Here is a 141,216-nt window from a genome sequence, read left to right as displayed (position 1 = left end):
ATTTCCAGTAGTGGGTTGTGGTCATCGTCACGGTGGCAGCGTCGTAGTGTCGTGGTAAGGAGCAGGGCACGTAACTGAGAGTTGCTGGTTTAATTCCACGCTGGGGCACTGCTGCTGTAGGCTTGGGCAAGGCACTTAACTTAAAAATTATAACCAATTTAAGTCACTCTGGAAAAGGGGTCTGCTAAGTGACAGTAATGTCAACGTAACGTTTGTTGATTTTGCTTTTTTGTGTCTGCATGTACAGAGAGAGGAGGCTCCCAAAAGGACGACCGGTGGCTCATCCGACAACACGAACTGTTCCCAGCCTCCAAACGGCCCCGCGACAGCACCCAACAAAAAGGTGAGCGTCTCAGCAGGTGTTCTCCCGAAACAGCCAGGCGGTTGTGTAGCACAGTGGTAAGGACCAGGGCTTGCAACCCTGCTGGGGCACTGCTTCTCTGCCCCTGGGCAAGGTACTGAACCCACACTCACCGCAGTAAATATCAAGCTGTATAAATGGATAATGTACAGATTTTAAGTTTCCGTGGATATGACCGTCTGCTAAATGTCAGTAATGTAATGTGTAACTGCCATGCTGAATGTAACGTCGCTTGTGTTTCTCTGCTGTAAAGGACATCACAGTGGAGGAGAGGAAGAGGCTGCAGAAGAGGAAACATCTGGCTGAAAAGCTGAAAGAAGAGGTCATCAAAAAGTAACGCCCACAAAACGCCAACAAAAAAGAGAGCGATCATTTTAACCAAGATGGACTCGAATTTCACCTCCAGATGTGTGTGGACAGATGTTAAACTGCTTTGGTGCCAGTGGAAAGGTGTGTTTTAATGAAAGAATGCAGTATTGAAACCTCTTCTTTCTGAACACTTGCGCAAGGAAATAACGTACCGGATCTATATTATGACTTGTATACTGTTTAGCAAACACAACTATATACTCATTTTTCACTAGAGATCTCATAGTCTAAACCACTGTTGCCTATGAAAATGGAAGTACAGTAGCAAACTACTCGCTTACATTTGTATTAATTCTAGAATATTCCTTCTCTGTTCCCTCATGAAACACAGTGGCAGCACAAAAGCTAAAATTAGTCAAAATGTTTGCTCAACTGCCATTTCAGAAAAAAACTGTTGTAATTCACCTATCAGGGCCTACATTACAATCTTATAGTTTCACGTTTGAAGGAATATTTCAGCGAAGGATCACATCGATAGCCTGCTTTGAATTTGCACCAAATCCACTCAAGTGTTGGAGTGCTGCAATACAAGGGACATATTGTACCTGATCAAGTTCTTTCACTGACCCCAGCGTGTGGGGAGGTGAGCTTCATTAGAGTAACGATTCAGATGTAGGAACTGCCGATGGGTATCTGTTTGTTGTGCAAAGCCAATCTGTTCACTGGTTAAAGAAGGGTTGCGGTACAAACACTGAGGAGCCACTAGTAAGTGGAAAACCCCTCGCTTGCCATCGCATGTACGGCAGGTGCAGTATGTGTCACATGACTGAGGTCATGAGGTCATTCCCATGGATTATGTTCGCAGCTTCAGGCGAGTGTGTGCAAGTCTACGCAGGGTGTGCGGGCCATCAAGCTCGTCTGAGGAAAGGGACTGTGGAGGTGTGATTAAGGAAGGCAACCTCACATAACAGTCATTCAGAAATACCAGGTAACTGATGCCAGTTTGATTCAGAGGATATTGACAAACTGAAATTCAGATTCACTAGCGTCGTCATTCTTTTCCATGACAAGTACGGTAATCAATATCAGAACTCTGCTGACTTGCTGAATCCACAAATATATGCAAAATTATGGCTATGAAAGCAGTCAAAATGGCAGATGTTTAATACAGCACTAGATTAGCATTACAATTAAACTTACCAAGTATTTCTGTCATGTGAAGCCCAGCACTGTCGTTTGAGATCAGGCCTCTCCTGAATTAACAGAAGTTTACATACTGTCACAAGACCATCCATAACACTAGCTGCATAGTTGAATTTTTACTTCAGTATCATAGATAACTCAGTCACCGATGGGATATCCCATGACTTTTGTTTTTGGTCAGAGAAATGATTTCCTGAAATTATCGCGTTTCTGCAGTTGAGAGGTACCCTGCAGTGCTTTGCATGGGTGCAAACTCAGACTCATCAAATGAACAGGTTGGCTTTTCACAGCACAGATACCCACTACCAACCTCTGAATCCAGGCGTAAATATTGTGTTTAATGTGTGGAAAACGTGCTGCTTTAAAGGTGGGGGGTTGAAGGCAAGAAGTGTAACTGCTGAATTGCTTGTGTAAGGAAACACACTGCCAATGCAATACAATGACTTTGTTGGTGAGCTTCCATTAAATGAAATGTACAAGGTCATTGGACAAGGTCATTTTACTTTTTAATATTTTTAGTGCTAAAGGGAAATTGTTTGGATTTGACTGATCTAATGAGCATAGATTTCATACAAAACTAGACTTTGCATTTAATCCCTATTGCTTGGATACTTTACAAACATATACAGTGTTGATAGCATTCACCTTATTTACTGCATCTCAAATTGAAGTTGACATGGCAACAGTACACACCCCAGAATATGTTCTTTTAAAAAGAAATCATTAAAATAAGACTAGGTTAACGTTTTTTTAATGCCAGGGTCACATTTAATCTGAAATCTTTTCAAATATCAAATGTATACAAATGGTGTAGAATGGAAATAGTGGTAGTAAACGCACTTGTACAAAATTCTATGGCCAAAAAAAATAAAACTATTTTCTCTAGACATCCTTCTCTTTTTGAAATGTTGACGTTTCAGCCTCCCGCAGTCAGTATGCGTGTTCAGAACGAAATGCTCACTCCTCTTCTCCCGATGGTTAAACCCTAAAAAACGGAGTGAACCGGAATGTGTGCTGACTGGCATCAGCTGGTTTGACCGATGACGCTTGAACGGTCGTCTCTCAGACTGACGTACGAGCACCACAGACCCCCACAGCCTGCATCCCCCGCTAAGGGGAACGGCCAGTCACATTTTGGTTAACGGAACTAACTGCAGGTGCCAAACACCACCGTAGCACTGAGGAACAGGCCTTTCGGAAAGCTGTTCGTCTTGAGGTGCCCATGTTGAACCCTTACTTGTATAATTAAACGGTAATTCCCTGAACAAATATACACCTCTTTTGTGACTTTAAAACTGGAGCAAAGAGTCAAGTAAGAGTGAAACTACCGACATCCTCCAACAGGGGGCAGCAACGTGTCAACTTTACTGCAGTTTAATACACGTTATTAAAACCAGCATAGCAACTCCGCTTACAATTCGTCAAATGTTTCAATTAAAAGGGTAAACAGTGGTCCCACCTTCTGTGTTAAAAATCACACTGGCAGGTCTAGATCTCCCCTTTTAAAATATTCAAAAAGGGGGCAAATGATTAAAAAAAGGAAAAAAAAAAAACAGGCTGTACAGTACTTTTAATAAAATTATGAATACAGGGTTCCTGGCTGACATAGTTCCAACTTGGGCCTCTCAGCTAAAGAGTCCCAGTTTCAAAGTTTGAGTCCTGCTCCTTGGAACTAAGACCTTTTAGTTTGATTTTGCGTGGTGTTTTTGTTGCCTGTTCCCCCCCTCCCCCTCCCCTCCCCAGAGTGTTAGGATCCGCAGCTGAAGGCCAGCCAGTCCAGCTCCCATGCCTAGGCCGCTAGTCCTGCTAGCCTCACTCCCTCCCCTAGTCCCGCCCCCCGGGGTTGAAGTGCATCCCTGCCTGTGGCGCCGTGGTGCACGGGGGCAGGGGGTGTTGGCATGGGGGGGCCGCGACCCCTCTGGTCCTCCTCCATCCAGGGTGGGCGTGTTGGGAGTGGGGCAGTGGTGTGGTGGTGGTGGTGGGCGGGGTGGGGCGGGGGGAGTGGTCTGTGGGTCAGTGGCGCCTTCGGGACTCAGACCAGATGGGACTGCTTTCAGATCTTTTAAGATCCCAGGCGGGGCCGTTTCCGTGGCGACTCTTCCTCCTCCTCCTCTTCCTCGTCTTCGTCGTCTGGATAGTCCACGAGGCCGACCAACCCTGTCTGTACATCATCCAAGAGAAATGATGTCATTACACACACCTAAACAGCTGAAACCCAATTTCAGAAGCTATGCATCTGAACATTTGGTAGAGGACTATGGAGCCCAAATCACATTACATTACTGTCATTTAGCAGATGCTCTTATCCAGAGTGACTTACATAGGTTACAATTTTATCCATTTATACAGCTGGGTATTCACTGAGTCAAGTGTGAGTTAAGTTGCTTGCCTAAGGGTACAAGAGCACTTGTGTTCTACTGTGCTGGAAGTTGCTCTGGATAAGGGCACCCGCTAAATGCACGCAATGTAACGTAAAGAGCAGTGCCACAGCAGGGATTTGAACCAGCAACCTTTTGGTTACAAGCCCTGCTCTTTACCACTGCACCACACTGCTTCCCAGTTTGCAGTGTCAAGTGTGTGCGTGTGCATGGCACGACTGCGATGTTCGCTCTGATCGGACAACCTCAGTCAGAGAGGGACGTTCTATCACACGGGAATCAAGTGGTTCTGATCCAGCTCGTATGGCTCTGCAACAAAGCTCTCATGAGCACAGCAACTCACCTTGGTCACAGGGGCGGCTGTCTTGGGGGAGGCGCTGTTTGGGCCGGCGGAGGGCGTGGCAGCAGGAACAGGCTTCCCGTTGGTTCCGTTAGCTGCTCCTGTGCAACCAGAGAATGTAAACCTAAAGCTGAAGGTCTTCTTCACTCTCAAAGAGGAGAGGACAGGCATGCAATATTCACAGAGCTTACAGAAACGCAACAGCATGTATACAAACTGCAGGCAACTTATGTTTGTAAAACTGTATAATTGATTCCTGCCAATATATTTGTTCTTTTCATAAAACATTTCTAATTGGTGGCTGAGAGGTGTTGTGGGAGGGGCAGGTAGACAACTGTGGTACTAGGAGTGGTTCAAAAACAATTCTGGTATATCCACAAGCAGTGATACTAAAATACATTTGGACATGATTGACATGTAATGTTAGGACTTGCAGGTTCTTATTGCCTCAAACAAAACAAAGCCATCTAACTGGCTGGGCTACACAGCCCTTTAAGTTTTACTCAGATTTAATATCCTTGGTTACATACCCCTAAAACTGCTATCTAGATTAAATATCCTGGCACACCGCCCTGACAGTGGTAAGCCACAGTGCTGCTGTCCTGATAATGACATGGCAGCTTGCTGGTTCATTCAGACCCAAATAACACTGACAGCAGAAACGGAGCAGACAGAAGGAACAGCCCAGCTACAGAGGGAGCAGACGTTATCCCGAAGTACCTTTTTTTGCTTCCATGTACTTCCCATAGCTCTCGGGGAAGTCTTCCTCAGACTTGCTCTTCTCCATCACCGGATCTCCTTCATCGTCGTCTTCATCTTCATTAAACCACATTTCTTCATCGTCCTCCAGAGACCGGGCGTCTCGGCGGTATCTGCAATCATGCAGTGTACATAGTGCGCTCAGTTAGGAGCCAACAGCACTGCCCTACACCACACAGTAATCAGATGCTCAGGTAAGACACCAACACTGTGCCAATCATGCACACAATGAGACAGCACATCCCCAAATCCTCTCCTTATTTGATCTAGAGGCCTAAGTTGCCCATATACAACCATGAAACACTTACATTTACTGCCATAACTAAAGTATCCACTGAAAGGTTGTGCTCTCTCTCTCTCACACACTTGTGTGTACACACACACACACACACACACACACACACACACAGAGCATAATTTTCAGATGCTTTATATAGTTTTGTGAAGTGTCACTTATTTGTTAGTGGGTGTTAATTATTCACAATTTGTCAAATCACAAACGACTGTTATATAATTGTGTCTAATGGTATTTCCCCACATTTCTCTGCTGTATAGCCCTTGCTGTGCATGCAGTCTGCTGGGAGGAGCTGAAATCACTCACCTGCTGAGTTTCTGACTCTGCCTGTCCTTCTCCTGTTCATACCGGGTCTTCAGACCTTTGAAAGTCTGGACGTATTCGATCGATTCAAGTGCTTTATAGAAGTTGTCCACTATGTGTGCTATGAGGGATTTAATATCCTCCTAGGAAGGGAAAAGAGACGCTCATTAACACCGTCGCGTACGCAAAAAGCCAGCACGTGAAGCGGCAATGTCACGCGTCTCCACACTCACCACTTTGATGAACTCGAAGAGCTCGATGATGGCGGAGTTCAGCAGGTTGTATCTGGTGCCGTTGTCCAGGAGGGCGTTGATGACCGGCTCAAACAGGTTCCCTTTGATGATGTAGCGGTTGTAGAACTCGTCCTTCAGCCCGATGATCCTCCTCATGAAGCGCAGGGCACCTGTGTGGGGTAGAGAGCTCCGTCACACCCAGCAGCTGCAGCAGCAGCCTCCATAGGCCCTCACACTGCAGCCAGCAGCATGGCTGTACATGTCCGTTACACGGCTACATAATTAGGACAAATAAGGCCAAACAACAGGCTTAAGGGTGCAACATTGGTGTTCTAAAGCAAACCTCCGACTGCAAGCACAGATAAATACTGCCATTCTAACTACGCCATGCAGGATCTCATTACCACCAGACAGGCACCATCTTGAGTGGTTTTGCCCAGGGGCACACTTATTTTTTCCAGTCAACTTTCCAGTCACTTATTCTGATCCATTAGGTGGTAGAGTGCAATTCATTCTATCTGTACACCTTTACAACGAGAGGCACTTCATTCTGAGATATAGTGTAAAACTCAAAGCGGTACACCAAAAAAAAGGTCACTATCCAGTACCATTTGAATAAGAGTTATTTGCTAAAATGTGTATGCAGATTGTCCATAAAAAAAAAATTCAAATCACTTCTGTTACTTAACCAGCTGATTAACCAAGGCAAAGGAATGGGTTCCAGCAGCCTGGGGACTACCATAAGTGCATATCCATAGTAAGCGGAAGCTGTGATTCTGTGGTGACCGGGGCACTCACACAGCGCCAGGAAGGTGTGTTTGGAGTTCATGAGCACCAGGACACGGCGCAGCAGGTCCTTGGTCATGATGTAGTTCTTTATGTGGTAGGTGTGATGCTCCACGCAGAATGTCAGCAGCTCCAGAATCAACGCCAGCAGCTGGGCTGTCTGGAAGTTATCTGAAAGGATCCATCATCCACAGCACACATAACTTACAGAGAATCCATCATCCACAGCACACACAACTTACAGAGAATCCATCATCCACAGCGCACACAACTTACAGAGAATCCATCATCCACAGCGCACACAACTTACAGAGAATCCATCATCCACAGCACACACAACTTACAGAGAATCCATCATCCACAGCGCACACAACTTACAGAGAATCCATCATCCACAGCGCACACAACTTACAGAGAATCCATCATCCACAGCGCACACAACTTACAGAGAATCCATCATCCACAGCGCACACAACTTACAGAGAATCCATCATCCACAGCACACACAACTTACAGAGAATCCATCATCCACAGCGCACACAACTTAGAGAATCCATCATCCACAGCACACACAACTTACAGAGAATCCATCATCCACAGCACACACAACTTACAGAGAATCCATCATCCACAGCACACACAACTTACAGAGAATCCATCATCCACAGCACACACAACTTACAGAGAATCCATCATCCACAGCACACACAACTTAGAGAATTCACGATCCACAGCACACACAACTTAACAGAGAATTCACGATCCACAGCACACACAGCTTAAGAGAATTCACGATCCACACTGTACTCAGTTTACAAAGAATCCATGATCCATACTACACACTATTTACAGACAATCCATGATCCACAAAGCACACTATTTAGAGAGAATCCATGATCCATTCTGCATTCAGTTTACAAAGAATCCATGATCCACAACACACACTATTTAGAGTATCTATTATCCATAGTGCACAGGATTTACAGAGAATCCAGTATGCACAATGCACACCATTTACAGAAAATCTATTATTCATGCTGCACATTTGTTTACAAAGCATTCATTATCAACACCACAACTTTTTTTCAGAAAATCCATTATCCACACAAACTATTTACAGGGAAAAAACATCCCTCAAAAATGGGGATAATGCCATGGATGGACACATGCTGGTCTTACCAGGACAAACTGGATTGATCTTGGTAGATCCCTCTAGTGAATCTGTGAATCAGATTTAGAAAACTGCATTAGTTACATAATTCTGTCACATTAGAGATGGTACGTCCTGAACTCTGTGCTGGGCTGTTCCAGTCTACAAGGCTGATGAAATTCGAGACATGTACACACTTTCAGCAAGACCTACACACCAACGTACATCGAAAACGAGATCCATGCAGAGACACACGAGTCCCTAACCCAGACAGGAGGAGCAGAGCCTACCTTTATTAGCCCTGTCTTCAGCTGTGTTGGCCAGGAGAGGCGCTGTGAGCACGTGCATGCAGTACTTGTAGAAGAAACTGAGGAACTCCGTCTTCTCCGTTTTCTGAGGGGGGATTAGACAACGCTCGTCAGCAGAAGACACACATGCCAAAAGCCATACGCTTCTGTGGCAAGAGCATGCTCAGCAGTGGGCGGCCATTTCTGTTAAGCCCGGGCTGTGTTCTGTGGAGGCGGTACCGGAGCGGTGTGCTCTTTAGGGAACAGCAGGGGGCAGTCTTACGTTGGTGGGGGCCAGCATGTTCTCCGGGTCTATGAGGGTCCGAAGCAGGCCCATCAGCTGCACCGCTCCACCCAGCTCAGGGTCTGTGTCGCAGATCATCTGCTTAATGACCACGTTGATCAGCAGGACGTCCTGAAAGAGACACGCAAAGCATTCAGACTCTCGGGAGGCCTTTACCCTGCCCAACAGCCCACGCACTGGTGCCACAGTTTACATACACCAATATCTCATTCACAGAATTTTTTCATGGTTCACCAGGCCCCTTTCAACAAGGTTTTACACAAAAACCAACATACTGATACACACGCACGACTTGATCCATTATAGATCGTTTATATAGGTTTTATATGACGGCTCCCCTGTTCCATGTGGACAAGGCATCTCACTGCTTTTATACACTCTGTGGGCAATTCCTTTATTTCTTAACAGATCACACCTGCCCTTTCCCATAACCACCAGAGGGAGCAATTTACCTTCTCAACAGCTGAAATCATTCCGTTCCATGAATTCCCTTAGAAAGACCCACAGCACTCAGAATGTAGTGACGGTCAGAGACTTACGTCGTCGGTCTGCTGAGGCTCCTGCATGACAAACTCCCGCACCATGGAGGGACTGAACTCCACCAGGTAGGAGAAGATATCGGTGGCTGCAGCCCTGACCTGCAGGTCATCCATACCCTGCAAGACCACACCCACAGTGAGACCACCATGTACCGAGGCCACGAAAAACAAGCAACCTTTGCATCTACCCCCTGGGAGCAAAAGCAACGGCTGCATTTTCACAAAGCAGTACAGGAGCAGCTCAATGCCACTTTAACAGGCTGCGGTGGTGTAACAGGCGCAGTCAGAGGCCGAGGCACAGCAAGCGGGAGCAGAGACTCACCATCACTATTTCCAGAGCAGGCAGAATACCTAGGTTTGCCAGAGTCTTGAAAAACGCGTCCCTGTTTTGTGGCTGCAACGTTTGTGAAAAGGCGCAAAACTCCTTGAAAAAGTTTACCTGCGGAGAAGGAAAACCCCAGATTGAGATCTTAAACTCAGGTGTTTCACAGGAGAAAGGATTAACGGTCCGGACTGGTTCCCTGCAGCTCCCGTTTTCTGCACTACCGCGCCCCCGCCCACTTTAATGCTCACCAGCTCTCTCCTCTTCCCATCCTCTGTGGCCTCATCTGTTAACTGTGCAAAAACTTCTGTCAGGAACTTCTCGTCTTCCTGTCGTTTAGGGGGAAAAAAAACACATTAGAGTGAGTTTAATTTAACCAGTTCCGTCCATCACCAGAAAGTCCAGGTGTGGCAGTGCAGGCTACACTTCACGGCAGACAGCAGATAGATTCCCATCAATGCTCTTCCACAAGGACCAAGAAGCACTGCGTTATGCTAATGTGATTTCACTTACGCATCAACAAACATGTCAGCATCTCTCCAGATTCGTCAGACATACAATCCCACTCAGACTAACAGACTGGAGGACAGTAAGAGAATCAAAATTTTAAAAACAAGATGCTTTATGCATGGCTTTCAACAGAGAAGACAGGACCAGGGAGCAGATCATTCATTATATTAGGCAAGATGAATGCATTTAACTGAATAAAAAAAATTGTCAAGTGAAAACAAAATGATATCTAGTCATAAGTGTTAACCAGCAATTTATGTAACCTGCTAAAACATTAACCAATATTTTTTATTTCCAACTATCCCAATAATTTCCACACAGTGTGTGGGGGGTGGAACCTACTTTTATTATTCCAACTGAGATGGAACTACAGGCTTTTTCTGCACCATCAAATGCATGCATTAAACCACCTCAACGCAGCACTGAGTTCTGGCCCTGCCTGCAGCAGAGATTGACTTACTGGTGTAAAAGGAATTATTCATATCCCAGGGATAGTGAAACCGCTCTGGTGTGTGTGTGTGTGTAAGCTTGAGTTACTACGTTTTGGCCAGGCTCCAACATAATGGAATTTTCAAGCAGGTGAAGGTCCAGAATAGAGACGCTGAGAGAGCTATGCAATGTGTTACAACACGCTTACGTGCAGACACAAGGGTCACTGGACACTCATCTCAGAGTTATGAGAGGTGTGGAGGCCTAGAACCCCCTGCAGAACTCACTCATTTTCAAATGTAAAAAACAATAGTCTTGGCTTAGCGGAGCGAAATCTTCTTACCAGGTGAGCTTGGCTAGCGGTTAGTGATTATTAAAACGGGAAGGAAACAGGAGAGTGTAGCCGGGCTCTGTGCCTGTGAGCCTGCCGGTCCTGCTGTAGGATGTAGTGGGCTGGGCCCAGTACTTTGGCAGCCCAGACAATGTCTATGCTAATACATACAGAAAGTCCTTACTGCAAACCTTTCAGATGTCAGAGTATTTCTTTAAATAAGGCGCCGGTCCTTATATAAACATAAAGTCCCTTTAAGTGAATCACAGGCTGGAACATATTGTTTGTGGCAAAACAACTGTGGGGGTGCTAGCTAATTTTCATGCAAGCAGCACTGCTTGGCTTTGTACCTCTTAAGGGCTGGGAAGTGGAAAGGAACACTTCGAGCCGAGTTCCTGTTGCCACCTCCAATGCAGTGCAAAGTCAATGTAAACCAGAACACATGTACACCTGTATTTTTGCTGTGAAAAACTGGGCACACTTGAGGCCACAGTTCTCTGCCAACATGGGGTTTCACCATTGATGCAATCAGCTCTTTAAAGCGTACAGGTAAGAGCCTTGTGTGGCTGATAATGCCCGTTCACCGTTTCTTTCAACTACCTGCAATACAAGCTTCCTGTATTACAAGTGTGAGTTTGGCCACATAACATATAGTCACAGACTGCAAGTGTTCTTCATAGAGGCCAGATCAGCAGGCACTATGATCATTCTGTCAGGCATCGTTAGTTAATTTTACTAGAAGTACTCCTGCTGTCTGCAGCTTCGATTCAAAAACAACTTTTGACCCACTTCTGTGGGTCCTCGGTTAACATGCTTCCAGTAATTCTATGCATCTTGTTTACATTCAAAACTTCACATTTTCCACTGGTGAGTTTCATGCAGCGGTGCAGTGAAGGCGTGTGAAACTCCTTTGGGTTTTGTGTATGATTTCTGCGTGTTGTGTGGTCAGAAACCTGCTCCACCGTTTCCTCTCCATCTTTCTGCTACCAGCTCTGCTGGCTTCCTGTCTACTAAAAATGAAACGCACTTAAAATATCCAACGGAGCGTGCAGCACAAACAAAGTGATGTAAATCACTTACTGGTTCGTTATTCATAAAACTTCTCATACGTTTTTTTTTCTGATGGGTCCTTGCAATCTCAAAGGATACTGTTCTTTTAACTAAGTGTTGACTAATTAAGTGAATTAAAACAGGATACTTGTTGCTGATTGCCTTTGTCTCACAAAAAAGTAAATAAAAGTTTTTAAAAATCCAACAAAATCTACTGGTCAGGATCAAGTACCTTACTTTACTTTTTGTATTCATGTTCTGCATTTCTCATTTGAGCAGTTGGTGATTTACTGAAGCAATCCAGGTGAAGTGTCCTACTCAAGGGTAGTGTCCCCCTGGGAACCAAACCTGTAGTTACTGGATCACAGGTTCTGCTTCAGGCCCACTAACCACACTGCCAACCCACCCTGACCAAGACTCAGTTTAGGAAGAGGGTGTAGCACCACCACATAACTGCAATGCTGGAGAAGCAGCCAGCCACAGAGAACCTGGCCTCTGCCCCAGCGCCAACTCACAACACAAAACAGGCCATGCCCACAGAAGGGACCCTGTTACCGTGCACACCGATCGGTCCATGCTAGGACAGAGAAAAGGCCGCCGTGTTTACAGTAAGAGAGGCCTGCGTAATTCACATCTGTCTTGGGGAAAGACGTCACCAGCTATGAATAAAGCCCCTGTAACAATAGCTCATTTAAAGGTCCTGCCGCTGCGGTTTTGGGGCGTGATGCATAATCCACATCCTGCCTTTTATCGCCGCTCTCATGCGCGGCACAAACAGGCGGGCATCGGAGGGGGCACCGGCCACACTTCAGCCTGCTCCGGAGCTGTGGAGACAGGTCTGCAAGGTAAGCAGCCAGGCGGGGCTTTCAGGCTGCTGGCTCTCAGAACACTACGTTCTCTACCTTAAAGACCGCCTGCACGGTAAGGGCTTCCTCTGAAGACACGAGAAGTTCAGAAGAGGTGACAGAGGGCTACAATGCGCAAACATAGAGTGATGTTTCTTGGGTTAAAATGCATGGAGAAATTCTGGGCTTGGACAGGAAACCAAAATGAACCTTTCCTGCAAATCTCAAGATGCACTCAATCTAACAGCATGCAAAGACGAGATTGATGAACTACCCCTATGGGACAAGATCATTCAGCTGGTATTAACTGAATTAAATAACCAGTGATTAAAAACTTTTAAATTAAACTGAGGTAAGGCTCTCAGACACACACACACACGTGCGCACACACACACAAGCACACAGATTGAATAAGCATGAGAGAAACCACATCAAACTAACAGGAAATCAGAGTTTTGTTCTGGTACTCAAACCAGAATTACAAACCAGAACACTACCACTACTGCTAACAACAAACAACATGAGTTAATAAGTTTTCAATTTAATTTTTTAAATATAATTATTTTGTCATTTTCCTTCAGGAACATCAACAGAAAATTCACAAGCACTTCACTGTCAAGCTAGCAATGTGTCACAATTGCCCTCTAATAACTGTCCCTCAAATATCTGAAACAATGAATGATACAGTTTGTATTTTGAATTAAGCCGTCATGCAACCTAACCAGCTGAATAACCGCTGTATCTCTCACTCCTGCCCTGCACACCTGTTTATGGCCTGCTGGCAACAGGGACACAAGCTTCCTCCTTTCCTAAAAACACCACGTTCCAGTGCAACGTGTTTCCACGCTTGTCTGTACTTCATGAAGGCGTCATTTACACTTCCCACAACCTGATTCATTTCAGCTCAGATTTCACAAGAGCGCAACACAACGTGCTTTTGAAAAGGGTTTTGAAATTACTGTCCATGACTTCCCTACTTATGGCTGTAATCATTACTAAAGTCTGGACTACGGTAATATTACTATTACATAAATATCTGCAAAAGACATCACCTTGAAATTGGGTTTCACCGGATTTGTTTTTGCAGAGCTTTACTTGGCTAGATAACCTAGTTACAGTGGGTTATTTTTACAGCAAGAATTAGCTAAACCAGTATTTAGCAAATGTTATGCAAAAACACTAGCTTTGTATTTGCACGTTACACAGCTTTACCAAAGGACTTCTGAGCAACACTCTAGACACATGTCACATTAATGCCTTTGTATGTTCAGGAAAGAGTTGTTGCTAAAAATTAAATTCAACATACTGCAGGTCCTGAGTACCCAGTACTGATCACCACGAGCAGAAACGATTTCTAGAATAATGGAAATGGCTGGCACAGAGAGGCTTGCTGCACGCTAACCCCAGCGGTGTAGAGGGACTCACTCACCTGCAGCATGCTGACGATCTCCACCTTGTTGAAGAAGATGAAGGAGGTGAGGGTGGACAGGAAGTTCTCCTCGAACACGGAGGGGGTGGGCAGGATGATGTCCTGGATGTACTGCACGCGGTAGGTCTGGTGGATCTTCTGCCGCAGCTCCGAGTCCGTGATGGGGATCACCTCCTTGAACTTGGCCGTCTTGGTGAGGAACTCGCGGTGCCGCTTGGGCTGCACCAGGGCAGGGTCGTACTCCAGGCAGCCCACCACGTCCATGATGCAGTCGTCCGAGAACATGACCTCGAAGAGCGCGGCCTTGTTGAGGAAGAGCACGCCGCGCACGATCTCGTACAGGTGGTGCAGGCCCTCGCGGTTGTCCAGGTCCTCGCAGGCCTGGAAGAGCTGCAGCAGCTTCCGGATGTAGCCCTCGCTCATGAGCGCCAACGCCAGCTTCTCACGCCGGATCGGGGACGACAGCACCGAGGTCACCAGGTTGGCGATCTCCCCCAGTTTGTCCAACTCACAGGGCGGCAGGTCCACCAGGTGGCTTGTCTCGGGCAGCTCCTCGAAGCGCTCTTCCTCTGACTCATCTATGGGGTCCTGCGTGATCTCCACAGCCGGGTCCTTCCCCTGCACCTGGAAGCACACACAAACACATTCACACACATACACACAAGTACATTCACACACAAAAACGCACACACACACACACAGAGACACACACACAGACGCATATGCACAGACATGCAGAAACGCAGACAGACACGCACACACAGACACATAAACACATGCACACGCAGACACATTCACACACATACACACAAGTACATTCACACACAAAAACGCACACACACACAGACACACACACACAGTTGCACAGGCACGCAGACACAGAGACACAGAGACACACACATACACACACAAACACAGATGCACACACATGCAGAAACGCAGACAGAGACACGCACACGCAGACACATTCACACACACACAGAGACACAGACATACCCTTAGATGTCTCTGACCATGTTTACATACAATTTTCCAGTAAAGCGTTGTGTAATTTTAACTCGAAACTCCTCACTAACACGTGTACACACCACAGTTGAACCGTGGCGTTTCTGTGAATCATTCATGCTTGCAAGGAAGAAAACTCCCAGCCACCATAGCCACAGAATCAGGGGTCAGAGGTCAGGGATCACAAAGCTACCGCTCTATTGGCTGGCTTCTGTGAGAGAGCAGCTCTGTGCAGGGCGACTGTACAGGGAACCTCAGCTTCAGACGAATGGGAGTCTCTACACTAGCCATGTGTTTTATGAATGGGGGGACACGCGACCTCAATGCCACACTCACTTGCATGCACATCACACCATGCATAATTCGCCAAAAGTTTCGAAGCTGATACCCAACACTGAATTCATACACAAACTAAGACTGACATTCTTATATTATAAATTTCTCCCTTGTAAATATTTATCACACAATAATTATTTAACTGCTTAACACTTTAAACAACATATGTCCGTATCAAAGTGAAAACACTGTCTGGAACAATACAATATATAATATAAAGAATGACCTTAATGACCTATTTCAAATTGTAATTTGGTTCTAAACTGAACACAGAACACTTCGTTAGTCTTGCATTCCAGAATTAGAGATTTCTATCATCTTTTATAGTACTATACCATATTGAGAGTAGGTCTTAAAATTGGCTATAGGGCAAGGTACTGCCCAAAGAAAAGGACGACACTTAGGTTTGATTCACAATAATAAACCAAAAATACAAAAAAAAAAAAAACTATCAGAATGAAGCCATTGCTGTATTAGAAAGAGAGAACAGATTAATTAGGTAAATAATGCTGCTCAGCTGCTCAGGACTACTATGTTAGGACAACTTAAGTAAAACTGATGGGTCGGAAAGAACTGCCTCTTAAGAACTGCAGAGAAGCAGCACATGGACTGAAACTAGACTGAAGATCTGAGTTTGTTACCTTCTCAATAGCTGTATTTTCCCCAAATAACTTTACCTGCAATCAATTAATTACACAAATTACTACAGTGGTAAACATGAGGAAAAGGATAATTCAGCTTTCAATTTGTAACAGACCATTACGTACAACAACACTGCTCAAGTCCACGTGGCCCTCCTTATCAAACACAAACATCATTCATGTCAACAGACACCTGACGTCAAGCCAAATACCGAGCATTTGTCCGAAACAAATATAGATTATTTGCCAATAGTACCAAATACTCCGTCACACTCTCCAAATGGACAAAGTGTAATTCGGATTCCAAAGGTGAACACATACACAGTCCACATGGCAGACCTCAGGCGCTGTAGATGGGGGGGAAAAAAATGACGTAACATTCTGGCACGGGGAGTAGTTTCAAATCAGCTATCAATACCAGACTGCGTCCAACACCACTCCTTCCAGCATCCATCATACTCACTCATACCCAGTCATTCCATCCCTATCAGATTCACTGCACACTCTCACCCTCCCCCCTCCACATGGGCAGCCACTAGACCGTACTCCTTTACTACATTATCACACCAGTCATAAATTTACGGATGCTCATTTTCTCAGGTCTACAGTCTAACTGAAGCGGGTCTGCTGATCCACACTGTCCCGTCTTTGCAGGCAATGGGAAGTGGACGTGGGACCAACGAGAGTAAAGGGCTGAGCAAGGAGCTGAGCGTCTTGAATGAATGTGTGTGTGTTGTTCACTGAAGAATGCTGACAGAAGAGCCCTTGAGCTGTAAAATGAGTGAATATGGAAGCTGTTTACAGTTCCATAACAAACAGCTGTAATCCAAGTCTCCTACATTGCATTCCCCAGAATGCAACTGCCATACATCTCTTCGGACTGAGCAAAAATGATGTACATGACAGGCTCTGGAAGCAGAGAGCAGCAATGCTGAGACGACCATCGTCCATTTCACCTGAATATTTTCCACTGTAAATATATCAATTAGGTTCATGGGTGTTCAACAGCCACCTAAACAGTATCGGGGCTAGCCCCCATCCCTCCTGTGTCAGCACAGAGATTGCCACAGTGAGACGAGCCTAGCGTGGAACTGGCAAACCCAAAAAACGGGGTGAAAACCCACGAAGAGAGTTAATAGATTTCAGACTCCCAGTAATAGTTAAGTTCTCATTCAGTGGAAAGTGGACACACCACGTTTGAGAAGCATGGTGGAAAAAAAAACAGAAGCGAAAGGGTTCTCTGCCAGGAGTCATTCAGGTGCAGACTGTTTGGATCACTGCTAAATTGTATAATAAGGAACAGCTAACTTAAAAATACACTGGTTTTCAGTTTAGTATCACTTTAAGACACCCATATGGTGTGAGTGATCTGCAGCTGCTCACCGTGAGAAAAAAGACTGGGGAATAAAGACCAGGTTCAAAGCCAGGGTGACACTTCTGCCACATATGAATCACCGGTTTAGGTTATGGTACACAGTCTAACAGTAGAAACGCACTGGTATATTTATTGGTGTATTACGCCATTAATCATGACTTGTATTTTAGCAAATTAAAGGTTTCCCTTCACCTCCCAGTCACGACAATAACCCATTTATGACGTCTGCAAAGTACCACAGCATGAGTTTCAATGAACATTTAGAGCTGTTCTTTTGGGTTTCTCTTCTAGACCCCAATGACTTCAAAGGTCAACCAAAAGACACTGTGGTCTGGAACAGTTTGTTGTGGCACGTTATCTTTACTACACCTTCGCTCAATACCCATACTGGCCAGCAAGATGGAATACCTTTAAAAAAAAAAAAAGCCCTGATCAAAAGATTTATGTACATACTATAAAACAATGAAATGCGCTGTGTAACCAGCTACACCTAAATCTACAGCTGAGGAACTGCAAACGAGGATATCACTGACATCCCATTTAAGCGCTGATCATTTCAGCTTCTGTGTATGAAAGCACTCTGCACTCTTCCAATTAGCCAAGTTTGTTGCGTGAAAAATGTTCCTTCTGGAGTATCTTCACACTGCATGCATTTTACCTGGCAGATCTTCTCCCAGATTTCATCGCAGCCAGCCTTCTCCTGGAAACTCAGAGCCAGGTCATAATTCTCCGCTTCAGACCAAACAATCAGCGTGTCCTAATGAGAGGCAAAAGAATCAAACGCAAACTGAAACACCATTCTCTGTATTAAAAAAAGGGGGTCAGAGTCAATAAACGTATTGTGCTTTTTGTTTGGTGCTTCCATGACAACAGAACTGTTTCCCTGTAACATCTACCCTTTCTTTGAGGATTATCATATCCAGTGGTAAAGTCTAATGGCTTTCCACACACATATCCTAAAGCTACACTTTTTCAGTTAGAGAATTACACCTTTGGCAATCAAAAAAAGTCATACTAAGAAAAAAGTAGTCATAAACTCTATAATTTCTATTATATGTATGCGTAACTGTAGCTTAATAATCACATAGTATATTTACAAGTGGTTGTGTAACCTGAATTTCCCAATTGCCTTATTATTTATAAGCTTCAACGACTAAAGAGTTTACAAGCAGTTAGGCACATGTAACACTGAATCTGATCGGTTTCATCTGACCACAGAAAAGTTAATGCTTCACAAAAGTATAAAAAAAAGTTTTGGGGATGAGAGAACAGACAAAACAGTTTTGCTCAACATGCTGTAATGTTACTTACTGTGAATTTTATCTGAATTTAATACTCACTTGCTGTTTCTGATATGCTGTGTTGGGACTGATTCTGGATTCTAACAGAACTGAACCTGGAATACAAGACAAGAAAATAACGTTCACAAATAAATTACTCCCAAAGTCAACATTTAGCTAGCCCATAACTAAAAAAAATCCAACCTTTGCCATCTCTCTTTTGATCTATTACAAACGTAACTAGTGAGGAGCCTACCTTAATAGTTAGCTAGTTATATAAGGACGTTTTTATCCTCACAATCTTCATTCTATATCAAAACATAAATGGCTTCGTGCGGTTTGCGACCGTCACATGGTTTGTTAGCGAATTAATGGTACATTTGTTTGCCAAATTTCTTAGTCTAATTAGCTACACAATTGGCAATGTACAAGATGGATGGCCACTGCCGTTCACTACTTTCTAGTTTCGACCAGTTTGAAGAACACAGTGTCTCAGCTAGCAAGGTTAAGTTACCGTTTTGGATTAACTAATGCTATGTTAACTAGCACCTAGCTCGCTCGAAATTACCTATAATAACTCAAAAATGAAATGAGAACAATGGGTTTGACAGCGTTTACTCAACTCTGGAGCTAAGGGATGTTTAAGCTTCGTGTACTTTACACATTCAAAAGTTACGACTATAAACGATGCTTAGATGATTAGCTACCTGTTAATATCTAGCTGGATAACTTGTGAGACTAGCTGGCTAACATTACCTGAGCACTAGTGCTTAGCGTGCTAACTGCACTTCAAAGTAATTTAGACAGTTGTAACCAACAATGACTAACTGGCTAGCAGGTTTTCTTGTTTTTTTAGCCTTTGTTCATTAGCTAGATAGCCACTAACTGTTAGAATTAAGTTAGCTAAACTAGCTGGCAAGCAAAGCCATTGACAGGACCTGAAAACACTACTGGCGGGGTAACAAAATCAACGATCGTGGGCTGCAATCTAGTTAACTTATAGTAGTTAACTAGAAACTGGATTTGCGGCCTATTACCCGAGCTAGCTCGCAAACTACTTCAAACTGGACGAGCTTATGACAAGTGTTGCTAACTAGCTAGCTAGTTACGAACACGACAAAATCAATGGACAGAGCCAAATAAGATTTCCTCACCGTCCGATTCCGCCCGGACCAACAAAGATATCCCCTTCTGCCGCTCGACAAAGGTGGAAGAGACGTGCCCGGTGCCTCTGTCGTCCCACTGTCGGTCTTCATTCAGCGTGTACACCTTCACACGCCGCCGAGTGTCCGACATGGTTTCCCCCGCTTCTTCAGCCCCTATCTTTCTATAAATTTCTATTTCTTAACCCCGAGATTTAAACTTTGTTTCTACCCGCATGTTCCAAACACCCTATTTTGAGTCTGTAGAGCAAAATTGTGCCGTGTAACTCAGGGCAGACTTTCCAGCATACTACAGTAGGATTTCTGGTTACAGACGGTTGAGGAAACGAACTGAAAATTCACCGTTACAGACACAAAAACAATGTGTACTTCGACCGCTTCTCTCTACAGTCCACTTTCCGCCATCTTGTAATCCGATCTTGTGTCTTTTTCTTTCCCCTACGTCAATCAAACCGGCGGCCGCCGCGGGGTTTCCTTTAAGGGGCTACGGAAGCCGGCATGTAAACACGCGCTGTTGTGCCCTACGACACAATAGGGACAAACAGAAACATTCCGATTCTAATTGTCTAGGGGCCTGGCAGTAACGGAATAACATGTATTCACATTTCGTTCAAATAATGAAATATGTTTTTTCCTCCATATATGCTTATAATATAGTGTGTTAAATGATAAGAATTGAGATACATTTATATAACGGAAATGCTCCAGTATTAAGGTAAGCTTATACTGTTTCAAGTAATCAGCACGTTATGTAAATTTTTCATATTTGATTGGTAAGTGTAGTTGTACGGTCGTTCATACTGCATACAAAAGATATATTCCTCTACAAATGTGCACATGGATACAAAAATGACCCAATTTAAGCAGATTTTTTCAGATTTATTTCACATTATTATATAAAACATCTACATACATACCAGGAGTTGAGTTGATAAAAAATATCAAAGGTCGCACTTTATAATACAGAGGCAATTTAAAATATTTGCCAAATGCTTTTTTTCCATTCCATCTGACAAACTGTCACATCTGCTCAGTTTTTGTTAAGAATGGCTTAACTGATAGTTAACTGCACAAACATTAGCAAAGTTGCTAATTATGCGTCAGCAGCTTCCTGCTGGCTTTAACGCAGACACAGGTACACAGGAATTATGAGCGTGGGGGGGCAGGAGAGTAGTGTGAAATCCACGGACACACCACTCAGACCGAACAAGTCGAGTGTCAGGAAGAGTCTGCAACATTTGAATTGCCCGTTCCCATGGAGATGCTGTGCCTCTCGCTCAAGGTCTTCACCGTGGTGGCTGCGGGAGACTGGAGCACTTTCCGCGAGAGCCTCATCCTTCCATCAGTTGGGTCCCTTCCAAAATATTTAACCTGTTGGCAAAATTCCCCCAGTTAGGCAGCGCTGTCTACCAATTGTAGTAACATATAATATTGGCCAATATAAATTATCAATAAACCTGATATTAGTAGGAAAAAATAAATACTTGAAAACTTTTAAATAAAATAAACTCAAATAATATGGCAAAAGTGAAAAAAACTACTGCAATATGTCAATACTGTTAAGATATAATTCAGTAACAGCAACATTGTGAAGCCTCAGCTAAAATGCCAGTTTCTGATGACAGGTCAGAGGTCAGCTCCTCTAGGTCTCTGCTTCTACACAGTGGGTGCCACGGCAACACACACCTGAATCTGCTGTCCGACTTCAAGTGCAAGTGCACTAGGATGTTTTATCTGAAAAAGAGACAAGACCATGTTATAACAGTGAGAAAACAGCCTCGAGACAGAAGATCGCAATAACCACGATGGGTTCATTTAATGAATGAAATTAATCCCTCTTATGAAGTCATTAGTTTAGTTGCATAGCAACCATTTCTTAACAGACAGCTTGTCATCATGTGACAGCCCTAGTTCCCTCTATCTGCGCATGGCCGTTGTCTTCCGCGGCACGGGAGACACAACCGGACGGGTGCTTACCCGTTTGTGGTCCAGCTGGGAGTTGTGGAGTAGCACGGCGGTCATGTTGGGGTACAGCTTGACCATGACCCCAATGTCCCTGCAGAATGAGACAGAGGGTGGAGTCATTTAAAGTTCCTGCACTGTCCTCCACACTCTCATCACCTACACATACCTCACACCTGACAAACCTGTCAGAATGATCATCTTCCTCACTGCCCAGTCTACCTGCAATGCATTTATTTTTAATTTGACCACATATTAAGTTTACAGCAGCCAGTGACGTGCCCCAAAAGGACAGAGACCTTTTCATTGAGGTCTCAGGGTGAAACAGGCCAAGAACTTCTGGCCTGACAAGCATTGTGCAAGGGCTTCTTCCATCTTTAAACTGAGTGAGGCATTTTTGCATGTATATGAGACTTGTGTGCTGTCAGCTGATGAATTACAGTATGAATCTTCTAAGCACAAATCCTACGTTACATTATAGCATTGCCACACACTCAGCATATAACATGGGCATACCTTATTTCCGTGATGGTTGCCGTGTAGACCGCACCAAACTCTAGCTGGTGTTCTTGCTGTAAGCGACGACAGATATTATTATTACACACCTACAGTAGGTCACGGCAGTTTCACTATCAGCAATATTTAGCTGTGCGGTGGCCAGGTCACAGGCATAAATACACAGGTGGTGAAAATCATTTTCCATCTGAAGGCAGGCACCCAGAATAAAAATATCCTGAGCGTATGGAGCACAGACAGGAAAGATGACTCAACCTTAGAGCTTGTTTATGTTTTTTCACCACAGTACTTAAATGGGAGATTTCACATTGACTCTACAGGTATATGGAGGACTCTGCATCTGTCCGTCAACAAATTATCATTAAAACTCAGACCGATGTGGGCACCGCGTAACACCTCTGCTCCACCAGGTAGCAGAGGACGACTAGACTCACGTCATCTTTGCAGATTTCTGTGATGAACTCCTGGGCTTCACTCATGGCAGTAGGAGTCGGTGCAAACACAGAGAAAGTCTCTTCATCCACCTGGCTTATAGTCACACCTGTCCCAAAGAAAGTCACATGGGCCACAGGTGAGCATACTGGGGCGCGATCGCTGACAGCCCTAATAATGAAGCTGGCACACTCAGTATGAATTGTGGGAAGGAACAGCACACTAAAGCATGCTACATTTAACAAGCAGACACTCAAAAACTATAACACCCCAGCTTATATCATGGCAAAATATCACAGTGACTAGCAAACTGCACAATAAGCATAATGTGTGCTTGATATGTTCATACATCATTTTTTCCAAATATTGAAATCCCTGGGGACATTCCACTGATTATAAGTTACTATGGATACAGGCATCTATTTAAAGCTACGAAAATAATGAAAGTCATAATAATGTAGCTAGTAATCAGGGCACATGCATTAATCCTAATGGGAAATGAGTCACACACTAGCTGTGTGCACTGAGGTGTGAGACACAGTATGTATCTTTGGCATCTCTGGAGTTATCATTTCAGGCAGGGAGGGGTAAGATTTTACATGAATGATATCAGGCTGTGGGTTTACTTCAAGCAGACATGAGTTATGAGGACCTGCTTGTGGTGAAAGGGCTAATGCACTCTGAACCCCACCTGTCTGGGCTTGTAGCTTGCGGAGGTTGTAGCCCCCTGGGCCAACAAACCGAGCTCTCCTGGAGATGGGCACCCGGACGGTCTCTAAAGCAGAGGGAGAGAGTGAGAACCACACAGCTATGTGTCACAGCGACAGCTACATGTCAGGGGCTACACAGAAAAAATGACACGGTGAGAACTGCACAGTAAAAATAACACAGTAAGACTAACACAGTCCAACGACACAGTAAAGATTCACACAGCAAGCAGACACAGTAAGAAGCATACAGTGACATGCCACAGTAAAGATCACACATCAAAACTGCACAGTAAGACTAACACAGCCTCATGACACAGTAAGAACCACACAATATGCAGTCTTGTCTCCAATGACATGGAGTAAACAACACACAGCAACGTGACAGAGACTAATTCCTTGGAGCCATTCGGGTCTTACCAACAACTGGCCCGTTCTCCTTTCTCTTGTCCCTCGGTTTGGTGATGGTTTTGTTCATGATGCCCAGTATCTCCTTCTTAGCCACTGAAAGAAAACCCACAGGAGCGCGTGACACAGAGCCGAGCTCCTGCATCCCATCAGGGTCCGTGAGAGGACTGAAAGCACTTCTCACCTGTTGCCTGCTGAATTGCTTCCATCACAATCCTCAGAGGCAGCCCAGGAATCTTTATGTCGGCCTGAAGGAAGTACAGAGAGGTGAAATGAGACTAAATGAGTCTGTTAGGCAGGACAGGCTGAGGATGGAGAGGAGAGCCACTACCACACCTGCAGGGCGGTGATGCCCTTTAGAGTGCCCGCCATTTTGAAATCCATGTCTCCGTTGTAATCTTCTATTCCCTGTCACGATAGGGCAGAATTTAGGATGGTCACGAGAAAACAAAACAACCACAATATTTGTCATTGCGTTTACCGTGAGAGCTACCGCATGCTTTTCCAAGGGAAATTTCATTCATTGACTAGTAAAACCTATCACAGTGTAATTTAGGAATTCGGATCAGCTGTCTGTACCAGGATGTCTGTCAGGAGCCGGTAGTCCAGGATTTCTGACGGTTTCTCAGGATTGGGCTTGGATATGAGACCAATAGCAACACCAGCCACCGCCGACGAAATTGGTACACCTGCAACCAGCAAAGCACTTACTTATTATCCACAGAATAAAACCTGATTACCAGTGTAATATCTGGCTTTAAATGAGAGTGCCGGCATGTATTCGCAGCACAGTTCTCCACACTACATTTGAGCATGATACGCCGCGCTGCCGGGACACAGACTGAGCCGGGCCTGGCTGTACCTGCATCCATTAGGGCCAGACTTCCGCCACACGCTGACGCCATGGACGATGATCCTGAGGAAGAGAGCGAGAACGAGCAGTCAGACTAATCACACACAGTCCTCCTTTAGTATCCTTCATTAGGGAAATTTCCCCAGCCTTTTCCGCAAACAAAATAAAACATGTGACTTTATGAAAACAAATAAATGCAATAAAATGGCAATCCTTTAATGTACATGCAGTATTTTAAAAATCCTTAAAAGGCTTTTTCAGTTGAACAAAATGCCTAACGTTATCATTTGTGATGAAACAACAGATTCCTCCAGGTGACTCACCATTAGACTCCAGCACTTCTGACGTGACTCTTATAGTGAAGGGGAAGTCCGCGGGAATGACTGGTTTCAAAGCCTTTTCCGCCAAGGCCCCTGTGGTTATAAAAGCAGTTACAGTGTGCCACAGTATGAGATAGTAAAGTGGATAGAGGCTTTTTCCCATAATCCCCTGTTCTTCAGGCAGGCACTCACCATGACCCAGCTCTCTCCTGTTCATCCCGCCCATCTTCCCAGTCTCATTGGTGGCATAGGGAGGGAACTGAAATAGAGGCAATTAAGCCAGTTCACTCAGCATGAAATCAGGTGTTGAGCTACATCACTACATGAGAGTGAGTGAACCAATCAACAACTTTGATCAGGATTCTAATGCGTTTTAAGGGTTTTCTTCCTGTTCAATAAAAATGCATGCAGTACAGCACAAAGACCGCACATTGCATAACCTGAGGGAAAGGTGAGAGCCGTTCTAATATTATTTTCCCCCACCTGATTGAGTGAGTTGGTTTAGATCTATGCAGGGGGTCACCATTCACATCAAAAGAACTCATATTTCAAACATAATATACTTAAATGAAGCAGGAGAATAATAATGTTCTTATATAAATGCAGGAGTGTAGAACATTCATATGAGTGGCACACATCACTCCTATTGTTCTTACTCCAGTACCCAATTTACAATTTTTCTCTGACTGTTGCAGTGTTACTAAAATAGGCAAATGCATTAGCATGGACATTCCAGCTGTGTAATCTTCCATACCAGAGCAAAATCATTCTAAATAAATCGTCAGGAGCTTTTTCCCCATCACCCTTACCTCATAGTGCAGCATGAAATTCTTATCTTTCACTCCACTGTTCAAAAGAAAGAATCACAACAATGTGTGGTTATTCAATTACGCTTGAGTTAAAATAAACAAAAAGTCATTTTAACTACAGCATCCATCCCTAAGTAAAGCAAAACCTCAACATATTTCGTGAATGCAAAATAGATCATACATTTATAATTACATAAACAATCACTAATTTCAATGTTCTTAAGCCTTTTTGACACATCATGTTTTGAATATAATAGGTTTTCGTAATGTTAACTTAGGAAATAAATCATGTGAATGTAACACAATCCAATTGTGGAAACCTCATTCACACATACTAACAGTCAAAATAGTATAACTTGGGAACAGTTAACTTTGGCTTAATGGATGATTCCATTCATATTAATAATCACCATTTTTGTCTAATCTGTACTTTGTAGATTAACATATTGTTTAACGAGGAGGGAAGGTGTTGCTTTACCTTAAAGCTGTAGTGATAAGGTCAGCTTTGATGCTTGACTCTATGGAGTCAAACGTTACAGTACAAAGCACCTACAAGAAAAGCACAATAGGAGGGAAAGAAAACGATTAAACAACACTCTTGTGACATTCCTACAATGCTGTATTAAACACCTACAGTCCCATCACCATAGCCACTGCCAGACCCGCCCAGCAACCAGGTGTGAACCTACCTGCGTCTGACCCCTCTGGAACAGGGCTGACCCGTGGAGGGGTTTGAAGATGTCCACATCACAGGAGATGTCCCTCAGAGACGTCAGGTCTCTGCCGTCACACCTGCTCTTACAAGACGGCGTGACATGACACAAGTGCTATCAGATGAGCTACACCACAGATCCACCAGGCACAACCCCTCCCCCACAGGGCTGCAGGTGGAAGATTTCACTAATTCCTTAGCCTTAACTATCCATCTTCTAACTCCACTGAATACCTACAGCACCCTAACCTGCCACATGAGTCTGTGATGGATGAGGGCGATGCAGAAATATCAAACATACTCAATCGTGCATGTTCAGGACCAGTCAAAAGTTTGGACACACCTGATTACAATAATGGGAAACACGCATTCAAAGACATTTTGATCTTTGATCATTTTGAATTTCAAAGACTCAAATACTCAAATGCATGAAATGTGTTTCTTAGGCAAATATAAATAGTGAAGTTGACTACATATGAATTTCTTTCTTAAAAAAAAAAAAAGTAAAATATTTTTTGGCTACTTTAAAGAATCTAAAATGTAAGACAGTTTTGGTTTGTTTTTTGTTCACTGCATAATTCTATAATTCTATTTGTGTCATTTCATAGTTTTGAAGTCTTTGCTGTTATTCTAAATGTGGAAAATAGTAAAAATAAACAAAAACCTTCTATGAGTAGGCGTGTCCAAACTTTTGACTGGTACCGTTTTTTACTAAGGCATCACTGTTTGCGACACGAGAGGGACCTACCTTCTGTACTCACTGAGCACCAAATTGCGGAAGACCTCCCTGGAAACAGTGTTGAAGGCTTCAATCACCTCATAGGGCTCCGCTTGAGGGTATTTTTCTGGAAAGAACAGAAAAGATCACTTATTCACTAGTGTGACAAAGCATTTTCAGGGGCAGTCAAAAATGAATGTGGTTTATTCAGGAGGCATCCACTGAATCCACCTGAATATCTACTGTGTACTTGCATAACACATCTAATCCACTGAGTAAGTGTGTATCACACCCTCTCCACTGAATATGACAGTAACGCACCTCCTCCACTGCAAATGTGAGTGACGCACAGACGCACTCTACCTTTTATCTGCTCCTCTGTATCCAGGCGGATTTTGTTGATGGCCTCATCTCTGGAAATCTGGGGGAACAGGATGTCACCCAGGGGTTACCGTGCAGCAGGAGAGATGGCAAAGCATCATACAGGAACAGGATAAAACACACTTACTTTGTCATGGGAAAAATCTGTGAAAACAGCGTAGACCTTTTCTGATGCCAGCCTGAAAGCAAGACAGAGAGGCAACAGTTTAGCTTAGACAAGTTCAGCCAATACAGAGTCTGTACAACTATTGTGTTTGTACAACTATTCAAACATGGACACAAGCAGTCTAGTCTATAGTCTACCTTCAAATTGTATTTAACAATGAACAATAAGGCTTCCTTATAACTCCCATTCCTCCTGCCACCTGTCACAACTCAGAAAGTATACAGTTTGTTCTCCATACAGAACATTATCAAAGGACCACTAAAGAAGGACCGCTTCAAATTTTATCCTGACCATAACATCCGTTCCGGGGGCGGACTTACTGCCGCGCGAGCTCCACCATCTCGGGGGCGGCAGTGAAGAGTTTGGGTGGGGTGCGCTTGGTCACGCCCTGCGCCCTGGCCAGCTGCTGGAGTGTCAGGATGATCTGCTGCGTGTGCTTCAGCCCGAGCTTCACAGCGCGGCAGAAGTCCTGCTGAAGCACGTTCTCCGCCGCCGCCTCCAGCATCACTGGGGCACAGAGACACAGCGTCGTATGAGCGCACGCAATCTTACCGGACACACACGCCGTCATAATACCACGGTGAGAAACACACACGCGCATCATTACAGGATCACAGCAAGACACACACACACACACACACACACACATCATACAACTGAGCATATGCCCTAATCACATCACAGCTAGACACAGACTTCTTATCATAAGCATGTATGCACACCAATCACAGACAGACACTCACAGAGTATCACAGACTACACTAAATCCTAAAAGGAGATTTTTAGCACCGACACAGAAGCACGATCAGTGCTGCACGTGCTAGCATTATTGCTGTTGCTGTTGTTGTTGTTGAGTAATTCAGAATGACTTTCAGAGCACAGCACACGTACACAGGGATAAAAATCCAGATGGATGAGGACAGCGCAGGCCATGTAGAGACTCGCTGACAAAAAATACAGATAAATGAGGACAGGTCACGCAGAGACTCACCCACTTGGCTGTGAGGAGCTCCAGCCACCACCAGGTTCAGTGTGCTGGAGGCCATCTCCTTTCGGGTTGGGTTCACCAGGAACTGCCCGTCCACCAGGCCCATGCGCACTGCGCCTGAATGTCAAACGGTGCTCAGTTCAAGTGATCATTCTTAGCAGCATTTAGTTTAAGAAATCATTATCAGCAGATTGCAGCATAACTGATCATTATCATTACTTCACACAGATCCAATCTCTTAGCGTGAGGGAACTGCTCTCTCTTTTAGAAATAAGCTCTGTCTTTCAGCAAGTCATCCCCCAGTGAAAGGATCTGTGAATAGCACCTCTGCTTTTGTTTGAGTTTTGCACATTGAAATCATTACCATCTACAAACCACACACTGGCAGATTCACACGGGGTTTTCCAGTGTAGTTATTCCATTTTCTATATTGTCAGAAAGGCCTCTGTAGGTAAAGCAGCATTTTGACAGGGCTTTCTATTCCTCTGTTCACTTCAACAAACAGCTCTGGCAGTCATGTTCAGGCTGGCTTGCTGACTGCAGTTTTTGTCTAGCAGAACTAGCGATACCAACCCATCCTGCAACCTCCGAAAGGGACTAAGTGTCTGCAGTGTAACTCAGCCTCTGGTGTCTGCACGCCGGAGTTCCAGCTCAGCAAGGAACACCCTGACGGAAACATCAGCCCCCCATCTGCAGTTCTGAGTGCTGTGGTCCTGCTGGACTACTGTATTTCCTTGCATGATCAAACCTGATTGGACCAGAGTTGAAACACAGCTGACTCACCGATAGGCCCGTTCCATGGGATGTCGGAGAGGGTTAGAGCAGCAGAGGCTGTGTGATCACACAAAAGATAACTGTTTTAACAGATGAGTGTTTTAACACAACATATGACAAACCCTCCTCTAGCCCCCATTTTCAAACACTTTGTTGGTTTTCTTACCTCCATTAATGGCAAGTATATCTGGGTTATTCACTCCATCCACAGCTAACAGGTTACACACAACCTTGTGTAATAAGGCACAAAGGAAACAGTTACTTCTTTGAATTAAAACCATCCACAGTATACAGCATATTCTGTGTCCTGCAGAATCAAATGAAAAAGTTGAGCACACACCTAAAAGAAGGCACTATAAAACACAAGATGTCATTTTTATATACACTTTCAGCCCTTAGGGTGCCTTCATATGCATGGACAGTCTAAATGTCTCGACTTACACCATATGACAGAATCACTATACTGACTGACGAAAGGTGCTATGCATGTAACCTCACCTGAGTGTCATAAAAATAACCAGCAGGGAAGAGTGGCCTGATAGAGCGATCTGAAAGACAGAAGGGAAAGAGGGCTCTGGGTAACGGCACAAAAACGTCCAGCAAAACAGTCACTGTAGCATCTGCCAGTCACATGTTACATATGCAGTTCAGAGGACGATAGCGCTGACAGTCACATGTTACATATGCAGTTCAGAGGACGATAGCGCTGACAGTCACATGTTACATATGCAGTTCAGAGGACGATAGCGCTGACAGTCACATGTTACATATGCAGTTCAGAGGACGATAACACTGACAGTCACATGTTCGAGTTGTACATACGGTTTGGAGGATGACACAGTGCAGAGAGGAAGACAGCAATCCTAGTGCCTAGAGCTTTGAGCCATTCCGCATTTTACTACAGGCAGATCAACGCACTGACACACAGTCCCGCTTGTAGTAAGAGGCGGAACATCTGAAATTGCTGCACATTAGGAATGCTGTTATCATCCCTGCACTGTGCCTGCCAGGCCGGCTTCAGTTCTACAGTCAGCCTCGTCACCGCACTCCACTTAACGTGAGGCTCTACAGTAGACTCTAGTAAAGCGGTGCGTTTATTTGAAAAGCGAATGTCGAACGCTCCATCTATTTCAAAGATCAGGTAGGACTGGACCACGGAGGCATTGCCCCATTCCTTGAGAAGGGAGATCCTAAAACAAATTTGTCAACTAGGCCAACGTGCTATGCATGGAGAGAATTTAAAAGGCCAAAGTGACATGTCCAGGCCTGCTGGGATCTCCACCCTCACCGATCAGTCTGCTGGTCAGAATCTCCGTGTCGGTCGTGCCCAGCTCCCTCCGCAGGTAGTTGGTGGGTATTCTCCCAGCAGCTGCAGCTTTCTGCCTGTAGTCCACCTGTAAAACAGTGACACAGAGGAGGGTCAAGAGAGGCACTCCTATTGGCTGAAAACCCCAAACGTCTATCAAGTGCATGAGCAAGGCTGTCCCTGACAACCTGTGTCTCTATACACTACGGACTGAGGCACAGTCAGCCTCTGTTCTCTTTGCCCAGCTGATGGGACAACAGCACTCAAGATACGGCTGCATTGCTTACCACGAGTGGCATAAACTGAGAGGAGGTGGGCTTCGTTTTGCTCACAGCCGTTACCATCACAGAGGTTTCCCCGAGCTGAAACGAGAGTAGCCGAGTTAGCGCGCCTTAGCTCGCTCTTCTTGAAAGCAGACAATACAGGTCTATTTTCTCTCGCAAAAAAAAAAAAAAAAAAAAATACTATCCACTTCGTTTTCTTCTTTTACGTCAGTTCATATATTTTAAATGATGTCACTGGCTATATATTTCTATATTTCAATAGCTGTCGTTCCAGAGAACATCTTTACAATCAATGAAAACCTCAACGCCATTACTATACCTGTGCGACGGCACACCCATCTGCAAATCTGGCAAGTTTTCCTGTTGAGATCTCAAGTTTTCTTTAAAAAAGGAAGAAATGTGAAAGGCGGTTTGACTCGAATAAAGAGACAAGGTGCGTGAGAAAAGCAGAGATTTTGATTTCACATGCCAATTGGGGCTTTCATACTTCAAGTTCACGTGAAACTATCTAAATTATTTCTTGGCTAAGGGTCATTATTTACAGTCAGCCAACGATATCCCATCCCATTTTGGGAGGCAAAATCAGCTATCCTGACATTAAGACGTCTGATACCACTGACAGACAAACCTAGGGAACTTTACGTTACGTTTTTCTCGGTTAGCAAATTCGAGCTTTTGACCCTCGATGTTAGCACGTTAGCTCGTAGATATGGATCTGTCACCTCACCTTTCCCCCAGGTCCACCCCAACTTTACTGACTGTCCCATGCTTACTCCAAGCACTCTGATGACAATGACGTAAATTTAACCGGGCCACAGTGTACCCGAGGACGAGAAAGTGTTTCATATTCTGGTTAACATTTGGCAGTTTTTCCACATGAAATTCGGCTTGAAGACCAGCACTCCAGTCGAGTCCGGCTCCTGTGCGCACATGTGCGGAAGTACGTAACACCAGAGTTTTCAGTGATTGGATATTCGCTGTGCATCTCTTAACAGGTATGTTAAATCACTGACGCGCTTATGTTTAGTTCCTTTTTGTGTAAAACTTCAGCCGCTCGGTTTTTGTACTTTTCGCATTGTTCAGTATTTTGAAATTATCATATCTTGACTTGTCATGGCAATCATATTACCTTCATAATCCAATGGATAAGGATAATGTTTTGGAAAGTGCTTTTTCGTTATTGCAGGGTGGCTACCCTGTTACAATAACGTAAGATTACTCTGAGTCTGAGGCATGACCGAAGAAAAATCTTCTTTTACTACCCATCTACTAATCTGTTGTCTCTTTCTTCATGCGCACCTTTCGCTTTCTTGTACGTAGCATTTATACTATCTACAATGCACAATCATATAACGTAAATATTGATTTCACGTGTGAATCAACTTGTATTTTACAATGTACCGATTCAACTCTGTATGCGTGTAGGTTTATACAAAATTAAATAACAAAGGGACGCAAAGGCTCTGCATTTAATGCACCATAAACTACTAAATGGAATGCCTGCGTTTTGTGCGTTTTCACACATTGATGTGCAGGTCCTTACGTTTTAAACTTATGCTTATGCTTGGTGCTCATGCAAGGGTACAATGTCGACACAAGAGGTCGCCATAACCCTTAACATCACCACAGATATCAAGAAAGAATTGCCGGCAGTGGTCGTTATAAAACAGTAATTATAAGATGAAAGTATGTATGTGGAGCCCAAGCTTAAAATTGTGTACTGGACAGGATGAGTTTATGTTTAATCCATTTCCAAAATGTTTTAATCCATTTTATATAATTCACGAATCCAAGACATGCATAATATTGAAGCATTCATATATTTGCAATTTAAATCATTCTGTATATAACATCCAATAACACTGTGACTGCATACATACGGAAAAAAATATTTATTTACTTATGTGGAAAAGAATGTTTTCCATTTATCCAGCTTGCACCACTGTTAACATGTTTTGGTTCGCTGGAATGTACACCATAGTTTATTCTTCTGTTTGATATAACTATTTCTATCTCTGCCAGACAGTGCTGTCTTTTCGGTATTCCCTCTGTTGCAGGTGCACCGGCAATTGAGGAGTGAGTTGAAATGAACCGTTCACGGCACAGAGCCGAGGACGTGCATATTACGGAGAGATAAGGAGTGTCTGGCTTCTCCTCTGGCAGATCGCTGCATTATTGATGCAGTTTTTTTTCCCCTCACTGTCAGCTCCTGCTGTCTGCCCACAGCCAGGGTCTCCTCAGCCACGCAGCGCCACAGCCCCGCTCCCTATTCCTTTCCTCAAACACGGATGCGGCTCGGAGACGCCCGGCAGCATCAAATGCAGGGAGGGGCGAACCGCATGAAAGCCCGGCAGCACGAGGAAGGTGTTTTTGTTTTCTTCTGCGACGGTTCAGCACACAAAAGGGACGTGTACCTTTATTGTCGTGAATGAAGAGGCACTTGTCACGGGGAAATGTTTCAGAAGTCCTGGAGGGACAGGATTTGTAAAGCAGTGGAAAATTCCGCGTTGTCAATCCCCGGACAAATGGAGCAATGCGACAGTAACAGCACATCTCCCCCCAGCTCTCTAATGAAGCACACACAGTGTGGTCCATTTAGGGAATGGCATTCACGTTTCCTGCTGCTAATAGCAGCCTACTCAACTGGGGGGCCTATAATACTCCTACGTGTCTCTTAACAAGGTTGCCTCAGTAATGCTAATGCTATACACCTTGTGAAATGAAAGCGTGAATAATTACCCAGTGCCAAACACAGCACTGTGTGTATGTGTGTGTTTTTTTTTCAAGGACACTACACGTCCTTTTGTCTCCCCCCTCGGCCCATAGACATGCATCTTTGGAAAACACACCTGGTAGAACAGCGGTCTGTCCTTGCTCTTTATACATGGCCAAATATCTGAACATGTGGAATTACAGTAAGTAAGAACGGTTGTGGCTGGATGCAGACAAACCAGTCCAGCAGACTGTTTACACACTGTCCATGTAATTGAGATTTGCTTTTCAGCACAGGAGACTCTAAGGAGCTTGTGTCAAAACGAGCTACCATGCCTCTTGCGTTAATATCAGAGCTGCTATGGGAATAGTGGCTAAATGCTGCTAAATTTTAGAGGTGCTGTTTCAGTGATGGGGTGGTGCATGATTTTTTTTTTTTTTTTTTGAGAGGGGGGAGGCAGTTGTTATGGCAACAGATTAAGGTCAGCAGTTTTCTTCTCTGCAGTTGCCATGGATTTGCACAGAGGTCTGAATCGTTTATTTAACAAGGATTTTAGAATTTTTGTGCAGCATCAGTAAACTGTTGCACCGGCAGAAAGATGCACGCTTGGGTGTAATTATCTTTGTGCGTCACTGCAATTGTGTGGGTGGGAGTGTTTCTCCGCCGCACAAAATTGCTCTCGCAAAGTACTTGCATTGACGCAAGTGCGAATGCAGTTCATCTCTTTCTGCAGGACCTATTAGCACTTAACAATATCATAAATGATGAGAGAGGGAGCCTTATTGTTATCGCTTATTGTTTCACGAACTTGATCATCATCTTGATAATGCTGATGTCTTAGTGCACGCTCTGCACATATGTGCTCTATATGTGTATGTTATATGTTGCAGATGCTTCCTCAGCACAATCTTAATGATTCTGCAAGTGATGTTTTCATTTCAGCCTGTGTATTACATGGTGTAGTAAAGCATTGTGAGCCAATTAGGATTTCATCCTTCTTGGCCATTCATTTTTAGGGCAGAAATATTTTTAGAACGATCTTTGCCTGATAACACAAAATGAAGCCAGTGAAGGGGGGCACATTAAGATTCATTTCTTAATGGTTATTGAAATAGATATGGATGAAACATATTTGTGTGTGTGTGTGTGTGTCTGTCTGTCTGCATGTGTATACAGTTTTTCAGTTCTGGCTCATTCATTATGTTTTCTATCTTGGATCTATGAAAAGCTAAAAAAAAGTGTTTCATAAAGTCCATCTGACATGACTTCACAATGTTTTAGGGCTCCTGAGGTCTGTGCAATCCACATGATCACCTAGGGTGACAGCAGCTGTAGTTTCCGTGTCATTTGATATAATGTCCATCCTCTCCTAACCGAGTACTGCCAAATAACTGAAAAATGTATTCCAGGGCTGAAGCTGGTCTGTGACATCTTTTTTGATTTAGTCCTGCTGTTCAGACTGAATTCCTATTAGTAATAACCCGTTACTGCATTAGAGGTTACCCACAATGCATTAACGAACCTTCATTGTATAGCCACTCAGTCCTCTCTGCCCCAAATGCATTACAAATTTCCTACAAGGCAAACCTGTGAATTACCCACAATGCCCACCTGGCTAACTCTCGCTTCCTCAGCTGCATTACAGATTAACCACAATGCCCAGAAGTATCACTGATCACCTATAATTTCCAGTTGCGTTAGCTAACCCTCACTGCCATAACAGCATTACTAATTAATCTCTTTCCCCAGCTGCATTACCGATTGTCCACGATGCCCAGCGGCATTACAGATTACCCACAATGCCCAGCGGCATTACTGGTTACCCACAATAAAAAATTGCATTACTTTACCTTCATTACCCAACTATATCAGTATGTTATGCGGCCTCAACAGCAAGCACTGTTGGTCTCACAATGAATATTGGTCTTGCCATTAATATTTACGCTGATAACGTCTGTTCCACTGTACACACTCTTGTCGGTTTCACAGATAGGCAGCTGGATGACAGAGACTTTTTAGAGATGGGGAAAGATTAAATTCTCCTGGCTCTCCAGTATCACAGTGCTTACTGTACACGGCTTACTGTACAAAGGATTACAGGTAATGGATGAGCTCTGCTGAGTGTTTCAGTGGGTGGGATTTCAGTTGCAACATACCATGATTGTCTAAAGGGCTGCTTCTGTAAGACCTGTAAGTCCAGGTGCTTTGGTTCTCCCACATCCCCAGGGATACAAATATGATAATAATCCTCACCAAAGCCCCCCTCCTACTCACCTGTATCACCTCACCTGAGGCCTCTGGCTTTCCCAAGCACCCCCCCCCCCCCAATTGGAGGGGTAAGGTGGGCGGTCAACCCCTCCTTTGAGAGGATTGAAAGCATTTAAATTTTCCTCCTATAGCCAAGCGACCTGGTGTGGACTAGACTGTCAGGTGAGGGAGGGAGACAGCCTGTCATCTCAGCATGTTTTAGAGCACACAAGCCTAATTGGCCGATCACCGGATGACACAAAGGGAGGACTGAGCAGACGTATTGACTTTTGTCTTTTGCACCGCAATCAGGCTGCTCATAGCAGAGGGGCTTTCACCCCCTGGGGCTGGAGCGGGCTTTGATCATTCATGTTTGATTTCCCGTATAAGCTCTGTGGGGCGCAGAGAGGAGATGGAGACATTTGCTCTGTATGTAGGTCAGGTCGTTTCCACATGGCGGTGGGGGTGGAAGAGAGGGCAACCCCACAGCTACAAACCGCCTGTGTTTCCCTGTTGCGGCATCTCATTAAATCTGGCCAGAGATAAGTAAACAAACATGTTGAAAACGAACAGCGAAAGCAATAATATCATGAGGGGCCTGAGGTTTGTGTTATATCAGAAGCAGCCAGCACAATCTCTGCAGCCGGATGCTAAGAGTTTATCAGTTTTACATGAGGAAAGGGCCGAACGTGTTTCTACTCCTTGTTCAGGAGCAAGACATAAATTCAAGCAGAGACGTTAAAAGCAGTTCCGTGCTCTGGAGGGAATAGCCACCCCCCAGCCTCTGAATGAGACACAGAGTCAGAGCATTCAGAGCAAAACTGTTTTCAGATGTTAGAGCCCAAGCACATTGTGCTGTCATCAATGAACCTAACCAGGCCCTCAGGAGTTTGGCTGAAACTTGCACGCGTAAACAACAGCGCTGATTTGAAAGAAAACAGTCCTGGAGGTTTAGACTCTGTGCAGCCAATAGCTGTCCTCTGCAGTGTCCACTCTCAACCAGGCTTTAGGAATTTGACTGGAACACTTGGACTGTGGCAATGTTCTGGCAGGACGAGGTGGGAATGCTGCCACAGCTAAATCACTATATGTATGATAAATGCTGTTGTAAAATGCGAGACCACAAACACATCATGAATAATGAAATTGTCCGGGCAAGCAGAGGCTGTTGTAAATGAATCTACCACCACTGCTGTACAATGAATCCCACATTCTGTGACAAGAATCCCTCCATAGAGTAACAGTGGGTACTCAATTCAGAATGCTCACAATAATCAATTGTACAGCAAATATAATTTTCACCTGGTTGGAAATGATGTGCACAGACATGTTTTATGATAAGTCCTCTGATTATCTTCTCTGGTCCAGATCAGTTTTTTTTTTCATTATTGTTTCCTAATGAAGCCCAGACTACATGGCAGCCCAAACAACTTGCATCGTTGGCTGTTCTGGCGTGTCCTACAAATTTGGACTCGGATGCCCCTTCTCACAGAAAAGGGGTGACAACCCCCCCTTGGCCAAAGGCCCACCTGATCTTTAAAACACATGGAGCGTTTAACGTTCACTTTTCAAATGAAAACACAGCTTACCTTGAATGTTAAATAAGTGCCTTTGCAGTACAGTCCTGGTTATAGTGCTGCCAGCACTCAGCTGACTGCAGAACTCAACAGGCCGGCAGCTTTCACTGTTTTAACAGACATCCAATTTTCCACAGTGCTAATGCTTTCAGAAGACAAAGTGGTGTGCCTCAGCAGATGGAGCTGCGCCCCGAACATAACCGTGTTTTTATTAAATCCCAACAAAGCAATGAATCAGACTTTCAGAAACAAATTATTTTGATCTCTGTTGGAAAAATACTGCCATAAAAATTTAATGGATTTTAATCAAAACTTCAACACAATCCCCCCTTTTGCTATGAAATCTGCCCTTCGTAGTCCGCAGTTCATCATCAGTGCAATTTCATTCCAGGACTCAATTTTCTGCTCAGTGGGTAATTATTGTTATAAAGCGCTGATGAGGTGAGACAGAGGCCGTTACTCAGGTATAGATATCTCTGCCTGGTGAGTGTGGGTTGAGTGGAAGTGGCTGTCTCTGGAGCTTGCTGTCTAGGGTGCAACACAAGAGAAGAATAGGCCTCACCATCAGATAAGTGGAGACCCACCAGTCTGAGGACTTTGATGTCATATCTAGTGTTTTATCTATACCTATGTCCACATTGAGGTAAGGTGCAGACATATTTGTTTTTAAACTGTACAGCAGTACAGCAATACGGTACATATGTCCTTTCTGCTATCATTTCTTTCCTGTTGCTTACATTTCATATGTGCTGTCATCTTGCCTTTGTTTCAAAAGCCAGGTAATGAGAGAGAAAATGCAGATCTCTGCACATAACAGTGACTGTGCAAAAAGTAGGCAGGAGGATTGATAACTGGTTATCAGCACATTTTCCATGTTCCATATGTATATAGTTATTTATTTTCACATGGTGTCAAAAACAACCAACATTTTGGTACTACACTTTAAGTGTGTCAGTATGCAATATACACACTGAGTACCAATAATTTGCTTCTGTCATGACTGAATAAATAAAAATACATTTAGAGCACACAGGGTATGTGTTTATTATTCGTCATTAATATTTTACCTTGCAGATAATGTCTGATATCATTTTGGATTTATCTCATGCACTGTAAAATGTGCCCTGCTCATGCTGAAGGAACGACAAGAACAGCGATAATGATAATAACAATAATAATAATAAGAAGAAGAATTAGAAGAAGAAGAAGAAGAAGAAGAAGAAATCATTTCTATACTGAGATTTTGACCTTAAACTTGTGTCTGAAATAATGATTTTCTCAACCAATCAGTGGTCAGGCCTTGCACAGTAGCACAGCCTGGTCCCATGGGTATTGTTCCACGGCTAGGAAAGCAGGCATGGCTGTCTGCTGGAAAGGACTGAGAGAGACATTTTCATATATATATTCATGCCCTGCAAGCTTCAGTATGTCTATATCTATATCCTCTGCAGTATGAAAATATGTTGGATATCATTAAGTATGATACTTACTGCATATAAAAAGTAGGCTATGTTCATTCAGGTAAGGATTCCAGATCTGGAAAACAAGTGCGGAATGTATGTACAAACTATATACAAATAAATAGGAAACAATCAGAGAAAAAAAAACACTTCCCAAGAGGTGCTTTGTGGTGTAAATAAGAGCTAATCCTACAAAGTGGATGTATGAATGTAAGTGTGTACTTACGCAGATGGTTCGGTTCAGTACTCCAGTGGAAATGTCCATCTGCTACAGTTTATTGATCCTGTTGTTCAAGCAGCAGCCGAGCGTGAAGACCCTCTCAGACCGCATCATGCCGACCGGTTACAGAGCCTCCGAGCCAAACGCTGAGGCCGCACGCAGCGCAGTGTTCAAGCACCCAGCGTACACGCTCATGTTCAGCGCAAAATCAAATAATCAAAACTATCAGTAGTTACGCATGAGATACTAAGATATTTAAAAGTTGTTCTAACGTTATTATTAGTAGTAGCAGTGGCAGTATACTGACTTCAGTGTTTCTTGTCATTTACGGACAGGAAGCGCGTCAGAAATAGAACGCAAGTAAAGGAAATTGGAGTTAACTTAGAAAATTAAACAACACAAGTGTTGGTATTATTAAGTGTTTTCCTTAACTGAGGATGAATTGAATTCAGAATCAAAACACCAGGAAGCTATGCAGTCTTTCTTATATACTGCACAAATCAGTGGACAAATGAATCGGTACGTAATCGCTTTTTCTAATGTTTAAGTCCCACGACTGAAAGTATGAATTTGAAATGAAACTCTTAACATTTTAAAAGAAGCTTTCAGGGACCTTCAAGAACACGTTGAGATCCTTGGCGTGCGTTAAAGACAAAACAGTCGTCTCCAAATAAACAGATCTAAAATTTTAGGTCTCTGATATCTTTGTCCTAAAACTGCCCTAAACCAACAACAAAAAAATTATGTATGATTCACACTGTTATTTGCAGGTCGTTGTTGATTTAGTATTTCGATGTTTACCGTTTTCTCAGGTGACTTCAGACAGCTCAGCTACTGCAGTGGTAAAAGTAAACAGCAGGTGGCACTGTTGTGCCTCACGCCAAATACCATCAAATGCCGGTCACATCCAAGTAGAGTAACAAAAGCTGCCCGAAATGTAGTTCGGTAATTACGGAGGGAGGGTTAATACTTTCATTACATAAAACGAAATCACACAGTATAGAGGTGCCATCATTTGTACAGTTTAATATCCATTCAGAAAGGAAAAAAAGATAGATTGTTAGCAAGCAGCAGCTTGCTGTTCATACATTTTAGACGGCGGTAATGGAGTGAGTGAATCACGTTGTCATGCACCAAATAAACTGAGAGATTCGGGGTGGAAGTAACAGGGGTAAAAATGCACTATTTTCTCGCTATAAGCTGAAAAGCAAGCCGTCTACGCTTTGGCGGAGGCAGACAAGCCCTGTATGGGTAAATCAGTGCCCCGAAGGGTTGAGGCAGTGCGGGGCGGAGAGGAAGGCGGCGCTTCGGCTTCGCACAGCTTCTCAGTCGGCTCGCAGCCGTTAGTTACTTGGCAGCCGGAGAGGGGAGCTGAGGATGCGGGCATTCCTTAGGAATCGTTAGCTATAGTGGTTAACGTTTGATAGTCCAAGCAATCGGTTAACCAGGTAGCCAGTCACATTGAATTACACGCACATTTTTTGTAAATTAAAAATTATCTACTGAACATATTTGAGATAGTTTGCCGGCCGGCTGAATATTTTGGACATTTTTAATGAATTTAAAGAATTTTCTGGCAGTCTGTTTGGTCTTTTTTAAATGAAAAGGATTCCTCGATTTTAAAAATCGATATCTTGATCCGGTCTTTGTATTTTCTACACAGTAAGTGATCGCGCACAGGGAAGACATTCCTCCGGCTCTGGCTGAATTTACGCTATTTGTCTGCGTTCAGACGGGAGCGAACCGAGTTCGCTTTAGCTAGCGTGTAGATAAAGAGAAATAGGGGATTTTTGAACAATGCAAACGCCTGCGACTGCATTCCTTTTTCATGTCAAGAAATGTCGCTGCCTTGTTGGCTAGCTAGTTGGTTAGTCTAGCTAGCTACCACCCTTTATGCAGTGCTGTCTTTCTAATATTGGGTTTTTAAGAAATGCTTGGATTTTTTTCTCCTCGGAAATGAGGGTCTTTTGCTGGCTATAATGCGGTCTACCACATGAGCAGCTACAGTAAGGTCGTCATCATTACTGGTATCGAGGAGAAAGAGGAGCCTTCAAAAATCCGTGGAAATACAGTAATCTGACATTTTCTAGGGATATCACCTCTGGCTACCTGGCCAGCGAACTGCCCAGAAATGGAATGCGAAGTATTCACGCCCTTGCTGGAGCAATTCTTGGCCACACCGTTGGTCACTTGGGTAAGAAAAAAAGTAACTAAATTTAAGCATTTTAGTGAAACTGATATCTGCACGCCCAAAGGTAACGCTCGTCATGAACTGTTGCTATTAACGATATTTTCCCTCATTTAGGTGAAGACATTCGGACAGTTGGGTGGAAAGGATGTGAACAAACTTTCGGAATACATCGATTTAGTGGACGGCATCTATTTAAACGAGATCATGCTACAGATGTAAGTAATTAGCTAGCTGTTGTTTAGTCGTTGTTTTAATGAGTGACACCAGCGTTTTTGGTTTATCATGCTACCAAGCTGCTTAGGCAGACGGGGTAAAAAGCTAACTGCATGCACTGTGATGTGCCGCATGAATGCTTTATGTAGTTGGCCATCAAGTGATCGTATTCACAAGGCAGATGCAGATATGCATTGCCATACTTTGTACTGGCTACCCAGCAATGCTGTTAATATAGCTGACTTTTAACCGTTTGTCGATTACCTTAACACTTAGTAAATTACTTTGTGGCGCATAAGTGACCCTGTTTTCCGAACCGCGGAGTGAGCCGGCTAAAAAAAACCCGCTAAACTGGCTAGCTTGTCAGCTTTGCCATCAGTGGCACTTAGCTCCCAAGCTAACCAGTAAATCAACAGTATCTGATCTGACACTCAGAGCCGTCAGTCACGTCTTAATGCTTGAATGCGAAGTGTCGTCCGAAGCCTGGCATACGCCCGGACGTGCTCTCCTGGTGTGGCTTTGCATACGCCGTGCAGAATGGGCTGTTTCTGATTCCGCTGTTATCCAGAACTCACATCACATTATCCAGAGCGATTTACGTATGTTATAATTTTTTACATGTTATACATTTATACAGCTGGATATTAACTGTGGCAATTGTGGGTTAAGTACCTTGCCCACGGGTACAGCAGAAATACCCCAGTAAGGAATTGAACCAGCAACCTTCGGGTACGACCCCTCCTCCTTACCACTATGATACACCGCTATACCCCAAATTACCAGAGTTTTCATTTCGCTCAGTCTTGTCAATGTTTACCGTTGTTTAGCTAATCAGCTAAACGGGCCAGTGTTTTCAGCGGCGTTGCTGAGGGCAATTTTCTAGCGAACGTTGGATAATCCGGTTTAATTCATTTCGGATTGTCCAAGTCGGTTTTAAGCGCAGAAAAGAGCTTTATGAGCATTTATTGGTTTTTAATTAGTCTGGATGTAACTTAATGTTGCCGCGCCGAATTGTCGCATGGACTTTAAGTAAAGCAAACAAAAGATTCCTTAGAAAAGTAAAGCGGAACAAATCCGTTTAGGGACGGAGTACGTTGCCAAGGCCGATGGACTTAACGCTAACTAGCTAAATAATGAGTTGACTGTTGTCGTTGCGAGTTGGATTGCAGCACAGGTTGTAGTTTTGTTTCTTGGCGCCAAGATGTATATGTGAATGCCGAGAGGCTTCAGTCAGGGTCTTGGCTGACGGTTGTGTCTGTTGACTACAAGTCATACCGTGAGTTCTTCAGGTATATAAAGTTAGTAGCTATCTATAGCATGACCGGGGTCTAAATTCCGTTGACAAAAAGCACAATCACCTCACAATCTCTTGGTGCGTGGGAATGTCTTTACTGGGTAGCATTATAATGCAATTTCAGTGGTATTAAGTGTTTACCTGTACTAACCTCACAAGCACATACCCGATTTTTCAATTCAGATATTTCTTTCAATTATATTTTCCCTGTTGTTGTTTTCAAAAAAGAATAATTTAGACTGACATTGGTGATGAATCGCTTGCTTCGTTCACTATATGCCTGTCTTATTACTCAGCTGAATCAACACCATTTGATATAAATGCATGACTTTGTTAAACACTGGCAGGTGTGTTGAAAAACTTATTCCAGGTGGGCTTTAGCCATATGGCTTATTTTAAAGACTCAGTAAACAGTCATTAGCTTGTGAAGCTGCCAGAGATTTTCGGGATCATTTAGATGAGCACCTTCGCGCTGACTGGGTGGAATTGCATATGGCCTGGCTGTACAGTGGTAAGACTGTGCCCATCACTAGAATGGTACATTATTTAATGTGGAGTACCAGTGGGGGCAGCAGTGTGGTGTAGCGGTAGGAGCAGGGCTTGTAACTGAAAGGTTGCTGGTTCAATTCCCCGCTGGGGCACTGCTCCTGTACCGTTGGGCAAGGTACTTAACCCACAACTGCCTCAGTGAATATCCAGCTGTATAAATGGATGAAATTGTGACCTGCGTTTATCACTCTGGATAAAAGTGTTTGCTAAATGACATTAGTGCAATGTGGTGTTATTTATCAATAAGGATGTTTCTGTGCTTCCTGGAGGGTGCAGGGGAAGGGAGATCTTTGTCCCCAGCATGGAGTTCACTTCCTCTGCAACGGCGATGCACAATTCCTTTATATACCCCTGCTAACAGGCCCAGCACGCTCATGCCGATTATAAGAGAGATGTATTCCATGTTCCCATGGTGATGAATGAACAACTGCGAGTGCCTTTGGTTTTTTTTTTTGGGAGGCAACTCCCCCCGGTCGCTGTGCGTTCAGCGCGGGTCAGCTGTTGCTGTTGGTGTGCTCGGTGCCGGGGAGACCCGCTCCTGAACAGAGGGGACATTGTGAGGCCATCCTGGCTGCGCAGCTGGAAACCGCCGTGTTCGCTGGCACGAGCGGGAGGCTTGTTTTTACACCGGAGGCTCTGTGTGTTAAAGGCGCTCTGTGTCCCGCGGAGGTCGCGATCGGCGGGGCGTGGCCCGTAAACTTCACGCCCAGAATGTCGAAGTTTGGAAAAACAGGTGAGCGGACCGAGCTGTGTGCGTCAAGCCTATGGTGAGGCTGATTTACTGCCCGGCAATTTGTGAGGCGAATTAGCGCGGCCCGTTGAGGGACCTCAGCCTTTGTCTGTGGAGAAGCGCTGTCACTGTGGGGCGTGAATGCATGGGGCTCCAGATATTGACGTCCTAATAACCGTTCAGCCGTGTCTCCTCAATGGGCCTCCTGACCCCGTGATGGGTGATTACCGAGAGAAATGGCTGGCAGATTGAGCCGGTCACGCTTTGAGCTCCGCTCTGTTAAAGGGCGTTTATCGGCGTCGCCGTGAGGGAACCGGCTCCAGACGGGCTGAAGAGCTGGCAGAGCAATGAGGAAGAAGCGTCGCGCCATCTCCGGGGCTTCAAACGGCCAGCCAGTCGGGGGGAGCACACTGCCCGGCGGTGCGTAGCACAGCGGGGTGTCTCATTAACACGCGTGCGCCGCACCTTTGACAGCAAGCTGGGAAAGAAGGAGCCAGGCGTTTCTCACCAGCGGAGCTGAGGGTGTCCGTTTTTTACACACCCGGTCGGGGCTGGAGTGTACGCACCTCTTTTGGCTTTTGAGACCCAGCCTGGGGTCATGTGTCAACACTGTGGCAGACAGACTCGGGAGCTGTGAGCCATGCAGGTGAAAGAGAGGTCGGCTGCAGTCAGTGAGCAGATAGGGGGCCCCTCCTGGCTGATGGGTGCTTACAGTAGGAGAGGCCCAGATGGCGGGGGTTGGATGCTCCAGGCTGCTGTGGCCTAATGACCAGCGCGGTCATTAGGCCTGCAGTCGGGCTCCACGCCGGATAGAGAGAGACAGAGAGAGAGAGAGGGAGAGAGAGGGATGTTGGTCAGTGTGTCAGGATGCATGAGGGAACACAGCAACCTCTGTCGCAACATGGCCGCCTCTCTGTCAGCTGCCAAATAAATCCTCCCGCCGGCGCCGCGTGCCAGAAAGAGCAGATCAGATGGGAAGTGGAATGAAGGGACAGCTCATGGTGTTTGTAGCCGCTGTGATTCCACACTGCAGGAGTTTCCCTGGGAAGATTCTGCGTGAGGTGGGAATTGCTGCTTCTGGGGCTCGGGATTTCCGTTTCGGTAGCATGTGCAGTTTCTCGTGCTGAGAATTATATGTTCCCATGGTTCCTGACCTTCCATATTTACAGAGATCTGCCCTGTTTCCCACTTCCATGGTCTACTTTGCCAAACTCCGTACTCCTCTTAGCCTCTCCCAATGCACAAGTGCCATTGTCACAAGGTCCATGAAGACTTGATTAATTACTGAATCAAGCACCCAACCGTTGTGCATAAGAGAGCACTCTCGCCTGCTGGTGAACACGGTCGTTAATTAGAGAGGAAGTCTCACGGCTGACGATGGGGGTCTTCACGCACTTTTCCCTCTCATTCCCAGCAGTGAAGTACAACCTCCCCGGGCTCGCTCCCTCTCTCCCTCTCAGCATGATGTTAGCGCAGCTTAGGCACAGGTGAGACAGGGTGAGAGACGGTATCATTTTAATGAACTGTCTAGACTGGCAAGCCCTGTCAAACAGCCCACGTTCATATCATCGCGCAGAGCTTTTTTTTTTTTTGCCAAAGTCGGGATGAGCGCCCTTAAGCTCGCCGTGATTGTGGGGCTGATCCGGGTGGGACTGGCCTCTGCCCGGTGTTTTCACAGAGCGGCACGTCCCCGTTTTTGGAAGGGGCATAGTTTGCATTCTTGTCAGAATCCTTGTGCGTACGTGTTGAATTCCCCAGTGCCAGTCCTTATCCCCAGGAGATGAAAGGCCTTAATAAGTGGCCACAGGCTGAGCAGAGGGTATTACTCCACCCCCCATCCCCCCACCCCATTGGTGTCTGTGGTTTTCCATCCCTCCACAGAGCTCTGGGGTCCTGGGTGTTAATGCTGAATGATCACCTCCACACCACTCCCTAATTCTCATAAGGCTGCTCTGGTCTGGGATATATTACCCTTCTGAAGCTGCCATGCCGTTACATTAACGTTTGAATATTTGGCAGATGCTCTGAGAGTGACTTACGAAACTGCATTTGATAGGGTTAGCCATAATATAAATGACAATAACAATGCGATGTAACATAGGCAGTTACCTGCGCAGATACTAAAACATTACTGCCGCCCTAGAAATGTAGTGCCACGGTGGGATTAAATTATGTCTAAGGACGTACAAGTTGAAGCTAGTACAGTACAACACTAATCTTAAACCGTATGCCCTGAAATGCCACCAGTTTGTGTCATCACTTCTCACATGTGTATTTGTGAGAAGAAATATTCATAAACCTTCGGCATCAGGGGAAATAAATACAAGCCCCGTGTGTTGGTAGTTCCTCTGGTGTCCTTTTGTACGGGAAGTGAGTGAATGTGATGAGCTGGAGGGCTTTCGCTTGCTTATTGCCAGTAAGTGTGTTTTCTGCAGCAGCAGGATTTTAACGGTTGCTGCACTGTGAGGTAAGCAAAACTCTGGAGACCAAGAGAAATCCGTTCTCATTAGACGGTTCTCCAGGGAGCGTGACTCTGTCAGAGTGCATTGTTTCCCATAAATTGTGTGGACATGGCGGTCTTAGGCATGGGTACTAGGAGGGGACGGCGTTATTCACACACTGGATTGGGGCACTGTAAATGGCCCAGCAGTCACTGACAGCTCCGTCTGTGACAGCTCCCTCTGCGACCGCTCTCTGTTTGATTGACGGCCCCTCGGTCAGCATGGTAGCCGTCTGCGTCTCATTGAAACGACACGCCGGCGGTGCAGGGGTCACGCCCCAGACTGCTTACGCAGAGTCCCCCGGGAGCTCCGCCTGTCCTGACGGCAGCGGCAGGGCCGGCACCAGCATCGCCTCCGAGCTGAGGTACAAACAGGGTCTGCCGAGGACAGCCACAGGGTTCTGAGGAGGCTGGTGCTCTCCCAGGCCACAGGGCCATGAGGGAGCTGGTGCTCTCCTAGGCCACAGGGCGGTGAGGGAGCTGGTGCTCGCCCAGGCTCCGGCCCCTGTGTGGTGGGGGCTGGTGTGATGAGTCATCCCCTGTCTCCAGGAGGCGACACTGGCATGGAGTTGTACCCGCGGGCTGGGCTCAGGGTGAAGCTCATGTGCTTTGGCATAAGTAGGTTACTCAGGGGTTGCTGGGGCGCGCGGGGCAACTGCTGCTCGTGAACCCCACTTTTATTCACGTGCAGTGCAGCGTTCTCTCCCTTTGCCTTACTGAGGGGCTCACTCAGGGAGGACGGTCCTGGGAAAATATCAGAACGTGTTTGGAACAAAGAGATTTTACAGTTTGTTTTTGCCATAATAGTATTACAATGTCAGTGTCACAATATTACGATGTCAAAGGAAATATTGGCTATGTCTAAACCATGCCAAAGCAGTTCTTTAAATAGAATTTAGATAGAATTTAGATTTTTTTTTTCCAAAAATTATGCTTTGTTGTGTGTGTGTTTTTGACATTGAGACTGTAAGCTTTGATGGCATTTCCAGCACAGTGCCGTTCAGATCCCAGCTGGTGATGCACTCTGAGCAGACACACCCACTTCCCCTGCTTCCGGACTTCAAGAGTTTATTATCCAGAAATGATCATGCAAAAAGGTAGGAAAAAAGGAATAATCATCATTGCTCTAATCAGAAGCTACCGCTGTTTGATATTCGCCCAAAAACATGATCAGCGGTGCTTTAATCTACTCGGGTCACAGAGGTGAAAAGGGCACCGTGTTCCTGGCCGTTGTGCCCCCCCTTTTTTGTGGCAGGCTGGGGCGGTTTTCTCCCTGTGTTTCGCCATGCTGATTAAATTAGCATCCGGAGGCACGCCGCTCTGTTTTGTTCGGCCGCTGCTCTGTGTTACAGGATTACGCCTCCCTCCCTGGTGTTTAATTAAAGGGGTTAAGTCGATCCCCCACCGCGCTCCTCCAAAGGGACCCCCCTGATCTGAGGGGGGAGGGGGTCACGGGGGTGGGGCCGTTCTTTCCGCGGTTTAAAAGGGCCGCGCTCTGGATTCGCCAAACGTGAAGGGTGTCTGTGCGGGGGACGGACGCAGGCCTCTCTGAGGGTCGTTAGGGCCTTAGCTTCCAGATCTCAGCGCGCGGGGGGAGGTGGAGCCGAACGCTGGCCTCATTTTACTCTGTTTTCATTGAGATTTACTGAGCTTTTCCGGCTGCGCGTGGGTTTGTGAGCGCGGAGCATAAAGCTCCATTCAGCGCGCGCGCTTTTGAAGCAGCGCATTGTGACCCTGCGTGCCAAAGCCGCGGCGTGGCTACAGAGGTTGCTTATTGCCGTGGAAAGTGTTACTCAAGGTTGCTTGTGCCGTTTTTATCAGGAGCCTGGCGCTGGGCCTGTGTTCTGAATGCGTGCTGGCATTGAGATGCGGCTCGGCGAGGGAACAGATAACCGTTTCATCCCGGGCCGTGGAGATACGGCTTCCGCCGGCTTTTCTGGGACAGGGTTAACAATGAGAGCTGCGCTGGGGCACGGCTCATTGGGAGTCAGCCCGATACATATGGGCTTCTGACATCAATGGCGGTGTTGTTTGAAATGGATCACAGATGCAGAAGCATTAGAACACGCACATGTGTGCACACGCAGACACACACGCGCACAAATGCACATGCACACACACACATATAAAGACACATGTGCGCGCGCGCACACACACACGCACACACACACCCCTGCACCAAAAAAATCCCAGGTTTCTCTGTTTACTTTCTTTCTGAAAAAAAAATTCCTGGGAAAGTGTCTTGCAGTCTTTTTTACGACTGTTTGCTGAGGACCCTAAACCCCCCCGCCCCTTGGAGGACTTTGAGCCCCTGCCCCCTCCTCAGTGGTGTCGACACGGCCTCGCTCACATCCCCGGTCAGATGTGCTCCAGTGCGGAATTAGGTCAGAGACCTGCCAAACACAAGCCATCTGTGCTGTCAGGGGATGTGTGCGGGGAGCAGCCGTGTGTGTCACAGTGTGTGTTTGAGTGGATTCCTCTCCGAGCATCATCGGCGCAGGAGGAAAAAAAAACCCCACGGAGCTTCACGAAAAAAGCCAAGGGTACCTGTGACCCACGAACGAGGAGATCATCAGCTTCTTTCCAGCAGCCCATTCCTCATATACCATCTGTGCCAGCTGTTCTTTAAACTGGGCAAAACGTACACCTTGATTCAGTTAACCGCTGTTTTTGGTTCTGTACTCTTAGAAGCAGTTCAGAGACAGTTCAGTCTTTTTAGAGGCTGCGCTTCTAAGCCGCAGAAGTGGTAAAGTTTGATCTGCATCATTAAATTAGTCTAAGTGATGGAATTTTCTTGATTAAATTGTTTTCTTTTGACTTATGCTTTGTATGTTGAGTCAAATATGTTCAGCTGGGGAAATTCAACATGAAACAGAAAAAACTGAGAAGGCTGTAATTGTGTTTGAAGATTCTGCCAGATTTCTGCGATACTGCACAATCTCAGCACTAATCTGCCTGTGGTTTTAGTATCCCATTGGCACAGTGATACACACTTATTTAAAATTGATTTTGCATAATGTCTTTTCCCAGCTAACAATTATGCGAAAGGTTACTGTGATGGCTGGAGGTCCATACAGAGGTCAGGCTTCCTCTCTGGGCTTCAATGGATCAGTCACAAGCACAAAGTTACCCAGCTGCCCTGGAGTGCGAATCGCCACACTTACAGTCACAGACAACAAAAGCAGTGGGCATCAGACTGGCAACGGGTGCGAATGTGGAGACGGTCTGAAGATCAATGCCTGTCAGGCCCGAATGAAAGGCCTAGTAATCCAATCAGATGTTGAAAGCTGTCCTCACATTTGAATAGTGTTTGTTATCTGTGTGCTGTGCCTCCCTCATGCAGATACAGTCATGATACCATCTGCGGTCATGTGTTCAGATGATGGCGTCTCCAGGCCAGAGGGCCAAACGTCTCTCTTGATTGTTGAAACAAGTTGACGCTGTTTTCTGCCTAAGGGGTTTTTACTCAGTAACCAAACCAGGGGATCGGGGTGGGGGTGGGGGGGGTGAGGTTACGGAAAAACGCAGGAGTAGAGCTAATTTGAAATTCTTTTGTACCTCCCCTTTTGGTGTACATAGGGAAGGGGATTGGCAGCTTAATTATGGTCTGTCATATGATGTGGGACAGGGAGCGCCGCTGTTGCGTTAGCTGGGCTTGTGGCTGTGTCGCAGTGAGCGGTGAGCAGCGAGCGGTGCTTTGGCTTGTTTGCATGTGAATGACTGAGGGCAGAGCAAGCAGGACTGCAGCAGGGAGAGAGAGAGAAGGACACTGAGTCTGTGTGTTTGGGGAGGGGGCAGCTGGCCGCTACAGGAAGGGCAGGAACGGCACAGGAAGCTCAGAAACGCTGGGGTTTGTAGAAGTGCCGGTGGACGCTGGCATAACACTTGTGTCTGCTGACTGAAAAGAGCGGCACAGCCTGTGTCATAAGCCTGGGAGACCGTGTGAGTTCACCACACTGCGTGTCAGTGTAGATTACAGTATGAAAAAAATGAATGAAAGCACCCTTGGTCAGCCCAGTTGTGGTCTGGTCACTTCAGCAGTGCCGATGTTAATATTGCTACTGAGAGAACTCGCCCCCTTCCTCTCAGCTTGGCCGTTCGGCCCTCTGACCAAGAGGATGTGAACGCCGAGCTGAAACCGCAGCTCAGGATAAAACCACATTCTCCACATTCCATGCAAATTACTGGGGGAAGGATTGTACCATGTGTTTTGTTCTTTCTTTTCGGTTACCAGCATGCATTAAAAAAGCAGCTCGGTCCGATTTGAGGAGTTCATGTCCCGGCTCGTACAGCCAGAGGCAAAGGGTGGTATGAAAACCTTGCTGACTTTCTCAGTAATCCTTATAATCATAGACCCCAGCATACGCAAATCCAGGTCTGCCACTGCCACTATACAGATTAATGGCATCCCACCTTAAGCCAGTGTTTTCAGAATCAGTGTGTTTTTTATATACTTTTTATGTATTTTGATGTTGCAAGGTGAGGGATTGAAAATGAAATAAATTTGTTGCAGTTCGACATTCTGGAATATTCTGAAATCACTGTGCCGGTGTGATACATTTCTGCTCTTTTGTGGTGGAGGTTGCTCTGGATAAGAACATCTGCTAAATGAAAGTACTGTAATGTATGAGATGGTGTAGGTCTGACTGGAGCCAGAGTAAGTGAAGGGCTTTGTCCTCAGGTGTGAGTTGGTATAGGTCTGACTGAGTGAACCCAGGCTAAATGAAAGGCCTTGTCCTCAGGTGTGGGAGCAGGGTGTGAACTGACCCATTCACGCCAGTTTGTCACATCCCAGCAGACACACAGACAGCGTGCTGGGGACGAGATGTCATCAGAAATTTGTCTGCATCACTTCATTTATCTTACAGTCTGATTAAGTTTTGATTGAATTTCCTAATCGATTTCCTGGTGCTTATCGTATGTAACCGATGCACAGGCCTGTAGCCTTGTCTGTAATATTGTTCTGTACACAGCAGTGCTGCATCTCATCCCACGGGCAGCTCTTGTGCTTCTGGGTGGCAGATTTGAGTGATCCTTTGTGATGTCGCTGATGCTGTGAGTCATAATTATGTTCTCCGTTCTATTTCCATTCCAGAAATCCTAAAGCCACGGTTCAAAGAACCAACAAGAAGGTAAACAACGACTCCACCCTGCGGATCCAGAACCTGTCCATTCTGATTCGCCAGATCAAGGCGTACTACCAGGTGAGTGGGTGTGGAGCCCGTGAGGCTTATGAGATCGGTTCTGTCTGGCCTTGTAGTGCACATTGCTGGCCTGTTTTTCTGCTTGGCCCCAGGACCTGTGCTTTTCAGAGATCTGTAGGACTGTTGACGTATGCAAAAGCTGAACTCTGAATGTGTCAGTCAGATTCTGTGCTCTGTGAACACACAAAACCTGCAGACACCTGTGTAAAGTAGAGAAGGTACCTCCATCCAAACTCCATAGAACATTCTATAAGCAGAGGGCTGTGTGTGCTGAAACATGTGTGTATCACATGTATGGTTCCAGTGTTCTGCCTCTCCCCAGAGACCAGGGCTATTGAGCAATAAAGACCCATAAATGAAAGTATTATCATTATCCACAGCAGCTTAACAGACTCAAGCTGTTACACACAGAGGTAGGCGTTTACTGAAGCTGTTCGGTTTAAGGATGTTGCTCAAGGGTAAAATAGCAGCGCCTCGCCTGGGAGTTCAACCTGACATTCTCTAGTCACAGACACCGTCACTACACCACACTGTGATCACATGCGTACTTACGTGTGTGTATGTGTGTGTTCATGGGTGGATGTGCATGTAACAGAAACTCAGCATATGTCAGGGCCATCCTTTCTTGGTGACAAGGGTTTGTAGGTTTTCCCACTAAGGGAAGGCTCATTTTTGCAGTATCCGTTCGCTTATTTTTGAGCTGTTTTGCCTTGCTTCCCTGATCATATTTTGAGCAGAGTTGGAAAAAAGGCCAGAGCTGTGGGTCTGTCAGACTCCATGTATCTCTATCATGCAGGCATAACGCAGATGGAAAACATCCTTCAGAATGACCGTGCTGTCATGTGACTCCTATGTATAATCTTTCCCTTAGATTAGTGCTTTAAATGTAGGACACGGCGTTAAAACATCTGCGTGCAGAATCCGGGCTGGGCAGCGCCACCCCGCAGAGGGGGAGGCCTGTGAAGCGGCGTGCCGAGGATCACAGCGATTGCAGGCTGCGTGATTCGGTGCCGCTGCTGAAAGCCCAGGCTTGTGGGGGGAAGATAATTGGTCCTTTCAGCATGCCGCAGTGCTCGGAATAAAAAAACCACCAGACGAGCTCGGTCCAGCCTGCAGGAAGTGGATACGCAGGGATCCACAGAGGACTCTCCCCGCTGCATTCTAAAGAGGGGGACCAGCCGGAGACTGCAGTCCGAGTGCGCAGTCCGAGCGCGCAGTCAGAGCTCACGGCCTGTGTTTAGCGTTTTTACGAGTGAATTCCTGCGTAAGTGCAGTGAACTCGGCCGGTTTCTGGCCGCACAGCACGGCTTCGTGCAAACAGCTTTTGTGATGTTATAATGACTGTGTGCATCTTATGAGCTGATTCACCACGGCTCTGTCGTTTGGATGCCTCTGAGCTTCAGGCTTCAGGCTTCAGGCTTCGTGAAGCAGGCCGGTCTGTAGGGCAGCCCTCATAAAGCAGTACACATTGAGGAGCTTGTGTTTGCAGTCAGGCCATAAGATGCCTGGCAAATAACTGAACACCCTTTTCTTCAGGATGGGGCAGTCCTATTGAGCATCAGTGGAACTGGCCCATAGATACGTACTGAGGATAGGAAAACGGCTTTTGGTTATTCTGGATGGCTTAGCTTCTGTCAGGGGGTTGTTGCTATGGTGATGAGCTTAAAATGCATAACTGGCAACTAGTACAGCTGGATGGTGAATAAATAAAGAAGATTTAAAATCTACACATACATGTGCGTGTACACATACACACATAAATCCCTTCCCTTGTAACGAAATGTGCTACTGGTTTCAGTTCCATTTTTTTATTTTTCCTGTGATAAGGTAACATGATTTTCACCAGTCTTCTCTTATTTTCCAGTACTATTATTGGATAATATGGTGTTTGACCTGTTTATGTACAAGGTCATGCTTCCAGAGGCATATGTAGCAGGTTGAATTTGAATTGCCGAGGTAAATTTAGCGACTTAGAAGAGGTAGCTTTAGTGATTTTGTATTTGTGTGGCGATGAGGAGTAGAGAATGCTGTGACATCAGGAGGGAGGAGAGGAACTGGGAATTATGGGAACTACGCTGAGGTTAAAGCACTGAGGAATGAGAGTGGGGTGGATGGACATAAAGTCACCCAGTAGCAGCTTCTTATTGTTTTTCATAACATTCATTCATTTAGCAGACACTTATCCAGGGCAGCTTACCAGGTCATCATGGCGAGATATCTGGTTCCTGTTAACCTTCACTGAATGGAGCCAAAACTCCATAAATGGGCTGGCCTTTTTCAATCTCTTGCTGTTCAGTGTGGATCTGTCCAAAGGGAAATTCACTGTAAAGTTTCCACCATAAATGAGCCAGCACTGCTGTGTTTGATGCTGACCTTATCGGATCGAGGCCCCGATTGGTCTTCAGCACGTCCGGGTACACTCAGTGTTCCTCTATGATAAGAGCTTCCTCATAAAATGCTCCTGGAATGTGATCAGGGGTCAAAGGTCACTGGGTAAGCGGTTGCCTGTACAGTACATGTGCGTCTCAGTCAGCTGGCTGGGATAGTACAGTCTGAATGAGAGGAGCTTTGGATGAAAGGTCACAGTGCTCTGTGTTAGCTGATAATGCAGACAAATGGGCCATTCTGTGAGCCTGTCCAGAGCTCCCTGGAAGCAGCTGCTACATCCCTGATTGTTCGTGAAATAGGAGCTTGTGTGACATTAAATATGTCAATGTTTGTGTTAATTAGTGCTCGCTCAGAGACAGTCAATTGTTGGCCGTTAGAATGAAGGACAGCAGTGTTTTAACACTCCTTTAACAGAAAATCAATGGGATGTGTTTTGGAATAGACTACTTTTGCTGCCTTATATTTAAGTTTCAGCTTGTAAGTGCGTATGACATAGTTTTGTCTTCATTATATGTATATATGTATGTGTATATGTGTGCATACATTTGTAAATTCCTGCTGTTCCCCTTCTGGTTGGTCAGCTGGGCTTGCTCGTCAGGCCTGTATCAGGGTGTGTGATTCAGCACCCGTATGTAAGGCTGACAGTCTGTAGAAAGGGTTGTCCTTCACACGCACCATCCTGAGATTTACAGCATAGCACACCCCTACAGCCAACATGGCTCCTTTAAACAGCTGTGATAAAGGCGCCCCCCGATGATGTCAACAGCTTTATGATGATAAATATCTGCATTGTGCTATGGCCTATGGCGGACTCTGTTGCTAGTAAAACATCACACCACGTACAAGCTCCAACCAGGTGTTCAGTGAATGCATGCACAACAGAGTCAGAGCACACTGTGCTATCCCATGGTGCGTTGCGGTGACCGAAACCAAGCTTCCTGCAGATGCGAGCCTTCATGGAAACGGAGCTCTCTGCAGGGTGAACAGAAGTCCATTCTCAGAGGCAATTAGGCCTGGTCACGGGGGGCTGTGCATTAGCTCCCTAAATTGGGTGCCCCTAGCCCTCGGGCGGTCTGTAACAGCAATCGAGCGTTAGACATGCTGCCCCCACACCCCACAAACTGCTGCCATATTGTCCAAATTAGGGAGGTCTGGGTCACGGATCTGCTGAAAATGCACTGTGCTCTGTAAGATCTTAAGGAAGACCACTATGGCTGAGTTATTCTGTTGCCTGACAACACAAAGACTGTGCTTTCCTGTTTGAAATATGTATGTGTTTTCCGTTGTGTTATTGTCTGCTTGGAACATCAGAAAGACTTTGGGAAAGCAAAGAAAAAGAAGGGAAAAGACCCCTGGAAGTCAATCCAAGGTCGACACAAATCTGGACTTCCTCACTATACGGTTTTGATAATTCTATGTGATGAGAGGGATTCTGTTTCAAATGAGAAACATCAGTGGCCTTGACATATGAATCGTGAGATGCAGTTTATATTGCATGGTCACGCTCATACTTTCTCAGGGGTGACTGCGTGGTCACACGCAGTACCTGCACACACTGCAGTACCTGTGAGAACAGCTCCAGCAGTGTGTCATCAGGAGGAGGCGGTGTGCTTCACAGTTACAGCAGACAGCCTAAACAAGGCCAAGATGGTGTGAAAGTTGTCGCTATTTGTAACGTTGGCTGTGACTGATGGAATTAGAATCACAAATGATTAAGTCACAGGGTGGTGGTGATTGCCGGCATTAGAGCCAACAGGGGGGCTACAGAATAGAGATGAGCTCATCCCAGAGGGTCCAGCAGTCAAATATAGAAAGCCACGATACATTGAACGCATGTGGACATGGGCAAGCAGGGAAGAACTGCAGTTTTTCACATCTATTCTGTGATAGGTAGAAACATAAACATGTAACTGATTTAGTAGGATTAGCAAACTGATTGCAAACAGTTACTTATAAACTGAACAGCATGCTAAATATAAGTGAAATGCTGTCTTGCTAGCTGCCACATGTGCTAATTAAGAATTAAGAAGACAATTTCTTTGGCCTTTTCTTTAGTGATAAGATCAGTGGAATGACCAGAAAGCTAGAGCTAGCTAGTTGGTTAGTTACATAGTTTACTCATTGTTGGCGTCCGTCCAAAGGTAATATCCACCAGCTACTTAATTAGCCTGCTATTCTGGCTGAGCTCGCCTTATCTTGACCATCGCTCTTCCTGTACTGCTCATTAGAAAGTTGCAGCAGATTAGAGATTCTTCATTATTGGGGAAGTATTTAGTGGGTGAAGCGAAGAAGAACTAACATTGGCTTTGGCTTCCATCGTCTAATTACGGTACAGTGCATCTCTGAACACCAGAAGAACATGTGGTTTTAAGTCTACACGTGTCATGCGTGGAGGGGAGCGTTTTTGAGTGTGGGACACTGTGTGCTTGGCCCGAGGCTGGAAATGAGGTGCACCAGAGGCTGCTGCAGGCCCTCAGGATGCATCCTGAATGACCAGCAGGTCAAAGGTCACTCTCCTTTACACAGACAGAACAGAGGAAGCAGCCGTAGCCAAGCCGAAAGGTCAAGTGCAAAAAAAAAACGGAACCAACCTGTCTCAATCTGCAACTACCTGTCTAAAAACCTGTCTAAAAATACTGTCTCTGTATCCCCTGAGAAATGTACGTTAGCAGTTATTTCATGCTTGAAAGTAGTTATTTGATGCTTGAAATTGAATGTTTTGAGTCTTATACATCAAAGTTAAATCTGGAATTATCTCTGGTGACGAACAACCAAAAACCAATACCTGCTGTGGTGTAAACTGATGAAAAATAAGCGTTTCATGCAAGGTTGCCGTTGCGTTGCACACTGATAGAGGTGGCAGTGCTGCAGCGGGCTGCGCGGCAGTGGAAGGCCGTGTTGTACAGCCAGCCGGCAGCGCGCTGCAGCCGTGTGGGTTTCTCCTGTAGCGGATTTCACGCTCCATGTGCTGCAGTGCTCTCCTCGTTCTTCAGCCTTTGTGTGCCTCGCACTGAAGGCAGCGCTCAGCTCCATGATACTGATGATTCTCGTGTCACAGAGAGAGCCTGCTGGGTTTCCTCAGTGCGCAACGTGGCTCTGACATCGCTCGTTCATACAGTCCCCCTCTGATTCCGTCAAAGTTTTGGTCTGAAAATTCCAGAATTTTAGAATCTTTTCCTAGGAAACATTTTAGTAGCAGGGCAAATTGAGCTTTTGGCTTTTAACGGAATGAATTTTTGACAAGCTGAGTAAACAACTGAAATATCTTCATTTTTCTTCTTATTATAAAAACAAACTTGCCTGTTTCTGGGGTATTTCTCCAGGGATGATGGCCCTTTGAATATTGTCTCATATAAATGAGTGTTTGCAAAGAAGTGGGAAGGACTTGCTGTTTATTCTCATTCACAGCGGAGCTGATTGAGAACTGAGATGCTGGCTTATAAGTGAAAGCCCTTCAAAATGGCCCATGAAGTGAGAGGTTTTGTATTGAATGGCTAAACTGTGCATAGTGTGCCTCAGCCAAAAAACACTCAAATACTAATTAGACATAACGGTGCGAGTGAATTGGTTGAACTCACAATGCTATACTCCATTGCCCCCCCCCCCCCCCCCCCTCCCTCAACCGCCCCGGCCAGACCTATCTTTTTTCGGTATTATTATTATTGTTGTTCATTCTCCTCAGTGAGGCCGGCAGGATTCTGGATCTGCAGTGCTGCTGGATTTACCTTGTGTCCTGTAGTCACGGCTGTCTCTGTGTGGTGTTGCTGGTTTTATTGCTATAATCCGTCTGCACAGCTGGATTGGAGTTTAATGAGGACTCAGCCCCGCGGAGGCATGAGGATCGGCTCTCAGACTCGCTGTTTAAAAGCACAGGCCATTGTGCGCGTGTTTAATGGAGGCCGAACAAAGACAGGCTCAGAAATGACACAAAAACACCTGGAGGCCTAATCCAGGGATGATTGGCGTGCTGTAGGACCGTACCATTGTGTAGGCCTAATGCAGGGGTCACTGCCATGCTGTAGGACTGTACTATTCTTTAGTCCTAATACAGGGGTCACTGTCATGCTGTAGGACTATACCATTCTTTAGTCCTAATACAGGGGTCACTGTCATGCTGTAACTCTGTACCATTCTTTAGTCCTAATACAGGGGTCACTGTCATGCTGTAGGACTATACCATTCTTCAGGTGTAATATAAGGGTCACTGGCATGCTGTAGGACTGTACCATTCTGCAGGCCTAATACCGGGGTCACTGACATTATGAAGGAGCACCTCATTACCGCAGTGATTAATTAGATTTCGAAATCTAGTCTGCTGTTGGGAATTGTGCTTACGGTGAGTTTTTTGGAGGTGTGCAACATGCTGTCAGTTACCAGCAGCTCTGTAGACTGACACAATTAATGGAAGTCTTACTTCAGATGAGCCTAATTAAATTATTTCTTAATCTTTTTTTTTTGTACTGTGGCTTTAAGATTGCTTCTTTGCAGTCAATCCTGATCTGAAACAGTCTTAATCAGAATCACAGTGACGAATAGAGCGCAATGAAGTGTCTGATAACAGCGTTATAGGACTGCCATTCCTGCCGTGTGGATGGGCTCTGTCCTTGATGGCAGGAGCCTTCCTCAGTGTCTCCTGATAATCCTCAGGAGGTAATTGCTTTGCAGGTAATTGCATTTTGATAGAACAGCGAGGCTGGAGGGGTGAGGTTCCCAGACTAATTAGCTGGAAGGGCGGTCATCCTTCACTCAGGCCGTCAAATACAAGGGCAAGGTGGCGATCACAGCTTCCAGCTGCCTGAAACTGGGATTCATTAAGCGCAAAAACCAAATGGCGATATAGAGTCAGGAAGAGCTTTGGTTTATGGTTTAACAATACCTATTTCGTATAATATATATAGATCAGATACACTAACAAATGGTTAGAGACCTACACTTTGTTAAGCATTTTTAAGAATTGGAAATGTACACCAGTGTTCCAGTATCACATTCTTTCTGCGCCAGACGACCCCGCCCCCCTTATCAATAATTAAAGCAGTAGCAGCAGAAGCTTTGCTGCGCTAGTGGGAATTCTTCATCAAAGGCATGCTCTCTGCAACGGCGCACGCTTCAGGATTCTCTCTTCCCCTCCAGAGTTTCAGATGTTGAGGGTGTGGGAGTGGCAGGCAGCAGAAGATAGGCTGTTATGGGCAGCAGTGTAGCATAGCGGTAAGGAGCAGGGCTGGTTGCTGGTTCGATTCTCTGCTGGGGCGCTGCTGTTGTACACTTGGGCAAAAAAATTGCCTCAGTAAATATCCAGCTGTATAAATCAATAAAAACTGTAACCTTTATGTGAGCCACTCTGGACAAGGGCATCAGCTAAATGACTGTAATGTAATGTAGTAAAGGTGTTGGAGGCAGAGCATCGGTGTTGGAGGCAGAGAGGATGTGTTAGATGCAGACATGCAGGTAGAGTAGGAGGACGAGGTCCTCTGGTGTAGCGGGAGGGCGGAGATTCAGGTGGATTGGGAGGGCAGAGATTCAGGTGGAGCGGGAGGGCGGAGATTCAGGTATAGCGGGAGGGCGGAGATTCAGGTATAGCGGGAGGGCGGAGATTCAGGTATAGCGGGAGGGCGGAGATTCAGGTATAGCGGGAGGGCGGAGATTCAGGTGGAGCGTGAGGGCGGAGATTCAGGTATAGCGTGAGGGCGGAGATTCAGGTGGAGCGTGAGGGCGGAGATTCAGGTGGAGCGGGAGGGCAGAGATTCAGGCCCCGCTCAGTCTGTGGTGGTAGAGCAGGAGCACAGCATGGCCGTTGTGCAGACGCGTGTGTGTGTTTTGGGGAGAGCAGGTGGGGACGGTGGGGGGTGAAAGGGACAGTTGCTGTTGGCTCTGCTGATTCAGGCTGGTCGCTGCCTCTCTGGACTCCTGCCATTGGAGCCTCTGTCTTTTGGCAGAAGTCCTTCTTATCAAAACAGAATCAAATCTAATCACAAAAAATGTTGTAGTAAGTATAGAACATTTATGAGATTATCACAGAACATTTAACAGAGGGCAGTTTATAGGCAGACTTTTGAAAATAGTAATACAGAAATTACTATTAAAAAAATGTTAGAAATACTGGAACATTTTCTTATCCCCCATAGTGGATCGGGTTCATATCCTGGAAAATGGTGGAAAACTAAAGACGCAAGATAACACTGAACACAAGTCATAGATACCAGTAGCTGGCATTACTGTCTGTACTGTTGAGCTTTATTTTTACTGCTTTCTACTCCTTCGACATGTAATTTATATGTAACCAGTGTAGTCTAACATGACCGATTCAAGAATTTATTAACAAGCTAATTGCACTCTGTACTCTGTACTGTTTAACTGTTTTGTAAGCTAGAGGATTCATTCCACGTGTTGCTCATCTGTAACCAGTTGAGTGAAGTGTGGCCGTGCAACCATTGCAGGGGGGTAATAAGGAGGGCTTTGTTCTGTGTGAATACTCTGTAAGGCTGTAATTGATTGATTGATTGATTTTTTTGGTTTGACCTGGCATTATTACACACAGGAAACGGTCATGAATAACGCACTCCTGAGAGGGCCATTGTGCTCTGAATGACACACTAAGACAACAGTGCGTTTCTATTGTTGATTAACTCGTTAAACTGGTGGGGGGGGTGGGGGGGCTGGCAGCTTCCTCTGAAAGACGTTCCTTTTGGATTTATGCTGTGGGTTTGTCATTCTCCCACCCCCCCCCCCCCCCCCACCAGAACCTCATCCTGCCAGGGCCTGTGCTGCAGGAGTCATCCTCTTCCCCTTTCTGTGTGTGTGTGTGTGTGTGTGTGTGTGTGTGTGTGTCTGTGTGTGTGTGTGTGTGTGTGCGTGCGTGCGTGCGTGCGTGTGCGTGCGTGTGTGTGTCTGTGTGTGTGTCTGTGTGTGTGTGTGTGTGTGTGCGTGCGTGTGCGTGCGCGTGCGCGTGTGCGTGTGCGTGCACGTGTGTGTGTGTGTGTGTATGGGGGGTGGGGGTGTTATGTGTTACCTGGCTGATGGGTACACACACAACTGTTGTTTGAGTGAAGGATTCTGGGGAATATTACCCACTGCACCTTGCTCTGCATCTCCCAGGCTTTCCTGTCTCTCTTGGGATAAGGACTGTTATCATACCATGGAAGTGTTTGTGTCCTTACCCAGAAACAGAGGGGTCTCCAGCCATGGCTAGACCTGTTTAAAAGCAGTCCAGCTGCAGGTATTTAAAGCAGTGGACTTCCCTCTTTCCCAGAGTGGGGAACTAGCGCTGAGTCACAGTGAGGGTCAAGTCACACTGTCCTAAACAGGAAGTGAGTAAGGAGCGCAGACAGAACGCGAGCGCCCGGCCTCGCTTTGTCCGGGATGAGTCACAGCCATGAGGCTCCGCCCACAACTCCGGGGAATGCTTCTGACCGTGACCCCGCGGAGACGCCCGGGGGTCAAAAGGGTCTGAATTATGGGCGGCAGCATCCGTACAAAGAGCCTGCAAAAGAGCCTGTTTTCCCAGCATGCCTTGCCTTATCCATGTCAGACGCAGCGCACCGCAGTGACACCGCACGGGAGCAGGCTGCACGGACAGGCCAGGTGTGCACACCTGTAGCACCTGTGTGCGCCGCTGTTATCGTCTGCTTGCTGGCCAGCCTCTGCTGAGTGCCTGTCTGTCGTGATAAAGCATCGACGGGTGGGTGCTCTCTTTGGGGGAAAGGCTGGAAGTGTGTCTGGCCCCGCTACGCAGGCGTAAACAACGTGCGTAATTCCATAAATCTGGAGGCAACAGATGGGGCAAGCTTTGGGACATCTCACGCATGGAATAATCTCCTTTTTGATGACATCAGACTCGGGGGTTAAGGCAGCTGAAAGAAATATTCAGTAACGGGCACATGGACCCCATTTCAGACACAGAAACAGACCTCCACCCCCATGTGCTCACTGCTGTCAGTCATTAAAGCCCTGCTGAAGCTGTCTGCTGCACAGTACTGCTTCACATCCCCTATACCGGCCTTTATTGCTGCATTTAATAACAACAGTAGAAGTTTAAGCACCCAATTTATAAGTGTTTTGACAGAATGTACTGTACAGCAGGCTAATGAAAGGGAATGGCATCGGGCCGTATTGACAGTTAAGATCGGGTTACGGCTCCATAATTGCTCTGAAGTGTTGATGTGGGTCACACGCAGTTCTCAGTTGTTAATGATTTTCTGTAGCCTTTCTGTTTGTTCATTAAGGCCTGTGACACTTAATTAGTTTAGTGAAAGCGTGCCTGGCAGCAGTATGGAGCTAGCACAAGCCCTCTGTTTCAGCTGATAGGAACTCCTCCCCCTGTCTAGCGAAGTGATGTCTGGTCTGGGTTCTCCCCTGAGCTAATATGCTGAATACTGTGTGCTGACAGTTAATGGAGATGCAGTTGGAGGGTTTGGCTGTGTTCCAGATGGAGAGTGCAGGGAAGCAGCCTGTTTGAGTGTCCAGACAAAGACCCATTCTGTACCGGGTCAGACCGGTACCACGGTGGAATCCTCTCCACCAAGGCAGAGACCCATTCTATACTGGGTCACACTGGCACAACTGTGGAGTACTCTTGACCAGGCTGAGACCCATTCTGTACCGGGTCAGACCGGTACCACAGTGGAGTCTCCTCCCAGACAGAGACCCGTTCTGAACTGGGCCAGTGGCGCTCTCCGGCAGACACCCAGTCAGGCTCTCTGCTGCTGTTGGCAGGAGGACTTCAGTGGCTTTGCTTTAACAGGGTTTCTGTTTTTAACCGCTGTCTCTCATCCTGTAAGGAAAATGAATTTTCCACCGCAGTAATGCAGTGAGTATTGTTAGCATGTGGGGGATGAATGAGCGCGGCCAGACATGTAGGAAATCAGTCCGTCTGCAGGGTTATTGCTGTCTGTGTGATTGCCTGTCAGCGTGCTGGGGCCGGGTCCTGCTCAGAGAGGGGTCCCTGTGCTTAACCCGGGGATAAGAGGCTTTATGCGTCTGGCCTCAGGGACAGCAAGGGGGTGCAGTGTGGAGGGGTGGGGGGCTACAGGCAGCCTGGGTGTTGCAAATGCCCCAATCTCTGTACAGACTCAGACATTAGAGACTGAGCAGAGACTCAAACGTCAGAGACTCAGACTCAGACGGCAGAGTCTCAGACGGCAGAGTCTCAGCAGAGATTCAGACGGCAGAGACTCAGAGAGCAGAGACTCAGACTGCAGAGACACAGAGAACAGAGCCTCAGCAGGGCTGTGTTGTGTGTTTTATTTCACCCACTCCACATACAGTCTCCTTTTCCCCCACTTAAAAGCCATCTTTAACTTGCTTTCTTCCCCACTGGCACTGCTTCGGCTAACTTGCCTTGGGTGTTTTCCTTTGCGCGGCATCATAAGCGATAGTCGCCTCTGTTAGGCGACGGCGTTCGTCGTTGCTCTTGGCAGCGGGATATAAGCCGTCTCTCTCACGGAACCGCGTGCGGAAAGGCGCGGCGGTAATCGACTTAACACCTCGAGCGGAGCCTGTCGTCCCGGCTCTGACTCATCGCTCACGGACAGAGAGAGCCCGGCCGCTCCGGCGGGGAAGCCGTCCAATAAAAACCCTGACTGGGAGGAAGCGCCTGTCGCTGATGAGTGTGTTACAACTGGCGCCTGCAGAACTGTTTCCTGCATTTTGCTTAATGAGACAGAGCGCTGTGTCTGTGGCCCAATAATCTATACTGCCTGATTCCCTCAGACTCTCCGAGCTGCTGTCCGTCTCTATCAGCCAGTAATAGGTTAGCACTGCCTGGCAGTGCCTGTCTCCTGGATGGGAGTGAGAAACTCAGAGGGTAGTAATGTGATATTCATCTGACACAGTGACCAAATTCTTACAGGCTTTGTCTCTGGTGGGATTTTACTGTCATGTTTGTGAGTGTGTGAGTGAGTGTGTGAGTGAGGGACTGAGGAACCGAGTGAGTGAGTGAGTGCGGGTGTGAGTGAGGGAGGGAGGGAGGGAGTAAAGTTCCCTTTAAAACACAGCTGCGTTTCTCTTTACACAGTCCTAGAGAGTAAACATTTGGGGAGAGGAACGCTTAGCCCTCTCTTTTTTTGATTTTTCGTAAGGGCCACTTGAGGATACGCAAAAAAACGCTGTGGTCATTCAAGGTCATGCGCTGAGGGGACCGTGGTTTCGCCAGCCGCGGTCGTCAGTGGACACGGTCACATGACAGTCATGTGCGTTCTCGGATGATAGGTCTCCCAGCCCTGAGGCTGATGACTTCACACAGTCGCATCCCATAATGATCGCTCTGTTCAGTCTGGTTTAGGCCAGACACGCTGTCTGTGTCACTGCGAATGACTGCGGATTGTCTGTCAGTCTGCGGCCTCTGAGGCATCGGAATGTAATGTAATGTCAGGTAACCCCCCCACCTGAGTGTGAGTTGTGTGGGGAAACCTGTGTCTAAGTGCAGGGCAGAGGCAGCATCACAGCCAGGCTCTCCGGCACTGTGCCACATGTTACAGCCACAGGCTTCCCTGAACAGACAGCGACTCTCTCAACCCAGGCTCGAAACCAGGTGCAGAAACGCGTTGGGTCTCTGTGAGCAGGGGGGTGCTGTGCTAGTCGCAGCCGTCCCTGACCGTGTCCCTTCGCGTGACCCCGTTTCTTTTTGCTCCCACAGGAGACCCTGCAGCAGCTCATCATGATGCCGCTCCCCAACATCCTGGTCCTGGGCCGCACCCCCCTCTGCGGTAGGTACCCCGTTTACTTGCTGCACTTTACTTTACTCACCCGTCCGCCTGCTTCTGACTGAGGGGACAGCTGCCATGTGCTGAATGCCAATTACAGACTCATGTGCACCAATCAAAAATCTAGTCTCCACAGAAACACACTATGATCGGTTCAAATCAGTCAGTCATTGACAGCGGTCATTGACAGTGCCAATTTTGAGGTTGACGAAGCCTCATTCATTTGTCGTTAATAGAGGTACTTTAGTGGCATTGTTTCTAAGGCTCTCTACTTTCCTTGTGCCCTTCCAAAGGTTTATCAGGTAGGGGTAGCCTTCAGTCCCAATGCTCTTCGCCACTTTATTAGAGCAGAAGCATGTGTTTTGTTACCATGGAAACAGGAGGGTTTACCTGGTTGTGTCCGTGTTTCTGTGATGTGTGTGAGCCGGACCGGCGTGCATCCGTGTGTAACCTGTGGGAGCTTTGTCCTAGATTCAGACGACATTGAAGGTGTCTTTGTGTGAGGAATGAGCTGCTCTGGGACACAAGGGTGTCAGCGACCTACTTCTCCTATCCTCTCTCCTCCTCCTGTCTGAGTGTCCTCCTAAACAAGTGCTACACCTGTTAAAATGAATCAGTCCTGCCTCCCACTAAAGACACGCGGTTTCCTGTGTTAAATGCCGTAAAAAAAAATGATCCTGTATTTCCAGATTAGCATCACCTGCTTTTTGTGCTGTCATTGTTGCCATGTACATGTACAGTACAAGTATGCATAAAATGGTGGTGAAATAGCCATTTTGCTCACTCTTATCTGCTAGGAATCTGAAACCGCAGTTCAACATTCAGCTACTCAGGTCAGAGTTAAAGGGGAACATTCAGTGCCTCTTGACCATGCTAGATTAGTGGGTTTGAGGTCATTCACTCACCTTAAGATCTATTGAAAACATTTGTATCTTAGCCTGATAGTGAAACAACAAAGCTGTAATTCTCTTTGTTTCTTGTGCTGAAACTGCTTCCAGGCTGAGCAAAATGTGAACAAATATTATTTGTAGCTTCAGGCATAAAGCTGGACCTACATTTCATGTTAGTGATCCAATATTCCTCCTTCTGTGTGCTGGTGACCTTTGAACCCTCGTGACGTTACATCTGGAAGTGATTGGCGAATGGAGAGCTCCATGTGCTTTTTATTAGAGCCTCAGTAGCTCTCCCTGGGGGATGGGAACTCCGAGGTGGCGTAGGAATCTAACACAGGCTCAGATTACTCTGCTCCGTATAAACGCAGCGCCTTCAGTGGCTTCAGACACTCTCTCCTCTCTCCGGCCGATCTGGGTCCATCATGCTGTGCCCGTTTCCTCTCCCCCGGCTGATCTGAGATCAGATACACTGCATTGCCAGCCACACTGTCCAGGACATTTCCTCTCTGTGTCAGTCTGTGGGAATGGGCCCTGTCTGAGGCAGAGCGGTTGTGTTAGAGGCAGTGTCCCCGGGAGTGGATGTGTTAGAGGCAGAGTGTCCCAGGGGGTGGATGTGTTAGAGGCAGAGTGTCCCAGGGGGTGGATGTGTTAGAGGCAGAGTGTCCCAGGGAGTGGATATGTTAGAGGCAGAGTGTCCCAGGGAGTGGATATGTTAGAGGTAGGGTATCCGTTGGAGTACCTGTGTTAGAGGCAGAGTGGCTGTGAGATTGGCTCTGTTAGAGGCAGAGAGGATGTGTTAGAGGTAGCGTGGCTCTGTTAGAGGCAGAGAGGATGTGTTAGAGGTAGAGTGGCTCTGTTAGAGGCAGAGAGGATGTGTTAGAGGTAGCGTGGCTCTCTTAGAGGCAGAGAGGATGTGTTAGAGGTAGCGTGGCTCTCTTAGAGGCAGAGAGGATGTGTTAGATGCAGAGCAGCTGGCACTGATGCAGGCTTTGGCCAGCCTTGAGTGAAGTGAGTCATAGTTCCTGAGCCATCTGGCATCTGCAGCTCCACGTGTTGAGACAAACACACGCTATAAGTAAGAAGTACTTTTATCATAATAAGGTACCATGTTAGATGAGTGACATTAATGTGGAAAGCCTGAGTGTTTATGAAGAGACATACCATTAGATCTCAATGTCAATGTATGTTTGTTTAGAAACCTATTTTTATTTTGCGCAGAATTCTTCCTGGTGTCACGGGCTTTCTCTCTCGTCTTTGTAGGTAGGCTGGCAGAAACCTTCACACACAGTCATTTCTTTTGCACACATCAGAGTCTGTCAGAGATGCGAGAACAAGGGATTCTCCCTGGCTAGCGGTGATAAGACAGAACAAGGGAATGAGGGAAGGGAACGGAAGAAGCTTACGAGTAAAAGTGTGACAGTTCTGTGCTAAAACCAGGAGCTCATCCTTACAGGCCGCCTTACACACAAACAATAACAACTGCTAGCAAATGGTCTCCAGCGACAGGTGGACAACAGTCTGGGAGCCACCACAGAGACTGTGAGTGGTGGCATGGGAACCAGTGAGGAGACTGGAATATTATGGGATGGACCAGAAAAGCTGTGGTTAGCTCAGACTGCAGAGTTACAAGTGGATATCGGTAAACGTGTCCTTTCCTCTGAGGAAATGAAGTCATCGTTGTCCAGGTCTTGTGAGTGTGTGTGTGTGGAGGGAAATTCTTTCCTCCTCCCTCAATTCACAACCTGTGTGGAAATGAAACATGGCAGTACCATTACTGAAACCACTCGTCATAAAATTGAAGCTCAGGCTTTCTTTTCCATTAGATATCAGTGAATGATGTGGTGTGAAGGGCAGACAAATGGATAGCTCTCTCTGTTCTTCAGTTACATTTTGGCCCCATCCCCCTCATCCAAGAGATAACCCCAGCTCTCTGCCACCGTAATACTGAATTAATCCTCCTACATGGGCGTACCCTGATGAACTCACTGGCGGACTGAAATAAGGGTGGTCTCTCGCCCTAATAAAACGAAGCTGATGGAGAATTAGGGTGTGCGGCTTTCTTTCCTTTGTTTCTGGTCACACGTTTGCGAGCTGGGCAGCACCGGGGGGAGGTTTTGGGCAATGCGGTGCTCTCGGTGCCAGAGCTGAAACGTGTGGCACTCGGGGTGTGTTTCCTGTGACCACGCAGAGGCAGGGGGCAGGATGGGAGCAGCCGCAGCAGTGCTGGGACAGGCCCATGTGCTTCCTGACAGGATGGGAGCTCTGTGACGGAGGGACACTCTAACACTGGAACCTCACTGTGTCCCCGCAGTAAGCCGTACCCTCGGCGGGACGGCCCCTCGCTAGCTTTCACGTCCAAGGAAACTTCCATCAGCTACGATTAACCTCCCTCCCGCCCTCCCTGTCTTCCTCTTCCTCTTTCTCTTTCTCTGTCTTGGGTCCCCCTCCCTCTCTCTCTGTCATGCTCTCTCTCTCTCTGTCTTTCTCTCTCTCTCGCTCCCTCTCTCCATTGCTCTCTTTCTCTCTCTGTCTTTTTCTCCCTCTCTCCCTCCCCCCATTTCCCTTTCTCTCTCTCCCTCTCTCTCCCTCCCTCTCCCTCTCTCTCTCTCTCTCCCTCCCCCATTTCCCTTTTTCTCCCTCCCTCTCTCTCTCTCTCCCTCTCTCTCTCACTCTCTCTCTCCCCCCCATGCATGTTTGGTTCTCTTCCAGTCACAGTCTTTCTTTATATTATTTATACATCCCCTGCCCCTGATCTTCCCCTCAGGGCCGGTTTCCCTTTATAGATATTTATCTCTTAGCGTGCTTCCTGCATGCATGCGGTTTGCACTGTGTGTTTGTGTGACCAGCCGCCCACGCCCACACTCACAGTACATAATTACCTCATGGAACGGGTTTAAATAGCCACAGTCATTTGGGACTCCCTCCAGGTGGAGTCTGCGGACAGATGTTCTGATTGGTATATATTAAGTGTTGTTTAGAGAGTTATTCCCTCCCTTTAATGTGTGTTTCTGGGCCTCTGCTATAATGTCACTCAGGCTGAGAGCACGCTCAGATGGATCAAAACAGGAGGGTCTACAGGGCCAAGCCATTCTTCAAGACAATGTGTGTAGGTCCCACACCTGCTGTTAGTGGTGCACTTTTCTGATCTTTCCGTTGAAGTCTGCGATTTTAGCGTAATCTTGTTGAGCTGCTGGCTTTCTTATTCCAGTCCTTGGTTCTGCTGAAAGAAGGTCACTTCTAATCTGCTTGGTTCTAAATTCTAAACACTGCAAATCTGAATGGTCCCAAACAGCATAGTAACAATTTACTTACACAGTTTACTCAGATTAACGTCGCCTGTGTTCAGGGCTGATGGAATTAAAGTGGGATTTTCAACATTTGATGGTGCTACACAACTTTTTTAATATCATCATTGCATAAAATTTGCATGACATGGGAGGATTTGCTGAGGATTTTTATGTTAAGTGAAACAGCAAACTAAATGTAACGATGTTACATGCGGATTGGATCAGTTGGTGACTGTATGGGAAGCAGTTTGACTTCAGGATGTTTGCAAACGGTGTGCTGATTGAGTGGCAGCAGGAGAATTACAATGCAGCCGTTTTTCTGTCCTCAGCCTCATCTTTTGTAAAATGAGTTTTGTTTAAAAAGAGTTAGAGAAGAGTGATGGAATTTCAGTGGTATTCAGGTAACCAAAAATGGCTGTCTGTTAACATTTAATGGTTTAACAGATTTTTAGAAGAAAAAATAACATTTTTGTTCCAAATTTCACATGCTGCAGTATAAATAAATTCCACCAACAGTCACAATGAGAGTTCAGTGTTTAAGCGGAGGAGGGTAATTTACTTTCAAATGGTGTAGCTGGATCTCCCCTGTACACAAAGACAGCACTAATGCCATTGGCTGGCATGCAGCATTCTCTGGCCAATCATAAGCGCAGCACCACATGGAATTGTGCACATGCACCAATTAGTGAGCAGGCCTCCATCACATGACCTTTTCCTCATTTGATTTTGTATAAACACCAGCAAAATATAGGTTGGTTTTATATTGGTTTTATAGTTCCTCTCTGAGGGTTTACCTTCTTTGGAATGATAGTAGTTGGTGACAGGTACGTTAATAAAAGTAAGAATGCAGTTTTTTTCCCTGTAGTGATGTCAGCGTTGGTTTATATACCCCCACTAAAAATAATATTTGTGTCTGGTAACTACTCAGTATATTTTCCTGTAACTAGCTGTGGTGGAAACCCAAAAATAGAGATCCTGTCATAAATAAAACATTAAAGGAATGGGCATTGTCATAATGCCTTCGTTGCTGTGGCCATTGTACCCCCTGCCTTTCAGCGTCAAACTGCCTTGGAAGTCTTCCTTTGTCTCACTCTTCCTTTGGAACGGGACGCAGTTGAGCCCTACTAGTGTTGGGTTTATGATCATGAAGGGAGTAGCCTGGTGCCACAGAAATGAGGAGATCTCGGCTGGGGGCCGCTGTCACTGATGGCAGGAGCACGCCACCTTAGACCAGGTGTAGACCCCTGGAACCCCGCCCTCATATAGTGAACAGTGCCTCTGAGAGGAACGCATTGTCACTATATCTCAGCAGGTAGCAGGTGGTGCCAGGATACAGGCTCAAACCCAGACCCAAATCCTGAAATCCTCTGAATTTAGATGACATCATGACTCTATATGGGCCAGAGAAGCTTTAAATGTAGGCTTGTTTGTTGTTTCCCTTTTCTGATGAAAAAGAGCTTGCTTTTTTAATCTGTGCCAAAAATGTATCCCAAAACATCCTGTTAGTATAGCTGAGGGGTCTCTTTTTTTGTCCCTCTCTCTCCACGGACATCCTGTGGACGGATCTGTAACGAGCCCCAGGGTGTTGAGGGATGTCCACAGGGGACAGCTGCAGGAATGTTATCTGCAGTGCACTAACCTTGCATGTTTCCTACCACTCAACACACGCACTGATTCAGCCCACGCTAGGCCCCGGTATACTGGGCTTTCTGCTGTCTTTACCTCTGAATCACTGGCCTTTAGCCTGGGCGCTGAGTGGTCGTGGTGTGGAGAGGCCTGACGAATAGATTCTACCACTAATGCTAACTGTGCATTTTAACCTTCCTACAAGCACACTAGCTATGGACAGCTGCTAATTGCATTCATTGGTATTTCTGTCCCCAGACAGCATTACTGTGGTCACTGTTACATCGATAATGTTCTGTCTGCTTTTCACTGCTGTGGCCTTTTTTTAATGAGAAGCAAACATGTTTAAGCCCCTGCTTGCAATCTCAGCCCTTTTTTGGCCACTGTCCTCTCTCTCTCTCTCTCTCTCTCTCGCTCTCTCTCTACCCCCTCCATCAAACCAGCCTCCTGATTGGAGCAGAGGCGGATGGCAGACGGTTACCCCGGAGACCCCAGCACCACCTTCCTCATTAATCTGCACGCCAATCCTCCTAGATTAGCCGGTGCATGTTTGTGGTTTAGCTCTTTCACATCTGCCTGGTAATTTCGCCATCCTGCCGCTGCCTCAGTGATGTGGGGGTCTGGTTCATTAGGCCGTTTGTAAGTCTCTCCCTCAGGTCACAGCCACCTTGTAAAACCTTCGGGTTTACAGTTTGGCCTGCGGTACCTGCCATTGTTATCAGCCCATTTCTCCCTAGATACTGATATTCAGTCTGAAGCAGGCGGTCTCAGTTGCTTGTGCTTGTGGATGTTTCAGCTCATAAACCAGGGCTGTAGCCCTGTCTCAGATGACTTATTTTGCACTGAAAGCGGTGTGTCTGTGCCGTAGCGGCTGTGACTTTCCTCTGTCTTTATTGTGTCATGTGATTTATCTGCGCTCTGAAATCAGCACAATGACATGTGTCACTCACATCCATCATTCATGTGCACCAGCACTACTATATGTAATGCATTTCACATCAATATGATGGATCATCATATGATGGATACAATATTAACAGTCATGATGATGATTAATCGTGTTTCAATAGCATCTTTAATGGATGTTAGAGTGCTTCACTGTGTCTGTGTGTGTGCGTGTGTGTGCGTGTGTGCGTGTGTGCGTGTGTGCGTGTGTGCGCGTGTGTGCGCGTGTGTGCGCGTGTGTGCGCGTGTGTGTGTGTGTGTGTGTGTGTGTATGTGTGTGTATGTGTGTGAGTGTGTGTGTTGGGAAGGTAGGGAGATGGTCACTTCACCCATTACAGATTTTCCGCCCAAAACAGCCATTTCTAACATCCGCTGAGGCAGAGAGGGAGGGATTTATTTTAGCTTCTGAACTGGGGATTAATAGATGGCCAGACTGAGAGAGCCCATTTGGGGAATTTGGCCAAGGGAACTGCAGAACCCCTTACACTCTCTGAGATGAGTGCCACGGGATTTTCAGTGACCGCAGCGGGTCGGGACCTCGGGTGAACGTCTCATCCTAAAGACAGCATCTCCCACAGCACCGTGTCCCTGTCCCAGCCTGGGGCATGAGAGGGAACACCGCCCCTTATCTCACTGCTTCCAGCAACAGCGTGGAGCTCCAGGGGGTTTCCAATCCAACCCCAGCTCACCTGCAGCCACCAGGCAGGGGGATGGTGCAGGGTGACGTGGCTGCTGGCAAAAAGCTATAAAAATGCGCATCCTTATAGATGTTCTTTATGGAGGTCGAGTCTGTCATGCATGTATTCTGCAGTGTTAGTAATGGTGATGAATGTGTCTTTGCAGAGCAAAGTCTGGATGAAATGAAGAAGCTGTTGCTGCTGCTGTTGGGCTGTGCTGTTCAGGTGAGTGCTGGGTCTACCTCACAGTAATGATGCTGAAGTCAGCCTCAGTCTCCCTCAGGAAGGAGCCATAACTACATTCCATTGTTGTCATTTACCAGACGCTCTTATCCAGGGCGACTTCCTTAGGTTATGATTTTTACGCGTTATCCATTTATACAGCTGGGTATTTACTGAGGCAATTCTGGGTGCAGCAGCAGTGCGCCAGCAGGGAGTCGAACCGGCAACCTTTCGGTTACGAGTCCTGCTCTTTACCACTATGTTACACCGCCGCCCAGCAATGTGGGGGCACGCGCTGCAGCCCCCGATTTCAATCTGTCAAATCCCACCGAAAGAAATCGGTCAGATCACACAGTACGGTAAACCACGACAACCGCACCATTTCCAGTTTTTCAGAAATCTTACATTCTAGACATTAATCAGCACATTCACGGTAGGGTCAGTGTGGGGGTCACAGGTCACAGCGTATCAGTGTGCATGCCGGGTTCCATGCCACACCCTCTCACAGCGGTGCCTGACCTCAGGGCGTGATCCACGGGCGCCGGCTCCGCCCCGTCTCTCTGGCCTCCGAATCCGCCGTCACGGCGAGCAGCACCGGCGGGGCTTTGTTTGCCCCACCAGCAGGGGGAAATGAAAGGGCTGTTGAGCCCGCAGTCTGTAGTCTGTGTGCATTCCCCGACTTTGATGAATGCGTACCTTGTGTTTCTGTGCGGCTCCGCAGCCCGGGGACGGAGCCCTGCGGGACTGCGTCGGCCTCTCTGCAGAGAAACACTGGCTGCAGTGTCCTTAAGATCACAGGCGCTCTAATTACGAGCGTGCTTACACTATCCCAAACAAAGGGGACGCTTGCCCTGGCTGTGTGACCGTGCAGATAACGGCGTGTGAAAGCACTGAAGGAGATGCTAACAGAGATGTCTCCTGGCCTGTAATTCCACAGCAGCGTTCGATCAGCTGAACCTCTTGACCCCGGGTGCCGGCTAGCGGCCTCCTGACCCCCGGGCCACGGTTAGCGGCCTGTGTAATCCAGTGCTCTCCCCTCTTGTTTCCAGTGTGAGCAGAAGGAAGACTACATCGAGAAGATCCAGAGCCTGGACTTCGACACCAAAGCTGCAATAGCGTCACATATACAAGAGGTATTTAAGGAAGCAGCGTTTGCTATGCTATGCTATGCTGTGCTATGTTGGGCCGTGCAGTAACAGTTCTGTGCTGTGCCGTGACATGATGTACTGTGGAGTCTATCTTACAGGTCTGTCTGAGGCTCTCTGCTTCTTATCTGTAAGGATGTATTTCTGTGTCTACTTGTCTGTGTCATTGCTTGATTGGATACAAATAATCTGTGGTTCCCACTGTATAAGAATATCATTATTACATGGTCAGTCCTCTTGTGTTACTGTGTTAATACTGTGTTGTATTACAGTATGCCTTACCAGGCCCTGACAGCTAGTTTAGTATATGTATGAGATGGTCTGTGTTGATTGGTCTGCGTGTTGGAAACTGCACTGTCCTAATTGGTCTGCTTGTTGGAAGCTGTGCTCTGCTGATTGGTCTGCATGTCGTACGCTGTTCTCTGCTGATTGGTCAGAGGGCGTGACCCTGAGTCTTGTGCTTGGTTGGCAGGTGACTCATAACCAGGAGAAGGTGTTTGACCTGCAGTGGATGGAGGGGGGCCCACTGCCCCCGGAGGAGTTGGACTCTCTCTCCAGGAGTATGGCCTTCCACCTGCGGAGGCTGGTGGACGAGCGTGACGAGCAGCTGGAGGTACAGCGCCGTCCCCAGCTGAGTCTGCGCAGCTTACAGGGGACATATTCTAATCTGAAAATGCTGTGGGGCTTCAGATGGGTCACTGTATTCACTCTAACCAGCTAGCTGCACATTAGTAGGTCACTGTAGCGGTGTGAGACAGATACCGTTTTGGAACCTTTGTTCTGCTGGGGTTTTCGGATTTTTTAAACAACGACACCCTGTGCTCTACATAATGGCCATTAATAACACGGCCACACCTGTCCTCCCGTACGCTGCCAATTAGGAGCACCTCTGCAGTGTGCTGTGGCCTGAATGTGTCAGTGCTGGAGCAGGCCAGCGAGGGACAGCGAGACCTGCAAAAAGCCCTGCAGAGGCGATGAGACACAGAGAGGGACAGCGTGTATGATCAGAGCAGGCTGCTGTAGAAAGGACCTGCACAGACATGGTGAGGGACAGCGTGTATGATCAGAGCAGGCTGCTGTAGAAAGGACCTGCACAGACATGGTGAGGGACAGCGTGAATGATCAGAGCAGGCTGCTGTAGAAAGGACCTGCACAGACATGGTGAGGGACAGCGTTTGATCATAGTGGGGCTCTCTGAAAGGGTCCAGGAGGCACAGCAAGGGACAGCATGGATGGTCAGAGCAGGACTCTGTAAACAGTGTCCAAGAGGCACAGTGAGAAACAGTGTGTACTATCGGCCTCACGGGCTCTGGCAGGCAGGAAACAGAGGAGTGATCGGAGGAGCACGCTTCTGCCCTGTCAGTGTGGAGCCGGTAGGTAGCGCTGCCTCATAATGAACTCCCCAGGGCCGGCCCTCCCTCGTTAAGCTGCCGTTAGCTCGGCCGGTCTGTGAGTTAGGAACAGGGAGACGGCGGGTCGAGTTACCCTGCCACGACGCGCTGTGTGGGGCTTCTGTGCTCTTAATTTGAGCCGGCTCTCGGGCCCTGATGGACCCGCACCCCCGCTCATTAGCCCCAGTGCGAGCGTGGGCGCTAAAAGCGTTTAGGCCAATTAGACGCCGCTCCTAATTACGTCTGAGGTCTCCATTTAATGGAATGATCCCCGCCGGGTGCCCGCCCTCCCCGGAGAGCCAGTGACCTAATCTGTGTCATCCCTCTAATCGCGCACCTCACGCAGGGCGGAAAGGAGGAAGAGCAGGGGAGAGGAGAGGATGGGGGAGGAGGGGAGGATGGGGGGGGTTACAGTGGGGAGAGAGGGAGGGGGAGGGAGGGTGGGAGGAAAGAGAGGTGTGAAAGGAAAGAGAGGGTGTAATGGGGAGGAGAGGGGGTGAAGAGAGAAGCAGAGAGGTGGTGGAGAGAGAGACAGAAAGAGAGGGAGGGGGGGCAGGAAAGTGGGTGCATTTCTGGCTCCCTTTGATACTCGTGTTACCGTGTCAGTGTGAGAGCTGTTCTCTGCAGGGTGTTAAAATAGACCTAAACCCCCAGAGAAGGGAGGCAGCGGTCTTTATTCAGCAGGTTTTGCAGGCGTATGTACAGCATCCTGCAAATGGCTGCAGTGGAGCTGCTGTTTGGGTCTCACCACTCAGAGAATCTAAGGTTAACCTAACATAAGCACCATTATTGTCCAAGGACTGATCCCAGTTCAGTAAATACGATCAGTATCACAGATTACCCGCGTGGTGTTGTCATGTGACGCCTGTGATCTCAGGTCAGTTTTCTGTCCCCCCCCCCCCGTGTGCCCGGCAGACCATCGTGGAGCTGACCCAGGAGAGGGACTGCGGGCAGGTGACTCCGCCGGCGCCGGCGGCCCAGTCACCCTGTGATTCTCCCAGCATGCACCGCACCGAGAGCCGGCAGCATCTCTCCGTGGAGCTGGCGGACGCCAAGGCCAAGATCAGACGCCTGCGGCAGGAGCTGTGAGTACGCCAGCGCCCCCGCCAGGCGCTCGTCTCCTACCCATAATGCACTGCGTGTCCGTGTCTGTGTTAGTTCCCCTGTGTCTGCCGTCAGTGCGTTCAGCGGAGACACTGGCTCAGCGCTCGGTGTCAGTCGGTAGTCTTTAATGCCTCCAGCGTTCAGCGGAGCTAATCTTTGCTCCAGAGGTCGCGAGGGTGAGAGGCGTGACTCCCTGCGCGTTTCAGCGTTACACAATGTGGCAGTAAAAGTCCTCCCCTGTCACTTGTTCAGGGTCGCCGGTTTAAAGAGCTGAGAAGCGCAGCGGCAGCAGTGTTCTCCATGGGGAAGAAGAACTGCAGTCAGGGCCATTGTGTGAGAACGGGGCATTTCCTCTTTGCTGCCCGCCGGGTACCGTGCTGTACTAAAGTGGTGTCCAGGAACTTTCTGCATTGTCATAAATAATTGAACTTCCTCTTACTTAGTGCCTTAACCTTGAGTGAAGAGGCCACTGCCGGCCAGCGTGATCAGCATGCTGGCTGTTCAGGCTCGGGGTGGAGTCACAGGCTGACCAAGCTGTGAGAAACTTCTCTGGAGGAGCAGTGATGGACACAAGCAAGAAACAGAGCAGAACTCTCATATTTAAAAAACAACCAAACCACAATAATGTCCATATTGATGGCTAAAAATAGTCCTCTCTCTTAAAAACTGGTGAGACATGACTGCAGTGTCCATCTATTTACACACAGACAGAGAGGGCGTGGCAGGGTGCGAGGTGGGGTGTCAGATTTACATTTTATTAAAACAAAATGCTATGTTTAGTCATTTAGTCAGCCCTCAGGGGTGACTGACAAAGCTTGCACAGAGTGGCCATGTCTGTAGCTACATTTTTAAAACCAAAGTCCCAGAGGGGTTTGTTATAAGCGTGTGATTACTGAGGTTCTGGGCGTGAGCGTGAGAGAGGGGATGGGGGTGGGGGTGGGGGAGTGGGATCGAATAGTTTGAGAACGTCTAAACTCAACCCAATAGTTTAATGGTTCCGGTGTAAAAACAGGTTAAATCGGATTACAGTGGAGTGAATTCAAGGGACGCTTGCCACATTTCAGCTATCATATTCAGAGGACTGTTTAAATGGGAAGAGCTATTAATTGTTAGACAGACAGATGTGTGAGGGAAGGTGCCCTGCGCGCGCCGGAGGGGGCGTGTTTTTCGGAGAGGGGCACAGGTGTGCTGCAGTGTGGTGAGAGACGGGCCCTCGGCCCCTCCAGGCCTGACGCATGATAAGACGTCTCGGCTTTCTGGGCCAGAGAAGGAGACGCCTGCGCCTGATGGATGGACTACTTTGACTGTGACCCACTTAGTTCCCGCAGTTCGTTTCGGTGAGGGTGCGGTGAGTGCAAAACACAAATAGGCTCTTTTTTTTTCTCCTGATGTCTTTTATCCGTCTTTCCTGTTTCCTACACAATGACTGCAGTCCATCCGTTATAGCCACGTATTCCAGCTGCAGGGGAATGGTGAAACCAAATATGATCCAGCACTGTGTGGACATTGCTCAGTAGTCAGTGTTATAGTAGTGTTATAGCAGCAGGAAGGTGCGTGCCTTCAGTGAGTGGTTGAACAAGACCTGTCCATGGTAGCTGTAGATTACAGACTGAAGTTATCCAGTGTGTGCACTGTAGTCTGGAAGGTAAAGAGCAGGAATGACCAGGGCTGGGGACAGTCACTGGCTCTTGCGTAGAAATATGCTTGTGTGCTTCTACTGTACCACACAATTGGGGTCAATCATATTTGTGTCTCTTCATATCAGTTGCTATTACGGTGTTTGACTCCGCACATCACACACAAACAGTGGTTCATTGATTCAACCATCCAGTCACCGGATCATATGACTGTGAGGTGAAAGGGAGGATAACGGCGGCATTATACTGTAGGAAAGACCCAGAGGACAGCAGCGAATCAGCAGGTTTTCTGTTCCAGGTCGTCTGGCAGCGAGTCACTGTTTGCTGCGCTCACACGCTCCTGGGTTACACCATCTCTCAGTTTCTTTGGTGGTTTGGCAGTAGCAGTAGCAGATCCCAGATCAGTGGCCAGTGAGTGCTCTGTGATCTGTACTGTCAGCCACTAACCAGTTTGACTGTCATAGGAAGAGCTGAATGTGAAAATATGTAGACATCTGTTCATGTACTGGTGATGATGATGATGATCACAGACTGTGTATGGATGCTTTGTTAGCTGTTGTCAAAGGCAGTGATACTGTACATCAACACAGCTGTTAAAAAGTCATATTTTTCATTTCCACAGAATTGATCAATTTCAAACCAAATAAGTGATAGATAGTTACACGTACTGTATCTAACACCCTTCCAGCACCGCAGGGCTCCCTGTTTCAGGAGTGGTGCAGGAATTGGGGTTTGTGTGTGGGGGGGGGTTAGTTTTGGGAGGGCAGCTCCCTTTATAGAACAGGCTGAGCTGTGCCCTGCTTACCTGTGCCAAGGACACTGTCAAGGACAGAGCAGAGACCGTGGAGCTGTTGGCTGAGAGCTGAGTAACATGAAAATCCATTAAACACAATGAAATGGAATGAAGTGCAACCTTTTGGGAGGCGTGTGAGAAGGGGGGTCATCTTCTCTCTCCAATTTCCCCTCAGTGTTAATGGGTGTGCTTGTGCTATTCTGTGGTGTGTAGAGTGTTGGGGCTGCTAGGCCGCAGTCTCTTTGTTCTGCCCGCGGAGTTGGGCAGATGAGGACCCCGCTTTGTGTCTGTTGTCATCTGGTGTCTTTGTGATGGAGGATATTAAACCAGACGGAGTACACAGAGGTGTTGAAAGTGTGCCGGGCTGTTAGATCTGGTGACGCCTCTCGCTGTGGAGAGTCAACAGAACCCTCCGTGAACAGAGAGAAAAGCACAGTGTTGTCTGGTGTGTGCAGTGTGGGCGGCGTGGGCGGTGTGGGCTCCGAACAGCTGCAGAGGACGGAATTCTCCTTTTCCTGTCAGTCCTATTCTGACACTGTCCCGACACTTCGGTGCTCGGTTGGAGTCGGATTGGACACGTTCTCTCTCCTTCATACAGCATCATTAAATTCCCCTGTATAGGTTCCTTTGCAGGTCTCCTGATAAGAGCGTCTGGCAGATGGATGTGTTTAAATGTAAATGTCAGGTTTAGAGATCGGTTCTGGGTGGCTTTGGTGCTTATCAGTAGTGTCCAGCTTCTGTCACTGTTGCTCTCTTCTGAAAAGGCGAACTCATGAAGCTGTGAGCGGGTGTGTCATCATTTTACAATCCTCTGCTCATATCCGGCCATGTGCGCCACAGAACCTCGAGGAATCTGTCCCCCACCCCCCACCATCACTACCGCTGCGGAACCCCAGAGGAATCTATACCCCCCACCCTCACCCTCGACCACCACCACCACCAGGGTTCGACCCCCTTTCACATCTCAAACCCTCCCGCCTCCAAAAGCCCCAGGCAGCTTTCTCACATTCTGGGCCGGGTGCCCGAGGGGGCCATGAGTCACACTGCAGGGCCCGCTGTCCCGTAGCCTCGCTTTGCATCCAAACAAACAGGAGGAGGCCGTTAATGTAGGTTCGGATGCAAACGCGTGACTCACCCAGCGGTGCCTGCAGAAGAGCCTCTGAATCCATCCCTCTTATCCCGTCGGGAGCGTTCTCCATCCGTGCTCTGTGTAAGAGAGGGAGAGAAAGACAGAGAGACAGGGGGAGGGAGAGAGACAGAAAGAGAGAGGGAGGGAGAGAGAGACAGAAAGAGAGAGAGAAACAGGGTGAGAGGGAGAGAGAGACAGACAGAGAAAGAGAGGGGTAGAAAGAGACAGAGAGAGGGAGAGAGAGAGGACAGAAATCAGATCAATGTGTAACCGCTCCTCCATCACATTTTAACCAGATGCTGTTGACGTGAATTACTCTGTAACATAGGGAGGGTGATGCGGGGCTCTCTCTCCTACAGTTAGGAGATTTGCATATTTTCTTCAGAACGTCCTCTGGCTCTGGCGGTTTGAATCTGTTCCTGTTTCATGTTTTTCATGTTCCGAGGGCTTCGCTTGTTCCAGAACAAGTTTATTTTTAAGATAAATATAAACTCAGTGAAATGACGAAGACGTGGCTTTACTTTCTCTGTGCTGGTTCCATTGTTTTTTTTTTATTTGCTCTCAGTCCTCTGAAGGCATAAGTGTGCATATCAGGCTTGTCTTTTGACAGTAAAAGAGGGAAGTTAAAAGAATGGTAGAGCAGGTAAATGGCTTTTAAGCTCTCTTGATTGACAGTGTATGCAGATCGAACTGAGGCTTTGTGGGCAAACGCTGGGGTTTAGAGCACACAATGCAGTCATTCATGAAGGTAGAGCAGCCTCTCCAACGCTGTGTAGCAGAGCTGGAGGAAGCACAGAGGTGTCTGTGTCAGCGAAGCTGTTTTCATGTCCGCACGAAGCTATCACCCAGGACTCACGCTAACCCATATGCAGGGTTTAGACAGACATACCAACAGGGCTATGAGTTAGTGGGATCAGAGACACTGACCCCTGGGGCTAACGATAACCTATGTGCAGGGATAAGAGACATAGACCATTCGGGCTAATGCTAACCCGTGTAGAGGGATCTGAGGCACAGATCACCAGGGCTAACACTAACCTATGTGCAGGGTTCAGACAGACAGACCGCTGGGGCTAGCACTAACCTGTGTGTAGCAGTCAGAGACACTCGGACTCACTGCTCATCTGATCCCCTGCGTCACCCTGTCACACTCTTTATTGAAGCCATCTGCTGCTTTACACACTGCCAGTTCAGCTTGCCCACAGGCCCCGACACTCCGCGTCTAAGTTGCTGAAGGAGTCACTGACCAGCAGGTACCTGTGCAGTTTATCTGGGGACACCTGTCAGTGATCAATCAGATATTTCACCCAGCAACCGTCTCAGAGCCAACCCAAGCAGCCCTGAGCCAGTTTAGCCCCGCCCCAATGGGACCCTCTGACCAATGACAGTCAGCCAGAGGAATATACATGTACACTGAATGAGCAGCGCTTTCTCAAAAGCTTTCTGTGGTTCTCGGAGAGAGGCGTGGAGCCCTGACTCCCTCACTGACCCCATGAGCTGTATCAGCGCTTTGCACTTTTACAGGGGTCAGTGGGAGGTCAAAGGTCAACCCTGTGGCTCCGCATGGCCCACGCTCACCTGTCACTCTCACAACAGGTGTGGGTGGGTGTGTGTGTGTGTGTGGGTCAACTGTCACTGATGGCAGGTGCATGTGTGTGTGTGTGTGTGTGTGTGTGTGTGACCCATTAGTCATGGCAAGAGTACGTGTGTGTGTGTGTGTGTGTGTGTGTGTGTGTGTGTGTGTGGGCACAGACAGTGAGTCAGGACATGCTGGTGAAGCTGAGGTCTCTTTCAGTGGGAGAGAGGGGACTCTACCAGTCTGTCATTCGACACTCATTAACTGACTGAGCATATTCCCACACATTCCGCCTGCGGATGGTCTAGAAAACACCAAAGACTCAGAAAAAGAAAAAGGGCTTGGATATTCACTCTAGCCTTCATTACAAACTATATAAGGCTGTATATGTAGGTCAGTATCTTTTTTGTAGCCTGTAGCATGTACTGTACCTTTCATTACAGTTTAATGAGCGTATAGCAAACAGGCTGTAGTTGTGTATGGTGTAGCATGATGTGAGATGTATGTGTGTGTGGGATGTGCGTGTTTGTTTCTTTAGTGGTTGTGGACTCAATAGCCTTTTATACCTTCTGTCGTTAGTCTTCTAACGGACTAGACAGCTGCACTGTGGAACGTCTGAGCCATCCATCCGAACAGGTGTTTATTCAGAGTGACAGGTGTCACTGATACAACATTCGCTTAATCAACTGCAGCAGTTCAGTTAAGTTAGGCGTGTGAGCAATCTCCTGTGAGCTCTCTCCTGAGTGTAATGTGAAGGATAACATGTAAAAATTGTAAGTCGCTCTCGATAAGAGCGTCTGCTAAATGACAATAGAATAATGTAATGAGTGTTATGTGATGTATGTATGTAAGGTATAGTAGAGACTAATAGTTATGTATGGGGCTGCCCTTTAGCTAGAAGATAGGATACTGTTCTTATGGTCAGGTGGTCATGCATTCAAATCCAGAACAGAGACGTACCCTTTAGCGATTTAGTTAACCTAGTTCAGTAAACACCCACAGTCACTCAACACATGCAGGCCGGCAAATACATGCAAAACAGAAATGCTAAACAAAATACTCTTTTTGTGTGTGAGTGTGTGTGTGTGTGCCTATATGTCCTTATATGTATGTGACCTGAAGGTGTTTTGTATGTGGGACAGCTAATAAGTGAGTGTGTGGTTAGTCCTGCATGTGAGGAATTACAACAAGGAAAAGTGTGTGTGTGTGTCTGTCTGTCTGTGTGTGTGTGTGTGTGTGTGTGTGTGTGTGTGTGTGTGTGTGTGTGTGTCTGTCTGTGTGTGTGTGTGTGTCTGTCTGTGTGTGTGTGTGTGTGTGTGTGTGTGCGCGTGTGTGTGTGTGTGTCTGAACACTGAGCTGTAAGTGTATAATAAGGCCTGTGATTATGGCTCTGAATGGCTTTGAATTTGGGACCGATACATACATACAGTGATGGGACAGAACCAGTACTCTGTGCGTGTGTGTGTAGCAGTATGCTTACAGCCCCCCTCTCTCTCTCTCTAACAGGGAGGAGAAGAGTGAGCAGCTGTTGGACTGCAGGCAGGAGCTGGAGACCATGGAGTCGGAGCTGAAGCGGCTGCAGCAGGAGGTATGGCACAGCATGGGGGGGGTCTAATCACCTCCGCCTCCCACCTCCAGCACAATGCTAATGCTAACGCTACCACTGTGATGTGATGTGCTGGAATTTGCCTTACATCCTCTCTAATGTGTTTCAGATGACACATACAACCAGCTCAGTCTCCCTCTTTTAATGCTTAATGCACTTAGCCAATTAATGGCTGAGCTATGTTTAGTGAAAAAGCCCCTTACAGCATGAGATGTTCTCCTATTTTAGTCTTTGACCTTAACACTCTAACGCAAAGAGCATGCCAAAGTCAGAAGAGCATTTGGCAATATTCAATGTACACATCCTTCCACGAGTGAATATGGGAGTTTAGCGTGAAGTCCCTAAATGCCGTTGCCGTGGGAAACGGGGCGCGGAGGTGACCCGCCTGCCCCTCTCGTGGCAGAGCATGCAGCTGCTGGCCGACGCCCGCTCGGCCAGGGCGTACCGCGACGAGCTGGACGCCCTGAGGGAGAAGGCCATCCGCGTGGACAAGCTGGAGGTGGAAGTGGGCCGCTACAAAGAGAAGCTGCACGACATCGAGTTCTACAAGGCCCGCGTGGAGGTACGGGCGCGGACACCAGGCCTGCAGAGGGCCAGCTGCATTCCTTCATTCATTCATTCATTCATTCATTCATTCATTCATTTACTTGGCAGAGGCCAATATACAGTGGCCTCTTATAGACTGTGACTTCCATAGATTTCGTTTAAGTTGTACGGATGGTTGTTTACAGGAGTAAGTGAGGTTAAATACCTTCCTTAAGGAAGCAACAGCAGGGATCTGCCTTGGAATCAAGCCCAGAAAACTATTGGTTCCAAGTCCAGTTCCTTAGCCACCGTGCTCCACTGTTATAAATAGTTTTGTGGCCCAGAGGTTGTACATCACGACAACAGATTGATTTCCAATGTTCATCCTCACCACGCAATTAAACCGTGTTTATGGCAGATTACAGTCCGTACTTGACTTGATGGGAGGGTTTGAAAACTCATTCTGATGACCGTAAAGTGGGCTGTGTCTTTCCGCTTAATACGGGCTGAATCTCACGGCCTTGTCTGTCTCAGATATTACCCCACCTGCAGCAGCTGCGTATGGTATCAGAACTTGTATCAGCAAGATCTATACAGCACCTGCCAACCTCAGTAGTGTCGTATTACACAACCACAAATTATTAGATTGTTTAATCTCGTGACATACTCGTAGTTTTGTATTTTAGCAACAGAAGAACATTGTTACAGTGTGTAATAAATGTCTCAGACAAGCAGAATGTTAGCTTGGGAGGGGGTGTGCAGAAGGGACCGTGTCATTGGTAATAACCGTGTCAGAGTGTCTGTCAGCCTGCATCGTCACGCGTGTCTGTCCCCTGTCCCCTGTCCCTGGGCTCTCCAGGAGCTGAAGGAGGACAACCAGGTGCTGCTGGAGACCAAGGCCATGCTGGAGGACCAGCTGGAGGGGTCCCGGGCGCGAGCCGACAAGCTGCACGAGCTGGAGAAGGAGAGCCTGCAGCTGAAGGCCAAGATCCACGACATGGAGATGGTGAGGGTTGGGCAGGGAGCACCGCGAAGCGGGAACAGCCAGAGAGCACCATGTTCTTCACACTCAGAGCAAACCGCACAGTTCAGCCTCAGATCAGCCTGCTTTCCCGTCCGAAGCTCTTAAAAAGGCAGAGAAAGTAATTCATCAGAGGCTCTGGTGTGTTTTGGTGAATTTACTTTATTGTGGTTGGTGAACTCGGGGTCGGTAGTATAGAACGTTCTCTGTGTGACAAAACCCATTCAGAGCTGTGGTTTTTAACTGTATATGTCTGTATGCGTGTGTGCGTGCGTGTGTGTATGTTTGTGTGTGTGTGCACGTGTCTGTGTGTGCATGTGTGTGTGTGCGCAAATGTGTACGTGCATGCATGTGTGCTTGTGTGTGTATTTGTGCGCGTGTGTGTGTGTGTATGCGTGTGTGTGTATGCATGCGTGTGTGTGCGTATTTGCTGGTATTCCTCTCCCAGGACCGGGACGCGGACAGGAAGCGCATTGAGGAGCTGCTGGAGGAGAACCTGACGCTGGAGATGGCACAGAAGCAGAGCATGGAGGAGTCTCTGCACCTGGGCTGGGAGCTGGAGCAGCTGACCAAGACGCCCGAGCTGAGCGAGGGTAACTGACCCGCCCCGCCCGGCCTGCGCTCCGCTCCGCAGGCCGGAGCACGCTTATTCACACCTGATCCATTCATGTATAACTGCTGCCAAATCCTGATTAGGCTTGGACTGCCTGAGTCTTACGTGGGCAGGCCTGGAAAACACTGTGGAGCTGAGAGTACCGGGAATATTACTAACCACTTTAAATCCTTTGAGATACCCATTACTGTCCTGGTTCCAAGTCTTCACAAACAAAACTTTATGGTTAAATGTGGGTGTAGTACTTTTTTTGAGTTTGAGCTGAATTTTTTCATTCAACCTTTATTTAAGCAGGAGGACTGAGTGCTCGGTTCCCTTTTGCTGTCTTGATTTGTGATTTGAGAGAATGTAAGGGATTCAGCCAGTCAGGCGCAGGAGGGGTGATTAATGACCTGATGCGGAGAGATGGATTTTGGAACTGGACCAGGACACTGGGGGTAACACTCAGCTACAAGCGCAACAGGAGCTTTAATGACCACAGTAAATCAGTGCCTCAGTCTAACACATCGGCCTACAGCTCAGTGCCAACACCACTGTACAGGGGCTTTAGATGTGCTTAGTCCAGAGTGAAGACTGCCCCCTACTGGCTGAATGGCATCACTTAGAGAAGCAACCTGGTTTCCCCAGGATGTCTCCCATCCAAGTACAAGCCAAGCGCTTGGGTTCAGCTGTTGGATAGAGGAGGTGAGGGCATTAGCAGGCAGGGTGGTGTGGCTGTTAGTGTCTCTGTCTGGACGTGCTGATCAGTCTCCATGGAAACTCACAAGGGGGTGTCACTCCGTGCCCCAGCAGTGCCGCAGAAGTCCCTGGGCCACGAGGTGAACGAGCTGACGTCCAGCCGGCTGCTGAAGCTGGAGAAGGAGAACCAGACCCTGCTCCGCACCATGGAGGAGTTGAGGGTGACCTCCGACCCCGGCGGGGACGGCGGGGCCCGCCTGCTGAAGGCGGAGAAGGAGAACCAGAGGCTCGCCCAGAAGGTGAGGAAACCGAGGGTGGCACTGCTGCCATGGCAACGGCCTTAAAGAGCCGTGCTTTAAGCTTGTGAAAGCAAACGGGAGCAGGCACAACGATGGCAGCTAGCTGTCCATACCCACAAAAAACTACACAGGTTTGGATCCCGGGATTTCCACTGTCTGTAGTTTTACAATGACAGTTACACTGGAGTTGACTTGCAGTTGTCCAAAACCACAGGAATGTGTCTGTGACAGATAAGCAGAATTAGGAACATTTGGTGAGGCTTGATTTTTTTTCTGGGTTAAACATTTTCAGAGAATTAAGCCTCAGCTGGCAAAGTAGCTGCAGTCTAATAGTGTAATAATTTTAGCAGGTCAGGCAGTATATTAAGGTTTTCAGAAACAAGGAGCTGAAACTAAGGCAAACTGAGCTGGAAGGTAATTTTCCAAGTATTTTTCCAGACTTCACCCTCATTCCTCCTCTAGGCAACATGAATCTATTTATAGGCTCATAAGCCTCCACTGTACTTAAACAGGAGGCACAAAACAGGCCACTTCTTAGACAAAGGAGAAGCTTCAGTGTTGAAGTTGGAAATAGAAGAACTCTGACTCAGTAAAAGCATGAAGTATTTATGGAGGACTCCAGACAGCACCAAGGCATCACCATTTATCTTCATGCAGATTCGGGACAAATTTAAGCTGAAAAAGAGAAGTATCTCAGAGGTTTTGTTTGTCATCCAGAAAGCAGCCATTTATAAGCTGCTTAGTGAGTGCTAGCTTATTCGTGGAGTATATTGGTTATTCATCAGCCTGCTTACTGCAAAAGTGCAGCTTATCAGTAGGCTTTTTTTGTTGTCATTGGTAGTGTGCGTGCATGTGTGTGTTGCTTGTATGCCTGTGTGTGCATGCTTTTGTGTGTGCACGTGTGTTTGGGTCTGTGCACATAGGTGTATACATTTGCCTATGTTCATGTGAATGTGTATTCATGTGAGTGTGTCTTTGCAAATGTGTGTGTGTGTGTGTGTGTGTGTGTGTGTGTGCGTGCGTGCGTGCGTGCGTGCGTGCGTGCGTGCGTGCGTGCGTGCGTGTGTGCATGTATGAGTCTCAGAACCCAGAGCTTTCGTTGCACATGATAGGCTAACGTTGTAGACACCCTGGTTGGTAATTTGTGTTTGTGAAGTGAGTGTAAGTATATGCTGTGCTCTGCTGTATCCTGGCCTCTCCCAACCAGCTACTGCTGCTGAAGCACAAACAGACTTAACTTCCTCTTGCTTATCAAATTCCTGTTCATACTGCAGTCAAAACCAGGGATGTTAAGCATGTGGTGTCATAAGCAGGGTTCAGCTTAAACAGCCATGTCAAGCAGTTTATCAAAGTGTTACCAAGAAAGGTTGGGTTTTAAGTGAGGTGAGGTTTACCTTCCTGGATCATGCAGGTTGTGTTTTCCGTGATGGTGAAAGCTCATTACTGCAGCAGAGAGGAGAGCTTTTCAAGGATGCGTGCCCATACCTGTGTGTGTGTCTGCGCAGCTGGAGCAGCTGGAGCGGGAGCTGAGCGCAGAAAGGCAGAGTCTGCGCAGCGCGGAGGATCTGAGTGGGGACCTGATGAAGGAGAAGGCCCAGCTAGAGAGGACCCTGGAGACACTGCGGGAGAACTCTGAGAGACAGGTAAGACCGTCATGCCCTCATCCTCAGCTCTGACTCCACAGCACGCATCTCGCAAATCAGAGCTCACCCATGAAGCTTCATTTCCAACAGTGATTATCGTCATGTGTTTCCCGCATAGTGTGTAGTAGAGTTTAAACAGTGTGTCTGTGAGATGGTCACTGGATTCCTGTCCAGGTGGGTGGTAATAGGTAAGTGGCACAACAGAAATGGCATTGAGCCGGGTAACCATGTGTGAGAGGAAATCCCATGAGTAACAGCAGAGGCAGTGTGAAGGGAACCAGAGGCTGTAAGGGAATTTAACGTGACCACATTTTAACCCAAACAAAAGCAGCTAGGATGTCAGAGTGAGGAGAACGTTATGAGCAGCAGCTCACCTGAGCACCTTACCTGTTCGATTTCTGATACAGCTCACGGCGATTGTGGCTTGTTGTGTTGACTGAAGGCAGCTGTGTTTCCCAGACGTCCCGTCGTCAGGATCTGATCTGTGATTCTGAGGATGCTGCTGAACAGAACAAAAAGAAAGAAACCCATAGGATTCAGGCAGCGTTTGATGGGGAATGTTTCACAAACAAACGGTGGAGTCAGGTTCTGTCAAAGCATTTTCTGTTTTGTTTTTGTTTTTTGGACTGTTATGCAGTCTGAGATTTTTAATAAAATGTTCCTCCTTTAAAGGACCAAATAGAACACAAGGCAGTAGTAGGCCTTTTATTGAGTCATGATCTCAGGTAACTCTGAATGATGTTACAGCTTAATCTGTAAGTGCGCGTACTGAATTAAGTGGAGAGAAAAGGATCTTTGTGCAAGTTTACCTCATCCCATCACACTGCTGAGACACAGAGGAAGGCATATCTAATGAAAATACCAGTCTGCATTCAGCATGCATTCAGTGGTTGATTTTTGCGGTAAAAAGTGTCAAATATAGACTGATAATTAGGCCTTGGTTGTTCATCACTGTCAAATATTAAATTGACCACAGCGGAGTGGTGTATTGGTTATGAGCAGGGCTCATAACCAGAGAGGTTGCTGGTTCGATTCCCCACTAGGGCGCTGCTGCTGTTCCCTTAGGGAAAGTACCTAACCCACAATTGCCTCAGTAAATATCCAGCTGTATAGAAATGGATAAAATTGTAACCTACTGTATGTAAGTCGCTCTGGCTAAGAGCATCAGCTAAATGACAATGTAATAGCATTCATATAATTGCCAAATACCTTTACTCAGAGAAATCTGCGTGCATGTTATATTGGAATGTTTAATGTCTCTGTTTCTCTCGTTCCCACCCCCTCTCTCCCTCTTTCCCTCTCTCTCCCTCTCCCTCTTTCCCCCTCTCTCTCTCTCTCTCCCTCTCCCCCTCTCTCTCTCCCTCTCTCTCTCCCTCCCTCTCTCTCTCCCTTTCTCTCTCTCTCTCTCTCTCTCCCTCTCTCTCTCTCTCTCTCCCTCTCTCCCTCCCTCTCTCTCTCTCTCTCTCTCTCTCTCTCTCTCTCCCTCTTCCTCCCTCTCTCTCACCCACTCTCCCTCCCTCCCTCTCTCTCTCTCTCCCTCCCTCCCTCTCTCTCTCTCTCTCTCTCTCTCTCTCTCTCTCTCTCTCCCCCTCTCTCTCTCTCTCTCTCTCTCCCTCCCTCTCCCCCTCTCTCCCTCCCTCTCTCTCTCCCTTTCTCTCTCTCTCTCTCTCTCTCTCTCTCCCTCTCTCTCTCTCTCTCTCTCCCTCTCTCCCTCCCTCTCTCTCTCTCTCTCTCTCTCTCTCTCTCTCCCTCTTCCTCCCTCTCTCTCACCCACTCTCCCTCCGTCCCTCTCCCTCCCTCTCTCTCTCTCTCTCCCTCCCTCTCTCTCTCTCTCTCTCTCCCTCTCTCCCTCCCTCTCTCTCTCTCTCTCTCTCTCTCTCTCTCTCTCCCTCTTCCTCCCTCTCTCTCACCCACTCTCCCTCCGTCCCTCTCCCTCCCTCTCTCTCTCTCTCTCCCTCCCTCTCTCTCTCTCTCTCTCTCCCTCTCCCTCTCCCTCTCCCTCTCCCTCTCCCTCTCCCTCCCTCTCTCTCTCTCTCTCTCCCTCCCTCTCTCTCTCTCTCTCTCTCCCTCTCCCTCTCCCTCTCCCTCTCCCTCCCTCTCTCTCTCTCTCTCTCCCTCCCTCTCTCTCTCTCTCTCTCTCTCTCTCTCTCTCTCTCTCTCTCTCTCTCTCTCTCTCTCTCTCTCTCTCTCTCTCTCTCAGGTGAAGGTGCTGGAGCAGGAGAACGAGCGGCTGAGCCAGACGGTGGCGTCGCTGCGGCAGCGTTCGCAGATCAGCGCGGAGGCGCGGGTGCGCGACGTGGAGAAGGAGAACCGCGTGCTGCACGAGTCCATCAAGGAGACGAGCAGCGCGCTGCACCGGGCCGAGTCCGAGCGCCGGCAGCTCCGCAAGGAGCTGGAGCTGTGCCGCGAGCGGGGCGAGCGGGCCGACGAGCTGGAGGCGGAGCTGCGGCGGCTGGAGCGCGACAACGAGGGCCTGCAGAAGCGGCTGGCGGGCCTGGGCATCACCTGCGAGAGGGTGGAGGCGCTGGAGCGCGAGAACGCCGAGCTGGAGGCCGAGGCGCGCCGCCTGCGCAAGCAGCTGGACGGCCTGCGGGGGGCGGCGGCGCAGCTGGAGGGGCTGGAGAAGGAGAACCGCCAGCTGGACCTGGAGAACCTGGAGCTGCGGCGGGCGGCGGAGGCGCTGCGGGCGGCCGGAGCCCGCGCCGCACAGCTGGAGCAGGAGAACCGCGAGCTGGAGGCCGAGCGCGCCCAGCTGAGGAGGAGCCTGGAGCTGCTCCGCGCCTCCTCCAAGAAGAGCGAGCGGCTGGAGCTCAGCTGCCAGGGCCTGGACACCGAGAACCAGCGGCTGCAGAAGGCCCTGGAGAGCAGCGGCCGCAAGGTGGCGCAGCTGGAGGCGGAGCTGCGGGAGGCGGAGGCAGAGACGCAGGGCCTGCAGCGCAGCCTGGAGGAGCTGAAGATCTCCAGCAAGCGGCTGGAGCAGCTGGAGAAGGAGAGCGCCGCCCTGGAGCAGGAGGCGTCGCAGCTGGAGCGGGACCGGAAGCAGCTGGACAAGGAGAACAAGCGGCTCAGGCAGCAGGCGGAGATCCGCGACGCCACGCTGGACGACAACAACCTCCGCATCGCCAACCTGGAGAAGGAGAACCGCGCCCTGGGCAAGGAGCTGGCGCTGCTCAAGGACTCCTGCAGCCGCGTCAAGCAGCTGGAGAAGGACAACAAGGAGCTGGTCAAGCAGGCCACCATCGACAAGAAGACGCTGCTCACCCTCAGAGAGGTAACCTTCCCGCGAGGCCAGGCTCGTGACTCAGCGTCTTGCTGTTCTTTAGACATTAGATTGCATTGGCCAGCAGTGTAGCATAGCGGTAAGGAGCAGGGCTCATAACCAAAAGGTTGCTGGTCTGATTCCCTGCTGGGGCGCTGCTGTTGTACCCTTGGGCGTGGTACTTTAACCCGCAATTGCCTCAGTAAATATCCAGCTGTATAAATGGATAGAAGAATAACCTATGCAAGTCGCTCTGGATAAGTGACTGCTAACTGACAGTATCATAATGTAATGTAGAAGAGAACACTTTGAAATTCATGGTGTTCGTTTGTAACGGTGATTCTGTATTACTGGTTTAAATCGACCTGTTTCATGTGAAGTTCTCATGAGTAGGAGTACTGTTAAATAGAGCAGTTTTTGAATATGATTCTTAAAACTGTGGCCTCATATTCACAGATAAGCAGTGATATAAGCAATAGGCAGTGTGCACCAGTGAATGAGGTCCAGACTCCACACATAGCCATAAACAGCATTGCTGGATGAGTGCGTATTTCATAAATGATTATATTATATACGGCATTGATATGACGCGGTGCTGCTGCGTTTCAGGAGCTGGTGACTGAGAAACTGAGCACCCAGCAGATGAACAATGACTTGGAGAAGCTGACGCACGAGCTGGAGAAGATCGGACTCAACAAGGAGAGACTGCTGCAGGACGAGCAGAGCTCTGACGACGACAGGTACACACACATGCGCGCGCGCGCACACAGCACCTACACACATATATACACGCACACACTCACACACAGCACCTACACACATATATACGCGCACACACTCACACACAGCACCTACACACATATATACGCGCACACACACACACTCACACACAGCACCTACACACATATATACGCACACACACACACACTCACACACAGCACCTACACACATATATACGCGCGCACACACACACACTCACACACAGCACCTACACACATATATACGCGCGCACACACACACACTCACACACAGCACCTACACACATATATACGCACACGCACACACACACAGCACCTACACACAGCACCTACACACATATATACGCGCACACACACACTCACACACAGCACCTACACACATATATACGCACACACAGCACCTACACACATATATACGCGCACACACACACTCACACACAGCACCTACACACATATATACGCACACACACACACCTACACACACACACACATACGCACACGTGCACACACACACACACAGCACCTACACACATATATACACACACACACACACACAAGTAGCTACACACACACACACACACCCACCACACACACACACACAAACACACACACACACACAGAGGCAGCTGCACACACAGATGGTACCTACACACATTTACACACACATGCTCATATATGTATTCACACGAACATTCACACACTCACACACGTACACACGTGAACACACACTGAAATGCAAACTCAAATACATGCACACACACACACACACACACTCATGCACATAGGTGCACTTGCACATGCGCATACACACATGTACATATACACATACACATTCACATGTACATATGTGCACATACATACTCACACACACACCAATCAAATACACCTCATATGTTTTCACAAAGCACATACTGTACACACACCGCAGTGACAGTTAAGTGCTGTCTAGCACAGCCATCTATACACAAAGACATGTCTGTATTATACTGCCAAGAAGCCCAGAGGCGCTTCTCTAATCACTGCTCTGTGGCAGTTAGCGGTTTCTGACCCCCCCCACGCCCCCCCTCAAAGCTGTCTTCATTACTGTCACTGTGATATTGGCAGCAGGCGACTGTCACTGTCAGATGATAGGCTGTGGGTATGTAAAGGAAAAGCACATGAACATTACATTTAAATACGAGGGCAGGCCATTTTTATCTGATTCTTTTACTCCATGTGGTATATACTCCATATTGGTATGTCTGTTCCCATAATAATCAGTTTTTGCCCTCAATGGTTACCTCGCTGTATTTGCGGTGTTGTTTGTGAGTGTAGCGTTTTCCTCAGTAAAAGCACAAGCCTTCATCTCCGGCAGGCCAGATGCACGGTTTTGAAAGGCCATTGTCTCAGCAGCTGATGTGAGCAGCACTGAATGAGGAGAACCTCTCTCTCCGCCTCACCTGGGTGCTGTGGTTTTGAAACATGTTCTGCAGCAGATACAAGCTTCTGGAGTCCAAGCTGGAATGCACGCTGAAGAAGTCCCTGGAGATCAAGGAGGAGAAGATCGCCGCCCTGGAGGCCAGACTGGAGGAGTCTTCCAACCTCAACCAGCAGCTGCGGCAGGAGCTGAAGACTGTGAGTGCACGCGCGTGCGCACACACACACACAAACACACACACACACACACACGCGCGCACACACACACACACACGCACACATACACACGCACACACACACACTCGCACACGCACACATACACACACACACACGCACACATACACACACACGCGCGCGCACACACACACACACAGAGAGAAGAGAGAGAGAAACTGCTTGTGCTGCATACCGTACAGCGTGGTTTTTTTTTTTGAAGTGTTCCATAGATTATTTATTCCTACTTTCCGCTTATTTTAGCCGTCTCAGTCTACTCTCTCTCTCGCTGTGCACACAGGGTTAGGGTTAGGAGAAGAAAAAGAAGAGAAAAGACTTTCAGCTGTGGGTCTTTGTGGGCCTTTCAGCTGTTTTAAATCTCCTTAGCTCCTACCTGCTGGGAAGGCAGGGGGAAACGGGGCCCGGGGATAAACCTCATACTGGGCAGCGCTGCTTTGAATGAGAGTTGTGCTGCAGTGCAGGAGCTGGAGTGGACAGGGACAAGGCAGTGGGCTGACCTTTGACCCCACAGGTGAAGAAGAACTACGAGGCCCTGCGGCAGAGGGAGGAGGAGGAGCGGATGGTGCAGAGCTCCCCCCCCAGGGCAGGGGAGGAAATGCAGGCTGCGAGCAAGTGGGAGAAGGAGAGCCACGAGGCCACGCGCGAGCTGCTGAAGGTCAAGGACCGCCTCATCGAAGTGGAGAGGAACGTGAGTGCAGCTTTCAGCTCTGCCTGTACCGCACACTACTGCCTAACACTGCTGAAAACCACAGCCTCACACTGCTGCAACCTACAGCTTCACACTACTGCAACCTACAGCCTCACACTGCAGAACACTACAGCCTAACACTGCTCCACATTACATCCTGACACGGCTGAACCCACATCCTCATACTACTGTGTAATACATCCTCACATTCCTGAACAGTAGTGCCTAACGCTGTTGCGTACTATGTCCTCACACTACAGCACACTACAGCCTCACTGTACTGATCACTACAGCCTGACACTGCTGCACACTACAGCCTGACACTGCTGCACACTATAGCCTCACACTGCTGAATACTACAGCCTCACACTGCTGAACACCACAGCCTCACACTGCTGAACACCACAGCCTCACACTGCTGAACACCGCATCCTCACACTGCTGAACACCACAGCCTCACACTGCTGAACACCGCATCCTCACACTGCTGAACACTACAGCCTCACACTGCTGAACACAGCATCCTCACACTGCTGAACACTACAGCCTCACACTGCTGAACACAGCATCCTCACACTGCTAAACACTACAGCCTCACACTGCTGAACACAGCATCCTCACACCACTACGTGCAGTACGAGCGCGCGGTGTTGACGCGTGTCCCCGCGTCCCGCCCGCAGAACGCCACGCTGCAGGCGGAGAAGCAGGCGCTGCGCACGCAGCTGAAGCAGCTGGAGACGCAGAGCAGCAACCTGCAGGCGCAGATCCTGGCCCTGCAGCGGCAGACCGCCTCCCTGCAGGAGAACAACACCGCGCTGCAGACGCAGAACGCCAAGCTGCAGGTGAGAGCTGCGCAGGGCTGCTCAGGCGGGCGGGGGGCGGAGCCCCGAAACGGCAGCCCAGGCGTCACAGAGAGAGCTGCCCGGCTCTGGCCCTGACGCAGACACGTGCCCGTATTTGGGTTGCTCTGGCTCTGGGAGCAGGATTACTAAACCCGCTAAAAGCGCTAATTACAGCGCAGAGCCAGACCTCTGCGTCTTCAGATTGGCACAGAAACCCTGAAATAGACACGTCTCTTCAAATGATTTTCATGCAGGTTAGAACCATAGGAGGTTTTTTTCATTATCAGAGTAATCAGACTGGCTGTGTCCACAGTGCCCCCCTATGAAAACTACGCATTATTACATTACTGGTACTTAGCAGACGCTCTTATCTGGAGCGAACATTACAGGTTTTTTTTACAATGTTATTCATTTATACAGCTGGATATTTACTGAGGCAATTGTGGGTTAAGTACCTTACCCAGAGGTACAGCAGCAGTGTCCCAGGGGAGAATCAAACCAGCAACTTTTCAGTTACGAAATCTGCTCCTTAACCACTAAGCTACACTGCTGCACACACACTAGGCTATACACGCACTATGTTTACCTACTTTTAAGAACTGAGCATTAACTTGTCTTGTTGTCATGATAGCATCATTTCACAGTTAAAGCTAAAACATGGAGTATTTGTGTAATGAATGCATCTCACAGCCTCTGTGAGTGAGGCATGGTGAGCGTGTGGCTCAGGCTGGTTGCATCCCTCCCCTCCCCCTGCAGGTGGAGAACTCCACGCTGAGCTCCCAGAGCGCCGCCCTGCTGGCGCAGAACACGCAGCTGCAGAGCCAGCAGAGCAGCGTGGAGAGCGAGCGGGAGGGGGCGCTGCGGGACCGGGAGGACCTGCGCTCCGCCCACGAGCTGCTGCTGCGCGACCACGAGAAGCTGGCCGCCCTGCACGAGCGGCAGGCCGCCGAGTACGAGGCGCTCATCGCCAAGCACGGCGGCCTCAAGGCGGCGCACAAGAGCCTGGAGCTGGAGCACCGCGAGCTGGAGGACCGGTGGGCCGCCGCCACAGCCGTGCCGTCACAGCCGTGCCGTCACAGCCGTGCCGTCACACCCACATTCTCACACCCCTACTGTCATGCCTGGACTGTCACACCTATTCTACCACACCTGCGCTGCCACACCCACAGTGCCACATCCTTTCCCCATAAAACCTCAAAGTAGTTTCAGGCTCAAGATAAATATTTTAAAATGGGTTTTGTTTTACTCTATGGTGTCTGGGACACTCTGGGTTGTGTTTTACTCTATGGTATCTGGGACACTCTGGTTGCAGATATAACCAGCTGCTGAAGCAGAAGACCCATCTGGAGGAGCTGGAGAGGGCCCTGAAGGCAGAGCAGGAGAAGATGCTCGCAGAGAACAAGAACCACGAGGCCACCGCTGCCAAGTACCACAAGCTAAAGGAGGACAATGACAGGTGAGAGTGTGTGTGTGTGTGTGTGTGTGTGTGTGTGTGTGTGTGTGTGTGTGTGTGTGTGTGGGGCAGGTGTAAGGCAGAGCCAGGTGACTGACAGACAGGAAGCACGAGACAAAATATTTAACTTTGTCAGTATGTGGCTATGAAATCATTACATAAAATTGATTACTAGGATGGGTATTTGAATGCTTGTACATGAACAAAATGTTTAAGATGGTTATTTCTTTATGTAATTTTCATGAATGAACAATAGATAAAATAATTTGCATATAAAATAATCAATGACTTTCCTGTTTCATGGTGTGAGTGAATGCAGATCATGTTGCAGTGAGTTATCCCGTAATGGCAGTCAGGTATACAGCAGGGCTTCTGCCTACAGACCATAAACAGGGTGTGGCCTTACACAGAACTGTGAACACATGTGATCTTGCAGCAGAGCACTACTACTTGTACCTGTGTCTGTGGGATCACAATTATTGAAATGTATTTCCCCTTAATAAGTTCAGTTTTTCCTATCAATTTCCCCTTTTATACAACAGAAATGATGACATTATCATTGCGCTTGTAAAGGCTTTTTCTTCCCCAAGCTTGTGTACAGAGTTTCTGAGTCATTCTTTAAAGAGTTCCAGTAACATACTAGTGAAAGGCTAAAGTTTTAAATTCAACAGATAACATGCAAGGTATATAATATATAACCCCCTCAGTACGTGCCTGTAACATTGTAGCTACGTGGTACGTTTCTTCCATGCATGGGGGATGTTTATGGAGTGCCTCTCCCAGGCTGGTGTGGGTTTAACACACTGCCCCCTTGTGGTCAGGCTGAACCAGACGTACCGTCAGCTGGTGAAGGACAACGAGGGGCTTCAGGCAGACCATAAGAACCTGAAGAGCCTGCTGAACAGTGCCAAGCTGGAACAGACCCGCCTGGAGGCCGAATTCTCTAAGCTCAAAGAGCAGTACCAGCAGCTGGACATCACCTCCACCAAGCTGACCAATCAGTGTGAGGTATTGCAAACTGACCTGTCAGTTGTAGGTACAAGAGGCTCAACAATTATTATTATTATTGCAATATATATAAGGTATATATAATATATAAGGTGCCAGAGTCTGACCAATCAGTGTGAAGTACCGGAGTCTGACAAATCAGTGTAAGGTGCTGTAGGCTGCCCTGTTCTGCTAGCCTTAATGAGGAGCATGTGTGCATCTTGGCAAAAGGCATTTTTGGAATGTGTCGTTTATACCAGCATGGTGGATCTGTCCAGACTTGTTTTGCCTTGCAGTGTTTCAGCGACATCTTATCCCTGTGTAAGTAGGGGCTGATTTATATCTCTGTGTGAGATCTGGGGTTCATAATATGTTTCCTATCACTGCACACTGTTTTTCTGAGCTGCTGTAGAGAATGTCACATAGACAAAATATTAATATTTCTCTTGTGTTTTACGGTGTATTCAGCATTCACAATCAAGTTTTGCCTTTTATGTTTTGACAGCTTGTTTGAAGAAATAATGTGGTTTTCATTCACCATTAAAATAAGATCATAGCTGCTGGGTGTTTTGTTAGACTGATAGACTCAGTGGCATTGCTCGAACACACACTGAGATAGCCGTCGTAAGCGGGCCTTTGGAAATGTAAAATGTACTCTGGGTTTTCCACAGCTACTGAGCCAACTGAAGGGGAACCTGGAGGAGGAGAACCGGCACCTGCTGGACCAGATCCAGACCCTGATGCTGCAGAACCGGACCCTGCTGGAGCAGACCATGGAGAGCAAGGACCTGTTCCATGTGGAGCAGAGACAGTACATGTAAGCCCACGCCGCCCTGCACAGCCCACAGGGCTCAGCTTTTAAACAGTAAACACTCAGCCATTAAAGACTACAGTTACAAGCAGACATCTCACTCTCCCAAGACTTCCTAAATTGGTAGGACTGCTTGTGGACTGAAGATAACACAGGTCATCTCAGCTGCCTGTCAGAGTGAAGGATTTAGCAACTAGAGTTTAATCTACTTTCCCCACTTGGTGTCATAGTTAAGGGTTTCTCTGCTTGGAGTCATAGTTATGGGTGTCGTCAGTTGGAGTCATAGTTATGGGTGTCGTCTTTTGGAGTCATAGTTATGGGTGTCGTCAGTTGGAGTCATAGTTGAGTGTTAAGGTTGGCTATCAGAGCTGCTGTCCACTCTCTGCTGTCAGCTTTGAAAAGAAAGTAACCCCTGGAACTGGTTTCTCCCAGGAAAAGGCCAGAATCTGCTCATGGGTAGATCGTGGTGGTAGAGTGTGTGGGGTTTCATGCATAAGCATCAGCGAGTGGCCATAAATTCCCCGTCTCTAATGACATCGGTTTTACAGGCACGCCCGATCTTGCTCTGCTGTCATGCTCACTAACTCACACAGCTGTGCATCACCCACAGTGCTGCAGCCCTGAACTGGACCGGCCTGTTTGTGCATACCGCGTTTTCCTCCTGGCATGCTCAAAAAGGGAACATTTAGTTCCCCCCCCGAAACGCCCACTAAGCATCGAACCACATGTGGAGTTTCGTGACAGAGATCTACCAGTCGGGACGGGTTGTCTTTCCACCCAGCTGTTGTCTAGCTTTCCAGCAGTAATGGGATCTCAGCAATAAACTGAACTGGAATAACTCACCTGCCTTTCAGCATTGTGTGTTATGTGCATATCATGCTAGATTATTGTAAATCTTATTGCATTTCATTACTTATTGTAATTTGTGGGCTCCCAAGTTTCATCTTGTCTCAACTACTATTTCAGAGGATTCTTACAGAAATACCTCCACAAATGTACACTTCAATCCTAATGATGCCTTGAATATTTTTTTCAGAACGGAAATGGCTTTTAACATGTCTTGCATGTAATTGCACCTTGTATGTGGTGATCATATCATTGTGCTACAGAATAGTTTTCCTGACAGGGACAGTGAAGAGATATTGATTGGCAGACTGATTGATTGACAGCACCCTCTCTCCATTTCAGAGACAAACTGAACGAGCTGAGGAGGCAGAAGGAGAAGCTGGAGGAGAAGATCATGGACCAGTACAAGTTTTATGACCCTTCACCCCCGCGGAGGTATGCAGTCACGTCAGTCTTGCAGTTGCTTCACTGTGGGTTCATGGCCAGGGTGATCCATTAAAATGGTGCCATCCCCTACTTAGGAGGACCAGAAACACCCTGCAGAGTGAGGCTTTAGCTGCATGGTGTAAACCAACCAAATGACTGGAAAGTGTAGCAAAGCGCTTCTCATTGGTTAGAGTCATTGTACATCACTGGTAACAACTGATAGCTCCTCCCATTTGGCAGTTATTAAGGCCACACCCTTTCTCAGGGTACTTTGTGCTAGCTCCAAGCTGGAATTTAACTGGTTGTTAATGAACATTTTAATCCAATGAGAAACTCGTGAGCCCACAGCTGCTGGACAGACAGGTGTATGAAACAGAACTAGACCCTGGTGAAGTTCAGGCAGACGGTAGCTGGACGGGATGTGGGTCGTTTTGGGGACCCTTTTCTGTTGAACTCGTTTGTGTATTCCCGCAGTTATCCAGCGCACTGTAAGCGTCACAGGGGAGTAATCTCTCAGGCCTTTGTACACGAGCCGCCAGATGTGAGCTCCCCTTTCACAGAGCTTTTCCAGGCCACTGTTTATGAGACGTTAACCCAGGGTAGTTGACTGTGAGCTGACTGGGGGGCGGCAGTGTAGCATAGTGGTAAGGAGCAGGACTCATAACCGAGAGGTTGCTGGCTCGATACCTAGCTGTACCCTTGGGAAAGGTACTTAACCTAGTACCAGTAAATATCCAGCTGTATAAAGGGATAACATTGTAAAATTGGAGTTCTGGGGGTAGATGCCCCGTTTGATCCGGCCCCTCCCTCCCTCCCCCAGGCGTGGAAACTGGATCACCCTGAAGATGAAGAAGCTGATAAAACCGCGCAGCCGGGAGCGCATGCGCTCCCTCACACTGACGCCCACGCGCTCCGAGTCCAGCGACGGCTTCCTGGGCCTGCCCCCCCACGACAGCCAAGACAGCTCGTCCGTGGGCTCGCTGGACGACACCCTGTCCCACAAGAGGAGCAGCAGTGAGTATGACGCACCCCCCTGCCCACCCCTCCCTCACTGTAAGCTCTACGGACAGATTCGGCCCAGCCGCTACTGATGGATTCAGCAGACAAGGACCGCCCCCTCTCTGACAGCCAGCTCCACCCCCTGCTGCTGCTGACAGGCCGGGTAGAGAAGAACCGCCCCCTTACTGTTCATAAACTCCACCCCCCACTTCTGCTAACAGGCTAGACAAAAAGGACCGCCCCTCATTGTTAGCCCCACAGTTAGCCCCACCCCTTATCAGTACCAGTAGACCATATGATGCGCTGCAGGTCCATACAGCCATCATCATGATAGGACAGAAAAACAGAGCCTGCCCACCTGCACGCAGTCGACCACGCCCACCGGCACGCAGTCGACCACGCCCACCGGCACGCAGTCGACCACGCCCACCGGCACGCAGTCAATCACGCCCACCGGCACGCAGTCGACCACGCCCACCGGCACGCAGTCGACCACGCCCACCGGCACGCAGTCGACCACGCCCACCTGCATCAGTCAACCACGCCCCCCCTCCCACCGCAGTCCGAGGCAGGTCAAACAGGCGCAGAGGGGCGGAGGCTGGTGGCTGCTTGCTCTCTGCTGTGCGACTGTGGCTGTTATGTAACCTGCTCTGTGCCTGTCTTTCCCCCTCTGTCTCGAAGGGAAGAGAGAGAAGCACTCCCGTGCCCAGGGTTCCTCCAATGGTACGCGGGGAGGAGGGCGGGGTTTCTGTGGCTGTCTCTCGGGGGTGTCTGAGGGAGTCCTGACTCATCCCGCCTTCGCCGTGTCCATCTGTATTAAAGGGTGCAACGCACCTCTCGGGGGCGGAGAGCTGACAGCGTAGCTCCAGTCTGACCCCCGCCGGCAGCTTACCACAGTTACTCTCTTACACAACACTGAACAACTCAACAGAAAATGGATGTTTATATCAGTTTGCGTATTATTTTTTTTTGGATTGCTTGTTTTTTTTTTTTTCATCTAATCCCATCCGTAAAAAGTTCCCACTTGATTGAATTTACAGTGATGAGGTTTTATTTAATCCGGTTGGGTAATTAATTAATTCGTTAGATTAGTTTGATTTAATGCAGTCGTAGTAGTTTTGCTGTATGATAAGGCAGTGCAGAGAGCACACCATTCCCTGGTTACTGTAACAGCACAGGTGGGTGTGATGGTCTCTCCCGTTGTGATTGATCACAGTGTAGAACAAACACAGCGTGCGGGGTTCAGCTCTGTAGCAGAGAAACTCAGTGAACTCCCAGCAGGCTGTGTGGATGTTCACTCCTATCAGCTCTGTGTGAGAGGCATAGGGTAGTACATGCCTCAAGGCTCACTTCCATTAAAGATGTGATCTCCCTGCAGCCCCCCCCTCGTCACTCCCAGCAGTGAGCTGGCCCCTGTGTGCAGAACGATCCCCCCCCACACACCTCGTCACCGCTCTCCAGGGCGTAGGTGTATTGCACCCTTTAATATGCATCTGCAAATGTTTGTGCTGTGCAACCTGTCCCCTGTCTCACACCCCAACCCACTTCAACTCACCTCACAGCCATTCCAGAGAGCTGTGTGCGTGTGCATGCATATACTGTACATGTGAGAGACGCTCTGTGTGTGTGTGTGTGTGTGTTGGGTGCGTGTGTGCGTGCGTGCGTGCGTGTGTGCGTGCGTGTGTGTGTGCGTGTGTGCGTGCGTGTGTGTGTGTGTGACAGAGAGAGAGCGATGAATTAGGTGTGCACAGGCTCGTGTGAGCGCATGTGTCCAACAGGACAGCACTCTGGGTCTCTATCCCCTGGTTTCGGCACTGTGTTAACGCCCATCTGTTCTCTCCCCTCCCTCTCTGGCCCCCCCCCTCGCCTCCCCCCCTCCTTCTATGCCTGCCGTTAAAGTGCCGGCACTGAAACGGCTGCCGTTTATGCGGAACAGATCCAAGGACAAAGACAAAGTGAAGGCAGTCTACCGCCGGTCCATGTGTAAGAGCTCAGAGTCCAGCCTCTCCCGCCTCCTCCTCTCCTCTCCTCCTCCTCTCCTCTCCTCTCCTCCTCTCCTCCCCTCCTTCTCTACTCTCCTTGCTGCTCTGCTGTGCCTCCTCTGCTGACGTTTCTCCTGACTGCGCTGATGTCTAAGCCACGAGCTGCATGGTGGATGTCTCACTGAATCAAACGTGGTATCACTGTGACACCATCTTACACGTGATGGAGCAGAAAACGAGAAATGGCTGAGAACACCTGATTGCTACGCCTGTATTTAAAGCATCTCATTCACAACTGATTAAGCTTTGGCCACCATATCTCTGCCACGTTTAGTCTGTTTTTTAGCATTGGTGTGTTCATCTGACCTAGCTGTAGCATCGCTATGGTGGTCCAGTCTTTAGTGACGGATTGGGTGTCGCTGGGTGTGAAGATGGGAGTCTTTTGGGGTGTGTGTGGCCTGCACTGTCTGCGACCCCCGGTCCCGTTCTTGCCCCTGGCACGAGCAGAGGCTTCCTGTCTCTCACTGGCCCCACCCCTAAAGCTCACACCCCGCCCCCCCTCTCTGCGGCTCCCCCAGGCTTGCAGCTGGCATGGCATGGCAGCACGCCACTCCACCAGTGAGAGCTAGCATGGTGCAGCCCAAATATGGCTCACAGCCTGTCGTCTCTGCCTCCCTCTCTCTCTCTCTCTTTCCCCCTCTCTGTCTCTTCTCTCCCTCCATCTCTCTCTTTCCCCCTCTCTACCTCTTTTCTCTCTTTTCCTCCTTCTCTTTCCCTCTCTTTTCTGTCTTCCTCTCTCTCCCCCTCTCTGTCTTTTTTCTATCATTCTCTCTGTCTCTCTCTCCCTAGCATTCTCTCTCTCTCTCTCTCTCTCTCTCTGAAAATGCTCGATTTCAGCTTGCTTTACTGGCATTGCTAATGTGCATTTGAGTTGCCAGGGCAACACACGCTGGCATTTTTGTTGCATTTTTTCTGCCCTCTCTCTCTCTCTTTCTCTCTCTTGCTCTCTCTCTCTCTCTCTCTCTCTCTCCCCCTCTCTCTCTCTCTCCCCCTCTCTCTCTCTCTCTCTTGCTCTCTCTCTCTCTCTCTCTCTCGCTCTCTCTCTCTCTCTCTCTCTCTCTCTCTCTCTCTCTCTCTCTCTCTCTCTCTCTCTCTCCATCTCTCTCTCTCTCTCGACTCTGCACCTCAGCTTGGCATTTACTGTGATCACATGGATGTAACCTGAATGACAGCAGCCTGGCCATGTCAAACTCTGTCATCTCAGAAGCACCAGCTCAGTGATGACACGGCCAGCATGCTGCTCCCTGGCCACGCCCCCCTCCCACACTCTGTGAAACCTGTATGGCGGATTGAGCCGGGAGGGGGCGTGTTCTCCCAGGGACCCGGCATGCCTGGCAGGATGCGGGGAGGCGTGCTCGTCGCCTCGGTAACGGGTTTACCTTCCGTCTCCACGACAGCCATGAACGACCTGCTGCAGACGATGGCGCTGGCAGGCGGGCAGTGGGCGGGGAGCTCGGAGCAGCTGGACGGGCAGGAGGGGCCCGACAGCGGCCAGCGCATGAAGGAGCTGGGGTCCATGGCCTACTCCACCAACGCCATCAACTACGCCACCCTCAGCCGGGCCAAGCAAAGGGCCAAGGCCAAAGGTACAGCTGGGCCAGCGTCACCCGGCCCCTCCTCCTATTTCCCTTAACCAGGGCCTGGATTCAGCCTCCGTTTGTTTCTCCCCTCGTTCACCCTGACTTTGGCACATCTTCTACTCTACAAATACATTTACATACAGCCAGCAGCTGCATAAAACTACAAGCCCCACAATGCACTGCAGGAGAGTAAATGCCAGTTGGAGGATAGGCACATCTTGCAAGAGGGTGCTGATGAGCAGTCTGACATGGGGACCCACCCATCCCTGTGGAATGGAGCCAGTAATCTTCAGCGGCTGTTGACTCGTGGTCATTGTCCGCTAAAGATACAGGCCAGATCTGAACTTGCAATGAACTGACTGAGCCACTCCAGACCCCTGCCGGCATCTTTTAAATGCAAACACAATTATTTTCATTAGTTTGGTTTTATTGCAAGTTGACAGTGAAAAATTCAAAAGTCACACTTCAATAACAAGTGCTGGTTGAATCCAGGCCACGGTAGTTTGCTGTAGCATGCTGAAAACTCTTTGTGTAATCCAGGAGTACTGCTGGGAAACTCAGGTGTGGTTCTCACAGAGCATGAAATGAAATGAGGGCCCTTCAGTACATCAGAAAAGAAGTGAACCGAATACATAAAGGAGACACAAACTGCGCTTAATGACAAAGAGGAAAGAAAGCACCATGCGCCACCTACTGGTTAAATGAGCACTACAGCAACCTTACTGGTCAGACCAGAAAGCAAAGCAGAGGTCTCTCCTTTTAATGCGTATTTGGAGTCTGTTACTGAGGCCATTGCAGAGAACCACATATGACTAAAATGGGCAGCAGTGTGGCTTAGTGGTAAGGAGCAGGACTCACAACCAAACAGTTGCTGGTTCAATTCCGCACAGGGGCACTGCTGTTGTACCCTTGGGCAAGCTACTTAACCCACAATTTCCTCGGTAAATACCCAGCTGTATAAATGGATAAAATTGTAATCTATGTAAGTCGCTCTGGATAAGAGCATCTGCTAAATGACAATAATGTGATGTAATGTTATGGGAAATGGTGTCAAGTTTCATGACATAGAGATTCATGTTATCAAGCAGTAGCATTGCGTAATGTGTTAACAGTTTATTTGTGCAAAAGAGTCTCGGATTGAAACACTGAATCAGTAGGAGTCTCTCAGGTGTAGATACAGCACATTGTATTCTGCTTCCACTCACTGAAAGCATCTGTAGTTGCCTGCAAAAAAGCTGGCGTGAGAGCTGTACGACAGGAACATTCCTCTCCTGTTCCCCGCTTTACCCTCAGTATAAATATGGCTGTCATGTCTTTGTGTGTCTCCCAGACAACGCGTCCTGTGAGGACGTGACCCCAGCGTCGTCAGATGATATCAACGGCCTGAAGAGTCAAGGTGAGGGTGGGGCGCTCGGAGGGGGTGGGGAGAGTGGTCGTGGCGTTTGACGGGAGCGATCGTCTCCCATCTCAGAACTGTGTGCCTTTCACCTGCATGTCTGCTAACCGCTGACTAACCGGCTGCCAGACTGAACTCATTTCATGCTTGTTAATGGCTTAAGAAATCCTCATACACATTCAATTAGGAGACAGGGTTTACTTACAGCTTGGATACACTTGGTGATTTTAATTGAAGGATTCAATGATTTTAATTCAGTCCAGTATCTATTACTGTAAAACTGTATATAATATATTAAAAAATATATAAAATCACTCCTTGGACAGATAATAACAGCAGTAATGATAATAGTAGTAGTAGTAGTAATAATAATAATAATAAAACTTGCATTTTTAATTGTCCTTTTAATCCCATTTCCATTGTAAATGTTTGTGTCAGAGATAATGGCCAGAGATAGTGTGCCAGCACAGTCTGATGGGGAGTGTGTGTGTGAGATTCGTACCCTGGTAATCCGCTGAGCTGTGTGTGTGTGTGTTGGGTTGGCCAGGACTGAAGGACTTTAGCAGTGCTGAGACACTGCCCCCCCCGGCCCTCGTCTCCTCTACAATGTGCAGAGTCCCCTGTAGCATCTGTTGTAAGTGACGTTCCCCTCAGAGCAGCTATGCAGCCCCACCTCACCTCCACCTGGGTGCATCTTACACCTCTACTGTACCTCTGCTGTGATACCCCTGCCTGATGCCGCCACCCCCCACCCCCACCTGGTCCCTGTCCCGGTAGCGCTCTGCTTCCTGAATCGCACCCTCCCCAAACTGCCCTGCCCCTCCTGCGGTACCCTGGTTCTCTGCGGGACAGCGAGCATGCTGGCCCCCCCGGTCTCACGCTCTGCACCCCCTGGTCTCACGCTCTGCACCCCCTGGTCTCACGCTCTGCACCCCCTGGTCTCACGCTCTGCACCCCCTGGTCTCACGCTCTGCACCCCCCCGGTCTCACGCTCTGCACCCCCCGGTCTCACGCTCTGCACCCCCCGGTCTCACGCTCTGTACCCCTGCTCTCACCCCCTCCAGCCTCCCGGCCCAGCAGCCTGCACAGTATCAGGACCCTCAGTAGTAATAGCAATAATAACTCCTGCTCCTCAGCATTCGAGGGCCCAGGTATGCACACTCTAATCAACCTGCACACCCCTCTCCCTCTCTCTCTTTCTCTATCTCTCTTTCTTGCTCTCTCTCATGCTCTCTCTCCTTTTTTTTCTTAATTCGTTCTCTTAAACTGTGCTTATTCCAGTGCTCTTTGTTTAAAATTTAAGTTTTGAAATAAAGGGCGTTTAAAAGTGGAAAAACATCTGGCTCTCACTCTCCCCTTTCTCCTTCTCTCTGCATTCTTTTTAACTCTCCTTCCTCTCTGTCTGCATTGCATTGCTGTTATGGGTGCTTCTGACATACAGTTCTTCTGCATTTGGAGAATCAGTAAATCAGAGCAGGTACTGGTATGATGTTACTCATCTTAGACGGATGTGTTTAGTACGATGGTACACAATGCATATAGAATACCGCATTTGAGCTGATGCCTGTGAAAGCTCTGTATTTAGGCTAAAGCCTCTTCTCTCTGTAAGGTCACTCAGAGCTGTTAAGTGTAGCTGCTCCCTGCTACTGCCTCAGTGGTTAACATGGTGTGTACCACACAGTGGCTCACGCTTGCCTGGGACTCAGTTTATTAATTAAGGGATTAGCATAGCGCGTAACGGGAACATAGACTGCATGTTTCACATGTCACATCTCTCTGAGGCAGTTTTTTTTTTTTTTAATTATTCATGAGAGTGGAAATGCAGAACGTTCCATCAGCGCTAATCGGTGAGCGGGATGGAGGCTCGGTGCAGCGGGTTTATCCCCCCCTCTCTGTATCTGGTGGTGTGGCCGTGCCGTTCGGCTCTCTGTCTCTCTGTCCCCCCGGCGGGTGTGTGTGTGTGCGCGCGTGTGTGTGTGTCTGCGGGCAGGAGTGTACAGGGCACCGCCGCAGCGTGTGAAAGCAGATGGTGCGTCGCCGCCCTCCTGTGCCCGGCCGTGCGCCTGGCGTCCTGTCCCGCCGTCTCTAAGCTGGCACAGCAGTGCATTGTGGGTAGGGGGTCTGAGTGCGGCACATCTGTCCGGGGCTCAGTGCCTTCTGTCTCCTACAGGACAAAGGGGGAAAAAAAAGACAAGCAGAAATGCATTATTTGGATAGGGCTGAGGGATTGTCTTAAATCAGTGGATTGTTTTATTTAATGTAAGTGAGACAGTGTCAGGGGTTACGTTTTTGTGACTCACGCTGTGTTTGCAGGCGGTGACCTCAGTGTTCCCGGGCCGAGGGCGGCAGTGAGGGGGGTGAGAGTGGCAGGAGATGTGTGGCTGATTCTCAGCAGCGTGTCCTGTGTTCAGCTGTATCAGCAGACACTCTTAATGCGGGATGTTTGCTCAGCGCTATCAGCGGAGGGCAGACCTGACACATTCAGGGTCCTGCAGGAGGGGGAAGGCACAGGGGGGCAGAGAGGCGGGGGTCTTCACAGGCACAGTGGGGTAGAGCGAATGGGGGTGTGTGTGTGTGTCTCTGCAAGACAGGAGAGTGAGCCCTGCACCCCAGTGATAGTCCCACTGAAACACCAGTGAATGTAGTTATTTAGCCATTATTTCAGGGAGGAGAAGATTGCAACATCAGCCAAATGTTGTAAAATCAGGACATATTCTTCCATTGAACGTGATGTACTGCTTTAAAGCTGCAAGGCACAGAGAATCTGCAGTCAGCATGACCAGGCCCCGGAGGCCCATAGCGACAGCAGAACGTTGCCACAGCGTTACAGCAATGCTTCCCCGTCACAGCAGGCTGTGAGAGTTAGCGTCAGCACATAGCGGTGCAGAGGCCTGTGTTTGACATTGCGTGTCTCCTCCAGCAGGGGGCGATCTGAACGGCAGTCACAGCCGCCCCCACAGCGAGAGCAGCGGAGAGTTCAGCCTCAGCCTGGACAACGAGGCCTGGTCCAGCAGCAGCAGCCCCATACAGCCCCCCCTTTCCCAGAGGGGGTCCCGCCAAAGCCCGCTGGAGCCCACCACCCCGCACCCCAAAAACAAGGCCGCCTCGCCAGGTAGCGAGGTGCTGTCCCTGCAGCAGTTCCTGGAGGAGAACGTCGACCCAGCAGAGGTATGATTCAGCATTGCTGTGCTAATGAACACCACTGTAGAGCAGAGCATCAGTGTGGCTGCATGTTATGCATCTTTGGGTTTGAGTAAACTTGACTACATCTGAGAAATTGATTCATGTTTATTTAACCTTGTTTTTAAAATTTAAATCTGAATTTGTTTGATTTATATTGCCACTATTATTACATCATATACTGTCCTTATAAGGTAGGATAAAAGTGCAAACGTTAATGTCTCCCTGCCTGTCTGTGTGCGTGTCTGTGTGTGTGTGTGTGTGTGTGTGTGTGCATGTTTGTGTGTGTGCGTGTGTGTCTGTGTCTGTGTCTGTGTCTGTGTCTGTGTCTGTGCATGTGCACGTTTGTGTCTGTGTGTGTCTGTGTGTGTTTGTGTGTGTGTGTGTGTGTGTGTGTGTGTGTGTGTGTGTGTGTGCGTGTGTGTGTGTGTGTGTGTTAATGTTCTCCCTGTAGTCCGGCAGTCAGGAGAACGTCACAGCAGAGTCGATCCGCCCATCGGCTGACCCCGCCCAATCGGAGCGGGCGGGGCGGGGCTCTGCCGGCAAAGGCATTCTGCGCTCGTCCAGCGGGAGAGTCTCGGGGGTCAGCGCCGGGTCGGACGGGCGCCCGCCCAAAGCTCAGGGAGCAGGGCGGCCCAGCCTGCGGAAGGCAGAGAGCGCACGGGTGAGGGGCGGGGCCCAGGCCCGGCCCACGCTGGACGGCAAGACCAGGGCCACATCGGTGTCGGAGCGGCTGGACTCTGCCTCCCCACACGGGGGCGGACTTTTCTCCACCGCCACCTTGCCCCGCGCCAGCAGCGTCATCTCCACGGCCGAGGGCTCCGTCCGCCGCACCAGCATCCACGACTTCATGTTGAAGGACAGCCGCACCCCCGTCTCCGTGGACCCCGCGCCCAGTGAGTACCCACCGGGCCCCGTGCCGCCCTCCTGCACGCCCCCCCAGGCCAGGCACAGCCCCCAGACACCGCTGCCCAAGTCTGCCAGCCTGCCCCCGACTGGTGGCGCCCCCGACCGTGAGGGCCAGCTCTCCGCCCTGGAGTCCTTCTTTAGCTCCTCCTTCACTCTAGACTCTCTCTTTACGGACACCATCTTCAGCGAGTCCGTGTGCACGCCCCCTGGTAAGAACCACACCCCCCTTCCCATCAGCCCCTCCCCAGTCCCGCCCGCAGGACACGAGCTTCAGCGGAATGCAGGCCGGGGGTCCAGCCTGCCCGATCAGAAGCCAAACGGTGATGTCACCGGCTCTGATCGTGGTGTGGCTGACCCCCAGTCCCTCCCCTTAGCCTCTAAGGACGAGCAGTCCCTGTGGTATGAGTATGGGTGTGTTTAAACCTGCAGTTAGAGGCCAGGGATCTCCCAGCGGTCTCCTCCTCTGGCACTCCGGAACGTTCTCTGACGGCAGGCCGCCGTTTGCATGCCGCCGTTTGCATGCCCTGGGAAGACACTGGTGTTTTCTGATTGGTCGGCTGATTGAGGAATCTGTTCTTTGGGTCTGTTGTGTTCCATCTCCCCTGGGGTTTTCCGTGACTTTGGCTCCTCTCTCTGGTGCTCACTGTGACTGCCATGTTTTTCATTTTTTCATCTGTGATTGTTGTGATTTTTTTGTAAATGTTTTTGCAAATTGTATGTATGCATGTGTAACTATGCAGTAATTTCATCAATTAATCAGGTAATCAGCTAAAGCTTTGATAAGTGATTGTTGTTGTTTTTTTTATTTATGTGATCTCTTCTGATATTTTATTTTCATTTTGTCAAGTTACATACAGAGTATAAGTATGTATCTGGTATTATTATCCAAATATTTCATGAGGTTAGAACATGCCCACTGCACAAGTGTTAGGGCAGTGCTGAAGAGTAAAACTAAGATACATTAGCACGTAGTAGGGTATACAGTATACAGGAATAGTTTTAAGCATCAAATGTACTACACAGTGTAATAACACCCAGCTTTACCACCCAGATGTGGCAGGGTTATTAATAAAAGTAAAAAGTTTAATGTAATTCATGCCAAAAAAGAATTGTCCCTAAAATGCTTTACGAATCTTTCGTATAGTTCATGTAATAGTGTTGATATAGCCTGTATCTGAAGTAAGTGGTTCTAATGATCAAATGTTCCATTTTAAAAATGGGGGAAGGTGAGTGTCAGGGCTTTAAATAAAGTAATTAGGCTTGTAGAACAAGCAAGAATTTGTCAGGCCCCTGATGGTCTGTCCTATCAAAGACTATTTAAAAGACTCATGCTCTGTAGACACGATCTACTAAACTGACAGCAATTATGTTTTTTTAGATGGACCTCCAGTTCTAAAAAATATGTACATAATACACTACCCCCCCCCCCCCCAACAGTTTTCTTGAAGATAGTTGGATTTTTTACAGTCATATTAAACTTGAGTGTGTGTGCTAGATGGCTGTTATCTTAGCTGATGTTTTCTTACCCCAGTATTTATACAGACCCATTTCTGACAATGTCCTGCTTTATTTGGCGTGAATGTTTTGGGTCTAGCAGTAGAGGGGAATAGACTTTCATGGGATGTCTGGAATGTGTTTTTCTTGGTGTCTGGCACGTGGGGAACTTTTGGTGTAGGATTATGTTGCTGTATGTCACCGGATCACTGCATGTCCATCCAAACTGCATGACTGTACCCCCCTCGCCCATCAATTCTAGAACTGTCATTTTGATCACTGCAATCAAAATGAATCTGTATACTGTCAATTATCGACTCAGTCTGAGATCACTAACACTGGTGATTTTGGTATATAAGGTTTTTCTGGTTATGTGTCTCCTCTTGCATGAGTTGTGAAGCTGGTGTTTAAACACTATGGGTTTCATTCACAAAAGCTAGAACAAAAGAAACACTACACAGTGTAGGAGGATAGGTCATAACAGAGTTAAGTCACATCTGAATGAGTAACAAGACATTGTTCATAGCTTAAAACAGACAGTACTACTTTTCTATAAAAAGAATTTTTATTTGAATACTTTATGTGAGAACTATGTCAACAATTTCAAATGCATTCAGTCATGTAGAACAAAAAGGAACATGAATGTAATTGTTTGAAACTCCTGTCATGTATGGTAAACAGTATGGTAAAAATCTCACAACCCAGCAACAGATTATTATTCCTTACACAGTCCATGTCTAAGAAGCACATACAGAACAGGGCACAAATAATAGAACTTTTTTGTGAATGAAACCACTGCCAGTAGCCGTACTGGTGTGACCTACCCTGGTGCATCCCACTAGAGCCAGTACATGCCTGACTGATCATGGGAAAATCTGGTTAAAGAAGTCCTTTGGGGTGCCATTACAGTTGATCCCAAAGCATACTGCCACAAGAACAGCAAATTGAAGAGCAACCTTGTCTACTTGCATACAAGAATGACAAAGGAGAAACTTGACTGATCAGTGTTCTATGAATATGAATAATGGGTCTGTGTGCTGCAAGTGTGTGTATATACTTCATTTTGTTCATGCTGTTGTCGTCAGTGCTGTGATGGTGTAAGCACGCTGTTTCCTGGACCTGTGTCGGGGCTCTGTTCAGAAATGATATCGAGTGCCTTTGTTCTGCAGATGTGGAAGGTTTTCAAGAGCGCAGACAGTCCAAAAGCAGGACAGGGGAGCAGCAAAGCTCCTAAACATGGCCACCCCCGCAAGGCCACCGGAGTAGTGGGCTGAAGTGGTGAGTTTCCCTGCCGACAGAGGAAGGAAGTCCATGAGGATGGAGGAAGGGGGACGGGGCGGGGCGGGGGGAGCGGTAACCCCACTAACAGCATCCCGCACACACTGCGCAAGCAGCGTCTGCACAGTGCCCCCCCCCCCCCCCCCCCCCACACACACACACAGCTGCAGCGGCTGCGCTTTCCCCCAATGCGAGTCACAGTCTCTCTGCATCTATGGAGCGCTCCACCTGCATGAAGCCTCGCCATGCTTCCTGCCCGGGCACTCACCTACACCACACGCCTTTTCAGGGGCACCGCAAGCAAGCACATGCATCCCCACCTGTTTTTCTGATTGAAGCTTGCTGGGTTTTCCCATTTAATTTTTTTTTTTTTTACATGTATTTATTGGGGTGGTAAATGTAAATGTTGCTGGTGTGTGACGGGAGGTATTTGGATGGTATGTGCATGGCTTCAGGGTCCTGTTATAACCCTTCACTCTCCCACTTTATCTCTCACTGCTTTTAAGTGTGGTTGACTTGCGTCTTTCCTGGTTGTGCTTCTTGTTTCTAACCTGCTTTTCTCTGTCCCCTCTTGTGGACTCCTTTTCCCTCTGCCTCCTGCTCCGAAAGGAAAGTGACCTTCAAGCTCTCGTTTAGGAGCTGAAGCTTTTTTGTATCTGCTCTGCCGAGAGGGTCTTCAGTGAGATCATGATGTATATATAATATATATAAAAAAAACTTTTAAAAAAATCTAAAACTTCATCAGATTCGTTCTTCAGTAGAGACAATTAGATTTCCTGTCTTTCCTTGAATCAAGGAGAAAACAAACCGCCTTCCTCCATGAATGATATTGTGACAGTTGTTTCCTCTTTGTGAACATAGAGACAGTTGCACTGCCATGTGGTTCTCGCACACCGCTAACGAGCACAGCTAACAGGCTGACGTCCTGTGCCGATGCGCACTCCTGGGAAAACTCACCAAGCTTATCACCGACCCTGAGGATTGGAACACCTCCTCTGTGTGACACTGCTCTCTGTAAAAGACAAGCACATACATGCAAAAACATTTTTTTAAAGGAATGGCTTCTCTCATTGAGTAATCTCTGCATAGACTTCAGTGGCATGTGGGCGCCAGAAAAACAGTCACCCGCATTCTGCATGGAGCCAATTGGCATACTCTCCTCCCCTCCACAAAATGGACATTGATGCAACTTCTCGTTTTCTTTCCTGTCATGCCGGAATAACACCGGGGGTGGAGAGTCCTTGTATAGTGCTTTTCTGCTCTCATTTTGACGGCTGTGGAGGTTCGGGTGTGATGAGACGTTACTGGAGCTGAGGCTTCTGGGAAGGACAGTGCGTTGGTCGCCAGAGTAAAGGTGGCGGTGTCGATCGAATCATGTTCCTGCTGCGAATGACTGTGATTATGTATAGCTCATTTCCTTTTCCACTTTTGCATTTACATAAAACCATTTGATGTGAACAAACGAACAAGGCCTCTGACTGTGTCTGTGACAATTCATTTCCTGCACACTGCTGACTGTATAACAGTATTTATTAGCTGTTTGATTCTGGGCTAATTGCCTATCTTGAATTTTTATATATCAGCCATATATATTTACAAAGATATGTTGCTAATGGGTAAATTTTCAGTTACTCTTCAATTACCTCTGAAACACTTTGGTTACAATCCATCTCTTTAAGCACTATCCTGCCATTCTGAACCTCAAATGATAATCTGCTATCTCTGAGCATAGTTTGGTGGAACAACTTGGAGCCATCCTGCCAAGTGGTAGGGTTCATTTTCTGTACTATCAGTCAATGGGCATGTGGTGATTTGCTGAAAGTAAGTCTGATTGACTGGTGGGGGGAAAAAAAATTAAACTAAAAATCAGACTTGAAAGAAAATTTTCAGGTCACCTGCATTGATGAACTAGGTACTTATGTTACATCAGTCAGCGTTTGATGTGGCTAACGAAAGTTTGTGGGTCTTAAAACGTGTCCAACATCATAGCTTGACCCTTAAGCAAAAGTAAAATTGATAGTAAAACGTATGATCCTGAACTGACTGACGAAGTTTTGCTGAAGTAGGAATAAATAAACGAAGTTAGTTCCAGGATTGTCTCAGAGACGAAACTGATGAACCTGTCTTCCGAAAATAACAGTGTATATATGAAGACCCTTAGGTAAGGCCGTCGGATGACAAGGTCACCCTCTGTATACTTAATATGTTCTGTGAATTGCGAGTATGTTTGACTAAGTTTTACACGAACTGCAAATTTGGCTTTATCATTTTGTAGTTAGCTCAAAAGCAAAGGAAAAAACGACTGGCCTTGATAGATATATATTTCTCATTATACCTTTGTCGCTAACTTTGTAATTTAATGGAAATGGACTCATTGAGTGGTGCTTTGTTTCTGTAGAATTAGCTACATATCTGACTAACGTTCATGCAAACCATCGTAACGTATTGGGTAAAACCAGCTCCTTTTCGGAGAATGACACGATTTGTCGACCTTTACTGTTCCAAGGTTAGTTTTAAGCACGAAATGCCACACTTCAGCATTAGGAGACCATAAATGCGCTACTCCTAATGAAAGAATGTGACTTTTGTACCTAATTTTGGAGGTTTTGTTTCAGTTTGTGAAAGTGCCCATTGTGGGATGTTCTCACAGAACCGCTGTGCACTGAATGGGTTGCGGGCAGAGCTTTGTATTTGTAAAGGGGAGCTGAAGACACAAGCTCACTGTTATGATGAAAACCGTGGACAACAGGGACACCTGCTGGAAGGATGTGTATATGTGACAGGGTTTTAAAATGCATATTTTTAATACACGTTATTAATTTTCTCTGGTCTCCACCGTACTAGTTACACCCAGCTCCTGCTCATCAGATTGGGACATTTCGCATGCTGGATTTTTAGCCCTCATATGCTCCAAATATTTCAAACATACTAAATGTTTAAATGCACCTAGTTCATGCCAAGTTCCAGTGTCGTCATCATTTCTTTTAATATGTACAAGACACTAATTTACAGTTTAAACTGTTAGATGGCTTACTTCCCACTTGATAAGTAGTGTTTTCCGCTACAATCAACTAATTGAAGTTCCAAACGAAGATTTGGAAGAATTTACAGACTGTCTCTTTGCTGTTTACCAGACATAGACAAACCAGTCATATCCCAGACTCTAACAATCCCACTCACCAGTTCCTTTCTGTGTCAGCTGTTCATGGCACCCCCACCCCCACCCCCCCTTTCTTTTTCCTGTTTATGGTGTCCAAATGGGGGGTCAGCAGCCTTGGCCTGGTGACAGGTGCTACCCCTTTGTCAGGTTCCAAGCCAAATAAAAGTAACACTATATCCACATCTGCTGTAACCTTCATGCTTTGATTATATGGAAGTTCCTGTCCCCTGAAGTATTTTCCAGTGCACTTTGTGTTGGTGTTTTGACAACTCCTCCCTCTAAAACATGCTATACCTTTTCAGTTAAGTACAACCTTAGTGGAGAGGCTGCACTGTGGTGTTGAGATATTTCTAAATCTAAAAAAATGAAAGGACAAATTCAGCCCATTCAGTGTATTCCTATGCTGAGCAATAAAAACATCCATCAACTGACATATCCCTCCACAGGGAAATAACATTCAGCGTGCATAATCTCACACTTATCTCGCAGGTGTTACTAAATATTAACGTCACCTAAAAACACAAGCTGAGCAGATTTGGTACATAAACAGGACATGCTCCCACTGGAAGGTGTCCTGTAATTACCCTGCATACCGCCCAGGTAATTCACACCTGGCAGATAGCGTGTTTGGAACCCAGTGGATCGCCATCTGGAAAGGAATGTGTTTCCCCTGGGAGGGAGAGCAGCAGAGGCAGTGGGATGGCAGTGGGAGGATACAGTTATTGGAACTGAAGTGTTGAAATAATATTCTTACATGAACATTAAAAAATGTGGCAGTGCACCCTCCTAGTCTAAATGCTTACCATTTACTCAAAATAGGCTCAAACCAATCATCATACCACTGCTTTTCCTTGCAGAAGATGAATGAATCAACCATCGTCTCTCTGTCTGATTGAACGTAGTTTACTTGGTTCCCTCAAGGTAGGAACATAACAGCAACAACACAAACCGTTTTCACTCTTCTGTCATATTTTTACAAAGACGGTGCACATTATTGCCTGAGGTTTCTGTTACATGAAATAGAGTATAGCTCCCTCTTTATAGTCAACAAAACCCTTACACCATGAAAAAGTTAAACTTGTACCTGCCAGCACCACTTTACTTGTAACCATGTGTGTCATGACAGCAGCCCTGTCTCAGGTGGAAGGCACAGTGTCATATATTAAAATAACCTCTTGACATTAGCATCAGCCATTAAAGCTGGTTTCTGGCACAAAGGTTTGAATCGGTCCTTTAATCAAAGCTCTGGAGAGCAGGATCATGTCCCGTCTCTTTTAAAAATCTCAGCAGGTCCTGGGGCTTCAGGCCCATAGTGGCGGCATTGGTCATGGGGTGGAAGTACACCCACTCGTGACCGCCGTCGGCCAGGTCGCTGTCCAGCACGAATCTGACGCTCTGCTCCTTGTCGTAGAAGAGCGCCAGGGCCGTGGCGCAGCCCTGCCCCACCTTCAGCTTCTCCAACATGGCCGCCTCGTCCGCAAAGCGCAGGTTCCCGCTGCCCACGCCCAGCTTCTTGGCCAGGTCGTTCAGGTTGACCTGCCGGTCGTGGCGGGTCGACACCAGCCACAGCCCCTTCTTCTTCTTGTCCTTGAGGAAGAGGTTTTTGGTCACCGCCCCGCTCAGGTGCTGAACATGAGGCATCATCTCCTCAACGGTAAACACCTTAAAGAGATGGCGAGGGAAATGTGAGCACCTATAAAATGGATCATATTTTAGCAGTTCTATTCAAACAAGTAAATATTCAAAGTGTTCAGAAATTCCTTTCAATAATTTTTAATTGTTGAATGGATCGGTTATGTGTTTGCAAACCCACTGTGAAGTGCCGCCAGACACTCGACAAAATTGTGATCTCACAGTCACAGAGTTGTAGCATTTGGAGTGACTACACAGTGCTAAGTATGCTGGAGACAGCTGAAACTAAGACATGAGTCACATTAATAGGGTTGAATGTAGTTAAGATCAGTGCTCTGTGACACTGTGGCACTAGTACCTACCATATTCGTGGTGTCATTTTAATTTTATTCAAGAAAGTTTACTGTAAAGTCAAACAAAGGTTATGTATTATTTGAAGAAAAATCTAATATATAAAACCACTCAATTTTATGAATGTATTTGTAATAGAATTAACCCCATAAAAGGATCAGATGTGACTTCTAGGAAGGATGTAAACTGTAAAAAAAAAAAAAATTGTTGCATCAAGACTACATTTGACCATTTGCAATAGGGATTTTAAGTATCCCTGAAGTGCACAGTTTTGGGATCAGTAAAGAGGCACTAATGTCACGTGCAAACCTTTAGCTACCAACAAGGGGGTGAAAGATCTGTTTCTCCCGTTTGGTGTATAAGTTCCAAGGATATTACCACTGAGCTGTGTGGAGATTGATGTCTCTTGGTTTTTAACGCTTGATATGCATAATCCCTCACTTTCGTTTACTCGCTCAAGACGGAAACTATCGTTTTGAACATCTTGCGACCTCTGGTGATCGCCGCAGTTATAACACCAATACGTTCCATTCATCCGCAGCCTTGCCACGCTACACGCTCGTTAGCTACATACTTCAGATAGCTTCCAAGCAAACTAGCAAACAAGACACGGCATTAACAATAAAATACAAAAATGTACGTGTTGTTAATGCACAGCATATTTCGTGGTTAGTTGGCCGTAGATCGTTTTTCATTACTCCAGTTTTACCTCTGGATGGTCCACGCAGACCGTCTCAATATTAAGACTTTTCAGGTACTCTTCCAGTTCTTTCCGAAGCTCTGATGACGCCATTGTAAACTGAAAGAACTAAAATAATTTAATATGTGCAAACGATGTAACACTGTAACTCCTTGAATCCTATTTCCTGGTTGTACAAGCAGTTCCAAGCCAGTGCCACACGCTTCGCAGGCGTTACAGCAGAGGACAGTTGTGATACGCTGACGCAACACAACCCCACCAAGATGGCTGAAAAACTAGGCCAATCTTTTAGAGCATGCATGCGCATGCGCGGAGTGACACGCTTCAAAATATCTGTACAACCATCGTATTTTCAACCCCACGTGGAGTCAAAATTTTGGTAATAAAACAGTACAATTTTAATCTAAGTCCAGAGTCTCACACTACATTATCATTGACATATAATCATGAGTTCAGAAAGTAACACAGCCAATTTGCCACATAAAAAGGAAGAACTTTACTATGCAACCCTAGCTTGACCTCAGTCAAGCATCTGAAATCCTAGAAAAAACATCTTGATGTAAGTGGCATGTATCCTCTACCCCACATGCAATGTAGAAAGACAGCAAGTAGGCTAATGTTCCTACACATTGTCATCCTTTAAAGTCTAACCTTAGGAATGGCCCGTCTTAGTTTCAAGTTAGGATCAGAGTTCTTTTCAAACATCCTTCCATAAAATACTTGGTATATGTGCAATCTGTACACAAGGCCAACAAAGTTTTCCTTAACCTATGTACCCGATTGTGTTCTGTGAGGTGGGAATAAGGATGGCACTTTGTGTTCCAAAAGCCTTTTCGTTTAACTTCAGCTTTTGATTCGTGTTTTTACTCTCGATCAGCAGTTCGGACTGCTTAACTACATCTCTACAAGTACAATGCTGCTGGAACTGTTGCATGATCAAGAATGTCATATAAATATATTAAGGCCAGTTAAGCCAGAACATTCATAGAATCAGGACCAATGCTGTATACAAGTATAGGAAGTGTGAGACAATCTCTCATACCTCCACTGAATAATACTCATTTTAAATCTGCAGAACAAACCTTCATAACTCCTGTCCTGAAGTGCGAACATCCACCAGGTTTCCATCTCTTTCCACCACTTACAATTGCAGCTGGAGAAAGAAAATTAACGGAGCAGGACTCGTAACTGAAAGGTTGCAGGTTCAGTTCCCCACAGGGGGCTCTGCTGCTGTACCCTTGGGCAAGGTACTTTACTCAGAATTGCCTCAGCAAATATCCAGCTGTATAAATGAATAAGATGGTAAAAAACCAGGAGTGCACAGCCCTGACAGCTTCAGATGTGACTGAATTATGCAATGTGTTCCTGATGACTATACAGTGTTAAATAAAGAGGCACGGCACAGGGAATGGGTGGTGAAGGCTTTATTAGGTCCAGTCCATCCTCTCACTTGTCCTCAGGCTTGTTGAAGCAGTAAGTGAGGCAGCACTTTCCGCAGTAGTGCCTGTCGAAGTGGCTGGCCATGAACACACCGGCACCACACTCGTCCGCAGGGCACTCGCGGCGAAGGCGGTGGATCTTGCCGTTTTCGTCGACCTGGGCGAACCCGAAAAGTGGCGAGTACAGTCCATCAGAACACTTCAATATCAATTACTCATCAGTTACACTTACAGAGCTCACCAAACACCCTAATGTAAAAACATGCAGCGTGTAGGCTGAGTTCCCCAGGACACTACAGGTTTAACATTCCCATTACTTGCACCCTTAAACTGAGCACTGCTTCAATGAATTAATACTGGCAAAGATCTGAAATGACTCGCAGACACAGCCTGTAAGAGATGCTGTACTCTTAAAACATTATGCTTCTGCAGTCTTGGCAAACTTATGCTTTTTCTATTCCCAAAGATAAAATTAGGATCAGTCCCTTGGCATAACAAGCAACTGCAACTTCACTTCATGCTGATCCCAACTTTAAAGCAGAATAAGAGATGACTGACATGAGGTCCCCAACATCCCCAGACTGCTCATTTTGACCAGGCCCTTACCTTGTAGTACTTGAGCACAGCAAGCTTGACCTTCTTTCTCTTGTGCTTGTTCTTCTTGGGTGTGGTGTAGGACTTCTTCTTCCTCTTCTTGGCACCACCACGCAGCCTCAGCACCAGGTGCAGTGTGGACTCCTGCAGGCAGAGAATTGGCTCAGGTCAGATAGGGGCTTGACAGTGGATGTCTACCATCACACACTACCCAAAGTCTCTCAGCAATTCAATGACTTATATGCGTACAGGAGTTTCCACGGTGCTTACAGCAGTTTTTCTACATTAACTTTAAGAATTGATTAGTAACCAGTGGATGCATCACAATATTCTTTGCAAATCACACCAAGGTTTCCTCTATTGCTACCCCTCTTGTTAATTAACCATCCACTGCAGAGACGGACAAAAAGAACTGACAGAACACATCAGTGTTGCAGTCTACAGCCACTGACCTTCTGAATGTTGTAGTCAGACAGAGTGCGGCCATCTTCCAGCTGCTTACCAGCGAAGATCAGCCTCTGCTGATCAGGAGGGATACCTGGAAGGGAGGAATTCAGGTAAGACCTCAGCTCAGTACACTTAGCAAGAGCAGGTCCCATACAGTACTAATCTGTAAGAAGCGTTCATTAAACTTAAGTATCTAACAGAGGAATCTGGAGCTGCCCTAACAAAATGTGCTAAGAAAAACACTCACCTTCTTTGTCTTGGATCTTAGCCTTGACATTTTCGATGGTATCGGAAGGTTCAACCTGTTCGGTACAGAAGACTATGTAAATTCTACGGTAAAGTCCTCAAATATAAAAACACTTTTCTTCCTGTCAAAAATAGCTAGCTAACTTGCTACCCATGTCCCACGCGTTGCAGAAATCGGACATGCCAGATTTGCCAAGCTCCGATATTCTAGCTGTGAGAATTAGCTGTTAATTAAAATGTGCCGCTAGCTAGCAACTGTCATAAAATACAAAGCTACTTAGCGAGCTACCATATACGCGCGGTTTTGCACATATACACGTAAGACTGGGTATTCAAAATGGTAAGCCTGCCTTATAACTGACTACGAATGACACTACGAGCATCTCGCTAGCTAAACAGGATGACATCTAGACGGAGATCCCTACTTTCACACTAAACACACATTTACATCTACTTTTATAGAACAACGTTTATGTTACTGAATAGAAACCTACACGCTTTCCAACTCGGCCCAATACATCTTTTAGCCATTAACTAGCTATTAGGCTACGATATAGCCAGACACACGTGTGCAACAGTGCTTTCCTTCCCAATAATATGTAGGAGGCTGGCGCAATCAAAATACGTCTGTGATATTACTATGCTGGTGTTATTTTAATCATATGTACACAATTGTGTAAGTTGTTTTAATACAGTTGGAAATGATCGATGTTGGCGAGCACGGGGGTGAAGCGCCACAGAACTCTAGTAGCAGCCAGCTAAAGCCTAGCCACTGCAAACCGGCCGGAGCACCCACCTCAAGGGTTATAGTCTTCCCCGTAAGGGTTTTCACGAAAATCTGCATTTTGGAATCGAATCCACCTGCACAAGGGAAAGAATGGACTTTGAATTTCGTTTACGACGGTGGATACATCCAAAATATGTATTTAATCTTAATATTTATTTATGTAAAGCTGGAGCTCTAACTCACCACAAGCCTCCTGCTAATGGCGGATCGTGAGAAGAGGGCTTGCAACGCGTGCGACGGGGTTTTCTCACAGCCGGAGCAGGGAGTAGGCGTCCTAAACAAATGCCTGTATAAAATAGTTAAATGACTCAACAATTGAAACGTTTCTGAATATTTTTTGAACGTTTTGTTCAGATATAATTTCGTATAATTACATAGTGTTATTTTCTCTAACTTGTAGAAACAAAGCTTTAATACAGTTATTGGTGTACAGTTTAACTACTTTGTCGTAATTTCCTTAGTAACCTTCCTGGTTACCACCGTAAACAAACGTGTTTCACTTGAGGCATGGCTGATATCGGCTGTAAAGTACCGCCTGAGGTATATTGTAATTTCTTATTACGTTCATACTGTTTGACCATATGGACATTTAAACCGCTAAACAGTTTTATCGTGTAGCCATTAATTAATGAGTTAATGAGAACAAGAATGATTAGGGTGATCGGATACAATATGATCCAATTCCACTAGCTGGCAAATAGATATACAGTATGTGTGTTATATCACGTGTAATTTTGGTGCTGTTGCACAGAACAGCAATCATACTAACATTTGTATTGATTTTCCCGGTTGAACTGGTATGTTCCTTACTTGCACAGGTATCCTCCTGATAGTAGTGAAACAAAATTATGCATTATCTTTTAATGTCCAGTACAGTTACTGTGTGTGTCGCTCAGTCAGTCAGTAATTCCAATCAATACTGTCTTCCTCTAAGTCTTCAGATTGCTTCAGATAGCGATCATGTTTGCACCGTGGTGACACAATGCATAATTAACAGACTCTCTCATTCTTGGTTTTAGCCTAGATAAATTTAGCTAAAGTATTGAGTTTAAGACATAACCCTAATCAAATGCAGATTAAAAGCTGTATCTTTGTTAGGTGATACACTCCAACACTCTTTTGTTTTTGAGTAGATGGCTGCAACTGGGACTGAAAACTCAATTTCCCATAAGTCCTGTTTCAAAGGGGCAAGAGCCCTCCCACCTATTTTATCTGCCCGTGACAGGGAGTTCTTAGGCTCTTTAGATGAGTATATACAGAATGAGAAGAAATACTCAAGGTGCCCAGAGGATGGACCTCACGAGCAACGCTTCACTATTTACAGCTGTGCATTTGACAAGGTGGGTAATTAAACAAACCCAGATAGGAATGTGTGTGTGCGTGTGTGCATGCACATTTTTGGGTGGGCAGATGGCTGAATAGTGTATTTTCTGTTTTGTAGGAAACTTGACTTGCAACCAGAAGGTGTTAAGTTTGAAACCCAGAAGTAGCCCTGCTGTCTTTGGGAATGTTCTTAAGTTCGATTTGTCTCAGTGAATGCCCATCTGTATAAACGGATGGACATGACAGTTAATCTGCCCTGGATATGGGCATCTTTTAAGGAAATAAAAACTGAATGATGAGAGCATGTGTATTAACCATTTAGAAACAAACTATGCAAACCGCTATAGTAATTCCTCTAATTTTATATTGCCCAGTCAGGTTTTACATGTAGGCATACACATGAGGAATGACTGTAAGCACTGTTTTCCATCTGAGCACAAGACCCTTGTCTGTGAATTTTGTGAGTCTAAATGCTCGTATTTTCAGGTGATTGAGCATGCCACAGCCTACGGAAAGGTCCTCGCTGCCATCAAGAGAGAGTATGATGACACCATTAGGGCTGCAAAAAGAAGTGTGCAGGAAGCGGGTGTCACTCACAGGAAGCAGAGAGCCGCGCTCACTGCGCCCATCTCGCTAATGAACTATCAGAGGAGAGCTGCCCAGCTGCAGGAGAGGTATGAGGTCATTATACACGTCAGCCACTACCAGATAATGTTTTAACCGTGCAACCTGAATAACGGACATGTAACAATGGAAGACGCCACTCGGGGGCTCTGGTGGAAGCAGAATTAAATTCTCACAGGGGACTGACCTTCCTGATTGGGCTGTTGAACCATTTACCCAAGCAGTGGGCTTCAGTCCTGAGACTAAAGCATGAATGCTCATTTTGGCCTATAAAACCTGTCCCTAAATGTCTGTTTCCTTGACACGCAGCCTGTGTACTCCTCAGCATGGTTACATGAGGACGAGTATGTGGTAGGTCCAAATGTGTGGCAGGTCAGCTCAGGTCAGTGCATACCTATATGCATACATACATACCTATATGCACCTCATATACATATTGCAGTCCCCAGATACATAGTACAGTACTTAGTGTGGTCAAAGCCAATGTCAGACATTGTGTCCTTCTTCTGCATTGCCACAGTCATCTGTAAGGGTCTATTTCTCAGACTAATGATGTCTGTTTCAGGTCTCACATTACACTAATGTATTGTTTCTTTTGTATTTTTTTTTATCACTAACTCATTGTTAAGATGAGCTGTATTGAAGCCTTGTTAACTGATTATTGATTAAATGATGTCATGTAATGTACATACACTACACCTTAGCACTTCAGGTTGTAGTGTGTCCTTGTGAAGAAATCACCCTCACCTGCTCTCACAGGATTCAGATCATCCAACAGAACACAGCCAAGCTCCAGGCAGAGCTGATTAATCTGCAGGAGTCACGAAGAGAAGGGGGGCCAACACAACAGCCAGAGTCTGAATTCAACACAGAACCAAGGCCCTCTGGGCCAATACCAGGCAAGAACACACAGAAACACTTCCTTATTGGGCCAGTATCAGGCAGGAACACACAGGGCCACAGCCTATTGGGGCAGTATCAGGCAGAAACACACAAAACCATCACTCTTGGGGCCAGTAGCAAGCAGAAATATTCAGAGCCATCGCCTACCAGGCCAATAGTAGGCAGGAGCAAACAGAAACATCGTTCTCTGGGCCAGCAGCAGGCTGAAATACTCCACCATTGCACCATTGCCAGTAAATGTCAGGACCTCACACTTAAGCAGCTCAAACTAAATTCAGTTTGAGAACGTTTCACTGAGAAGTATTTCACTAAAGTATAAACCATCTTTGAAACAAATCTCTCTAACCAAGCAAAATTTTGTCATTTAGTTACAACTTCATTTAACTATGGCTATAACCAATCAAATAAAGTATATCTAATTTTGAGGGGTTATTACCTTGTGAAATGGCAATTTGTCATGATACATATAAGTGTTAAATTTATGAACATTGTTATTTTTGCTGTAATTGATGCTGTGAATTTATGCCATTAACATTCCTCATGAATTGCTGTTGACAGTGAAGGATGAACGTGATCTTCACTAGACTGTGTTCACCAGGCCTGACGTTAGAAGAGTCACTGAACCCGGAAGCCCTCGACGTTCACCTGGAGCGTCTGGAGCGGAGGCGTGCAGACCTGCAGAACAAAAAGGAAAGCCATTACCTGTGCAAACAGGTGAAGGTGGACCTGGACAGCAGATTGAGGAGAGTGCTGGACCATAGGGATAAGGTTGCCATGGAGAACCAGAGACTCCAGCAGAGGTGGGAGTCTGTCATGGCTTTCATCGCTGTAGTGCTGTGTTTCTCTGGCGCCCTCTAGTGGCAAACCTTTTTATAGTTAGTAGTTGTAGATTTCCTTATGAATACAATAAATTGTTGGTCAGAAACAGAGCAGTGTTACATTTGACTGTTGCATGGGCTGTGTATAGTTTAGCATGAATTGTGAACTGCGTTAAATTCTGCCCAGGTACAAACAGTTGAAATACCTCCACGACACCTTAAGCTCCTGGGAAAAGTCCGGCAGAGATGTCCCTCTGATGGAAGTCCTCTCCCCAGCCCTGGAGCACATTTCAGATCTCAGAGGTACATGCAGCCCATTCATATGAGAGGTTACACAGTGTACCCCAATGTGCCCTTATGTCGCAGCGATCAGTGTATCATGTCATGTACTTAATGAACATTATTCGGGTGGGTCAGCTCCTGTTCTATACACTAGCCTGTGGCACTGTGGAAGGATTAGCATTTACATCTGATTCGGTTACAGTGTTTGTTACAAAATCTGCCGCTGGTTTTAATGTTTTAATGATGGCACAAGAGGTGAGCATGGCTCATAACGTCCGCTCTGTCGCAGTGTGCGAGTGTGACGAGGACTGCTCCAGCGCCCCGGAATTCGAGGAGGATGATCCTGCCAAAGCGAAAGAGTCCAAACTTGTGTCGGATTACGTCGATAGGTATGCAGCAGAGTCGCAGTAGAGGGAGCTTTGGTGCGAGGTGGTTAGCGATGCCCTGGGTGATGCGTGTAGCTAACTCGGCTGGCACAGCTAACGCTGTGCTCCGGATCTCCGTCAGGTTCACGGAGCTGCTTGAAGGCGGGCAGTACGAGGCAGCCACCCTGCATGCCGCTAGAAGCCCTTACGGAGTGCTGAGGGACACGGCGACCATGGACAGGTTCAAAGGTGTGTCCCCACGTCCGCAGGTGTCACTGGTTACTAGCCATCACCCTCCTCACAGCCTCCTCTCCTCTGCTCCGTGAGGCCAAACACCGAGCTGAAACAGGCTTGCAATGTTTCCACAAAGACAAAGAAAACGCACTGCCAAAATAAATAATCAGTATAGGGATTAATGAGTAAATAGACAGATAATCAGACTTCTTTGCAGACTAAAACACCGCTAAGAGCTCTGTTATTCAAAGGGTACATTGTAGCCGTATTAAATTGATCAGTTGTTGTCTTATATCAGTTTTATTTTCCAAATTCTCTAGAATAAATTAAATAAGTCAGCCAATAACAACCTGTTTCATTCAGTAAATCTAAAAATAAGCCTGCAGTTAGTCTAAGATTGCTTGGTACTGTTTGGACACTCCAAAAGAAGTGTTGCTATGGAGACCTGGGGAGAGAGTCTCAGGACTGACAGTGTGTCTGTCTCAGCCATTAGCCTGCAGGAAGGGGAGCTGGCCTTGCCGTTGCCCCTGCTCTATTTCCAGGCCCTGATGGACACAGTGCATGCTGGGAAACAGCTTCCAGGGGCAGGCCTGGCTGTGGAAGGGGTCAGATGGGCCCTGAAGCATGACTGTGTAGAGCTGGTCACTCACTGGATCACTCAGCACAGGTGAGAGCCAGACCATAGAGTAATTGCTCATACAGTAGTACTTGGTCGCTGCAAAGGCTCATGGTCAATGTAGTTTCTAATAGGCTTCCAGTTTCCTGTTGGCTCATAAAGAGGGCTGTTTTTTGCTGGATCCGTGTGGCCGTAGTGTCTGCTCTCTGTACCTCTCCCCTGGATGCAGGCTGGAGTTCTCAGAGGCCCTGGGGGATGTGATCAGTGCGCACGGGGGCAGAGAGGCGCGGGACGGGGACACCTGTTTAGCGCTGGCTCAGGTGGTGTTCAGCAGCTGCGGCCTCCACAGGAAGGCAGCGGTCTGCATGTGCAGGAGGGGAATGATCAGCACTGCTGTGGAGCTCCTCCACCAGAGCGAGGCTCTCAGCGTGGGTGAGGAGAGGGGAGGGATACACACACATACACACATACACACTCACATACTCACACACAAACACACTCACACTCACTCACACATACACACTCACACACTCACATGCATTCACACACTAAAACACAGACACACTCACGCGCACACACACACGTAACCATCATGTACCAAAGGGCATCATTCCACTAAGCCAGTAGCAGGCAGAGGTTGGTAGATGTGTTGGCTGGTTTTTCTCATCATTCAAGTAAACAGCCCATCTGCGGTTATCAATGATGTGCAGCTCCGTTGCCATAATCATTGCACTTGTGTTGCTCCTCCAGTCAATCGCCCACCAGCGCCCATCCAAGCGAACGGCCAGCAAAGTGGCTCTTTAAGTGCACTGTTTACAGGCTCCAGGGAGACGTGGCTGGCGCGGGCCGCGGCAGCCCTGCCTGCGGGGTCTTTATCTCCCTCACGCCACTGCGCCGCCCGCAGGATGTATGATATCAGACCTGGCAGCTGCCCACTGCTCCCTCACCCACAGTAAACAGCTGGCCGACCGCCAAGCGGCGCGGAGTTTGTTTACAGCGTCAGTGCTTCTGCTGGGTTTCACAGCCAGAGAGGGGATTCCATAGGCTAGTGCTCACAGCCATGCATGGGAACAGCTCACAGAGGCAGCAGCAAGCAGTGTCACTAAAAGATGCATCATAAAAATGGAAAATCGTTATTATAATAAAATTTTTACATGAAGCAGTTTGGAGAATTTTAAAAAGTTGACTGCTGTCAACTTTGTTAAAACATTGACAGTTCTGTAAACTGTAAAAGTATTGTGGACTGTGTAAAAAACAAGAGGTGTTCTTATGCAGAGTGACTTACACAGGTCACAATTTTATATGTCTTTATATGTCTTTATACAGATAGATATTTACTGAGGCAATTCTTAGTTAAGTACCTTGCCCAAGGATACAGCAGCAGTACTCTAACAGGGAACTGAACCAGCAACCTTTCAGTTACAAGCCCTGCTCCCTACCACTGTGCTACACTGCCACCCCAGTACTGTGAACTGTGTAAAAAAGTTGACAGTATTGTGGGAGTGTTAAGCAGACAACGTTCTGTGGCACTCATGCAGAAGTAATGCTACTGGTTCTGACCCGGCTCTCTCCCTGTGTGCAGATGACTGTCTGTATGTGCTGAAGAGCTGCCCCAGCCCGGGCCTCCTCCGGGCCCTGACCCAGGAGCACCGGAACCGCCCCGGCCTGTCTTTGGGCTTCACCGTCCACGCCCTCATGGACACGGAGAACCAGGCCCTGGCCTTCCAGCTCCTGGAGAGCCTTCAGGCGTGCGGTGAGCGGACCGGCCAGTCTCGCCTGCATCAGGTGCCCACAGGAGGGGAGGACGAGAAGCAGGGGCCTACCTGCGTGGATCAGGTGTAGAAACAGGGGCCTACCTGCGTGGATCAGGTGTAGAAACAGGGGCCTACCTGCGTGGATCAGGTGTAGAAACAGGGGCCTACCTCCGTGGATCAGGTGTAGAAACAGGCTACCTGCGTGGATCAGGTGTAGAAACAGGGGCCTACCTGCGTGGATCAGGTGTAGAAACAGGCTACCTGCGTGGATCAGGTGTAGAAACAGGCTACCTGCGTGGATCAGGTGTAGAAACACGGGCCTACCTGCATGGATCAGGTGTAGAAACAGGCTACCTGCATGGATCAGGTGTAGAAACAGGGGCCTACCTGCGTGGATCAGGTGTAGAAACAGGGGCCTACCTGCGTGGATCAGGTGTAGAAACAGGGGCCTACCTGCGTGGATCAGGTGTAGAAACAGGCTACCTGCATGGATCAGGTGTAGAAACACGGGCCTACCTGCATGGATCAGGTGTAGAAACAGGCTACCTGCATGGATCAGGTGTAGAAACAGTGGCCTACCTGCATGGATCAGGTGTAGAAACAGGGGCCTACCTGCGTGGATCAGGTGTAGAAACAGGCTACCTGCGTGGATCAGGTGTAGAAACAGGCTACCTGCGTGGATCAGGTGTAGAAACACGGGCCTACCTGCATGGATCAGGTGTAGAAACAGGCTACCTGCATGGATCAGGTGTAGAAACAGGGGCCTACCTGCGTGGATCAGGTGTAGAAACAGGGGCCTACCTGCGTGGATCAGGTGTAGAAACAGGCTACCTGCGTGGATCAGGTGTAGAAACAGGGGACTACCTGCGTGGATCAGGTGTAGAAACAGGGGCCTACCTGCGTGGATCAGGTGTAGAAACAGGGGCCTACCTGAGTGGATCAGGGGTATAAACAGGGGCCTACCTGCGTGGATCAGGTGTAGAAACAGGGGCCTACCTGAGTGGATCAGGTGTAGAAACAGGCTACCTGCGTGGATCAGGTGTAGAAACAGGGGCCTACCTGCGTGGATCAGGTGTAGAAACAGGGGCCTACCTGCGTGGATCAGGTGTAGAAACAGGGGCCTACCTGAGTGGATCAGGTGTAGAAACAGGGGCCTACCTGAGTGGATCAGGTGTAGAAACAGGGGCCTACCTGCGTGGATCAGGTGTAGAAACAGGGGCCTACCTGAGTGGATCAGGTGTAGAAACAGGGGCCTACCTGAGTGGATCAGGTGTAGAAACAGGGGCCTACCTGAGTGGATCAGGTGTAGAAACAGGGGCCTACCTGCGTGGATCAGGTGTAGAAACAGGGGACATGTGAGTGCATCATGATGGAGAGGTGTATTTGTTAAGCAAATGTATAATGTGATGCAGTATTTAATATTCTGATACACTAAGGCCTGGAACAGACTGTGAGTAATGTTTCGTTTGCATTGTAGACCTGTTCTAATAGGTGATGTGACTTCACTGACTGATATTGGAATGAGTAACTCCAGCAGGCAGTTTCTTCCTCAGCTGTGGAGGTAGAGTCCTGCTTCAGTCTGCTCTGAAGGTGCAGTGTGGGTGTGTGCTGTAATGTCCCATTCTGAGTTCCACTCCACTGGGATGATGAGCTCAGCTGAGTGACCCCTTGCGTGTCCGGTCTCTCTGGCCTCAGGTACCCTGGAGAGCACCATCCTGGAAGATGAGGGGTGCACGGTCGAGGGGTGGAGCGAGATCGCGGGTCGTTGCGGGCTGATGGGACGGCCTGAGCTGGCCCGGGACATCGACGCCGCCCTGATGTCTCTCCATGGAACCGTGCGGCTCTCTCCCGGCATCGAGAGCGCCAAGCTGATGGAGCACGTCTTCGTGTAGGAGGACAGCCACCAGGGGGAGCCCTTGAGTCAGAATTCCCAGAGAGGAACCTGATATTACATAACATGGGCCCCATTGCAGCTCAGCCAGTGCACAGAGTAACTATGTCACGCCTGCTCACAAATTAATCAGCCCTCAGGGCAAAAACACCACCCTGGCAGGTCCTGGAGGCTGTTAAAGTGAATGTTTTCCTGTCTGGTACAGCACAGTACCTACACGCCAAGGAATGCATATTTTAGGTTTACCTCCATGACTTGTTCTTCCAATGTAGTGAAAGGCACAAACAGTACAGTACTGAGATTTAAAGAATGTAGCCCCCCTCCTGGCAAATGTTCTTTCAGATTCCCCTGAACATTCATGTTGGGAATACAGTTTTGTCCCTCAGCAAGTGCCACAACTGATGTTTCCCATTGAGATCTCACGCCTTTAAATTTCTGAATGTTATTTGCTTTGCCTGCCCTTTAATTTGTGAAATTGCTGACCGTGACCATTGCATAACATACTGTTCATCGCCTCTGCCATAACAACGCTAGCTGTACCCATAGAGGTAAAATACTCTGCCTCTAAAAATCAAGTCACACTGAACAAATGGACTTGGCACCTTTGTTGAGACACAAAAGAACTTGATTTGCAGCGCTGATTTCATAGGTTCATAGTTCATAAGTCCCACCCAGACAGTAAAAGCTCTCTGTTCAACTGTTTCTCAGGTGCGTTTTCCACGTAAGGCACAATTTCCCTGCCCCCGCGGCGAGATCGGCACTGACTGTTTAACTGCAGGGGGGGAGGGGTGCGGTTTGAGGGCCGCTGACTCTCTGCTGGGTGCTGTTATGTCACCCCCAGCTCGAGAGACAGAGGTGTCTTTGTTGGAGTCTGTGCGGGGGGTGCCGGGGGGGGGGGGCTAGGGGGGCGGAACTGCAAACATAACTCACGCTCAGTGAGTGCGCCCACAGTCCTGCCCCCACGCTGTTGCCACAGGAGGAAACAAACCCGCAACCGTCTGAATTATTTCCAGGCGGCAGGTCCTCCTCATCGAGGCGCTAACCGTTTTCCTGCCAGTCAAAGGCAGAATGTAACCTGGCCTCAGACAACAGGTGGTTACTTATGTTGTTCACTGGGGCCTGCTACTTCATACAGGTGAATCCTAAAGATACAGGAGTTCTGTAATATGAGGCCATACATATATGTGCTGTGAAACTGTCCACTGCTCTATTCCTGTGCCCTATAAGACAGTCTGGGTGACCCCAGCAGTGGTGCGGCTGTCACCACAGAAACTATTTACAAGGTAATAGTATTGAAGTTTTAATAACGAACAAACCCGTAAATGTAGCTGTTAGTTTGTCTTGGTGAGCCAACAGGAAACTGTTCCTCTGTGACTTTAAGTAAAACATTACATTTTGGTTATGGTTTGGAAAATTTTCCTGTTTTTCATCACATTTTTAGTTTCTCGGAGGTATTTGTTCATGACAAGGTCCATGGTCATCATGTGTTTTTAATCACAGGAAAACTCTCAGCAAAGAACAGACTTCAGAATTCTCTGCGTTGCTGGTTCAGATGTTTCCAGTTAGGGAAGTATTCTGCACTCACGTGTATCCAGCCCTGCAGCGAAATTGTGAAAATATTATGTGTTGATGGGTTCTGCTTGAGGTGAAACAATCACAAACTGCTTTCGCAGTAACACCTGATCTGTATATGTATACATAATACTACACACCGCACTACAATATTGCACACTGTAATACTGTACACAGTAATACTGAGCAATGTAATACAAGTCACTACAATACTATGCGCTGTAGTACTGCACTACTACACTGAACGACTGGGCACTGTCATACTAAGCAGCGCACGTCGCTATACTACGCACTGCTATGGTACACACTGTAATATTATGTAATACCATTATATAATATTAAATAATACTATGTACTGCAATACTGTGCATTGTAATAATATGTACTGTACTAACGTGGGGTGTATTTGCACAGGCATTGCACAGAAGGCTGGAGACACAAGTCTATGTGTGTGCATGTCTGTTTTCGTGGGGTGTGCGTGTGTGTGTGTGGGTGTGTGTGTGTGTGTGTGTGTATGTTTTGAGTGTGTGTGTGTGTGTATGTTTTGGGTGCGTGTGTGTGTGTGTGTGCGTGTGTGTGTGTGTGTGTGTGTATGTTTTGGGTGCGTGTGTGTGTGTGTGTGTGTGTATGTTTTGGGTGCGTGTGTGTGTGTGTGTGTATATGTTTTGGGTGTGTGTGTGTGTGCGTGTGTGTGTGTGTGTATGTTTTGGGTGTGTGTGTGTGTGTGTGTGTGTATGTTTTGGGTGTGTGTGTGTGTGTGTGTATGTTTTGGGTGTGTGTGTGTGTGTGTGTGTGTGTGTGTATGTTTTGGGTGCGTGTGTGTGTGTGTGTATGTTTTGGGTGTGTGTGTGTGTGTGTGTGTGTGTGTGTGCGCGCGCATGTGCACCTCGGGGCAGCTCCGTACTCAGCAGCAGGGAGTGTGAGACTGCAGCATCAGCACTTCCTGCTGCGGGCTCTTCCTGCTGTTATTGATCTCCTGCAGTTACAGGAGCGCTGGCGAGCCGCCCGCAGGCCAGCGTGACGCAGTGCTGAGAACGGCCCTGCCGCTCACCGTCACCCTGTCTGACCGGCGCCAGCACACGCCCCGGGTGAGCGCAGAGACGGGGCATAGAGACGGGGCGCAGAGACGGGGCGCAGAGACGGGGCGTAGAGACGGGGCGCAGAGACGGGGCGTAGAGACGGGGCGTAGAGACGGGGCGTAGAGACGGGGCGTAGAGGGGCATGTTCTGGCAGGGTGATGCCAGCATGACTCAGTACTCAGAACGGCCCCCTCTCTCACCACTCACCCGGTCTAACTGCTCACCAGCGCACCCCCCCGAGGGAACATAGAGCTGTACGACAGAGTGTAGAGGGGCGTGTCCTCATAGGGTGGGGCGGGGCACTCGCTCTGTTTACTCCAACAATAATGCAGACAGTCACACAAACAAGGAACAATTAACACACGTAATCTGTCACATTTTGGATCAAAGGACATGGACAGCAGATGGTGTTCTCTACAGGCCTCACCTGTTCCCTGTACCCTGTCCTTATTCACAGTTAACGTTCGTAAATTATTAGCAAATGCAATCGTGGATTTGCTGGCAGATCAATGGATTTCATTTAGGGTTTAATATTGCAGAGGAAATTTACGTGGGGAGACGGGTTCCATTATTTCGCTTTGCGGTGATGACAAATTCAGATTTATATTTTCCATTACGCTTGATGCCTGAATTGTGCTAACGGATCAGCTAGAGCATAGTATTGTCTCAGGCCTGTTTGGGAATAGGAAACTGACTGCAAAATCTTGCTGCTCAGATCTCAAGATCTGGTCATTGAGAGACAGAGAGATTGCACAAATGACTAACATATAGCAGAGTGTCTATTTTCAGAGTGCTGATTACACCTACAACCATCCCACAATAATAAAGGAGAAGCTGGCACGGGAACTACATATCTGCAACTGGCGCCTGTTTCAACACAAACTGTGCCTTGCCTGAGCAGCCCATTGTAATCTGCTATAATCTGTAACAAATCTGCTAAAAAGTTACTGTTATAAACCTCTTTTCTCTCAAGATGGGTTAGATGCTAGAAATGGAAATAAAGTGCTGTTTTATTGGGAACAGAGAAAAAGAGGAATTATGAGCCTTATCTCCAGTATTGGAGTGTGAAAGCTGTAAACCTGCAGCCTGGGCCTTCCCTGCAGGGAATGCATGCGTTTCATTGGCTGGCCTTGTGGCTCCCTGCTTCTTTCTGCTCTGCTCCACCCTCACCTCGCCCTGTACGCTGCAGCCAATCACACTCCTTCACTGCAAGGGGGAGGGGAGTCTGCCCAGGTGGGTTCAGTTAACAGGAAACTGTCATCGGGAGGCTCGTGATCACTTCCTGTTTACAGCACTCTTTCAGTGCTGCTGTCCCGTGGGAGGGAGGAGGGCCATGTTTAAAATGACTATTATGAAACTGGCCATGCTAGATTTCCTTCTAATATTGAGTGTTTCCTCAGAAACACGCTACATATATTTTGGATTTTATAGTTTAAAATGTATCACTCATGTTTTAAAATGTATTACTGGCTTTTGTAAACAGGCCCTCAGGGCATCAAAAATCACAAGCAGACAATGATCATTTTGTTGCTGTTAATCCTCCAGGTGTGTTCCTGGTAGACGAAAAAAAAAATCTGCAAAGAAAACTGTTATCCCCCAGGGCTTCCCTTCCCTCCATTGTATTATCAGAGGACTCCAAACAGGAAGTGCAACACCCTTAGCTTCGCTAGCTGATCCAGTGACAGAGTGTTTTTCATTTTCGGTAGGAGTGGCATGAATCTGCACTAGTGTGCATCTGGGCTTTATGTGAAGGGAGATGACTGTCTGCCTGAAACAGCCTCCGGAAATGAGAGCAAAGAGGGGAGGGGGGGTCGCTGTTGTATCCCACACGCTTGAGGGGAATTTTGTAGTGGTGTCTTCAGCCCTACGAGAAAAAGCAGCAAGGCCGTTAAATACAATAGGTTTGCATTCAGGAGTAAAACAAGGACCAAAAACAGGTAAAAACAAAAATGCTGGAGGAAAATGCTAAAGAATAAACAAGATAAAACAGCAAACACCACACAACATGACAAAAAAGCAAGAATATCTTCCCTCTGGGACTGTGAAATTGTGGTTAAGCATTTGGAGCCACAGTTTTTTCTTCAGAGTTTGGTTCTTTTTTGTGGCCCATCTCCACTTCCCCCTTTCTCCCTGAAGCCTGAGGTTATCAAGTATTTTGCATTTTCATGCAGTAGAACAGTTTGTATTTTAGGGAAATAGGACATTTCAAAATTTTCCTTGAATAATTTAATTGAAACAGAAATATTGGCTATTTCACACATTAATTCAGAACAAATCTAATTCACTGTAACCACACCGTGAAAGAGTCAGGGATATCATGTATTTTACTTCTAGAAAGCATGTCAGTAAGAGGTGCCACAGTGGCACAGTTAAAAGTGACACAAGGGCCATTTTTCCTGTCAATGTGTCAACGTCAGCATTCCATTTTTAGTTGTCATTTGCCAGGTCACAGCTCAAAGTACACCTCATACGCTTGGCACGGAATAACTCACCAACCCTGCTTAAATGACATGGTTCTCAGACTGCAAGTTCTGAGAATTTCTGCATAGTCATCCAAGTGAGGTTAGGAACAACCCAACAAGATTCTGGAGCTATATGAAAAATATGTTCCTTAAAGCTAGGTATACTGAAAATACCCTACACTCATTAATGTTTATCTGGTAAATCTTATATGTAGCCATTTACTATAATATGAATAACAGTCATGCCATTTTCTCTTCAATCCAAAATATCTTTTTGGATTGATGTGATTTGCTCAGGGTCACATTTATGCAATCTCCTCGTGTCATCCTTTGTGTTTATCACTGGTTCCATGAACAGATTTCACTGGTATGATGCATCATCTGTTCCAAACGGAATACTGATGGGAATAGGCACTGCAGTCAGCCTCTATTCCGGAACTCGCGTCAGCCTCTATTCCGGAACCTTGACCCCTTACAAGTCCCCTTACATACTTTGCGCTTGAACTCCAAACTAACTGCAGATCATTGCAGTAAGTACAGACGTGATTGCAGTCTTCTCACGCATGCTGTGAAGATGGCTTCTTTTACAGGTTGCAGCAGTGCGCTGTCTGTTTTAATATAGCAGTTCCTGTGGATTAAGCCATCCCCGTTTTGCCTGAGGGTGGGGAGTAGCTTCTGCATTTCCAGTACAGACTCCTGGTATGTGCTGTTCATTACAGTCTCCAAATATACATTTTGGCAGGCAGCAGTGTGGTGTAATGGTAAGGGGCAGGGTTCATAACAGAAAGGTTGCTGGTTTGATTCCCTGCTGGGCCACTACTATTGTACCCTTGAGCAGTTGCTTCAAAAAAAAAACCTATTTTGAAATGTCTGGTAATGGGCAGTTATCCCCATAACCTACTCTTTAAGTTTTATCACTTGGGCTTATCCAGTTTTTTGTGTATTTTGACCCACTTACCAGTGTTTTGGGAAGCAGATATTTTAAGATATTTAATGTCATGGTTCATAAGATATCATATCGACAATATTACGATATGATAAATACACTCACACTCACTGATTTGGAGTGTTGTTAGCCTGGTCTAACACTCATTCAGCTTGAGTGGATACACTTCTGCTTTTTGTGCTGGAAGTCGCTCTGGATAAGAGTGTCTGCTAAATGAATTTAATGGAATGTAATATTCAAGAGCCATTGCATGCATGGCTTTCAGTGCATGAGAGTGTCCAGTTCTGAACAATTCACAGTGTTATGGCATTATGTCCTCCAGCTGCCCCACAAACTTCCCGTGAACAAGTAATGCCACTGTGGTTTTGTGTGACAGTTAAACGAATGCTTGCTTCCCCTGGGCTGTTGTATGAACAGGTCTGACAGGGGTTAGAAAATACGAGCAGTGCCCATATGGTATCTGACTTACTGCCTGTATTTATATTTATTTCTAGAGTGGGTCAACAGAAGGGTGACATTTTCAAAAGGCTTGTAGTTGATCATCACTTACGCAGTTTAATCTTGAAACCATAATCCATTTTAATTTCAAATTTATGTTGCACTCAGCTGACTAAGCAAGGTTATGTATAGCTGGGAAGAGTGACAGCTGATTACTGTCTAAAGTCTGCGGGGACATAACTTTGCTTACAAACTATGAAGTATAAAAATAACAGGGCTTTAGGTTTCAGAACACTGGATTTTGCGTGACTCATCTTTTTTTTACATTTAAGAAGCGGCCTATTTTAATGTGAAGCAAAAGGGAGGCATCATTTGCATATTTGAAACATAATTAACAGCAAAGGAAGTTAAACTTCCACCCTGAGCAAACACAGTACCCTGCCTACACATTCTGTTATGCCCCAAACTGAGTATTCCCTTTCACAAAGGAACGCATTACATAACCTTGGCATCGCTATGCATGCTGGTTCATTTAGCAAAGCGAGGACATAACTGGCAGTCAGTTCCAGTCAAAACAAGAGAAAGGAGGGCTTTTCAAGGCCTTGAGTTTCTGGGTCATTGTTTTTCAAAAGCAAAACGAAAAAATGTGATTTGCCATGTACCTTGCCTCGAAATAGTTGCTCATTTACAATTGCGTTAAAGTCCAGACGGTGAATCCTGTAGATTTTTCAGTCAGGACTTGATATTGCTATGATATCACTGCTTATTTACCATCTGCTTGATCTTACACATCCCTCTTTGATTCATTCATATAGCTTGGACCTAAAGTCTAAAGTGAGTGATGTCGTTGATATTCTGTTTCCATGGGTACCACAGGGCAGTGTTCCACCAGAAACACAGATGCAGGAGTCACTCTTACAGTGAGATCCATCAGGTCACCTTAGGCACTGCCTGGACCAGCCACTACCATGGAAACCATCATCCCATTGTGAGGTCACAGGGTTGGAACGAGGACAGTTGGTGCTCAGAGCTTGTCCGGTCTCTGAAGAGCCATTGGCCTGGTGATACTGTCTCAGCCCCTCCACTCTGATGCCAGACAGCTGAATTGATTGAGCCAGGGGTTGCTGGGGAGGGCCGGCGCTAGAACCAACAGAGGCTGGGATTTTCCACGGCCCAGCCTCTGACAGCAGCCGGACAAGCTAGAACCAGCGCCATGTGACCTGAGACAGCAGGCTCAGGATGAAAGCTGCGTCACTGGAGACATGATTGCAGGGATGAGGGTATTTAGTCGTACTTAATTTAATCTTTATTCCATGCTGTCTGCCTGTCATCCACTTCTTTATTGGCACTGCAATGGGAGTTCCCTTGCTGAAAAACAAACTGATTCTAAAAGAGAGGTCAGTGATTATTTAAAATTCCTTTTGGCTATAATTGTGTCATATGTTTGGCTTTGAAGGGATAATCACACTTGGGACAGGCAAACGGGGGGTGAATGTCTAGCTCTGCTCAGTGTTTTTGCTAGAAGAGCTAAAAAGCAATGCTTGTGTTCCTTAGTGGAGACATCTGTCTTTTCTCTTTCATTGCTCTGTGGCTAAAAAAGAACAAACGGCATGAGTAACGTCAGTGAGGAAATCGGATGTGGCCAAGGTTATAGCCTGTCTGTCATCTGACATCATCACTCCCAGAATCCTCTGCTGGGTTTACGGGAACAACACCAACCTGCTCATCCCCTTACATCACAGCAATGAGTCTCACATCCTGTACAGTTTAAATTACATTACACGCATTTAGCAGACAATCTTATCCAGAGCAAGCTCCAGCACAAAAGAACAGAAGTGTATCCATTCAAGTTGAATGAGCAGCAGAGTCAGACCAGGCTAACAACACTCCCAGACCAGTGAGTGTGAGCACAACACCATTCAAGCCCTGCTACAAGTTAACTTGCACACTCTGAATGAATGGCAGAGTGGTCTCTTTAACGCAGCTCACCCTGACACACTGTGTGGGAGCAAGTCAGCGCTCAGAGCCGTTTCCATGGCTGTGCAGCACAGGCTCAGTGGGGATGAGGGGCCTGGAGACGCTGTGGGCTGTGGAGAGGGTGGGCAGCTGTGCCTGTAAATCTCTGAGTTGACGGAGCATGTGACTCCTGCCGAGGCTGCGGCAGCTCCTCCATCAGCGGCCTCCCCCCTCCCCGCCTCCCCCCCCTTCCAGATGACTTGCAGATTGCATCCCACACTCCCTGTGCGGGCAGACGCCTTCCCGCTGCTGCAGCTGCATGGACTCTTAGTTACAGAGGAGAGAGCACTGAAATAAGCAGGCTTATTTCCAGTAAGGAGCCCGTTGTGATGGTTATTCTCTGGCATCCAGAGGTGGTGTCACTGTCACTAGATGTTACCTGGTAACCCTTTGCCTCTAAGGGGCAGCGTGACTCATGCCTTTGAGGCTCTGAGGTGTCACCCCCGGGGGCTGGCGTCCTGACGATCAGCCTCGCTGGCAGAGGCGCCTCTGCTGACAGGACAGATGGTGACATCAGCAGGTTCCAAGCCTCTCTCCCCCAAACCCAGGGGGTGGCGTCACTTGGCCGGCGGCCGGCCCACTGCAGCAGGGGGTGGAGCGGACCTGGCGGACCCGGCGGCCCGGGCGCCGGGGATTGTGGGTGATCTGCGGGACACAGCTGGACGAGGGCCAGGAGCCCTCTGAAATATTGATGAGGATCCTGCTCTCGCTCAGCCAGAGCCCTTTGACGGCTCTCGCGCGGCTATCAGACCAGGGCCCCGAACGGTAGGGGAGAGACCGAGCACATGGACTGCCAGATGGGACGGAGCAGCACTTTGCCTTTCCGAGCCCTGTCTGCAGGCCTTTCGTCTCCTGTTCTGTGTTCGTACCCTGCCGTACTTTTACCCAGCAACTGAAAAGAGCTTGCATTCTTTTAACACCTTCTTAGGACAGTGGGGTTGCCAGATCACAGACGGTTTTGGAGAACAGGATCTGTGCTAGTGATGTGTGCAGCACTCAGTGGAACACAGCACAGTTCAAATATTGAAACTGGAACTGCACCAGGGAGGTGAGAGTAAATGTTACCAGTGCTGAAACTCAAACGAGCAAAATGCAGAAGAATGGGGAAAAAAAACCTTGCTTCTGCTTTTGTTCATTTCACTTATTCAAAATATTTTTTACAAACATCTTGTAAAGAAATAGCTGGCATTCCTGATCAGGCATTTCTGCTATATTTGTTTGGAGACTCTGTAAGACAAAGCTTTGCCTTGGTCATGGGCTTGCTCTGAGACAAGGTGTGTGAGGCCGTGCAGCAATGTGGAAAATCCTGTTCCCTTTTTCAGAGTGCCTCTGAGAGGTCTGAAAGTGAGCTAATCAAAACGCCCGGGACAGTTCAGCTGTTTCATCAATAAAACATCAGGCCGGTCTAATGTCGCCCTGCTCAGAGCATGATGCTGCACAGGCCGGGTCTGGCAAAAAGACAAAAGGGCATGACAACCAATGGAAGCAGTCAGCCCTTCCAGACTCAACTCAACCGAGGCTAGAGAGGTTCCACATTCTCATGTAAAGATGAATTTCCATTTATTGTCAAAGGTGTTTTTTTTTGTTTTATGAAAGTCAACAGAGTTACATTTTCTGTTCATCATATGTGGTAATAGGCTGGGCTTCATACCAGTAAGGATGTACCTCAAAGATAATCTCAGATCTTTGGATGTGTCCAAAGATCCTTGGGTGTGTCCATGGCTCCATAGTGGGGCCTCTGTGTTCTTGCAGGTTCAGCAGCGTGCAACAAAACATCAACATAGTGACTGCCACACCCAAGCCGGGCTGAAATGCACGGAAATGCAGAAGAGTGACACCATCAGGAG

General features: G+C 47.4%; 7 protein-coding genes across 18 annotated transcripts in view; 3 read left to right on the top strand and 4 right to left on the bottom strand.

Annotated features, from left to right (window-relative positions):
- The window catches only part of LOC118789787 (cilia- and flagella-associated protein 36-like), a 20,662-nt gene extending 17,525 nt beyond the window's left edge, over nt 1-3,137 (top strand). Inside the window, exons 11-12 of the mRNA XM_036546422.1 lie at nt 248-343; nt 615-3,137. Of these exons, the coding sequence (XP_036402315.1) occupies nt 248-343; nt 615-698 (180 nt within the window). The 3' untranslated portion in view covers nt 699-3,137. The remainder of the gene's footprint in view (nt 1-247; nt 344-614) is intronic.
- Nucleotides 3,138-3,231: 94 nt separating this feature from the next.
- Nucleotides 3,232-20,387, bottom strand: LOC118789786 (serine/threonine-protein phosphatase 4 regulatory subunit 3). Its single transcript, XM_036546421.1, has 16 exons — nt 19,955-20,387; nt 18,861-18,916; nt 18,179-18,277; nt 14,164-14,787; nt 9,821-9,898; nt 9,570-9,686; nt 9,248-9,364; nt 8,688-8,819; nt 8,408-8,510; nt 8,147-8,188; nt 6,980-7,138; nt 6,182-6,351; nt 5,952-6,091; nt 5,312-5,463; nt 4,595-4,692; nt 3,232-4,034 (listed from the first exon to the last, which is right to left on the bottom strand). Exons 1-16 carry the CDS (start codon nt 20,094-20,096, stop codon nt 3,936-3,938), a joined length of 2,328 nt encoding a protein of 775 aa, XP_036402314.1. The 5' UTR covers nt 20,097-20,387; the 3' UTR covers nt 3,232-3,935.
- A 498-nt stretch (nt 20,388-20,885) lies between these two features.
- LOC118789956 (polyribonucleotide nucleotidyltransferase 1, mitochondrial) lies at nt 20,886-32,211 on the bottom strand. 2 transcript variants are annotated; one of them, XM_036546723.1, is made up of 28 exons: nt 32,027-32,211; nt 31,619-31,679; nt 31,303-31,377; nt 30,998-31,103; nt 30,208-30,257; nt 29,876-29,939; nt 29,719-29,766; nt 28,939-29,052; nt 28,268-28,454; nt 27,909-27,960; nt 27,764-27,821; nt 27,431-27,527; nt 26,660-26,762; nt 26,449-26,519; nt 25,971-26,007; nt 25,354-25,420; nt 25,165-25,254; nt 24,851-24,904; nt 24,568-24,677; nt 24,325-24,396; nt 24,173-24,236; nt 24,001-24,084; nt 23,565-23,648; nt 22,876-22,982; nt 22,442-22,497; nt 21,941-22,019; nt 21,650-21,697; nt 20,886-21,334 (listed from the first exon to the last, which is right to left on the bottom strand). In XM_036546723.1, exons 1-28 carry the CDS (start codon nt 32,143-32,145, stop codon nt 21,182-21,184), a joined length of 2,310 nt encoding a protein of 769 aa, XP_036402616.1. In that variant the 5' UTR covers nt 32,146-32,211; the 3' UTR covers nt 20,886-21,181. The 2 variants fall into 2 exon arrangements, with proteins under 2 accessions (XP_036402616.1, XP_036402617.1); XM_036546724.1 differs by lacking the exons at nt 20,886-21,334; nt 21,650-21,697; nt 21,941-22,019; nt 22,442-22,497 and having other exon boundaries at nt 22,893-22,982; nt 23,565-23,646.
- A 9,218-nt stretch (nt 32,212-41,429) lies between these two features.
- Nucleotides 41,430-110,523, top strand: LOC118789730 (girdin-like). Of its 11 annotated transcripts, none has more exons than XM_036546306.1 (32): nt 41,430-41,710; nt 41,822-41,922; nt 52,089-52,197; nt 65,216-65,285; nt 72,877-72,935; nt 73,982-74,065; nt 74,550-74,690; nt 76,384-76,553; nt 83,214-83,295; nt 83,717-83,875; nt 84,698-84,844; nt 85,308-85,452; nt 86,265-86,449; nt 87,955-88,092; nt 90,293-91,363; nt 91,961-92,091; nt 93,585-93,723; nt 94,271-94,447; nt 95,128-95,289; nt 96,046-96,323; nt 96,602-96,745; nt 97,564-97,750; nt 98,401-98,546; nt 99,729-99,821; nt 100,633-100,826; nt 101,493-101,534; nt 102,711-102,794; nt 104,251-104,439; nt 105,764-105,829; nt 106,894-106,980; nt 108,750-108,997; nt 109,464-110,523. In XM_036546306.1, exons 1-32 carry the CDS (start codon nt 41,648-41,650, stop codon nt 110,337-110,339), a joined length of 5,967 nt encoding a protein of 1,988 aa, XP_036402199.1. In that variant the 5' UTR covers nt 41,430-41,647; the 3' UTR covers nt 110,340-110,523. The 11 variants fall into 11 exon arrangements, with proteins under 11 accessions (XP_036402199.1, XP_036402197.1, XP_036402198.1 ...); XM_036546304.1 differs by having other exon boundaries at nt 93,582-93,723; XM_036546305.1 differs by having other exon boundaries at nt 86,262-86,449.
- A 6,286-nt stretch (nt 110,524-116,809) lies between these two features.
- On the bottom strand, nt 116,810-118,692 carry zgc:64201 (prolyl-tRNA synthetase associated domain-containing protein 1). Its single transcript, XM_036547446.1, has 2 exons — nt 118,543-118,692; nt 116,810-117,512 (listed from the first exon to the last, which is right to left on the bottom strand). The coding sequence occupies exons 1-2, from the start codon at nt 118,624-118,626 to the stop codon at nt 117,084-117,086; spliced, it is 513 nt and encodes a 170-aa protein (XP_036403339.1). The 5' UTR covers nt 118,627-118,692; the 3' UTR covers nt 116,810-117,083.
- Nucleotides 118,693-119,941: 1,249 nt separating this feature from the next.
- Nucleotides 119,942-122,266, bottom strand: LOC118789935 (ubiquitin-40S ribosomal protein S27a). Its single transcript, XM_036546679.1, has 6 exons — nt 122,230-122,266; nt 122,056-122,120; nt 121,261-121,315; nt 121,019-121,104; nt 120,579-120,710; nt 119,942-120,129 (listed from the first exon to the last, which is right to left on the bottom strand). Exons 2-6 carry the CDS (start codon nt 122,101-122,103, stop codon nt 119,980-119,982), a joined length of 471 nt encoding a protein of 156 aa, XP_036402572.1. The 5' UTR covers nt 122,104-122,120; nt 122,230-122,266; the 3' UTR covers nt 119,942-119,979.
- A 913-nt stretch (nt 122,267-123,179) lies between these two features.
- LOC118790282 (clathrin heavy chain linker domain-containing protein 1-like) lies at nt 123,180-133,630 on the top strand. Its single transcript, XM_036547186.1, has 12 exons — nt 123,180-123,386; nt 123,856-124,043; nt 124,753-124,892; nt 125,495-125,696; nt 125,902-126,017; nt 126,286-126,385; nt 126,504-126,610; nt 127,082-127,262; nt 127,441-127,643; nt 128,794-128,976; nt 130,661-130,853; nt 133,411-133,630. Exons 1-12 carry the CDS (start codon nt 123,180-123,182, stop codon nt 133,628-133,630), a joined length of 2,040 nt encoding a protein of 679 aa, XP_036403079.1.
- The last annotated feature ends 7,586 nt before the right edge of the window (nt 133,631-141,216 follow it).

This window comes from Megalops cyprinoides, chromosome 15 (assembly GCF_013368585.1).
Source record: "Megalops cyprinoides isolate fMegCyp1 chromosome 15, fMegCyp1.pri, whole genome shotgun sequence".
Classification (NCBI taxonomy): Eukaryota; Metazoa; Chordata; class Actinopteri; order Elopiformes; family Megalopidae; genus Megalops; species Megalops cyprinoides.
The sequence above is the reverse complement of the archived record's forward strand: the minus strand, read 5'-3'. Positions and strand labels throughout refer to the sequence as shown.

Excerpts from the sequence above, each read along its gene's own strand:
- LOC118789786 (XM_036546421.1), bottom strand. The coding sequence starts at position 20,096 with ATGTCGGACACTCGGCGGCGTGTGAAGGTGTACACGCTGAATGAAGAC. Across the intron at positions 9,899-14,163 it reads AGATCGTCAGCATGCTGCAG|GAAGACGAGAAGTTCCTGAC; the intron begins GTGAGTGAGTCC and ends CCTAAACGACAG. Across the intron at positions 8,820-9,247 it reads AGCCTCAGCAGACCGACGAC|GACGTCCTGCTGATCAACGT; the intron begins GTAAGTCTCTGA and ends TGTCTCTTTCAG.
- LOC118789956 (XM_036546723.1), bottom strand. The coding sequence starts at position 32,145 with ATGAAACACTTTCTCGTCCTCGGGTACACTGTGGCCCGGTTAAATTTA. Across the intron at positions 22,983-23,564 it reads CAAGCTACAAGCCCAGACAG|GTGTGACTATAAGCCAGGTG; the intron begins GTGGGGTTCAGA and ends TCTTTGGGACAG. Across the intron at positions 22,498-22,875 it reads CAGAAATCTGCAAAGATGAC|CAAGAACACCAGCTAGAGTT; the intron begins GTGAGTCTAGTC and ends CGTCGCTTACAG.
- LOC118789730 (XM_036546303.1), top strand. The coding sequence starts at position 41,648 with ATGGAATGCGAAGTATTCACGCCCTTGCTGGAGCAATTCTTGGCCACA. Across the intron at positions 83,876-84,697 it reads TCTACAAGGCCCGCGTGGAG|GAGCTGAAGGAGGACAACCA; the intron begins GTACGGGCGCGG and ends TGGGCTCTCCAG. Across the intron at positions 94,448-95,127 it reads TCATCGAAGTGGAGAGGAAC|AACGCCACGCTGCAGGCGGA; the intron begins GTGAGTGCAGCT and ends TCCCGCCCGCAG.
- zgc:64201 (XM_036547446.1), bottom strand. The coding sequence starts at position 118,626 with ATGGCGTCATCAGAGCTTCGGAAAGAACTGGAAGAGTACCTGAAAAGT. Across the intron at positions 117,513-118,542 it reads TCTGCGTGGACCATCCAGAG|GTGTTTACCGTTGAGGAGAT; the intron begins GTAAAACTGGAG and ends CATCTCTTTAAG.
- LOC118789935 (XM_036546679.1), bottom strand. The coding sequence starts at position 122,103 with ATGCAGATTTTCGTGAAAACCCTTACGGGGAAGACTATAACCCTTGAG. Across the intron at positions 121,105-121,260 it reads TAAGATCCAAGACAAAGAAG|GTATCCCTCCTGATCAGCAG; the intron begins GTGAGTGTTTTT and ends CCTCCCTTCCAG. Across the intron at positions 120,130-120,578 it reads CTGTGCTCAAGTACTACAAG|GTCGACGAAAACGGCAAGAT; the intron begins GTAAGGGCCTGG and ends GGGTTCGCCCAG.
- LOC118790282 (XM_036547186.1), top strand. The coding sequence starts at position 123,180 with ATGGCTGCAACTGGGACTGAAAACTCAATTTCCCATAAGTCCTGTTTC. Across the intron at positions 124,044-124,752 it reads GCTGCCCAGCTGCAGGAGAG|GATTCAGATCATCCAACAGA; the intron begins GTATGAGGTCAT and ends CTGCTCTCACAG. Across the intron at positions 128,977-130,660 it reads GGCGTGCGGTGAGCGGACCG|GTACCCTGGAGAGCACCATC; the intron begins GCCAGTCTCGCC and ends CTCTGGCCTCAG.